The 144,179-nt window shown below is 38.2% G+C and overlaps 8 protein-coding genes across 14 annotated transcripts; 2 read left to right on the top strand and 6 right to left on the bottom strand.

The window, feature by feature from the left end:
- Positions 1–59,541: 59,541 nt before the first annotated feature.
- Positions 59,542–79,640, bottom strand: hoxd3 (homeobox D3). 6 transcript variants are annotated; one of them, XM_023337344.1, is made up of 5 exons: positions 67,814–67,823; positions 66,496–67,722; positions 64,834–64,893; positions 62,793–63,375; positions 59,542–61,272 (listed from the first exon to the last, which is right to left on the bottom strand). In XM_023337344.1, the coding sequence occupies exons 4-5, from the start codon at positions 63,295–63,297 to the stop codon at positions 60,521–60,523; spliced, it is 1,257 nt and encodes a 418-aa protein (XP_023193112.1). In that variant the 5' UTR covers positions 63,298–63,375; positions 64,834–64,893; positions 66,496–67,722; positions 67,814–67,823; the 3' UTR covers positions 59,542–60,520. The 6 variants fall into 6 exon arrangements, with proteins under 6 accessions (XP_023193112.1, XP_023193108.1, XP_005806324.1 ...); XM_023337340.1 differs by lacking the exons at positions 66,496–67,722; positions 67,814–67,823 and adding an exon at positions 79,358–79,640; XM_005806267.2 differs by lacking the exons at positions 66,496–67,722; positions 67,814–67,823 and adding an exon at positions 79,358–79,640 and having other exon boundaries at positions 62,808–63,375.
- hoxd4 (homeobox D4) lies at positions 71,825–73,311 on the bottom strand. Its single transcript, XM_005806268.2, has 2 exons — positions 72,735–73,311; positions 71,825–72,334 (listed from the first exon to the last, which is right to left on the bottom strand). The coding sequence occupies exons 1-2, from the start codon at positions 73,132–73,134 to the stop codon at positions 72,036–72,038; spliced, it is 699 nt and encodes a 232-aa protein (XP_005806325.1). The 5' UTR covers positions 73,135–73,311; the 3' UTR covers positions 71,825–72,035.
- A 7,759-nt stretch (positions 79,641–87,399) lies between the features above and the next one.
- LOC102235581 (homeobox protein Hox-D9a) lies at positions 87,400–89,954 on the bottom strand. The gene is made up of 2 exons (XM_005806266.2): positions 88,584–89,954; positions 87,400–88,174 (listed from the first exon to the last, which is right to left on the bottom strand). Exons 1-2 carry the CDS (start codon positions 89,161–89,163, stop codon positions 87,930–87,932), a joined length of 825 nt encoding a protein of 274 aa, XP_005806323.1. The 5' UTR covers positions 89,164–89,954; the 3' UTR covers positions 87,400–87,929.
- An 831-nt stretch (positions 89,955–90,785) lies between these two features.
- On the bottom strand, positions 90,786–93,085 carry hoxd10 (homeobox D10). 2 transcript variants are annotated; one of them, XM_023336500.1, is made up of 3 exons: positions 92,076–93,085; positions 91,586–91,619; positions 91,392–91,494 (listed from the first exon to the last, which is right to left on the bottom strand). In XM_023336500.1, the coding sequence occupies exons 1-3, from the start codon at positions 92,782–92,784 to the stop codon at positions 91,482–91,484; spliced, it is 756 nt and encodes a 251-aa protein (XP_023192268.1). In that variant the 5' UTR covers positions 92,785–93,085; the 3' UTR covers positions 91,392–91,481. The 2 variants fall into 2 exon arrangements, with proteins under 2 accessions (XP_005806322.1, XP_023192268.1); XM_005806265.2 differs by lacking the exon at positions 91,586–91,619 and having other exon boundaries at positions 90,786–91,494; positions 92,076–93,080.
- A 2,390-nt stretch (positions 93,086–95,475) lies between these two features.
- On the bottom strand, positions 95,476–98,652 carry LOC102235062 (homeobox protein Hox-D11a). The gene is made up of 2 exons (XM_005806264.3): positions 97,826–98,652; positions 95,476–97,126 (listed from the first exon to the last, which is right to left on the bottom strand). The coding sequence occupies exons 1-2, from the start codon at positions 98,451–98,453 to the stop codon at positions 96,891–96,893; spliced, it is 864 nt and encodes a 287-aa protein (XP_005806321.2). The 5' UTR covers positions 98,454–98,652; the 3' UTR covers positions 95,476–96,890.
- A 3,037-nt stretch (positions 98,653–101,689) lies between these two features.
- On the bottom strand, positions 101,690–104,951 carry LOC102234795 (homeobox protein Hox-D12a). Its single transcript, XM_005806263.2, has 2 exons — positions 104,401–104,951; positions 101,690–103,084 (listed from the first exon to the last, which is right to left on the bottom strand). The coding sequence occupies exons 1-2, from the start codon at positions 104,918–104,920 to the stop codon at positions 102,846–102,848; spliced, it is 759 nt and encodes a 252-aa protein (XP_005806320.1). The 5' UTR covers positions 104,921–104,951; the 3' UTR covers positions 101,690–102,845.
- A 12,050-nt stretch (positions 104,952–117,001) lies between these two features.
- Positions 117,002–120,862, top strand: evx2 (even-skipped homeobox 2). The gene is made up of 3 exons (XM_023336590.1): positions 117,002–117,626; positions 118,020–118,261; positions 118,789–120,862. Exons 1-3 carry the CDS (start codon positions 117,233–117,235, stop codon positions 119,404–119,406), a joined length of 1,254 nt encoding a protein of 417 aa, XP_023192358.1. The 5' UTR covers positions 117,002–117,232; the 3' UTR covers positions 119,407–120,862.
- An 8,858-nt stretch (positions 120,863–129,720) lies between these two features.
- Positions 129,721–139,213, top strand: LOC102234536 (endoplasmic reticulum junction formation protein lunapark-A-like). The gene is made up of 13 exons (XM_014471498.2): positions 129,721–129,964; positions 130,525–130,601; positions 131,443–131,484; positions 133,166–133,353; positions 133,440–133,498; positions 133,585–133,625; positions 134,176–134,259; positions 134,359–134,410; positions 134,510–134,731; positions 136,692–136,797; positions 137,130–137,200; positions 137,506–137,661; positions 138,413–139,213. Exons 2-13 carry the CDS (start codon positions 130,575–130,577, stop codon positions 138,583–138,585), a joined length of 1,221 nt encoding a protein of 406 aa, XP_014326984.1. The 5' UTR covers positions 129,721–129,964; positions 130,525–130,574; the 3' UTR covers positions 138,586–139,213.
- Positions 139,214–144,179: the final 4,966 nt, after the last annotated feature.

The following is a 144,179-nucleotide window of genomic DNA, read 5'->3' as shown; positions in this document are numbered from 1 at the left end:
ACATGTCCACAGAGTTTAACAAGGGGGTTCATGCTTTGAATGGCAGCCTAGTGGCGAGGCAGAGAAGAATCACAGCAGCTTCATGTCTGTGTCAAATCTGAGACCAGAAGCTACCACTAGAGGGCAAAGCAGCTCCAAAAATCTCTCATGACTTAACTTCCCCCTCAGTTTTCTATGGCTGCTGAGAGGGTAGAAAAGGGCTGGCAGATAGTTAGACAAATGAGCATCAAATGACTAAATACAGAAATTAGAAAGAACTAGTGATTATAAGTCATAAAAATATAAATAATGAAGAAAAGTATTACTATTATTATTACTATTATTATTGTTATTATTATTATTATTATTATTATTATTATTATTAGTAGTAGTAGTAGTAGTAGTAGTAGTAGTAGTAGTAGTTGCTGATGATAAGCTATATATTTACATATTCATACACATTAAGTATACTACGTAAGCATAAAGTTGTGATGACGCTCTGTTATATTATCATTATTGTTATTATTGTTACTATCATTATTATTATTATTATTATTTTTATTATTATTATTATTATTATTAGAAGTAGTAGTAGTAGTTGTAATGCATACTTCTAATATTGCTGCTCCTACTTTCACAATTTGCATGCAAATGTTCACATTAAGCCTTGAAACATCAGTCTGTGTAGAGCTGATCTGTGCAATTTTTTTCATATAGGAATCTGAGTTGCTGAAATAAATAAATGAATACAATAATATTCTAATTTATTGACTATAATCATGTACATATATAATATACTGTAACCCCAAAAAGGACTTTGTTAGTTCTGAAATTCTTCCTTTAAAGTCTTTTGTTGCACAGCTGGAATTGAAACCAGGCACCATATCCTAAAACAGAGACAACACACAGTTCATCCTTCATAGAAACGGATGGTGCTGAGATGTATTATACTAAGTGCTTCCTGTTATGGAGGGATGTGGCATGGCTGTGGGATGGAGCTGGATCCGCTGGTTTGCAGCTGCTCCCCTTGGCTCCGCAGAGAGCCCAGCTCTTGCTCTCTGAGTCTGGGCCTCCGGCCCCACAACCACCTGGGCCACAGGGAGAAGGAATGTGCTGGCTTAATGACCCACCGTAAATCAGGCGAGCCACACAGTAAAGCCAGCGCTGCCATTGGACAACACTCTGCCCCCAAAAGCCCATCCCACTGTGAAATGGAGCCCTGTACAAAACGGCATGTGGAAACACAGTATGTGGAGCCACTCTGAGCTGGTTTGCATGGGGACATGTTCTGCGGTGCTGCGCTCCGGGATGCTCCCCTTCTCCAGTCACCTCTGCAGAGGTCGGAGAAGTCTTCGAGAGGCAAGACAGAGAGGCGAAGAGTTGAAACTGAGTGCAAGGAGCTGTATCCCCTCAAGGCTGATGGGAAGCTAGTTGGGGGCATGGAGAGGTTTTGCACTAAGCCAGACGGCAATAAGTGATTGCAGCTGCTGCTGAGGCCTTGAAGTTGGCTAAAATAACATCCAGTCAAGCCAGGCAGATGACAAGGTGTGAGGGAGGCTGTTTGTTTTGTGTTGGTTTCTGCTGTAGACGCTTAGAACCTTGTCAGGTAAACAATACATACTTAGTTGCTTTAAGAAATAGATAAATAGTAATTTAGTTTGTTTCTTCAGAGCATCAGTTCACATGGATTCTGAGTATTTAAATGGTTTCATCTTTCTTCAGGTGGTTTGACTTATTCTGGATTAACATGGAATTTTGTGCTCTTCACCATGTTGTTGCTCATGTGGTCATGGTGGTTTTATTTTTTGGATTATGCAATTGAGGTTTTCTCCAGTACATACAAGCTCAAAGATTATATATTTAGGCTCAATTACTAACACATTCATGCCTTTCTGAATGTAAGGCATGAGGCTTACATGCCTTACATCCCTTCCCTCATCCCACTAGATGTCATGAGTGATTAGGAAAATCTCTATGTTAAAACATCCAAGTGGAACTCATGTTCATCTGACCTTCAAGTTTGACTGAAATCTTCCCACATGGGAAACACTAAAAATCCTCTAGAGAAAAGGTGTGTGCTTAAACAAGAACAAGACTGAGCTATTTCACCACTGTGACAGAAACACTTTTTAGGAGTCCAAATACAGCCCTCAAACTGAACTGTAACCATAGCAATGAGATGTTTTCAAAGACATCACTTTTGTCTTAGCTTCTGTAGAAAAAAAATGCTCTTACAGCTTTAAGTAGTCCTCCGTGGAGTATAACATTCTAATTAAGCAGGATGAAAAGGATGTTTTTTGCATCATGAAATCAAACTGATTTCACAATTTTTTTTACTGGTTATTATATATTCAGATTTTTATGTTTTATAGGTTACAAAAAATACAGATATTCTTTAATATTTCAATCAAATCTCATTGTTACTATACTCAGACAGACTGATCCTTTCATTTCTTAATACACATATTGAAATTCAGCCAAATGCTCCTTACTTTTACTTTTTCACTCCTTTTCTTACTTTTCCAAACACATCTCCATTTAAAACCAGCTCCCGACTCTACCTGTACCGAGTCAGTGCCACCACTTTATGTCTTCTGAGTTTCTTCCTTTCATATAATGGTCTAAGCCTAGCTTTTCTTATTATCAAAATGAAAATCCCTCCCTGTTTGCTGGGATTCTCAGCTGGGTTAAGCAGGAGCAGCCAAAGATTCAACTCCATACCAACTGTCAAGCATGGTGGTGGTGGCATCGTGCTGAGGGTCTGCTTAACTTCAAGTGCTGCTGGTGCATTGCAAGTGGGTGGATTATAAGGATGGAGGTCCAACTCTAAATTCTTCAGTTTAATCTCAAATCAACTGTTAGATGAAATGTCGACACAGTTGGGTGATCCAGAACAATCATGCCAAAAATAATAAAATGAGTTTCTGAATGGATAAAATGCTACTGGAATAACTCAACCTCATCAGTATTAGACCACAGATTAAATGAACCAATGCTGATAAGAAGAGTGGTCAAATATCCAGGGAGATTTATGCCAGGACCTAATGAAAGACACAAATACTGTATCTGTTCTGTGCCAACCTGTTTACCAAATTTTTTGTTTTTGGAATCATTCAGAAAAAAGGTGGGACTGGAATAAATCATTATAAATTCCAAATTAGTATGACATTCATGCTCCTAAAAAGTGTAAGGAAAATTCTGATCAGCATGTTAAATGCCCAGATAAAGCAGAAGTTATTTCAGCTCGTCCTCCCCTTCGGTGTTTTCTTCAATTCCACTGCAAGGAGGGATTTAAATCACTGCACCGATGTGGTGGCTGGTGGTGAACGACGCTTCATTTTTCTCCACAGGACTAACTTCTCCATGCAGTGTGGGACAGGACTAATGACAGTCATGTTAATGATGTTGACACTCCCACCAGCACCAGCCAGTGTACAGTAATGAGGGGAAGTAAATAGCAGGTAGCTGACAACGCTGCTGCTTCCTCTGCCACGCAACTAATGATCCCTTTCACACCCTCTGAACATACTTTGTAAAGATGACAGCGCACAGTTTAGGAGGGTAAAGCCTGCCTTTCTTATACCTTCACTGGACATGTCAGAGAAGAATGCATCTTGCAAAGTGCCTTACATCTTCTTTGAATCTAAATGATCTGTCTAGATCTGTGAGATTTGAGGGGATAAAAGATCAACCTGATCTGCAGCGGTGCAGAAACTTGATTAGCTATTTAAGGGAATTTAATATTGGGATAAAACATGCAACAACCTCCACCCATCATGGTACTGACTTAGTTTTAAATCTGCATGTGAATCATACTGATGGGAAGCTCTAAAAAAAAAGTCAAAATGTTCGTGATAATGTTTTTGAAAATGAAAAATGAGTGCTGGAAGTCCTTTGCTTTCCCTGCTGTGCTTCTTTCACATGTGCAGGTATGAGTCTGTATGACCCCGCTCTGAACTCCAACGTGAAAAATTCATTCACCTCAGGAGCATCTGCACACGGTGTGAAGATTGATGCGCGTGGCAGAACGCATGAGTAACGATGTCAACAGCGATCTCAGCAGTGGCAGCTATTATTATCATCTGTAGCATGAAATGACACTGGGTCTAAGCTCATCCCTAAACAAACAGAGCAAATACAGACTTCTTCCTGCGTCATTTTAGACTCAAAAAACAGGATTTACATATTGAAATATGTGTGACTGGGAAGCCTTTGGTATTAATGGGCATCCCAAATGAAAATGATCCCCCCTGTTACAGCAGTCTATCTCCCAATCGGGTCACAGTGGATGTTCCACCTAGCAGCATGTGCTATCTCATGTGATGAGCATCAACCCTGTTTCCATTGTTTGAGCTTGATGCTGAAAAAATGCATAGATCTGCCCAGCAGCTAAGGTGGTGAAAGCTTCCCTGTGACACTAAGAGCAATGATCATTGATCACTGTAAAAAACACTATGGACCTACAGTACAGACCAAGAGTTTGGACACAACTGTGTGTCCAAACTTTTGGTCTGTACTCAGTTCAGACCAAAAGTTTGGACACACTTTCTCATTGAATTCAATGAGAAAGTGTGTCCAAACTTTTGGTCTGTACTGTATATCACAAATGCTTCAGTTACTTTTCATTTTAATTTTCTACAGAGCAACATGACACCAGAAATCTAAAACAAAAGAAAGTAGTTTATTACATATTCAATTCCCTTAGTCTTCTTGCTAAAGTGGCCATGTACTGCAACCAGAGAGGTATTTTGGAGACTCTGGCAGTTAGAATGTTAGATTTTCTTGTTTGCAAAGTTGTTCAGACTCAGCCAGATTGGATATGAAGATCATTATTTAAGTTTTGTCACAGACTCTCAACTGGACTTCAATCTAACAGGTTTACTTCCAGGATTATGCTGGATTTTCCCATCAACTCCTACAAGTTTCCCTGTCCCTGTTGACTAAAAATGTGTCCACAGCATGATGCTGCCACCGGTATGCTTCAAAATGGGGGTGGTTTCTTTGAGGTGATTTTCTATGTGAGCCATTTGCATGAGGTCCAGAAAGCTTAGTCTTGATCCAAGTAGATCAATGCTCCCTCTTTTGCTGTTTGCCTGGGCCCCTACATGGCCTGTGTCAAGCTATAAATAGGACTTCAAGATTGTTTTTTTATTATTATTATTGAGACTCTTCCACAAAAGTAAGATTTATGGTATGCAGGGCTGACACAGATAATCATGGACCCCTGATAGTCATGAAAACTTTGAGGCTACCTCTAAATATGCTTATAACTACCCAGTTCAATAGGTCAAACACCAAATACGTGATAATATGCATTAATGTGCACTGTGGAAACTGTCTTAAGGAGACTACAGAGGCTAATATAGTCTTCCTGATTTCCACTTTTGGAGGTGCAGCTAGTCAGCAGTAAGTAAGTCAATCCAGCAGCCAATTCTCCTGGATTGGCTGCTTTGCAAATGCCAGCCAATAGCATTAAAGAGCATTGTGAGTAGGTGTCACAATCAAGCAGGAACATACTCTTTCACCTACTTATAGACTAGTTAATATCTTATCTCTAGCCTAAATTCATCCCAAACTGTATGTTGTGACCCTGGATCTTCATAGTGGCTTTTGTTCAGAAATATTCTCCCGTAAACCTTCCAGACTTTCACAGAACAGCTGCATTTATAAACAGAATGAATGCACACAGGTCAGCTTTACTTACTGATTGCACTATTTAATTCAATATATCAGAAAAAAGGGGTATGAATACATATGTCTGCTATATTTTTTTGTGCAAAAACACTGAAACCATACATCCCTTCTCTTCCACTTCACAGTTGTCTGCAGCTTTGTCTTACTCTATCATATAAAATCCCAGTAAAATACACTCAGGTTTGACAAAATGAAGAAAAGTCTTCATGGGTGATCCAAATATGTCTAAACTCGACTCCTCACTGTCAGACCTGAAACTTTGCATAGCCCTCGTGCTCCTGTCATGACTGTGTTTTGTTTGTTTGGTTTGAGAGTGTGTTTGTGTCTGACTGAGACAGACGAACTCACAGGACGAGGGGGTGGTGGATGAGGCATTGGGGCTGGGCTTCCATCAACACAGTGTCTGTGGAGGCACAGGGACTCTGTGACCCTCCTGTGAACCTTCAGGGGAGTTGCAGAGGCCACTAGGGAGGGCAGAGGTCAGCATTCATGCTCATCACAAACAATGCAGTGCTTTGCCAACACCATGGAGAAGAGCCGGCCACCACAGACTGCTCACAGGAGTCTGATTGTAATTAAGCAAATCAGGCACTGGAGATTTGCCTTGTGTTCATTTTTAACCAAAAACTGTAAAATAATGAAAATATTTACAAACATATTTTGCATGTTTCACAGTAGATTAGAGACAGCTATTTATTACGTACTATAGCAATTATCCGTAACAATTGTCCATTATTCTGCATAAGCATACATTGTGCTTTATGTACAATACTTTCTTTTAGGAGTCCACACAAAAGTTGTTCTGCATTACACTCCAGTTGTATGGTACATAAATGCAATTTAGCATTATCGCATGCATTACAGACAAGAACAAAGAATTGCTATTTAACAGATAGAAGAACAAGGTTTAGTGGAAACAGCAACATCAGACATCAAATGACTTCTATAAAGAAAGTTAAGTTAAATGGAGTTTATCTTACATTGATATTAAAATAACTTATCTCAGGATACAATAGAAAAAAGACTCACTGGGCCAGGCCAAATCTGTTGGGGGAGAGAAAAGTTAGAGGGACATTCTTAGAGGAAAACTGCACAGGAGTTGAAAAATTCTGATCAATTTTACAAGACCTGATTGCTGGACATGTGGTTACAGAGTGAGTTGTTATTTTACTTTATTTGAGTCATCCAAAATTTCTTTTGCACCAAGTTATTCTTTTTTTGATTCTTTTACAGGTATGTGCCATGTTTGTGATTAGAAATGACCCAAATGAAGAGAAAAAGAGTATACATTTATAAAATAAGAATATCTCGCAGCAGGGAATAAACAGAAAAATCCTGCAATGAATAAACAAAGAAGGAGTGGAAAATGACGACAGACCCAGATGAACTAATCAGAAGATCTGTGGTGGGAAGAAAGCAGGAAAACTGAGGGAAGCAAACTAAGAACAACAGAGAAAGATGAACTGAGAACTTCTTGATCTGAAAATCAAGAGAAACTTGGCCCAACAAAAATCAACTACAACAAATGTACAAGGATTTAAACACTGGAATAAAGAAACTAAACACAAATAAATTAACTTATAAGGCAACACTTCTCTGACAACAACAAAGGCAGAAAAATGAACTGAATATGATAAGACCTATAATGCTTTTTAAAATAACAATAAAATGGTCAAAACACAAACATCTGGGATTGTGACAGTGAAAGTGACTAAGAAAGACAGCAGGTCTTATGTGGTAAGCCACAAAACATCACAGAGTGAGATTAGTGGACGCTAAGGAGCATGGAGGTCACCAATCTTCTGTGGAGTCTAAAGCTACAGACTTTTGAAATTTACTTGGCCTTCAGTATATAGAGAGCTTCACGCTCATGTTTAATTTTTGGACAGTTTGGCAGTCGCCTCTTCACCACTGCACAAAGCAAGACACAGAAAGACATGTAAGAGAGAGGTGTGGTAGAACGACCAGTCACCACAAAGACTCAATCCAACAGAACACAATTGGGAAGGATAAGAGAAGACTGCAAGCCAGGCCATCTCATCCGACATCAGCGTCTGATCTCTCAAAAATGCTTATCGAAAAATTCCCTTAAATACACTTGAAAACTTTGTGGAAAATCTTCCCAGATGAGTTGAAGTGGTGTAGCTGTCAGAGATGTGAGAGATTTATAAAGTAATTATTGATGATGGTTAGACAGAGACAGGCTTTGATCACTACTGCTTATGCACTTATTTTGCAGTGACAGACTGAAAGTTTAGTGAAATGTTTGAGACCTTGTTCTTTTTTTCATAAATCACATTTTCTACGCATTTCCTCAGATTAGGTGTCCTCTATCTCTAGAGTTTAAGTCACATCCTTGAACAAAGAATTATCAAAGCACCAATAAATCACAGCATGGTCATGTAAATGTTAAAGAGTGATCCATACATAGTACCTGCTGGTGGGTGGTAAATTGTTTTGTCAGCATGGAGCTTTGCTGAGAGAGGAGTGCACAAATGTCCACTTTGTCCTTGTGGCAACAGCATGTGCACCTGCTTATCTACAAATACATGTACAGGGACTAATCTAAACCCATTAAGTAGCGCAGAGAAGAGAAATGCTCGATATGTCTGTGGCTGTGCATGAACTGTGGAACGACAATAAAAATACAAATAACAAAGTAAAAGACATACAGAGTGCAGAAATGATGCCTTTTGTTCAGCTTTGCATGGCCCAGCCATGTGTCCCCTCTTTGTACCCCTAAGGACCTGCAAAGTGCTGAGCAGCCGGAAAGCAGCACACCAGAACAGACAGGCCCAGCGGTGCTCCCTCTCCACATCTACTCAACCACATTTCCCCCCCTCTCCCCCCCGTCAGAGCTCTACTGACACATGCACGTATAAACATCTGCACGTACATCGTCCCTGCTGTTTGCTGCAGTGCAAACTTTCACACACTTTTGCTGCCATGCATAATGAAATTAGCTACTGTGCCATTCGAAAGTATTCACATCGCATGGGCTTTATCTCATTGTATTATTACGGAACCTCAGAGTTCAGTGTGATTTGGGGTCCCCACAGGAACAAACAAACAACACTAAATATGTTTGAGGAAAAAGTAGATAATGCATGATTTTCATTTTCTTGAAGAATAAAAGCAAGTAAATTTTGCTGTGCATGTGTGTGCAAAATGTTCAAAGGGTACAAATACTTTTACAAGGCACTGCAATTAGTCTTACTTTAACAAAGTAAACATATTAGCTTTAGGTGGATGTTTTTATACTGGTGCATTTGACCATATTTAAACAGAATCTCCTTCATGGTTATTAAAAGCAGCCAATACTTGTGCTTCCTCGCTGAACCACTAGGGGGTTAAGCTCCCCACACTTGATGACTGCTGATGTATGCTGCAGGTTTAACTGCATATAACCCTGTTCGCCCTGAACCAGACCTCCCTCTGCTCTCTTATCCACTGGCCTAAATGAAGCAGTCCACCTCCGCTTGATTAACGTGATGCAACGCTCTCCTAATTGGATTCTCTGCAGAGCAAGGACTTGTTGTTTGTAATGCGTTATCTGTTTTCTAGATTTCATCCACGGCATCTGGGAGATGTTGTCATTCCAATGATAAACACCATTTTCACTTGAGCCTTTATTACTAGACACCATGTGCAAAGAAATGGAGATAAATGATCACGGATCCCGGAGCTCAGATATGCAACTGTGCGCTCTCACCTCCTGCACACTCCAACATTGCCAGCGGCCTCAGCTCCTCCTCCACATGGGAACTGCACCGGCAAACAAATGACCAACAGAATACACACTTTGAAGAAGAAGGGGGAGGAGGGGATTGTTTTGTAACACCCAGCTGAGGAGACACTGCTCAAGAAAAATGCATTGGCTGTTTGACTGTTTGGCCCACGTAATCCTTATCTAAAGAAAGGAGAGACTGCGTGGTGAAACCCCCTCTGTCCACGAGCAGCATATATTTCTTCAGTCATAAATTATGATATGGTTGTACATTCACTTGTTTGGCTCGCTGACATGTGTTTGAAAGGCGATATTCATCTTGAAGTCCTGTAATATGATAAACAGAAGCTCCCCCAGCTTTTCAGGAGCTTAGAGCAGATATTGATGTAGCAGAGGGAAGGATAGGAAACACTGAAACATAGAAGGACCCTGAACCTTCACTGTGAATTAATGTATTTGCTTCACATCTGTTAGGGTAACATATGTTTACACCTTGGTGTGACTCCTGACCCGTTACCCTCTTGAGTTGTTGGAGGAAACTGCACTGCCTTGAAGAAGTATTCATACCCTCTGAACCTTTTTTTTAATTTGTCACATTACATCAACAAATGTTGATATATTTATTTAGGATTGGATGTAAGAGACCAACACAAAGTAGTCATGTTTTTTTTTAACAAATAAATATCAGGACATTGTGCCAGGCATATGTATTTCCCATCATCTGTTTTTGCTGCAAATACAATTGTTGATCTTTGGAGTTTGCTGCTCTAGAGATTAAAATTTTCATCATCTTTACAAAATAGGTCAAGGTAAATCCACTTGGATATAGAGCATCAGTGTTCATGTCTTGTTACTCATTCTATAGTAGGTCTGGACTTTGACTAGGCAAATTCTAACATACACATCCTTTGACACAAGTCCTCTATGAATAGCTCTGGCCGTTGTTTAAAATTTAAATACAGATCTTATAAGTTATGTGGCATTTTAGATGTCTACAACTAAAAGCCTTTTCCATGTAAGCCAACAAGTTCAGTTTCTGACTTTGACTGATCGTCTTAAGTACTTTTTCTTTTACCCTACTTGGCTTTTTTCTTGCCACTCTTATAAAAGTCAGACTTGTAGAATGTCCAACAGATTCTCCCATCAGAGTTGTAGTTCACCCACAGCTGCTTTGGGCTCCTTGACTACTTGTTTAAAAAAAATGCACAAGACTGTCAGTTTAGGTGGATGGCCATTTCCTGATCGATTTGCAGCAGGATTATGTTCTTTCCATATTCGAATGATGGATTGAAAGGTTGGGCTTTTGATATAAAGTCCTAGCCTGCTTTACATTTCTCCACAATGTTGTTAGTGTAAAGCAATTGCTCACTAATTATTTCGATATTTGTTTTGCCAAAAAATTCCTTATAAAATACACCTTTGAGGTTGCAGTGCAACAAAATGTTAAAAAAGATTAATGCTTATGAATGTTCTTGCAGGGCACTGTACTCAACTCCGAAGGGCTGTGAAATGGACAGCACACTCCCACAAAGAAAAAGATCTTTTTACATCGCAACTCGTATCAGAATCTAATAAGAGCAGCAGTTTTTGGCCCACCTTAACCTGGTTGTGAACTCTGCAGTTAATACGCAGCGGTTATTATTTTACCATCAATCAGCGGCGAGGCAGGGAGGCTGCTCTCTCACCTCACCGTGCTGCCTTGCAATCTAATTGTGCTCGAGCTTCATCAGTTTCCAGAACAATCAATTCCTCCTCTGGCTGGATGCGTACAACTGTGTGCCCTGAACCGCTGCACAGCCCTTCAAAATGAGCTCCATCCTCCAGGCCCCCCTCACGTGAGAGCCAGGAGTGGTGGCTGTGTCGGCCTGGACCGGCCCTGGCTCCAAACCTGCGTTTCATCATCATTTTTCTGTGGTATCTCTCCTGACAGCTTGAGTCTCTTTGTGAAGCTTTGAAAATCAAGATGTGGTGAGTATGTGATGAGACCCTTGAGGAAGTGACTGAACTTTTGAACTGGCATGTGGGGACAGTCGGGGGCCAGCGCAGACAATATTAAGTGGCCCGCTGCCTCAGAGCTGTCACTAATGGGGTAAACATTGACATACGAGCTCGGTCCCGAGTAGCCGTTCATCTGAGCAACTCTGCTAACCTTGAGAAGAGGCAGCATCCCCCTGTCCACGATAAAAGAAAACAAAGATAATTTTCATAAACACATATCCCAACAGGCGTCATGATTCACTGTGATGCCAACAGAGATGCATACGTTATAAGTCTATTATTATGCTATATTTAGTATCATTCACTAAGTGCACACCTGTATAATATGAAACTCATCTCTATTTCAATAACACATCCTTCTTGCATACTATTATAAATGTGCTTGTCATGAGGATGGTTTATATTCATTTATTTTGCATATTCATGCAAGAATCCCACCATGATGACACAACATGTGATGAAGTAACCATATGATGCGCATCAGAATGCAACAATGTTGTCTTTGGTTCTTTTGGCTCACACACTGCACCAAACTTATTTATGTGTCATTGCTGAAGATGAAGACATATGGCTCTTTTAAATCTCCTAACAATGCCAATCAATAACCTTGAATGTCTCAGTATTGTCATATTTCATACATCAGCGCTGTTGTTGCAAGATGACAGTGCTCATTCTCCACATCAAATTTAGGCATAAATGCATGCAAGTCATTCTTATGTTGATCACAGACATCTGAACTGATCCATCTATCCCATAGAATCTAATAAATTGTAGGTATGTAGCCAAACTTCAAGATGAGATGTCAATATGGACAATGAAAGCAAACTTTTCTGCTTGTAAAAATAGAAGAGATTTACACTGCTCTGCACAAGTATTCATACCATAAGAATATGATATGAATGTTATCCATATGTTATCATGTTATCCACAAACTTCAATAGATTTTGCCTGGATTTGGAGAGACGGACCAGCAACAGCTGGTGCAATATTGGGAAGAGGAAGGAAATGACTTTAATGATCTTTTACAAATAAAAATCTGAAAAGTGTGGTGTGCATTTGTTTTCAGTCCACTTTATTGTAAGGCACATGAATAAAATCAAGCTTATTGCTTTTTGAAGTATTCAAATCAGTAAATAGAGTCCACTTGTGTAAAATGTAATGCCACGCTGCGCTTGTTTTATCTCGGAAGTCAGAACTCAAAGCTGGGTTTGACATCAGACCTGAGGTGAAGTCGGAATTTCAGCATGAAGAAACACATAAACATCATTTGCAGTAGATCTTACAGACATCACTTTAAGCTTTACTTTCTATAAGCAAACATCACTTTTTATTTTTCAGTTTATAGTTGCATGCACCACATGTAAAGTTGATGCTTGTAAAATAAGCGCATTTTCACCACTGTTTATGTGGCCATATTAAAACAGAAAGTCAGACTGACAAGTCGTAACTGGGATTAGTCAGAGATGCCAGATACCAGTATCCACTAGGAAGTCTGATTTTATAGGCTATTCCAGTTTATTTTTCTGACTAGAAAATTGGCTTTTTCCAGTTCTGAATTCATCAGATGTAGGGAGCTTTTACAAATCTGTGAGAACCATTTATAGGAGTTGCCTTTCAGCAGCAGATATATGTTTATGAGCATAGCAAAATTATTTGATTTACTTAATAACAAACTCTGCTGGTCAAAGAGTCAAAGCTCTCCATGGCATTTACTCAGAATATTTTTAGCATTTACACAAACCACAGATGCCGCCCTATTTTTTTGCTTAGGCATGAGGAAATACTCAAATATACATCCTATTGTGCTGCATGAAGCCTTGCTCTTCCTTTCAAATACTTTAAGCATTGATGGACAAGACTAAAATGAACAGGTTTGTCTCAAGACTCGCAGCACCTCATGGACTCATTCATGTACCAGAAATAACAGAGCCTCTTCCTCAGGCTGCTGTACAAAGGCACAATTGAGAGTGATGTGTGTCGCAGTCAGGCAAACAGTGAAGTACGTGGGAAATAGCACAGGCGCATAACCGCTGAGAGGCATGCAGCAGAACTATCTGTCACTGGAACTTGCAGGGTTGTGACAGAGCAGCTAAAAATGACAATGTAATAGCTGGGGTGACATTTTGTTTAAAAGCGTGATGACAGAATGATCCCATGTCTCTGTAACTGTAGCTGCTGCCGGGCCAGGAGTCACCCATTATTCTCTACTTAGCCACTGTCTGTCTTGTTGGTCGCTGTGAACGCTGCATGTAATGGGCTATGATGAGTTTGTCTGACTTATGATAGGATCTTACATGTCAGCCGATGCCATGCAAATATTTATGACAAGCATGAGCACTCGAGTTGGTGAGCGCATGCTCTGATAGATGTGGATTCCCTGCTGGTGGTGGAATGACACAACATTTCTGAGGCAGTGGTCTACTTCCTCCTCAGACCCCTTGTCCAGCCCACTGTGCCATGCCATGGCAGTGCACCCCTCTTCCTCTGAGAGATCCTGTGATAGAGAAGGAGTTTCGCTGCTTCACACATAAGGCACCTAAACATGTCTTAGTATGCTTAAAATAATGCAATACTCTTATTATTAGATGATTATTATGAGATTAAATGAATCAAAGGTATATTTTTGTACCATTTAGTTATTTTGTCAGACAGATGGTTGCAAAGGATTTTATGTAGGAACATCAAAATAATTGATTTTTAAAAAAAATACTTAATCTGTGCATTTTTGTACCTTATATTTCTCTACATTGTGTAAACTAGGATATCCATCCATCGTCTGTATTGTGGGGTAGTGCCTATCTCCAGTAGTCATTGAGCGAGAGGTGGGATACAACCTGGACAGGTCATCACAGGGTTACACAAAGTTTAGACAACCATGCACATTCACACCTAAAGACAATTTATGGAGATCAATTAATCTAAAAGTCATCTTTTTGGACCGTGGAAGGACTTTGGAGTAAACAGAGGGAAATCACACAGCCACGTGGAAAAACCCCCCAAAAAAAGCAAACTCCATGCAGAAAGACCTCAGGCTGGTCGTCGAACCCAGCATCTTCTTTCTGTTTGTGCTACCAACTGTTACATGATGCAACAAAATAAAATTCACTGAAGGTTGTGATTGTAACATGACAAAATGTTAGAAGCTGAGTATAAATATTTTCACAATCCACTGTATTTCTGTCTCTCTTTTGCTGCTGATCTATGTTGAAGCAGCAGGCAAATGGTTGAAAACATTCACAGCCTTAATAGGATATAATCTAACACCCCTTTTGGCTGGCAAAATTCTATGAATCAGCTTTATTTATTCACTGTTGTAAGCAGCGTTTGAAGGGAGTAATTTGAAGTGAGAGAGAGCTGATAAATATTGGTTGCATCCCCCATAGTGAGGGAGCGGTCTAAGTGGTGAACTCTCTCTTTCATCCTCTTCCTTTGCCTGTGGCTTTCTGGAGCGTCAACATTCTTCCACTTATCTCTACAGCCATTAGCGCTGTCAGCCTCCCCTGCGTCTCTGCTCTGGCTCACAGCGAGGCCCGTGCTGAAATTCCACCTATATCAGTTGACAAACGGGATAGCTTCAAAATTAAGACCCAAACAAATTGGGTTGTTTGTGTTTCTAGAGGAGTAAACACAGAGGAGCTCAACCTGGAGAGAGAACATCGAAGGCCTTTGGCGGCAGCCTTGCGCATGCACAAAGGAGTCAAATGCTAAAACTTAAGATAGAGTGTTGCCTGAAGTGGCCACTCAGTGTCGCTTTGAGAGTGACTGGGATACGTGAAAACTGATGGTGTGATGACTTTTGTTCATGGTGGCAGATCAGTACCGACAGGAAAATACAGGATGGTTAATTGTGAGTGTTGAACATAAGAACAATATCTTTCTGGAGCCAAGCCTGGGCAGATCTGCGGGATGTGTTGTGATGAGCACAAGCCGCATGTCTTGTTTCATGCTGGCCAGTCAAGGTGGCTTCTTGTAGATTTGTTGAGAGAAAGTCTGCAGCAAGTGGGTTGAAATGACTTGTATGTAATTTTGATTGTGACACACTGTAATACAATCTTGTCTACTTAAATTTACTTAACATTGTCCATGTGGATAATTTTTGCAAGTTATTAAGTACTGTTAACGTTTTGTTGTTTCATGCTACACTTTTAATTAAAAAAATGCAGCTGCTTGCAGTGGGATGATTCATATCAACAATCCGCCAGATAAACAATGAATTATAGCCATTATGCATTGGGGGAAATGTGGTTATATGACACCAAAAACTAATATCTACTACCAAGAAGGTATTTTGGCTTGATCAAGGATGGTGACAAGTCATATTTCACGAGTCACCTGATCCAAATAGGAATTAAAACTACCAGCAGTGGTAATTGGGTGAGGGGGGGAGGTAGACTGTGGAAAGGTTATCAGCCTGTGAAACAAGATTTCATCAGTTATGTCTTTCTCATGAACCTTTACCCAGCTGATTTTTGGTTAAGTAGTGTGCTCTAGTTTTACTCAGATTTGACATGTTTTGAATTAAACTGTTTATTAGCATTTCAAAGAGTTTGGACCATTGCACACCATTGGCACATATAGCACTGTCAATCTTTTTTGTCAAAATGATCCTTTTGTGGCTGAACACATAGCGTGCACAGAAATATCTTGAAATTAGATTGTATCTATTATAGATAGTATCTACTACTAGTAGTTAGAATATACTTATGCTCATTCTTAAACTCTGAAAACTTATTTCAGAGTTTAATAATGAGTCTTCATGGTATTTTTATCATCTCTCATTCAAAGTCCAAAATATTGGTCACTATTGGTGTTGATATTGTGTTAGTTCATTATTGTGTAAAATGTTTTGACTATATTAAAGCTTACAATTATTTCTTTTGTATGCATATTCATCAACACATTCGGATAGGTCAACCTGAAGGATTGTTATTTACTAATAAAATGTCATAAGCTGATGAATTGCTAGACAGCATTGTGTTGGATGGACTTACATTGCACAAGGTGTGATGCACAAAAATACATATACTTAGATTAGCAATTTGCTCCAAACAGTAGGGGCTTAAATATTATAAAGCTACTATAACATAACAGTTGCTTACAAATGAGGAATCACTCATTTATAAACGAAAACAAGCTCTGCAGGTTGATAGTGATACCCCACTGGAGAGCTGAACTACCTCTGGGATCCTATAGAGGGAGTCTGACATCACTGCAGCGTGTCAGGAAACACACACCCTCATATACACACACATAGATGTTGGACCACATACTGACAGAATATATATTCCTGTCATCAGTTTGCAATTATGGATTTTAACAAAAAAAAATGGCACCTTTAAAGGAGTAAAAAATAAATGTTCTTTGGTTGCTGCTGGTGTGATGTATTTCCCACTGTTCACTGATCTGAGCTGAAACTGACATGCAGCACTTATATTTGAAGTTTAACAGTGATCCTTGATTAATTAGAACATGTGGAACTACATGCCTTAAGCACCACGCTCCTAACTAAACTGCCTTCAGCCACTCCTGTCTGTCTGATCCCTCATGTAACAGATCTTAGATAGGACAACAGAAGGATTAAGATAATCCCCTATTAAGAACTTTCCTAATCCTCTTGAAACTTTTTGTATACACACTAGGTTAAGCACTGTAGTAAAAACAGGGGTCAAAAGGATTGACCTTAGAGAAGTGATCTTTTTCTAGAAAAAGAAGAAAATATTGAATGGACAAACTCAGCAAAATAAGATGAAACTGATAAGCTGTCATAAAAACAATATGATTTGACAGCTGTGATCCAGTTTATTAATATAATCTTTTTTGTTTTGCTAATAAACAGATTTAATAATCTGCTGAATATTCACTTTGTTGCTTTCCATATTGCAATTACTTCTGCATACGTAAAGTTCCAGACAATTCCTCAGTGGCTGGAAAACACATATCCACCACATGCTCTCTGGCTACTGATGTCAAGGTAGAGTGATTAGGTGGAAGTGGAGTTCATGTAAGCAACAGTGAGTGCAAATCAGCCCCAGATCTCCCACAAGATGCTTGCCCTCACTGAGCGAGCGGTACTCTCACAAAGAGCAGTGAGATATGCGATATTAAGTAGGAAGCCATAAAACGTTGTCCTGACCCATGTGGGTGACTACAAGTAATAAGGAGCAGTCGGATATGTATTCAAGTTTTCAATGGAAGCTTGTTGAAAGTGTAATGATGTTAGAGTGCTGTCAGGGGAGCTACAGAACAATGTTTTATTGGCTGTTTATTTTATTGGACGACTAACCATGAATCTAGGTAGCCTTCAGTGATATTGCCACATAGTGGCTGAGTCCCTCAGCCTGCATGAGAGGTTTTATTAGCCAAACATTTGTTTCTCTGTGCTAAAAACACCCAGGACTGTCTTTCCAGCTCGCTAGTGAAGATAGCAAACAGATGTGTGATCTTCAGCGTCCTCTGCATATCACTGACTCTACTTTCAAATGAGATGTTCCCTAAAATGCAAAGTTTTGCTTTCATAATCAGAAACATTGTGGGATGTGACTGTGGGAAAGATGGAGGAATGTTATTCATTTGTACGCACTAGAAACTGATGGGTTATGTCTTTAACCCAGATGGAGGGATAATATTTCTGGGACAGATGTTGTATATTTTAACCAAACAATAGCTCAAAAATTGTGAGTTAGAAAAATGAAGCCACATGGTCCTTCCCGGGTTGCCATTTTGAACTAAACACCTCGGTCAACTTCTAAGGATGATTAACAAAAGCATGATATAATATGGTGTTAATGTCATTTAAGGGATAGTTAGGATATATAGTATGGACATTTTAATTTTAAGTCAACAACCTAAGATAGGGATGTGATGAAATCACATACGAGTTCCTGCAATATAAAGATGCCTCAGTATTAGTCCTCATAGGCAGGCCACTTTTGCAAAGCACTATACAGTTGTGTCAATATGTAGCTTCAGCTGATGAAGTATAAGAGATTATTATGTATCGCACTTAAGAATGTGGATTTTTTCTTTTCAGTGTCTCGAATGTTACATTGGTTACTTAACCCATGTTTAGGGTTAACCAGTATGCTGCGTCAAATCCATAAACCAACCCTAGTGTGTCAAATCAACCCGGTAACCAATTGTTTCATATTTGGCACAGGATTAGGTTAGAAAAAATAACAAAATTCCTTATAACTCATCAGATTTAAGAGTCTACGGAATAATTCCGCTGAAACCCACAAAACCTCAGTTAATATGACGACCAAGATGAATTTGGTTCGCATGAAAAGCCTTATGATTGTTTATGAGTCTTTTAAAACCCTGTGGATAAGAAAATAATTTTTCCTACAATGCTTAGTGCCATAAATGTGGATGGGCAATTTCTGTTTCATTTTCTCAGCTCACTAACTGTTGGCTACACCGCGAGATGTGATAACTACACCAATAATACTTGGACTATATGGGACTAAATCCATTACAACAGGCATTTGCATAATACAGTGGTGTCATTGAACAAATGAGGAGCATGTAATGATCCAATCTGTGCGGGACAAAATGAACACTGCAAGTAAATATGTAATGATTTCCACATGGCTGAACAACTGACGAGATGAACAAAAGACCTCTCCGTGGCTTATGGGCGACTCTGGACAGCACTGAACATATCCATGACCTCGGTGTAGCTTTTGGATTAAAATTGTTTGAATTAAGCATCCGATGTAGTGCACAAGAAACTTGGCATGTCCTTTGGCAAGAACAGTACCCTAATACAGCTCGAACGTTTTCTCATTTTCCCAAATTACATTCTCGGACTTTGGTGTGTTTACTTGCATTTACATTACAGACCAACACAAAGTATTATATAGCTGTAGAGAGAAAAGAAAATGGTCCATGCCATTTTCCCCACAAATAACATTCTGAGAAGTGTAGCATGCATTTACATCTACCGCTCCCGAATCAAAGTGCAAGTTTTCCGGGGTATCTGTCTATCAGCTTTGCACATCTGTACACTGAAGTTGTTGTCTATTCTTCTTTGCCAATCTTCACTCTTCTTCAAAGATCTATCAGACTGCATATTTAGTGTATAACACCTGAAAACATCAATTTTCCAAACTTCCCACTCCTTTTTAATTGGCTTTAGCTCGAAACTTTGAGTAGGCCATTCTAACACACAAATATGAATTGATCTAAACTGTTCCATTGGAGCTCTAGCTGCAAGTTTAGTGTTATTCTGCTCAGCGGTGAACCTCAGCTCAAGTCTCTTCCAGCTTCTGAAAGATTTTCATCCAGAATTGTTCTGTATTTATCTACATCCAAATTCCTAATGACTCAAAACACATTACATTTGTGTCTATAATTTGAAGAAAAGCAAAGCCACAGCATGATGCTTATATGACTGTGTTTTACAATGAGATGGAGTGTTAAGTTTTCAGTTTGCACACAGGTGCACTCTATGGTTCCACTTATAGTATTTAGGGATATGTGAACAAATAGAGCTGAATACAAATGTATACCACCCTTATCTTGTGTTGCTGTATAACATAATAAAACAATAAAATGTTTAGAGGTTTTTGGTTGTAACATGATAAATATATAGAAGTTCAATGGGTGTGAATAATTTAAAAAAAATCACTGCATCAGTTTTGGAGGTCAAGGGTTGTAAATGAAGCATCAGGTGTACATCTCAAGAAACTTGGCAAGTCACTTGGCGAGTAGATGTATCGACTAATCAACACAATAAATACTGACGGGTTGTTGGAGCCAGCTGACAGGGCGGTGACGGATGTGGTTGCAGGAGAGTGGGCTGAGTGGATGGCACGGATCAACCCGATGAGGTCAGAAAGAGAAGCTCTAGCTGCGTTTGGCCCTACTGATCTCCAATTAAACAGGGCAGTGACATCAAACAGCAAAGCAGACCACGTGTGCAACCTCTGCATGTCTTGCCAAGACTCGTCACACACACCCTCTTAGCTTTCACCACAAGCTCAGGAGCTAAAAAAAGAAAAAGAAACCCACACACAAGCTTATTTCAGAAGTAACTGCTGGACATAATTTTGTCTTTGTACTCAGACAAAGCCTGTTGAGGCTCAGCAGAGGTTCATCCCAGTAGCTGCTTGTTCCGATGTTGGGTACATGATCCAGTTTTTGTGGTCTGTTCTGCTTTAGCAACCCCTGTGGGGATGGAATAGTGAGACCCTTTAAAGCCTTGGTTGGCGATCACATTTCTTGCCCAAAAATACAACGCCCCCAGTCAATGTATCTGTGACTTTTATCTATCAATTAATACATCTGTCTCCATTGTAGGGGCCTGGTGCCCTGCTCGCGGCCTGACCAAGCAGTGAACTCTTGCATTCCTAAAAAACACGGTCATCCAGCCTCTGTAATTTGTCATGTTGGAAGTTGACAGTAAAAGGTCGTTCACTCCCATCGCTGGAGGCAAGAAAAAGCACCAGGATGAAAGTGCACGTTCAGACAACGACTATTACTGGGCTCTCCCTATTTGTATAAGACGAGGAAGACACAAACACACATAAATAGTTTTATCTAATCTAGGTCACCTGTGTGTTACATATTTACAGGTCTCTCTGAAGACAGTAGATCTTGATTATTAAGGTAGGGTAATTATACCCTTAATAAAGTCTATATTGCATCATAAGAGCTCCTCTAGACAGCATTAGAATTAGTTTAATATCTGAAAACCTGAATGATTTATGCATTTTATGAGTGGTACACACATAACAAACATGTCTACTCTTTTCAACATATTTTAAAAGCATCTTTAATGTTATATATTTCTAACATGCTGTAGTTCCTCATTGGTCCTAAAGCAGACAAGCTATCCTTTAAAATCGGCCCACCTCTGACTCCACTCCAGAGAGAGGGCAGGTCTGCCAGCAGCTCATCCATCATGCACAATAACAATTGATTCCCAAACATAAACAGAGCATCCAAGATATAAGGGACAGCTGGATCAGGAGGAGCATGGCGGAGGAAATGCACTTATAGACATCATGGCCGAACAGTTCAGCTCCTGTCTGTTGCCCTTGCTCCCACAGACTGGCATGATTTAGTCGGATCCCTCACTTCCTGCAATTATTTTACTTCCGAAGCACAACACTGCCACAGTCAAAGCACCGTGACACTGAGTGGTTTACTCTAATGGCTCCTTTGGTTCATCCTTACTGCGGCTGGATGATTCTGAACTCATGGCGAGAAAGACAACAAAAAGTGCAGTTGTTTAAACTGGGTCTATACTGAGAATATAAGACATTTTCAGAACATTTTAAAGGCAAATTTTCTAACAGTAACAACTATGAAATACAACACATTGACATAAATCTACCCTGATGTAGAGAATTGGTTTGTAAAATTACAGTCCAAAAGATTTTCTATTTGTTGTTACCGGAAAAATCTTACATTTCTGACTTCAGTTCCATAAGAAATAAACAAAAAAAAAGTAAGTAGTTTAATGAAACTATTTAAATTTTAGGCTCATACATATTAAGGTATTGAATTCTGGGAGAACTATATCCTGACGTAGAAATACTTTAGGCTCAAAGAATCATAGTATAATCGTTACAGGAAGATCCTTTGAAGATAGAAGCTGAAATTCTAAATCAATTTGAAATATCAACCAAATATAGATGGAGCATACTAGGTAAATGTTCAATCAATCAATCAAATTTTATTTGTATAGCACATTTCAGCAGCAAGGCATTTCAAAGTGCTTTACATCATATCAAACAAAAACACAATGCAACATATAATCAACAATCAAAACACAACATTAAGTCAGGTTCCATCAATAAATTTGTAATTGATTACGTTTCAAATACAATCCTAAACAGGTGGGTTTTTAGTCGAGTTTGCATCCATAGAAGGTTTACCTGTTACACTCGTACTGTGTTATATGGAACAAAATACCTATTGCTATTTTTATTCCCACTCACGCTCACAATCACACAGTTTAAAACGATGTAGACAGCATTTTAATGGGCTTCTGCAAGTTAAAAAAATTTTTTTTAACATGTTCTGCAAGTAAAAAAAATATCTCATTTTCATTGCCTACTATCTCATGAAAGACATAAGACAGCAGAATGAATATGAGAGATGCTCTCTCTGTGAAGTAGCTCTGGGTGGTTTTGTTTGTTAATCAGGGGTTATCAGCAAAGGTGTTCATATTACCGACAAACATGCCCGCCAGGGTATTTAAGTCACGACTCTCTGTGAGTGAAAAATACCCACACACCTGCCTTCACGTTATTTTTTACCAAGTAAAAAGGTTAAGATGACTGACAGCTCACAGTAACTGATGGCGGTATGGGAGCGTTACTCTACACACTTTATGACCAAGGAAAACTATGTGCTTTCTCTGGCTTGACATTAAATAAGTCTTTTAGGGCAACTTTTAGGGCAACTTATATTATTGCATATTCACTGTACTGGGTTATTATGAAAAGATTTCCAGCCCTTTTTGTATCCATAACACTCAGCTAACATCATATATTATCACTAAGATCCTTCAGTGCAAAAAAAAAAAAAAAGACACTGCTTAAAATCTAAATATTATAAAACTACAGACAAGATTCTGGGTGTGTTGCATCCTTATTATTCACATCTTATGTTTTATTCTTACCTCCAAAGTCCACAATAGTTACACTGAATGCATTTGCCAATGATCCCACAACCTGGAAAACAAATGCTCCCATCTGCTCAGCAACAATTAAGAAAAATGTGTATGTTATATTATTCATTCAATGATAATCTTCTTGAACGCAACAAGGAGCAATTTTGATAAGCTACACTGAAATATTATCAATTATCATGTTTTAATTTTTACCCAAGTGGCTCCCCTATCTCCACTTACATTCCCGTGCTTTGCTCTTCCATGCAGCATTAGAGAGGCATCATTAGTGAGGACCAGTGGGAAGGCTGCCCACACCGGAGCAAATGGAAGTCATAAAGCAGCAGTACTCATCGCATGGACATTACACACTGACCCTCCCAATCACTCTGCTGCTGTTTCTGGCTGACAGTTTGTTCCAATGATATGGCAAACCACAGGCTTTTCAAACTCAATTTAGCTCTGCATTAATTATTCCTCTAAGCATTCTATTGGCCTGTTAATATTGTAATTCATGGATGTTTAAGGTTAGGGGGTGAGTATGTTGTGGCACACTTACCAATGTGATGATATAATTCCCATTTGATGGCAGCTACCTAATTAAGACCAGCAAGCTACTGGACTCATATATCTTTGTTATACCAGACAAACGCTCCCCTTGGTGCGCAAACGGAGCAAGTTCAGAGTTTTTTGATGACTGAAACTTCTATTAACTTTCATTTAAAATTCAATCGCCATGGTATGAGGAACTACCATACCTCCGTATCTATCTATATCTCGATGTAGCAGACAAAAATGAATTACCTACGGTGCTAAATTAAATTTGTTGCAGTACAGCCTCAAATCCTCAGAATGCTTGGTGCCATAAGTAGATTAAAATCTCCCTGTGATGTAAAAATATTCAATACAAGTACTGTAAGAGGTTTCTGAGAGATGCTGTGCATGCTGAGGCTTTGTGTTCTCGTCTCATCAAGGTGACAAGAGTTCAGAGTCTCTGCCTGAGGGTTGTCTTGTCCATTTGAACCATTGGCCTTTGGTTGAGATCTAAGAAGTGCACACTCAGCAACATCCAAGACATCCAGAGCATTGCTACTCTCGGCAAAGAAACTAATTGCACCTCTAAATGCTATATTTTTTTTGAAGGTCATGCATTTTCCTACGTACACAAGTAATTATACAATTATGTTTTTAAAGAACTGCTGTCATTGTGCTACATTTGAGTACAGTCAACATGTGCTTGGAATGAGTCTTAACCTGTCTCTTACATTTCTTGACACCGGCATTAGTACAAAAAATTGTTTGTTTCAAGTCAAGAACAAAGCATACATCTTGAGAAACATACATCTTGAACTCAGTGGCCTCAGATTTCTTTTTCTTGACAAGTTCAGCTAAAAAGATGACGTTTCTTATCTCCAGCCAGTTTGTAAAATCAGGCCAACATATATAACAACCATATATCATGCACAGAATACCAGTCGATTAGGTTGTTTTGAATTAGAGATGAGATTCATGGTACTTTGAAGGGTGTAGGAATCTTGTGAATCTGTCCCTTTTAACAACACTGGCTCATTTTAGGAAGCCCACCTACTGTGACTCATTAAATCCAACAATTCCTGGAAGGAATAACGAAGTAAGATTGACATAAGAATTGACCATGTTTAAAGATGATGCAAAGTATTTCTTGATTGACACTACTTAAATCAGATATTTTTTTATGACAGATATTATGCTTAATTTACCATTACTATCATTTGAAAAGTGATTTAAATTGTTGCTACCTTTTTGAAAACTCGTACTTTTCTGTCCAAATGATCATTTGGACTCATTTGGACCAAATGTAGGTGTAGTAAAGTGACTACACCTAGGCTTTACTGTAGGTGTAGTCATACAGTAAAGTCTGTGCTGACATGCATAGACACATATATATAAATATGCACACAAACGCACATTAGACTTAACTTACTTTTTGGTTTCAGCACAAACAGGTGCAGGGGCGCATGCAGTGTTCCTGCCTCAGTTGTCATATCCATCCTAGCTTGTCTTCTTCTTCTTCTTTTTCTTCTTCCTCTTCTTCTTCTTCTATACCGTTTTCTGGCAGTTTACAAACTTTGTGTATTACCGCCATCAACTGGATGGAGATGTAATTCAGAAATAAATTTTTCCTATAGGCTATATCAGTGGTTCTCAAACTTTTATCAGTGATGTACCCCCTTAAAAATATATTTTTAGTCAAGTACCCCCTGACACGGGCAAAACATTTTTGGAATAAAACAGAGGTACAGTGCTGTAAATACCCTGTAAATACTGAATATAACATTCAGTGCATGAACACACATTTATATTTTATCGAACTTTTTACAAAATAATTTTTCCCAAGACTTATTATGGAGGAGCCTACTGATTTTTTTAAAGCTATTTTGAAAAGCTTCACGTACCCCCTGCAGTACCTCCACGTACCCCCAGGGGTACGCGTACCCCCATTTGAGAACCACTGGGCTATATCTTCAAATCTTAAAATAACAAAATTATATACATACTTATACAATAACACACACGTACTTACTAAATCCTCTCAGCTAATTTTGTATCTTTCTAGCTTGTCATTTTCAGTGTCAAACATTTTCCAGGATCAACGAGCGGGTCACACTGAAGGTGATTAACTTTTTAGCTCCAATGAAGGCACCACTGTTTTTTTTGTTTTTGTCTGTTTTTAACCTGCCTGGATGTCCATTATAAATATACTGTACAGCTTCTCAACTTTTTTCACCTGAAGATGAGCACAATCAACATCATCTACAGCATTGGTCTATCATTTTTTGTCCAAGTCATAACCAAGCCCCACCACAACATCATTTTATAGACTAGTGAAAGCAAGATCGCCAAAATACCTTGTTGAACCACTATGGCTCTGTCAACATGACATGAAAATGCTTCTCGTACTCGTGTTGAGCCTTTTTATTGCATACAAGGGATAATGTATCTATTTTAATACACCGAAAATACTTGCTGTAGTCATGTTACCTCATGACAAACAAGAAATGTAGTTGAAACAGGTAGTAAATCAAGATGATCTCTAACACCCAGCAAGCAAACAACATATCAGTTCCAGACCAACAAGATTAAAATTAAGGTGTAGCCTGCTGGGAATTGGTCAATTCTTCTATCTTCTATATAACACAGATTATAAAGCAGTTTTCAGAAACAGCGGGTAAACAACTAATTATTGGGCCAGTGATAGACAGCACCATGGCAAATTAGCATTCTTCTGTTGATGCAGTAAATATCTTAGCTTATGAAGAAAAAATGCTTACGATGAATAATCAACTTTGAATAGCCTAATATTCACATTTTCTGCAATGACAATTTTATAAAGTTTTCTTCATGTGACGATTTGAAAAAAGAATGGGCACTATTCCCAACGCATTTGCATGGCGTGTAATGAAAGCTTTATAAGGTTTTTGGAACTTTCCTCACTGTTTTAAGCACACTGCTATTATTTGAACACCACCATACGTTTACGTCCATAAAAGCTTGTACTCATCCCTTTTTTTGGCACAGTGTAAGCACAGCATTCCCCTCTGATATACACAGCCCTTTCTTGTGGTTCTTAAGAGATAAAGTATCTAAATGAGTCAAACAGCAGATCTGGAATCAATGTATTTCTTAAAAACAAGCATCATTTATTTATTTTTTATCTGCACTCAGACGTCAACAAAGAATTATATTTTTCAGTGTACAAATTTACGACACAGAATTTTCTGGATGTAGCGCACTGGGAGATTGAATTTTCTGTTTGTTTTTTATTATTATAACAACCACAAAAATGCTGTAACAACTTACAATGAATTTGAATGTCAAAATAGAAAACTGTTATTTGTGTCTTGAAACTTGCGGAACTAAAATAAGGGATCTGAGTGCAGTACGCCTCTTGAATTTCTCTTAGAATTACTTTCATAACATGGCAGAGGAAACTGCCAATCGAGTAAAGGCAGATTTCAAATCTCTGTCATTGCTTGCAGCCTGTCGGTCTCCGTGCTCAGCAGTAATGGTGCAGGATTTGTGACATTCAGTGCTGACAGAGGACATCATTCCACAGGAGACCTCACAGAGCAGCTAGACCAGGAAGAACGTGGCCAGATGGAACTGGGCTGAATTGTCAACATTTCCCCGTTGACTAGCCAGCTAAGCAAGATCCACAAAGCAGCTAGATTTTACATTCAGGAAGCCACAGACACCACACATACCCACCCATATACAGACAAACACGCCTTTGCAAAAAGGGCACAAAAACCCAAAATGAGTGCACAGAGCCTCCTGAGTACCTTGTGAGGGAAAGAGAGGACAAAGGTGAGAACTGGCTGTAATAAAGCCGTATGCTCGCTGTTAAGAAATGAAATGTAAAGCCATCATTGTGATCCATCTTCATTAAACAATTTCCCCTCTCCCTTGCTTTCGAGGGTATCAGTTTCAAAGGGTCAGGTGCTATTTCTCCTCCTCTTGGGTGTTGGCATGTGTTTAAATATACTGTAGAGTGCACCACCGGCCCAGTGAAGCAGAGGAATTGGGAGGCCATTGGTCTCGTGCCGATTGGCTGCCATTCAAGGTTACTCTTGGAGGGTTTCCCATCACCCCCCTCTAAGTGATACATTGCAATCTGACAAATGCAAACTGTGACATTTAGGGAAGCACTGGGAGAATAACTACTGTTGTGCTGTTAATGCAGACTCCTCCCTGCCAAGCTCAACTGGTCGGCAGGCAGCTTCCCAGGCGCGATGCCCATTAAGCAGCCAGATCATTCCTTAATTATACTGAATGCACACTGGTGTTTCTTCATTGCATGTCCATGGATGTTTCAAGGCTTATAACAGAGGAAACGTCTGTTTGAAGAGATGTTGTTTGAGTACTGTTTATTGTAAAAGTATTTAGGCTACAAAATTCTTGTTGGGATATTTATGGTGATTTTTTTGTGATAGACCAAACCAAAGAGGTGCTTATTATTTAGTAGAAGTAAAATGCTCATTCTTCTTTTTTAAAGTAGATGAGTCTTTATTGCCATTAGGCTCTACCAGAAGGTAAAACAAAATTAAGGATGCTCCCATTGAGCTGTCAAGCACAGCAGACGTAAGAACAGTCATAAAAAAACACAAAAGATAAATCATGAGATCGCAGCTGCAGCTGAATCTGTTTCTCTAGAAAGTGCCTTTGAATTATAGGTTAGTAAAGCAATTTGCATGTCTGAAAAATGTAAAACTTCGGTCTGATGTGACCAGAGCACTTTCTTTGATATTTGCGCTGTGTCCCCTTTATGGCTTGTCACAAACTGAAATGAGACTTCTCATGTCTGTAATTTAAGCTGTGGATTTCTGCAGCTCCCCCAGAGTTACCATAGACCTCTTTGCTGCTTCCTTGAATAATGCTTTCCTTTACTTGCCCTGTCAGTTTATGTGGGTGGCCATGTCACAGCAGGTTTCCAGTGTCCTGTACTTTTCCTGCTTTCAGGTGATGAATAATCAGTTTTTTGTTAGATATTCAACGACGGAGAAATAGCAATGCTGCTCACATTGAGTTTTCCTTGTCTTTTATGATGCTGTTTGCCCATTATTGATCTCTAACAGACCCTTGAGGACTTTACAGAACTGCTGTATTTAAACAAGGATTAAATTATGCACAGGTAGACAACATATACATAGGTGACTTTTGAAACTGGTTCCATATAATTTTATTTAAGGGTTAAAGATGTAAATGGGACTAAATGCATATACACTCCACATTTTTTGATTTTATTTGAAGAAAAAAATCTTCTACTTAACATTTTCCACACAGCTTTGAATTTTCTTCTACTTAAAATACCCCCAGTGTGAGAAAAATAAAAAAATTAGTAGGTATTACAATGCATAATGTGAAAAGCCTCAAGGTTTATTAATAATGTTTTGAGGCACTGCATGTTAAAACTAACAAATAAAACATTAGGATATGGGGAGTTATATGTTTAATCTGTACATAATCCTTATTGGTGAGAATGAAAAGCAGACTAATTTGGGAACATCTAAATTGACTATGAAGATTAAGGCACTTTTTAGAAAGCAAAATAAATGTGTGGAAATATCAGATGTTGCTTTGACAATGTAATTACATGATTTATGCTACGTTTTTGCTAATCTAAATCAGGAAGGAACACACTATTTTTGCTGATTCACAGAAAAACACTTTAAGACAGATCAGATGAATTGCCTTTTTTGTCTCAAAGTTGTGTTTATCTAAATAAAAAGTCTGCGATCAATCTTCTGTCTGTCAGCGAAGTTTATTGTCATGGCTGGCTCCTCGTTGTCTGCTTTATCTCCAGGCATTTTCGGATAGCTGATTACCTCATCACTCCAGGGCAAATCTCGGTAAGCAGGTGCACATTGCAGTGCTTTTGTGAAGCCAAAGTAAACAAGGGGAGATAGGACAGGAAAAAATTCATGTGTATCATAATTTAGTGTACATATATCTGTCAAAACATAAAAAAGAAAATTGTGACAGCAGAGTTAGAGCTAGATGAAGAAATTAGAAGAAGCTACCAATACGAAATGTGTTGTTGCTAAGATATAGTTGCAAGGTGCTCATTAATTATACAGCTTCCATTGCCATTACAGCCATTGAATTATCGCTTTTTGCTATCAGCTTTTTTTAATGCGCCATTTAATGCACTTTCTGCTAATCCGGTTCATAGACGGAGGTGAGTGAAAATGGTGCTGTGTGTGTTTTATGCAAATTGCAGGATGAGGTGATTAATTTATAATGGGTTTCAGTGCAATTGAAGGCAGCAGGAACTGATCAAGGGCAAGGACATTATAGAATAGTACAGGCTGCATAGGGGTGGCTCTGCTTGTTCTGCACTGTACCACAGCATGACAGTATCTCATTACATCTCGACAAAACACCTCCCCCATTGATAATGAGCATTTTTCATGAGGAGGGACCCCTTTTTGTCTCCTGTTGTATTTTCTTGTTCTCGGCTGCGCATCATTCTTCATCTAATCATGTATTGATCCAGTTCTGTATCTCATATCCATGCACCATAATGCATCGTGTTATGGTGCATGCAATGTGCCCAAGCCTCTCTGAGATGTTCTTGTTTACTGCAGGATGCTACATGTGAGCTGCATAGATCATACACATTTTATTAGCAATAGTCTTTACATTGGCTAACTAAAATGTTGCTTCTGGCTGACATTGTGAATTTCTTTATAAATTTAACACAGAAACTAAACAGATTGTCTTGCAGTCTCAAATGCTCTCCAAAGTGTGCAGCTTTTAATGCAAGTATGAACACTGATTTCTAATTTCACTGCCTGGGGAAATACAACAAGTTGTCATTCATTTCTGATTGCATGCAGCTGAGAATGTCATGCAGATCCAACCACGTCTGCTACTTTCTGATGGTCTTTGATGTTATTTCCAACATGTGTAGCCTTATTTATTTAGACCCGTAGTTCAGTATCTGTTTAGAACATTATTAACACTATTAGGATGTGTTTGAATCTGCAATCCCATGAAATGAGTTTCTTCTGTAAGCAAGACCTATGATGCTTTTACACAGCAATTATTTGTATGTTTGGTTTGTTTGTTTCAAAATACTTCTCCATTACACAAGTATGCAAACATTAAAAGGCAATTATCGATAGAAGATGCAACAATCAGATTTCTGTTATGTTTTATATTCCAATTTAACTTTAGGAACTGTAATTAACATTTGCGTTCATTTGTCTTCCTCCTATAATTGGTCATTATATTTTTAATATTTGGAGCAGAGGAGATGTCACACTGTGTGTGAGAAAATGTAGATTGTATTGGTTTTAGGTTATTTGAAGATCAAAGATAAAATGATAATAAAGCTGACATTTTAAATGGTTTGTATCAGCACCAGGATTGTATGAGCTGCCATATTTTCTTAAGCTTTATCAAATGGGGCACTATTATGTATTTTCCAGGCACATGGGGTGCTCTTGAGCACTGCAAGAGGACCCTAGATATATATGTGTGTATAAATACATGTCACAATATCTACCACATAAATGAATGATCCTGATGTACCGGTATTCAAAATGTTACTTAAAGGGCTATCATAGCATCTGTTTTAAAACTGGACTATTTGGGTTTGGTAACTGTAGATCCCTGCTCTTCTTCCTAGTGCATAAAATTTTATATTTCCTGTAAGAATCAAGTGGCAGCATTTTGCAAATACATCTCCAACTGACACATGGAAAAAGTGTTTGTTTACCATCATGCACAACGTCTCATTGGACAAATTAATCGATTGTTTAAAGACATGGCTGGCCTATGATTTTTGCATTAAAAATAAATGATGGCTTTATTCATTCCTCCATTCTCCCATTCTGGACAGTGTGAGCATTGTGTATTCTCTACTGACAAGAGCAAGAACCCTGAACAGCTCAGGACGCTTAGCAGGGAGACACAAAACAGCAGTGGCACCGTTCATACCTCCAGGTGACAGAGTGCTGATGATTATAGCAAGGACAATGCCCTGCATGTGTCAAACAATTGCCAAATAATTTATGTCATTTTTTCCACCGTTATTTCCATAGAGGGCACTAACTGTGTTGCCAATATCAAACCTCCTGCAGAGAAAAAAAAAGGAGGGGGTGTGGGTGTGCTACAAAAGACTGATGGAGGCAAGGAGGAAGAAGGAGCAAAAGGAGTGGATTGGGGGAGGGGAATAAGTGCCAGACTCAGCTTTTTCCTGACTGAAGATGCACAGCCATCTGTGAGGAGACAAACACACGTATGGCCATCATTTGTCCAACATCTTACGTGATGTGAAGGCTTTTCACTCGCCATGCCAACCTGTGTGGCGGATGATGTATGTGTTTCTTCAGTCCCGTGATTACTAGCATGGAGCTGCAGAGCAATGCTCTTCACCTCATCAGTTCCACAGGCTGCGCTCCAAGGTGGGTGAGGGATTCTCTGCAAGATGGCTTCTGACACGCAGCACAACCAAGGCGTACCAGCATGAATATTATACAGTGCATTTCACCACAGCCACCCACTGTGAATAGATCAATCGAGGTGGATGAGGTGAATTAGAATTTTAATAGAGTGCCTAGGTGCTGTAATTAAAAAGAATGATTATATTTTCCCTAAATGTGTGAAAAAGTGGATGCTGCATTGGGGGGTGTTTTCAGATTCAACCTTATATGTAACAGGCACAGCCTATTTGCTTCTTATACATGCTTTGATGGAAAGTTTATGCTAAAATAGCACGAGAGTAAATTCAATAATGTACATGGATCATTTCATTTCATAGATATGGTTTTATCCAGATATGTACTGTTCTGTTCAAAACAAATGTTGTTACGAAAAGAAGTAGACTATTTATCTGCCATACAAGGCATTTGACCTGTATGTACATAACATTTTTGCCTAGTTGTCTTCAAGTCATTAATCTCTGCCAAAATTTCAGCGAGCATTATTAAGTTTCACTTAATTTGGAAAATTAAGCCCATTGCTCCTTTTGGTCTGTAATTATCTTTCATGGCTGGTGGGTGATGCATAACAGGTTTATGTACTGCTAAAACAGCACAACAGAAAAGATAGGTAAGAAGCAAAGACGAGAGCGTGGAGTCATGAGCCTAACTGAAAGAATAGGGGCTTATAATTGTTGTGGGAGCCCTGGGAGCAATAGTCTCCTAGAGCGAACGACAACAACGCAGAAAGATGGTGTTGAATCACAGTGGAAGACCTTCTGCTGCAGGTTACATTTTCCTGGGTCTTATTATATTCGGGTACAAATCTTTATGATTTAGCCAAATACACATTGTCAAGGTTTTAAGGAACTTATTTAAAAATGTCTTTAAATATGTTTTGAGTAAAATCTACTTTTGTTATGACTGGCATCAAGGCCATGTGAAACATTTTTATTTCTGATAAGCAAAAAAAATATATACGCAGCATTAACTCTGTGGAATTTAATAAAACCAGGGTTAAACTCAATGTAAACATTAAATCTTAAAATTCCTTAATTTATCAATAAGAATATATTCTGCACCTTATTGGAGACATATCATAAAAGAAACTGAACATATAGAGAATCTGCTACAAATCATAGTTCTTATGCCCATCTGGTGTAAGAATCAGTCTTATTTATTTCTGTCTTTTGCTTTCCTTTTGGAGCCATGTGGAGCTTCTTTTTTTCAGTATTCCTGTTTTTTGCAGTAACTCTACTGCTGCATGAAATATTGTAAGACATCCAACTTTTAAGTGCACAAACAGTCTAAAGATCAGATGCTTCAATCCAGGTTCTCTGGGTTTAATCTGATCCCAATACTGGATTTGAACATCAGATGATAATTTATAGATAGCTGGAATACAGAAGATATTCTGTGTGTTGGTGAGGAAATGCTAAAATGTTGAAAAGTAGCAGTATCTATAATGATGTCATAAAAAATATTTTATGACAGTTTAAACTATTGTTTTAACTGTAGTTTAAACTTAGATTAATTTTTACACAATAATCAAAATGCAAAACTTTTATACTTCTGCGTCCCTCTCAGGTAGCAAGAATACCCTCTACCAGATTATTGGTAATTTTCAAATTCATTTTCTTAGTTTGGCAAAGCAGTTTGGTACAGAATGTACTTCAAGTATTATTAATTTTCCCTATATTTGAAATGTATTTGAAATAGTACAAGTCATACTGATTCAATTAACATTTTTTGTCTACATTCTCTCTTAAATCCTTTTTAATTTGCTTTTACATAGTAACATAATAAAATTCAGTAAAAAACAAACAAACAAACAAAAATCTAAATATAATTCCTCTTTATGACCCACCCCTATATATAATTATTCTACAGAGCAGTTGTGAAGCTATCGGCTGTGAGTTGTTCACCACTTTAACATAAATCCCTGAGTCTCTCAGACAGTGAATACCAATTATGTTCATGATAATAAACAACACAGGTAATTCAGAATGCAGATACCTGTTAGCTGCTATTATGACGTGATCCACATAAAATCTCTTAAAGGACTGTAAATGACCCAAATGCAACGAAGAAAAACTCTGCATTCCACACAAACTATAGAGGTCAGAGTACGGCTGCAATCACAATCTAGCTCTAGTTAAGGTTTCTCCTTTCTGAAGTTTAACAACCATTGGGTTTCCTATCTGTGACTGTCAGTTTGTAACTTTCCCACATCCATCAGCCAGCTGATTGGATCTGTTGCCTTTTGTTGCCATGTGGAGCTCCTTCTGTTTTTGTGTTTTTGGTACTTTGAACATTACCATGCTGACGCTGAATTTTGCTTAAGTCTATCATGTGTCACTATGGTTAAGTCTTTAAGCAACAGTGAATCACTTAACTTCAAAATTATGATAGTAATTTTTATGCTGTTAATCTTTCCTAAAATAAAGTTTACATTTTTCATTTATATCTAGAAAAATTTCTCATGTCATCTGCACAGGTTTTCTTCTTACAATGTAATTTTTGGCATTTTAAGAATTTGCTAAATATTTATTAACTCATTTATGTAAAGAATTTGTTTCATATTTTGAACCTTCATTCAAATATACAACTATTTTTCATTTCCAAGATTGAAGATTGAAGGAAAAGAAAACATAGAATAAAAGCTCACAAAATTACAGAATTAACATTTTTGTACTAACCTTTTTTGGTGAAAATAATCTCACAACATTGACCTGACCTACTTTGAGTACAGGATGGTGGTTATTAGATTTTCAACAATGCTTCAACAGCATAATGTTGTGCTTCTGCAAGTGTATGGTGGTACAAGATGTTTGTGCCATACATATTTTCAGGTTGTCAAAATCTGTATAAATTGATTTTAGAAAAATGAAACAGTCACAATATGAGGTAAGACGGTAGACGTCTGTAACTAGGAAGCAACTAAAGTTTACAAAAACAACTCAAAATGTTTTGAAAAGACAGCTAAATGTAACTAATATTTACAGCCAATAAAATATGATTTAAAAGGAAAATAATACATCTGATATAATTTTATTTAAACCATCAACAGAATATTGATTTTCATTTTTTAATATTATGGTGACTGTAAATAACAATATAATTGCACCACCGTGCCTTGAAACGATATATTTTCACTGCAGAAAATGACATAAACAATGTCGTCTAAAATAAACATCACAACAGAAGAATCACTATCAGTGCTTAACTGGAGACATGGATTATGTTTTTTTTATTATTATTATTTAATGTTCATCATATAACAATAATAATAATCTGATTTAGATCATTTGAGAGTTTTTTTTCGTAAATGAAGAGTTCATACTGAAACTATGATGAGACCATTATTTTTGAGAAGCCTTCAACACAGTTTCACTTTAATATTTTAAACTTTAAAAATGTTGTGACGTTATTAAAACTAAATGATTGATCACAGTCGGACCTTCACATTACATTACATGACAGATAGTTAAATCTGTCATTGAATCAGTAAAAAGTATAATTCTCATTTGAAGTAAAGGCTTTGTCACTGTAAAAATGTATTGTTCTTCATATAACATTAAGATTTTGACAACAGATTTTGAAATTATATAAAGGAAATGTATGTTAAGGCTTTTAACACATTTTAAAGGGTGTCAATAACTGTTGGTATTGTTTCAAAATCTTAAATTAATTGAAATCGTTTTATTTATTGTGTTATACAAATAAAAAAAATCCATGCGTCACCTCATTTGAACAGATAAGGTGTGTGCTGGGTTCAACAGCACAGGAAGTAAAGTTCACCACAGATTCCAGCCAAGTGAGCTTAGCCTCAGTAACAGCTCCATGGGCTGCCTGTCAAAAAAAATACAGCCTTTGTTTGGGGGCTTCGTCCAAAAAGAGAGCAATGTTTTTGTAGCGTGACCTGGGCAACTATGCTATGTCAACTGGTGTCAGGCTACAAGTGCAATATACCAGCTTGCCCGTAGGCTAAATCTCAACTGCTGTCCCTTGTGTCCCAAACAAGGCAGCCAAAGATAAGGTTCCAAGTGTCTTCCTTGACAAATATCTCTGGGTAAAAAGGGCAGAGAAGAAGAAACAGTCATAGTGAAAAGACAGGAAACTGGAAAGCCAACTTCTGGTTTAGGGAGTCAGCAGATTTTTGTGGAATGCATGCATGTACACTGATGCATAAAGAATCAGTCACTTGCAAAACTTTAAGTAATTTAATCAAAAATCTGAACATACAAATCTCCAGTTTGGCACTTCATTACCATACATTTGACCTTTTTGCTTTGGAGCAGAGGTCAAAGCCTCTTTACTAATGGGAACCTCGCCACAGACGGAGTTTTGTCTCTCATCAAAGTGAAGGAAGTTCTCTTCTGCTGTTACAATACTCTGGTACTCAAAGTACGGCATCTGTTGGAACATGCTTCATGTTCCAGTTAGAGTGAACAACCTAACCTTTCCCCCCTTATGAATTATTCTTTAGAGCGGGTGGTGATTTGTCAACCCATTGCTTCTCAGAAATGTTTAAAGTCACGCTTTGAAATATGGTTGACATTCAAGAAGTGTCAATTAGGAGATTACATTTTATAATTTTAGGTAATTTTTTTTGTCTTTTGGACACAAACCAGGCCATCCAGCTCAGTGGTTCTCAAAATGGGACGCAGCAAAACTCATTAGGTTTCCCCTTACCTCCCTCGGCTGTGGTTGAGCTGCAGCAGGTTAAGTGTCACTCAGAAATTAGCGTTCTCCTGGTAGAGCAGTGGACGCCACATCAGCTGCTACCATTTTTGTAACTACATTAAACAAACCCTCTGAAGGCCTCAATGATGCATGCAATCTTAATTTTTATTACAGCAATTTATTATACACTCCCCAAGCTTATGACAGGCCCGACTGTCATTAACAGATTAATTATAATTTCCCCCTGTGCTCGGAGTTAAAGAGAAACGTGAAGGCATGCAGGCGTCCCTTAAAAAAACACAATGAGAGCTCGCTAACCGTGTTTCATCAATCCACTGCCTTTACCCTTCACCCTTCCTGAAAGTAAATGAAATGAAAGAACCAGGGGTCCGCTCCTGTGTTCCTCCCTCCAGCCACAGTGCAAAGCACAGCACTCAGACACAAGTGGTGCACAGGAGAGCCAAAGTCTCCTCCCAGTTCATCCTGTGCCATGAAACTCAGGAAGAAGACATGAACACTGCTGTTCAGCTCCACCTCCTCCGGGTAGTGTACAGAAACACAACAGTCGCACACACTGAAAAGGTCAGAAAGGTGTGACGGCTGAATTGACAGCCCAGTTACCACTAAAGCTCATCAAGTTGAAAACTGTAACTTACATTCCTTCTTAAAGCTTTACTGTTATAGTCTCAACACTAATATGTCAATGAAGATCTAAAAAATGTTTTCCAGAAACCAGCTTAGATTAAAAATATTTTTGTTCAGTATTAATTTGTTTCAAGAAAGGACAATTGTTAGCATATTGGGGAAAAAAAAGCAACACTCTTAAGGCTGGGACTCAAGTCAAGCTCATTTAGGGCACACATTAAACCAAGTGGTACATGTAAAATGAGAAAATAGAAACTCAAGCAGCATGATAAAACATAATGCTATATTTAAAGAAATCACTGCAGCACATTTTTTTAATTGAAAATATTTGACACTTGTTCTGTGTTTTAAAAGCCAGTGAGAAATAGAGTTAAGATGAGCTTTGACAACAAACTACTAAACTTGTATAGGGACTATGACCTGAAAGGTCCAGAGCATAATTTGAGATAACTGAGGTTTTGTCTACAGTTTCAAAAACACCTGCATCCCCAAAGCATGGACAAAAATGATGTTTTTAGTCCTCTAGACCTGTAAATGACCATTAACATGGAGTGGGGCATGTCTCCAGACAAGGCTAACAGTAAACACAAGAAAACAAGAACCGTGAACAACAGTGGAGTCTTTTATGTGGAGTGATAACAAAGTTGAGTTCTTCTCTGTGTTGCATTGGATTCTAAAACTATGAACTACAAGATGAACATGTCATCAAGCGTTGTTTGTGTTATGTATGAGGATTATTCTACAGGTCAGGTTAGAGGTTGGCAAATATGTCAACATTTAAAAAAATGTGTATTTACTGTCCACGTGAATACATAAGGGGAAATTGTTCACTCTGGAATCTGTTTAAAAAAAACCCAACATTTAGGATCCCGTAAAACGCAGTTTCCATGTGAAGTCAGGACACAAATGATTGAAAACTTTCCCATTATAGAAAAATATGTACCCATGTGGATGGAGCCTATGAGATAACAACAACCAACAGTTCCAAGAGGTCAGATGGAAACAGAAGCATGTCGAGCATGATTTTGTTTGTTGTTTTCCATATTATATTGTCATGATGAGTGCTTTCTCTAACATAAACATAATTTTATTTTTCAACATGAAATTTCTGCATAATCTACATATATGATAAGAACGTCATGTATGTTACTTTTATTGATCTGAAACTTTACATTAAGAGGTAGATTAAAGCAGGATTTATAGGTCAAATATTCCAGCAGTCATTGACTTTACAGGCAGCTACTAGAACATTGCCCAACGATGCCTACGAAAACTTCACAATCTCTGAGTAAAAAGCATCACCAGGATGCATCAGCAGGAGATGCATATACTCATACTTTACAGATAATATATGAAAGCAGCAATGAGAAACATCTTATAAATACAGGCTTGGTACACTCCAATGTGCTGAGAACTATCCACCCTACCAGCTGGGGTACAGCTTTTGACTGCAGGTCTATTTGCTGCAAATTAAAGCCAGAGCACACAGACATTGAGGTCAGGGTGAGTTTAGCAAATACGTGTTACAGGCTTTATGACAGGAGCATTAAAAAGCTAGTTGGAAGGAAGGTAATAGTGACATATTAAACAAAGATGGGAATTAAACTCATTGGATCAGCATTATTCATATTTAATGGCGCTCACCTTCAATCTGTGCTTCATAAAAGTTCTCCTGTCTGACGATTCACCCTATCAGCTTACTTGAATTGCCAAACTCAGTAAGTGTTTGAGTGATATCGTGCTGGTACATTAACATTTCTAACTGGTCATGGAAAACTGCTAAATAGGTTCAGCAAAAGGATTCAAATGTTTAATTTTATCTGTGAATTACTGTCTGATGTAATTCCACCTGAAAAGGCCTCATGCATAGACCTCCCCAACACTGCAGGTAAATGCAGTTTTACAGCAAGGAATAGAAAATGTATCCTACTAACATCATTAACATTAAATGTAACATGTCATTACATTGTTACACAACTACAGAGCGACTTCCTGAAACAGGGTTTTTATTATCTGTAAACCATAACATTACAAATAAAGGCTTGAAATGTTTCACTTGGTGTGTAAAAATTGTGTATAATATATGTTTCATTTTCTAAAATGGGTGACAAAACCATTAGAATTATTTTATGATATTCACATCATGAAACATTTCTGACATTTGAGTCAACAATATTGAATACTGAACAATGTTGAATTTCTATGCATGCAAAAAGAACATAAAACAAATACAGTAACCAAAATGATTATGTATTTTTCCCTGGAGTTTAGCTACGAGTTGACTGCAGTGCTACTAAAGCTAGAGTTTAAGCTTTATGCCTTCATACTATTTGCTGCAGTAGTGTTGCATGAACAATGCATGAAGGAAGGAGGTAAGAGCAATGATGCGAAGTACAATGTTTCATTTATGAGCGAGACACAATGGTAAAGAGAGCCGCATTTCATTAAACTTTAATTAAGACAAATGATCTGTGAGAGCGCACCGTCTCAAAGGTGGCTCTCATCATGTGACAAGCAGCTGGCTGAAACTGCTGAGGAGAGAAGGAAGAAACAACGAAGGGAAGATAATGAACAACAGGTCTGACTGAGTTGCATGGAGTAGTCGAAATAAAACTACAAATAGATACGTTGGAGGTATAGTCGTGTTCTTCCTATAGGTTGTTGGAAAATTAGTCAGATTACTGTGATAAGAAAATATTAGCATGATATGAAGAATCAAGATGATTTGGCACAAATGCTGATCTTTTATAAGAGTTGTAGATACCTAGTCCAAATTCAGTACTGGAATTTTTTTTAGATTTGCACACTATAGTACATGACTGCAATAAAGTCAGTAAAATCACTGCATATCAATCTGATTATACAGCCATACACCATAAATATGTGTTCCCATGAAACATATCTGTCAGATCAAAAGCATTTTTAAAATTAACAACCTTTTAGTGGGTACTAAGCATACTTTTTTGTATTAGAACAGTTTTTAACTGGTCTCACACTGTTTTCGAATCTTCTATGTCATGTCTTCGACAGCTGTAAGTGTAAAATCCTAATTAACAGAAATAAAGGCTTTAAGACATCAGTCTGTGTGCAATTAATCAGCATAACGTGTTTCGCTTAGTACATTTTGTAAGTGAAGTAAATTAACTGTTCAATAATATTCTAACTTATCAAATATCATTGCATGTAACTGACACCTCAGCATTTCTACAAAAGAAATTAGACTGAAATGACCAGTTACTTTCCTGTGTTTGTGCCATAACTACTGAGGCATTTGCATGAAGCAGCCCAGTTTACTGTTCCAACATAATCAGTGTTGTTCATATATATTGCATTATCAGCAGAAATTACACAATTAATCTTTATTTTCTTTCCATTTAGCATTTCCTTCTTGCAGGTAGGCTCTGCAGAATGACAGCCGCAAAACTTTGTTTCATTTTGCATCTGAAACAAAATTCTTGGATTAATAAAAATACTTTTTAATCTAAATCTGAATAATACATCACATAACTTTATTTGGTTTTGGTTCATCAGTAACTGATTGACAAACTACTTTTTCGTTAACCTTCAGATCACAATTGCATACATAATCTTGTTTTTTTGCTTGTTTTGCTCCGGAGCAATAACGTCTTCCTCACTAAGTGGCCTTTCAAACCATACTTTTAATTTGAAAGTCTGGCATTTAGCAAATAAAAATAATTTTGGTCACTCTGTCGAGCCTAAAAGGAAATGTTGAGTCAAATTTGATGGGACGTGGTAAGAAAGGGCCTCTGTATCCTTTCGTACAACATATGTAAACTTCTGATTTTAACTATAATGTAAAAATTACATCCATTGCAACAATTGGCTGCACAGTTAACACTGTTGTCTTGAAGTAAGAGGGTCTGAGTTTTGAATCTTGTTCATGTTCATGGAGTTTGCATGTTGTCCCCACGCATGTGTGGGTTCTCTCCGGATACCCTGGCTTCCTCCTAGAGTCTACAGACATGACTTTTATCATAATTGGTCTTGTCCGTGGGTATGACTTTGTATGTGCATGGTTGTTTTGGCCTGTGTGGGCCCGTGTTGCTCAAAGGCTGCTGGAGATAGGTGCCAGCCCCCTCCAAGGATAACTGGATTGAAACATGGATGAAAGTAGCAGAAATAAGTTACAGAAAAAGTTGCTGTTTCTGGAGCGTTTCATGTAAGAGTCAAATACAACTTATTTAATAACCTCTCCCGGAGACTTAGGGAGGTCAGGTTTTGAATACATGGAGCGTAATAGAGTCATGCTCAATGAGACATAATATTATGTGTTCCTGCTGTGTGCACATGCAGTACTAACTCTGGGGAAACAGTGTGAGCACGAACCACATTAGTAGAAAGTCACATTCATCGAACTCTTGACTAAAAACGGCTAATGTCAGCACTTCCCGGGAGGAAAATTATGTAATTTATTTTCCTGTCAGTCAGACCTGACTGGAGTGCTGTCAGTCAACGTATAGCAAAAGAACCATGAACACACTCTGCTCTGCTACATGCCATTAGGAACGACAACAGCCCATTTTCGAGAGGCACTTCATGCAGGTTGTCAGCAACACATTTTTCTTGAGAAGGATGTTCTTGCAGCCTTTTTGGACACAATCCAAGCCCTCCATATGTAGCTCCAGGACAAGCAGTCAAAGGACATAGCATGTGTATGTGGGATACAAAGTTTCTGTATAAGCTGCTGCATCTGAAACAATAAAGATCTTGGAGTAATAGATACAGCAAACTATACACATTATGGTATAACATAACTCTAAAATCCATAAACTATAACAAAATTTCAGCATCTTTAAAAGAAGGAACCTATTTTCATCTTTAGATCATTTCCAAATGGGGTTATGTAATGTATGTATGTGAAGAGCAGAGGAAGATTGATGGACTTGTGAGGAACTGTGCAGTCTGTGCTGTCTGGTTATACTAAGGCGAGCTTTCCCCTGGGCAAGCAAGATTATTGGTCGAAGTTCAGCTATAACTTCATTTTCTACGTGGATGAAATGCACCTTAAGGGCAGAAGCAGAGGATAGAGGAGAGGAAGGGCTTTATCACTAACTGTGTTTCCCGCTCACAAGGATACTCAGTGAAAATCACAGGCTAAGGCATAAGAGGAAAACACTGTGGCCATGGAGCCTGACTCCTGACAGAAATTAAATTGTGTGCACAGACTTTTTATATGGAAACCCAGTCTTTGTCATTATAAAGAAAGGGATAGTTGTTTATTGTCTAAATGTCTTTGAAACACATTTGAACATATCTTTCAGAAATCCTAGTTTGTAATCAAATCCAAAGAAATTAGGATTAAACTGAGCCATGATAAGAAGATCTAACTACTAATCAGTGTGTCATCACTTCTATGCTGATAACACACTAATCTACATGTCCCTGATGGCTAACTTTGTAAATCTCACTTTAAACTAATGGTGAGCAGGAATTATCAAATTGATGACTTTCAACCTTCTTCACTTAAATTTAGCTAAAATATGTATGTTCCTTTTTAGCCTAAATGAATTTTCTAGTAAGATCCAATTCTGGAGGGAGCTCTTCATGCTAACTCTGACATCTTCTGACAACATTTTCAAAACTCACTTTCCTCTAACTTTTGATGTATTGGTGGCCTCTCTCAACAGGTTTGACACAGATAGCTGAACTGTGCTGATGCAAACTGTGCATCAGCAAACTGTGCTGATGCCTGCTTTCCAAACTTCAAGAACCGGCCTTTCAAGCTTCTTTGACTACAAGCAGGAAACAGAATCTGAATTTCTTGAGCTCAAAACATGGAGCTTGGTTGACCAATAGGAGATAAGCTGACTCTGAATCCCCGCCGACCACGCTCTTCCTCCACTTTCCATTTTTCCAATTTACAATTTCGTAAAGAGTTAGAAGGAAAAAGAAACTCTGCAAAAAAAAACAAAAAAAACAGATAAAGGAAGAAAGAGGAGGGGGAGAAAATACAACGAGGAAATAATAGAGGAGAAAACAAATCAATTTAACAGAAAAAAAAGACATTGAATAAAAATATTAAATAAATTCAGAATGTGGAAAAAAAAATAGAAATGAACACAGTTCCATCTTATCTTCAAGTCACACTGGAAATGAATCACACATACCAATGCAGACATATGCTCGCATCCACACACAATAATAAATTTTCCTCTCCACTGTCGTTACATGCATGCTCAGTATGATAGGTTGCTATAAAGTCAACAACAAAATGCAAGCCTATGTCATGTAGTAAGAGTATGTAGCCCGGATAGTAAAAACATAAGAGATGTGTAAGATAATAAATAGCAAGGATAAGTTCATTTATTATATCCTTTTATTTCAATTAACATTTCAAAGTTCATATAAAGTTAGTAAAAATATGTTTGCATTGTTTAAAAATAAGTTATCTTTACTTTGAGGGGAATGGGCTCTTTGCACCTGCCACGCTGACGTCACAACCAAATGCGGCTCTCTTTTTTCCGCTTTGAGTTAGAAAAGACTAAGTCGTATTTCAGACGCAAATAAAACTATACTATGAACATTGCTGTCTTCCTAATATAATGGGCTTTTAAGTTTTCATGGATTTCCAAGCGATCCTGAATTAAGAAGACGGTGGCTTGTAAATATTCGTGGCTACCAGTTAAAGCTAAGGCCGCACAGCAAAGTTTACAGCCTTCACTTCACTCTGGATCAACTTCTTCAGCCTAAAGAAGAAGGTAAAGGAGCCTCCTGTGTTATTTCCATGGAATCACTTCTGTATTCAGCCTGAGCAGACCAGAGCCAGACAGCCGAGCTACTGACCCGCCTGTACACACTGCTGTAAACACCGTCCTGCTTCACAAGAAGCATGCAAAACTAATAAAACAAAATAACACAGAGACATTAAGGAACACAGCCATATTTTTCTAAAAGCAACAACTCTGAACCTGAACCGTCAGCTGAACTAGAACTCAGACACCAGAGCTGCTCTACTGTTAAGCTATGGGCTTGTTGTTCCTCAGGCTTCAGAAGCAAAAAGCCTGAACCGTAAAATCCCCGTTACTTGGTCTCTGACACTAAGGACAAAAAACGCAGGTAATATACTTGAACATAAGGTAAAAACATTGTTCGTTAGAATGGATGAAAAATGTTTAGATACTTAAATAGCACGTTTTTACAAGAAAAATGTCAGAGAATATTTCCTACTAGCATAAGCTAAAGCTAATGTTAGCCACAAAGTTTAAAGAAAGTAAAACTCACCTTAGTATCTGTGTATGACGAGGCGAACATCTTAAAACCTTTCTCCAGCTTACTTGTTGGGGCTTCGGATCGATGTACATCATTAATTGTTACCTTGGACAAGCCCTGCAAACACCCAGTGTAAAGAGCCTTTTTCAATAGATTGGAAAAGATTGAGCCGCTTTTCCCCGAACGCGGAAGCTTAGGTGCAAAGAGGCCAGCGAAAACTGTATTTTCCTACAGGAGCACGGTCTTTGAAGGTACCACAGGTGGAAGAGAAAAAAACAGCGAAGAAGACAAAAAGAAGAGTTGGTTGAGCGAGAGAGGTGATAGCAGAGGAGGAGCAGTTAGCTGGTTTCGAAGTGAGTAAGCTCAGACTTGTCGTAAGGAGAAGTTAGGCTGTGGACCGTGGAGTCGGTGGGACTCCTACATTCATGAGGATCTGAACAGGCCTGCAACGTAGGATATATTTTCTGCCGGCATTGGGTTTAGTTTTACAGTAGTGGGTTATATAACTGGTGTTTTACACTGTATATGCAGATTCATTGTGCGGTTGGAACAATGCTCTGGTTTTTTTTCTGTTTTGCCTGAAACCCCAAAAACCTGCCATTTCTTTATTTTATTATTATTTTGCCTAATTAAAGGAGGGTTACTATGATCTACTTTACATGGTGTGTAGTGTAATTTACTGTAGTATTGTTCAATGTTGATTGATCCAAAAGCATTAAAGAGATATTCATATTAAATAGTAGAGAATAGTAGAGGGTATACCGAAGCAAAGAACCCAAAACTCACTTATTTACTAACATTGCTTAAGTGAGGGCTACAAGTAGGCAACGGCTGTAGTAGTGCCAATACTACTGCAAAATATTCATTTTAAAATGTATTAGAGGTAAAATCAAAATTTAAAAGGCATAAGATCAGTGACACATTACTAATGAATAGCTAGAATATAAAATAGAATAGAATTACTTTATTCATCCCAGCAGGGAAATTATTTCGCAGTTTCAGCAGCATAGAGACAAGACACACAACAACCACCACTGAGTAGCAATTGTAGACAAAATAAAAATAAAATATAACATGCTTTCAATATAAAAAGCAGCTTAGAGCAGTCCTTGCAAAGATTCAAAAAATGCAGATACAGTATGTATATGTAAATATATGAACTGATAACTATTTGCTAAAAAGATATTGCAAGAAAACAGCCTCACCAGGTCATTTTTGACCCACTAATGCATCTATAGGTTGAAGTATTCACAAACGTTTTTTCTTATTCACAGCTGCTTCAGTTTCACAATACTGGAACCACTGCACACTGTTTGCTCTCTGTCATTGTGAATATATCTAGTACAGGCTGCCTTGTGAAATCTAGATTCAACAAGATGCAGTACTCACAAAATTCCCAGCTCACTCCAGTTCTCTTCTTGATTGAATCTTCAGAGACAGAAACAGTGCTCAAATGAATATCAGATTGACAGATTGATACATGAGGATGCCGTTTGTGTTGATAGCAGCAATCTGTATGAAACACAGGCCAGAGCGGAGAAGAGAAATTACTTATTTTTTTTGATGCATGGACCCCGCTGGTGAGCCTAGTTCACAGAAAGTTCAGTTGAGCAGCAGGCTCTGTCATGGTCCTTTTGAATGGATTCACTCTCAGCTATCTCATTGGCAGCCCTGCTGTAATGGATGAGGTGCAAGGCTCCAACAAAAAGCACATCTGCATCCACATGATAAAGTCTTACACAAAAGGATTTGCATGCTTTCTTTGAACAGGAACCCACTTAGAGTTTCCCCACACATGGTCCTCATAAAGAGATGAGGTTTACAAGCAGCCAAAATGCCATTTCTGGGATACAGTAAGCTGCAAATACAGCAGATTGACTTTGGATCAAAACTATAGGGACAATTTTAGCTTTTTAACTGCTTTTAACTTTAAAATTATAACATTTCATCATGAAAATCTATTGATATGGTGTCCATTGCTGCAAATTGCTCTGAGATTTTTTATTTTTGCTTTTGGTCTATTATTGAGCACATGTCTTTGCTCTAGGTAGGCAGTATATTGTAATTGACTTGCTGGCCCTGAGGCAGCTGAAGATGTTAGGCATCTCAGTGGTCACACCTCAGTGCCTCACAGTTGGCAAGGCCGAGCTCGCAACAAATCACCTTCTACTGACAGCCTGGCTTTCACTGCTTCCCTTCCTGTGGAACAGGAGCAGTGGCCACGAAACACTTGAAATCCAAGGACAGCATATTCAGATATTATTCTCACTGAATTTAGCTGAACTCTCAACACAGATGGCTGGAAAGCCTCTACTGCAGAAAACGATGCGAATGTGGAATTATTATGTACCATAATTTTAATTTCAGTCATTTGTGTTAATCATGTAGTAGATGGACATTAGACAAAAACAAAAACGAAAAGACATTCTGTGTTTTCTTATATGTCATTGCACTGTGGCACAGTAGCTAACAGTGTTCCCTCCTGTGTGGCTTTTACATGTTGTCCCTCCTGCACACATGCAGGTTTTCTCTAGTTTTGTCCATGAATCCAAGAAGCTGCTTAGTCTAAATTGCCGTTAAGTGTTAGTGTGATTGTGCATGTCTTTTTGCTCTGTGTTGGACTGATAACCTGTGCACTCAGTCTCTTGTCCATTGACAATATTCAATAGTCCATTGAAAAATATTACTTTCTCAGTAAGCCTAGGGTTTATTATGTGCACATTATTCTGAGGAAGCAATTGGCTTGGAAACCTATAAACATTCATAACCCAACTCTGTTGCTGTAATCAACTTAGGGGTTGGTTCTGTCCATATTTGACACCGGATTGGGTTTTCAAAAGAGCCCGATTTGTTTTCTCTTTAAAGTGCCAGTATATGCATATGGGTTATTCAGCACAACCTATCTGGGAAAATTAAAGACATCCCCTATCTGTGCATTGCTATGTGTTTACATTTAAGCCTGAACAGTGAATAGTCAAGTTCCAATTAGAATGATTGTAAATGAAACATCATATGAATCATCATTTAGGAATATTAGACACAGACTAGATTATAGTTGCATTCTTCCCCGGAACACATGTATTCAGATTATTCCTGGTGGTCAGAGTGCATCCCAAAAATGCTCCAGTTTGATTTTATTCCATCTATCATTATTCTCTTTGGCAAACACAATGCCATTCATTCCCAGAAGAATTATAGGGCTGCACTGCAGAAGACAAACAATTTACTGGCACTTTGCCTCACTGAACAGCACTGTCAGCCTGCCAGGAACCATCCATTTTAAACAATACACGCTTTAGTCGCTAAGCGGCACATTTCTTCAACACAATAACTCATGCTATTCAAAGAAGCATTCAAATTGTGCCAAGTGGTTTAAATAAAAGTTGTTTTTCAGCCACTGCAAATGTTTTTAGTCTCATCACAGATGTGTCGAATTTTATTTTATGCTTGATGAGTAAAGATGATCAGACAGCAATAGAGATTAAAGAAGCAGATGGGCTGTGATGGAAAAGTACCATCCCCTTCCACACCTCTACTTTTAAACTGCTTCACCTTTAAACAGGGAGAGCAGATGAGATTCTTCTTGGCAGGCTTTTCTGCATTAACTCCCTCTCCTACCAGAGTGTAAATTAAGTGGGGAGCCAGTGCATTGTGCCGAAACGGGTATGTGGGCCTGAGACGGAGCAGAGCAGAGCAGCGGGATGCTCCAAAGGAGCCGGAGGCCACATTATGCTTCAGCAGGGCCAGGAAGCTCACCGTCTGACAGCCCCGCGCCCTCGGTGGACACACCGGGACCACTGCCACCGTATTCTCAGGACATTTACATTATTCAAAGATAAATGCATTGTCAATTTTGTGTCTCCCACAGTAGATATGTGTGCCGCTTCACTCCTCCCGCAGCCAAAGGTGGGCTCACCTCCGCCCGCTGGAAGACACACTACAAATGAAATCAAATGTCTTTCTGGATGGTGCAGAATTACTTAACCCTGCAGGCTGCCGTGGTGCTTTTACATTCTGGAGTGTAATGCAGAATCCTGCAGGAAATGAGAACAATAGAGGAAGGAAAGTATCTTTTTAAAAGATAAAACGCTAATGTACTTCCAAGAAAGGTGGACAATCAAACCATTTGGACACAATGTGCTGTTTTATGTAGATTATTTAATTCAATAAAGGCCGTTTTCATTGAAACATAATAAATGCTTCAGTCTCTTGTATGTGATTTACATCAAAAATCAAGTGACAGATGTCCATCTTTTAGAGTTTGTAAAACTTATTTTCACCCAGTTAAATACTTATTTAAAAGACTAAACCAAGACCATCCTAAACAAGGATGATCATTTCTCAAAAATATTTTGTAAGAGGTTTATGAAAGTCTGATACAAATTTCAAAGATTTGATTACAATATGTTTTTGGTATCTAATATAACTAGAAACCAAAAACATAGTGGCAGGTTAAACAATTACTGAATTGTTTAACCTGAAGAGATTCATATCATGAGAAAATCATCTTGTTAATCGTTGGGTCCATTTATAACTCTCTGGCCGAGAGTTATAAATCTGTAGTTTAATCAATTAGCACTCACTGGCAGACAGTATGTTGAAAAATTACTAGAGCTTTTGATAAGATGAGTACATCTGCAGGTAAAACTTCTCCAGTCCAAATCTTTCATATTGTACAACTGTTTACTCTGAATGTTTCAACCAGAAATAAAATGTTTCCCAACTATTGCACTTAATTTAACTACTTTATTTTGATGTGGTATTTTATTCACAGTGGATTTGTGTCTGGTTTAGATCCAGACTTTTCCATCAATCTACTAAAACTGATTTTTAAAATGATTTGACTCAATGGTCTGTTACATACACAGAGAGGGCTTAAAAAGGTGCATTGTAAAATAAATTTTACCTCATATTATAATAAGACCAAGTTAAGAATCTGAATCTATTTATGATTAGATTTTATAAACTGATTGGATTGAACATTTCTGGATACAAACTGTGTTTGTCTTGTGAAATGTATTCAGAAGTATTTTTTTTAATTTGATGCTATACATAAACAAGCTTAATTTAAATGAATTAATAGGCTTTGAAGTTAATTGTGTGATTTCCTTTTTGATCATAATGAAAATGTCATGGCTTTTCAAAATTACATTTTGAGGATACTTCAGTCACCTCATCATACGTAATAATTATATTAATGTGATTTTTGCTGGATGGGGCCCAGAACAGTTCCCTGTGAAACCCCATTTGGTGCTACTAAGTTGTAAATTTCCACTCTTACATTTCAGTGATCTAGATATTAAAATCTGACCTCAGATTGGACCTGGAAGAAGGATTTAACATAGGAAGGGCTTGTGGTAAAAGTTTCTGTTTTTGAGTCTTCCTTTGATTATGTCATATTATTATATATGTTTAAGATACGCCTATGTGTTAATAGTGTATAAATTACAAATTTTTTTTCTTCTCGTCATGTTTGGATGGTGCTGGAGATGTTGCCCTGTGAGACTTAGGCTGAATTAAAGGCACAGGAAGAAAAAACTGCTTTATGCTGTCTTCAACTGGCAGAGTGATAAATTTGCTATAACAAAAGAATCAGATTCGACTTGTTTTTTTGTCTTTTATTAAAATCCATTTCAGTTTATGTTAAACTACTCTTATATACAGTGGCATTTTTCACATTTTGTGAAAAAATGCAAAGTTTTTCACAAACTTCACACATTGTCAGTGTGAAGTCCACTGACAATTACTCATACTTGAAAAAAAGAAATCTATTATCAGTTCAGTGGGATTGAGAAAAATGTAAAACCAGATGGTCAACTCTATACCTCAACTTGTTTAAGTCAGAATATAGAGATGTCTGGTCCATAAACAATTCAAAGGAGGCCCACTCTTTTTGTTCCAACATAAACTATAGAGTATCAGTTTAACTAACATCTTGAAGTGATGCAGTCTGTTTTGATTTATTATGATGAAGAATCACCTGAGTGAAAAAGCAAAACTCTCCATTGACCAGTTCATTTATCTTTGGACCATCATCTATAGTTAGGAAAGAAGGATTCAAGCAGTTTTAAGAGCTTCCACCCTTAGCTGGTCAGGAAGTTCATTTTGAGACCATAATGAACTTTCCGTTCTAAACACAAAAAGTTATGTTTGATGGCAAACTAAGAAGGCCCTTCACCCTGAACAAAACATCCAGACAATGAAGCATGGTGGCAGCAGCATGATGCTGTGGGGATGATTTTCTATAGCAGGGATGAAGTATCTGATCCGAGTTGAAAGGGAAAAGTGTTAATATTATTTCAACTGTTTTCCTGCTCTGGTTTTATTTATTTATCAGCTACAACTCAGTTGTAACAGTTTAGATTTTATTACCCAAATGTGAAGATTGTTTTATTCAGTCATATTTGTGTCCTGGCATGAGCACTGATGAGCAACTTTCTCACTGCTCCGAAAAACTAAAATTTCCTGCAGAGCAGTTCCCAAAGTTCGAATATGGTATGAGTGGCAAACTTTCTTGCATGAAGTGTTAACTTCAATCCAGTAGCTTATGAATATAGTTATTCTTTCAAGCAATCCATCTCTTATATCTAAAAGTCACAGACTATTTTACTGAAATAATGTGCCTGGGATTACAAATGAAAACCACACAGGATCATTCTTTATCCAGCAGACAGATTAAATTCCAAACCCTGTTACTGTAATAGGCACACTTGTAGCTCGCCATGAATTAGAGCTCTAATTACATTAGGTACTATTTTAAACAAAATAACACATTTCTTATGATCCATAGGTGTAATTTATAGCAAAGCCAAGTTCATTTTCTTGGGCAATCAATTTCATGGCGTAGCAGAAGACTAATATAATTATGTAAAGCGCTGAGAGCTGAGTATCGCAGTCAGCACAGAAGGGTTTTTTTTTTTTTTCTAGATAAATGAAGATGCAATTTATTCACTCATAATTTCACACAGAAAATGCCGTGAAGCAAATCCATATGAACCTCAAAAAACGAGCAGAAGCACTAATACTTTTTGATATAGACTACCGGGGCGTTTCAGTCAAGGCTTGGGGTAATGTATGAATTACCTCAGGTTTCCTCACATCACCGAGTTATCTTTCAAACAAGGAAGGAGGAGAAGAGCCTTTTGGCCAGGCCCTCTAAATCATCCCCCTGAGGAGGGAGTCATTCATTATAGTTACAATTATATCAATATCACTAACACGTAAGCACTGCGATAAATCCTTGCGCACTAGTTTCTGTGACAGCATGTGTGATCCATGTAGGGAGATTCCTCAACTACTGTGGTTCTGAACAGGCTGGCAGCATGTTTCCTGCCACTAACATGTTTTATGAATCAAGAAGACACATCTTGCAAAGAGAAACTCAAACATGTAATCTAAAGTTTCTCTTTCACACATTCCCATGACTACTTGCCATTTCTCTCGTGTTGGCAGTCAGTCGCGGAGACATGTACATACCCCTTGAACTTTTTCACAATGTGTCACGTTGCAACCAGAAACATCAATGTGTTTTATTGGACTTTGATGTTATAGGCCAGAATGAAGCAATATATAATTGTAAAGTGGATTGAAAATGATACAAAATCTCAAATGTGTGGTGTGCATCTGTATTCTTCCTTTACTTGAAATATTGTTGATACTGTCTGCAAGTCTTTTGGATTAAATCTCCATTAGTGTTGCACGTCTATAGATTAAAATAGTTGCACATTTGTTATTGAAACAATTTCTCAGTCTCATTGGATGAAAGTCATTTCTCTGTGAAAACAAATTTAAGTCTTGCCACAGATTTTCAATGCGTCTATGTCCAAACTTTGACTAGACCATTTCAGTATACGAATATACTTTTATTTCAACCGTTCCATTGTGCATCTAGATGTATATAAAGGGTTGTTCTTGTAATGGAACCTGCACTACTATCTGACTGCAGCCCTAGAAAATTTTTCTTCAGGTCTACCATGTATTTAGTGCTCTCAGTCTCCACAGAGCAGCATCTCTACACAACAAAAATATCTCCACAGCCTGAAGAAGCCACCACCATGTAACACCATGGACATGAGCAATATTATTTTTCTGATATACAGTACAGACCAAAAGTTTGGACACAACTGTGTGTCCAAACTTTTATTCTGTACTCAGTTCAGACCAAAAGTTTGGACACACCTTCTCATTGAATTCAATGAGAAGGTGTGTCCAAACTTTTGGTCTGTACTGTATATCAGTTTTTGCATTTAATAAATACAATAAAAATTGGAAAAAATATATATATAAAAAAATAAGGTTTAACATAAATTAATGTTTTTTTTCTCCCAAGGCACAAGAAAAAAGTGAGAAAAAAAAATCATGTCTTTGCTTGCTATAAGTCTGTAGTTCTGATATCAGAAAATAAACTTTAGCACATTCACTAGTGTTATGTGCTAATTTCATCCTCCTCACAGTTATTTGAAGCTGCAGCAATGTATTACACTTTTGAATGTAAATAATCTCTATATAAACAGGATTTGATTATGACTGTTCACTGAGATATAATTTTAATAATTTTCTTCTTTTTTTACATTTCTATTCATATTATTGTTATAAAATCAACTGAAGGTGCTTAAAACATAGAAGAAAGTATTTTTTGACAGTTGTCAAGAAAATCTAGCTTTGATTATTTTCTGACATTTGTCAAAGAAAAATGTGGCGTACTAAATCAATCTGACCATTATACCACCTAAGGTTAGTTACAAAATACCCATAAAAATTAATAAAATCTATATAAAGGTTTGCAAGCAAGCCAATTATTCTGAGATAGTGTTAAAAAAAACATCACTGGGATAATACACAATATTGTTAAAATTCATAGAATGACTACAATTACAATACAAATAGAATTAACACTTTTATTTACCATAAACAATGGCCAACTTCAAAGTTTTGCTAAAAAGCTAACAGTCCCATTGAAACTGAAAACAATCTATGCAGAAGTCTTGAAATGTTTGGTTGTTAAGATATTCAGGGGCTTCCGGTTTGAAGTTTTTTAACCTCTCTCATCAACATTGTTCTAAATAAACATGTTTGCTTCTCTATATGGGCAAATGAAGGTGAGATGATATTTGTTTGGTGACATTTCCTGACTTGAAGATTACCACATGCCTAAAAGAATGCTAACTAATAGAAGCTGGCCTGTGTCACTTCACATTTAACAAAGAGAATAAAATATCTTGAAACCAATAATGGTATAAATATTAAAAAAAAAAATTCTGTTTTTTTTTATTATTTTTTTTTTTAGAATTTAAAAGGGCACCATTATTAGCAGCTCCAGCTGTTTTGTTAAAAACTGAATTTCCTTCATGTGGGATTTTTTTCCCCCATGTCTGAAAAATGTGCTAAAATTATTATTGTTTTTTATTTACCACTGATCGATTATTTTATTGCAGTAAATGTGTTGTTTAGTTGTTAAGGACATATCAATAAATGCATCTGGAGAAAGTTGTACACTATGTCAGACGACCCAAAAACTTTAGAGATGTTTAAGCATCAAATTATTAAAATGATTACAAAGCAAAACAACTACAAAAGTAGAGGCATTAAAAATCTTACCAATTATCTGTGAACACAGATGTAGAAATAAAAGAGGAACAGCAATAGTTTGTGCTGTGCGTATTTCTCACTGTGAATTTTTCCATCTTCATTAAATCAAGTTGGGGCCTCATCCAGATCTGCCCATATGCCTGATTTTAAACTGAAGGACAGACGCGTCCCTCTGCAACCAAATGTTGAGACATAAACATGATGGGATGTGTCCTGGCAGTGAAAGGCAGCAGCTCACTGTGGACTCTGTGAGTTATCAAACAAACCCAGATGCCCTCCCCATGCAGTGACAAAGCGTCTGTCGCCTCTGCCCATTCAGCCACACACACAGTGGAGTGAATGTTTAATGACAACAGAGGCCACAGAGTGAAGGACTGGTGATGGTGGTGTCCTCTGACATTTGCGTCCTCTCTTCCAGCAGATGGTCAGGGTGTGTGATCCACATCCAGTCAGACTCCACTCAGAACAGTTTTTTACACAGAGGAAACCTGCAATCAAGAAATGCAGGGAGATAATAGAAAGAAATATCCTGATCTCTTTAGGACAATGTTTTCTTAAAAAAAAGAAGAAAGTGGAAGAATATTGGGAAAATATTTCACAAAAAGACACACTGGTTTGAAGAACTTTATTTATTTTTCTTAGTGATTATCAGAATCTCCCATCACAGAACACAAACATCCAAAGGGGTCACGTGGATTTTGACTCATTGTAAAACATTTATATCACAGAAACTCCACAGAACATCGGGTACATAATTTGATATTTTTTAGAAATATCAAGGCATTTTTAATGCAGACCAAACCAAGGTTTGCAGTAAATGTTATTGTATAATTATTGTGAATTCAAAAGCATAAGTTTTGTAATGTGAGGAAAACCAGAAACTTTATCCATCATATTACAAAAAATAAAAATCCCAAGCAAAGAACTTTATTACATTGAAACCTCCTTAAAACATGATGTAAATTAATTGCTGTGTACATTTCTTTGGATTAGGTTGTGTGATCTCATTTTTTTTCACATCTGCATACAAAAATACAATTTTACAATAAACAAGCACATTTCTAACTTTTTTCACATTGTTAGTAGTTGCAACAATAACATGGCAGCATGCATTAGTAAAATTACATAATTTATTCCCTTTGCCAAAATCAAACTCGATATAAAAAAATTATTTTTGCTCTGAAACTAATTGTTTTTCTATCAAAAACCTTCCGTTAATCAGTTCAGTTGAAAAGGCAATCTTTTCCAGAAGCGTCATAATCCACAACTAGATGCGATGACAACAAAGCAGAGCAGGAGGCGCTTAACAAAGGAACAAAGCGGCTGGAGAACAAAACTGAAACTGATTTCGTCACCGGATTTCTTGGAGAGTTTCTTTTGCCTCTTACAACATCTTCAAACCGCGCTTTTAACAATAATAGAAACTTCTACGTATAATTTAATATAGGATTGGATGATGCTCACTTGCACGGAGGAAGGCATCGCGATATGTTCCTGCAACGCTGACGGTCAGAGCAGCTTTCCTGGAGGCATGATTGAAGGGTGATGCTGCATTCTGAATGGACGATTCTTCCCGTTGTGCAGCCAATAAGCCGAACATTTTACAAGAGAAGCTGCTTTTCTCCACCGCTACCCTTGTTTGAAATCTTCTGTCCGTCGGTCTTGGTGACATACACTACAAAAATTAAATCGAAACAAATTAGATGCATGATGTTTCCGCCACATCCTGTGCGTCTATGAGTTTAAAGGCCGCCAGAATGTCTTGTTGTCGTTAATAGTTGGTCCACTTCCACGGATGTAAATATCAAGCCTCCACGGGGAGGGCGTGGTCTGATCGGCTTGTGTCCAATCATAGACAACAAAATGAGCTCCATGCGCTGGAGTTCTTCTGGATTGATTTAGTTATTTAAAAATTTCAGCTGCAGAAAAAAAAAGAAAATCATGGATAATAAAATAAAAACATATAATTGGACTGAGACAATTAAACATGCATCGTCGCTCGTGATTGCAACAATAAATTGTGTCCTATTTGCATGCACATCCTTCCAACACAAGTTTAGAGAGAGAGACAGAGACAGAGAGAGAGAGAGAGAGAGAGAGAGAGAAATCTCCATGCCCGTCCTGCCATTACGTTTCTCTTTTACAAAACAGCTCCAAGTAACGGAACTGTGCTGCTGTGGTTCCTAAATGAGGTGAAGCATTCTTTCACCATGACAGATTGCTACATTTGATCTAAGCTGTACGCAGTCACACTAAAAGAATCATCTTGGAGGACATTAAATTTTAGTCAATGCTATTAAAATTTCATAAAAAATACATTTGTTTGGAAATGTAGAGTTGGATAAGGACTGCATTCTAACAATAAGGTGACAGATTCTAACTAAACATTTTTATCAGATAAAAATTTAAAGATGTTGGTTAGTCAGCTGTTATTCTCCTTTATTGTGTGCAGCAGCGTTGGCATATCTGTTCATACGGATTGTGTGACTACACACCATGTTTACATGGTATTAAAGGACACGTTTTGTTTTGTCTGAGGTTAAGTCACACAAAGATCAGTTTGGATAACCAACAATATTTGTATTTGCTGAATGTCAGAATAATGAAAGAAAAGTTTATTTTATTACTTTCTTCAAAGTAGAAGTATAAACACTAGGAATGCCCAGCCATTTTTACCATTCAGGAAGGAGGATGGTTCTGTAACTGAGAGATGAACATGTTTTGGTGCAAAATGTCAGTATCAATCCCCAAACTGCAAAGGAACAAAGATATTTTCAGTTAAATGAATCCTGTACCAAAATGGCCTGAAGTAATTCTGACTGGAAGAAGCCCTTACTCCAAAAGCAACTGCAACAAAAACAGTAAGATTACAATGTTCAAATGCACCCAGGAACAACGTCTTTATATTTGGAAGACATGCAAGCCTGAGAACACCATCTGGTGCAGAGGAGCAACAGCACCCTATTGTGTGGCTGTTTTGCTGGAGGAGAGACTGGTGCACTTCACAAAACAGATGCTATGCAAAAATAACATGTGAAAACATTAAAGATAATAATAAACATTGCAAGACATCAGCCAGAAGGCTAAAAATTGGGCATAAATGTGTTTTTTTTTATAATGTACAACAATCCAATGCATACCAGGAAGGCAGAAAGTGGCTTAAGGACACTAAAGTCAGTGTTTTGGAATGGCCTCCACAAAGTTCTTATCTCAATCCCATAGAAAATTTATGGGAAGAGATTAGATGGTATGTGTGACCAATGGGGCCCATAAAACTGACTCAGATATGCCAGTTCTGTCAGAGGGAATGGGCCAATATTACAGCAAGCTACTGTGAGAAACTAAATGATATCAAAAATGTCTGAGCCAAATCACACAGTTTAAAAGAGGAAAATAATAATAATAATAAAAACATTTAATTTTGATGACATTTAGGGGAAAAAACAACTGATTTCAAATAGAACAAGTTTAGTTTGATTTAGACAGTAAGAAGATTTTATGTGCCTTCTATGCAGTGTATGTAAACTCCTGGTTTCAATTGTATCAATTCAAGATTACCATTACATTTGCAACTGGCTCAATTTCTGTGTTGAGGCAAGAATTTATGTTTGTGATCAACTGTAATTGGTTTACTCCCTTTGCTAATGCTAAAGTCAAACTTCTAAGCAAGTCAAGTTTCTTAACGCTGAGACAGTTGTTTTCTGTGTGGCACATCTTAGCTGTGGTTGCCAGGGAAACGGTTGTCATGCCAGCTTGTTAGAATAGAATTAAAATGTCTAGCAGAGCATCGTTTTGTGCCTTGATCAAAAACCAATCCTTAATTCTCATTTATTTTAATGTGGAGGATAAAGCAGATGAGCAAAATTAGTTTGGTAAATTCCTTGAATTTCAATTTATTTAAGTCTTTTAGCTATTAAATACTCTGCAATCCTGATTACAGTTCAGTGGAGAAAATGCTGAAATTGTTACACTTGTTTTACTGACTCCATTTTAGCTCATTATTTTATCAGTGTGAGATGTAAACATCATCTGAGAATCAATTTGCTCTATTTGGAGCGGCTACATGCTGATGCTGATTATTTTCTAATTAATTCATTCATACATATGTAAACTTCTTATTCTGTCTTCATGTTATAGCTTCTAAAATAGATGTTTTCTGTCAAATTGTTTATTCTTCTGATTTTATATATTTTTAATTAAAATGTTGTTTTTTTCGCTGCCTTTTCAGTGTACAAGTCTGTCGCTCTTTGTCCTCATGGCCAATCCTATTTTTGAGACATATTCCATTTAAATGATTTGCTCTGCACAGAATGTGGAGTATCAGAGCACAGCGGGGGTAAAATGGCCGCCGTCCCCTGAACACTGGGCTGATTTGCAGCTCAGCCTCCCCCCAGTAGCTCAAATGATTCAGTATGACTCTTTGTTTTGAAAGATCAGATCAATTTAATAGCTTTTGTTAGAAGGGATTTGTTTTAACTGCGCGCTCAGACGGCTGTCTGGCATGAGGGAAAGTTTAAGGGAATGAAAGTGACTGTGAACCTGCGCAGATTTAAAGCCGCTGATCATTTCTGTGACAAGAGTTTCATTTGCCTTCATGCGCTCTTAAATCGCAGGATCTATCATCTTATAGAAAACCAGAACATCTTACTTGCTCTCTCTCTCTCCCTCTCTTTTTAAATTCTCTCCCCCCACCATTCAAGATTGGCTCGGTTAGAAATGTGTTTCTTGGATTTGGAATGCAAATGCTTTGTTCACATGGAGGGGGGAATCAGCGAGGAGCCTGAAAGCGACGAGTTTTTGATTAATGAGCTTTGAAATGGCTCTCCAGGAGCAATAAAGGATGAACTGCTCTTTCTACCCCCTCTCTCTCTTTCTCAGGCACACACACACACACACACATCGCCGCGTCTCTCCCAATGTCAAAGCACCACAGTGTATTTTATTTTTCTTTCTCTCTCTCCCTTTTTTTATTTTATTGGCACCTATCTGCTTTATTAGTATTTTGAAATCAATTAAACCGCCAGCGGTTACTCTCCGCTCTTTACTGGAAAAGCTTATTTGGTCCTTTCTATTGCACGAGGGAGGAAGGCTAATCATGTGGCCGAGTCTTAAAATATGATAAGTGACATGTGGAGGATGCAATAAGCCCATAGACTCACTTCCCTTCATACCAATACAACATCAATATTCGCGAGAGCCTTTTATTCCGCTAAAATGCACTTTACATTGGGAGCATAGAGTCGTCTGATGAGCTTTAGATATCCTGGTGTCTAATTATTGATCGCCTCTGTCTGTTTGGACTGTACAGTGAAGGCTGTGGGTCAATAAACCTTCGTCGCGCTGCTACAGTGGCAGCAAGGAGACACTGCGGCGTTTTGTACAGAGACCAACAAATCTCAACGAGCAAATACAAGTTTAAGCACTTTATTTACAAAATGTTAAACACAATAAAATAGAACATTTCAATATCATCGGGGTTTCATAAATTTATGGGTGTCCAACTGAACGGAATAACAATGGAAGACAAATAATTATAACAACAAAAACTTGAGACGCAAAGGACTACACAAAATGACATGCTGGTGTGCGTAATATTTGATTTTTCGATAGTCTACGTTTCGCTTAAGGTTTTGACACGAGATTAACCGTGGACATGTTTACTCGCTATGAAATGCCCCCATTTGTCTCAGATTTATACAATTAGAAATGCTCCTTCCGCCATCAATACTTGGTAGCATTTCTGCAAAAAAAAAAAAAATACACAAACCCTGTTTTGCCCAACAAGTGCACCGCTCTGTCCGATCTGGCAACGGAAATCCACACTTATAAATACTCGCATAATAAACGATAAATAATGTGCAATACAAAAGCAATTAAATAATTAAATAGGCTGTATGCTATAGTGCCGGGGATTATGCAAAACTAATGACGCAATAAATAAATAGGGTGAGGAAAAATGAGACCCTTTAACAAGCAGACAATTTTTTTCTTCTTTTTTTCCCCCTAAAAATCTTTCCATCTAAGGATGAGCTTCTACTTTTTTGTGATCTACAAGACTTACCTTCAAGTAACGGCATGAAATATTCAGTCAAACATTGCGCATTGCACTTGAGAATAAACAAAAAGGGAAAGAAAACAACAAAATAACTATTAACAATCAGGCTAGAGCTTCTCCAAATTTTAAGAGAAATGGACAAAGCTGTATTATTTAGAAAATAATTACACAATAGCATTAATAATAATATCAATAATACTGTCATAGTACACACGGCTCACTCGGAGCATAGTTAATAGTCTAGTGAGGTAATAAAAAAGAGCGCAACGTAATTTGGCACGCACGCACACACACGCACACTTACACACGCACGCACAAGAAACGTCATAATATTACAAATGCGTCAGCTTAGGCGCTTCCTGAATCCTTCCCTGAGAAACTTGGTGAGAGGTGAGGTCTGTGTACGTGGGGTGGGGGTCACACGGTCCGTGGTGGTGGTTTCCTGGGATTTGAGCGGCACAGCTGTAGTCCACGCTGGTGGATGATGGGTGGGGGAGATGGCCGAGGTTGAACATGGGGCCCGAGGCTGGCATGGAATCAACAAAGTTCCCACCCACGTACACGGGGCTGCCTTGCAAATTGGCGTTGGCGAAGCCTCCGTTGCTCTGCATGCTGTGGTGTTCGTATTCGGAGCCCGGGTAGCGCTTCTGCTGAGGGATGCAGCCGCCCAGCGGCGCCGTGTACGCGGCTAGGCCGTACATGTTCTGTTGGGGCTTGGCGAAGGGCGGCGGCGAGGGCGCGTCGTAGCTCAGGCTGTTCACGTTTTGGAGCTGGCCCGCGTATCCGGTGTGATTGGGCCCGCTCAGCGGCGGGCTTCTGTCCGGGGAGTGTCCCATGGGGGAGTGCGCCAGCCCCTTTGACTTCTGGTCCTTTTTATATTTCATCCTCCTGTTCTGAAACCAAATCTTTATCTGACGCTCGGTGAGATTCAACAGATTGGCCATCTCCACCCTCCGTGGACGACAAAGGTAGCGGTTAAAGTGAAACTCCTTTTCCAGCTCCACAAGCTGCGCGCTGGTGTAAGCAGTTCTGACCCGCTTGGAGGCCGGTCCGGGCGGGCTTTTCTCATCACTCACCTCCCCACCTGAGGAGACAAATCACAGCATCTTAGCGTTGTCGTGCAACACGAAAAGCAGTTCATCTGAAGTGTAAAAGTGTTAAGGCCCAGACACAAACAGCGCCGGCTCAAGGTTGAACAAGGCCAGGGGCGTTGCCACACATGGAGGCAAACAGGGGCACAAAATCTAAATATTAACTCCAGACTCATGTTTCCAAATCAGCAGACTGGAATGAAAATATTTGCTAGATTATTAATGTTATCTTAAGTGTGTCATTCATGTTATTCAGTAATATTTACTGCATGTTTTTCTAAGTATTATATTATTTTTAAGCAATATTCTAAATAAGTTTTATTCTGTTATATGCTTTACTCAATTATTGCTGTTCTTTAAAGTGACTTATAAATAAAGTTAGCTTAGCTAGCCTGGTTTTCAAATAGATTGAAGGGAACAACATTTATGAACTTTAGTCAATTTTTCTACTGAATTTATGACCTAAACCAACATCATTTGTTTGTTTGTTTGTTTGTTTGTTTGTATTTTTATGGAAAAACAAACACCCTTTTAGATGTGAAATAGACATCATGTCGTGTGGCTTCCAAATTTGGAGAAATATCTACAGAATTTCTTAAATGCTCTGAACATTTATAGTAAAAATGCAAACAAAGCTGTCTTCACAATTCAGTCCTGTTTGCACAAGCAGTACTGTGCATAATTCATTGGTCTTTCCTTATTCCTTAATATTTTTTCTTCAAGGTAATTGGACTTTGTAATGGTTTGTAAATGAACGTTTTGGCACTTTGTTGTTTAAAGTTTGCAAATCTTTGATGCAATTTGATAAATAAAATTTGTGGTGAAAATAACATATTTTCCAGCTCATGTATAAACCAGAAGGTGTGATTGCAGTTGCCAGGTGAATGAGGGTCAAAGCAGGATTTCATTTGGGGGCAACTTTCCAGTTACACCCTCCAGTCAAAACAGCATATTTGGCCTCAACCTGCTTAAGTTAGTATTTTTTGGATTCACTAGAACTTGTCTTATGGTTAACCAGAGATTGACTAAACTGGCCATAATGCAGAATGCTCTGCTTACTATTAAGTCAGCCACTTTAAATTATTTAGTAAATTAACAGCACACCAAATAAAATGCCTGTTATTAACATTTATTTATTCCAATGTTTTATATTCGATAATGAGTCTATGAAGCTTGCCTGAGCTCAGAACATAAGAGAAATAATATGATCAGAGATGGCATTTATTGTTCATCATGTTCCTAATTAATTTCATATTTGGTCTGCTAGAAGACATTTTTTCGGGTTTTTACTCAGCTGAGTTTAGTTTATACAATAAATATTAGACCAAAGTGGAAAATGCTTAGAGGTGGACAGTCATTTCCACAATGACTCTGCTAACACATCTTTCAGCTTTGGAAACTTTCCCTGGAAATGTGTCATCAGCATGCTCTCCTGGGACCAATAAGAGTAAAGTTTGCCCATACCTTAGGCCGGCCCTGCATGCTATCCACACACTCATACACTCATACGCACCATCAGGATCTCTACCTGCAGCAGCGCAGTTGTTGTTGCTCTTCTGCTTCGAGTTCTGCCTGGTCTCCTTCATCCAGGGGAAGATCTGCTTGGTGAGGGCCGGGGTGGCCGGGCCCGACGCGCTGTTGTTTGGAGACTTCTTCTTCTGGGATGTGGAGCTGTTGGAGCTCGGGGAGGCTGCAGACAGTGGGGGTACCTGCTGCTCAGAAATACTGTTCGCTTGGCTGCTGCCACTGCTGCTGCTGCTGCTGCTGTTGTTGTTGTTGTTGTTGTTGCTCTGACTGCTGCTTTGCCGCATGCAGTCCCCGTTCAGGTCACTGTCTTTAAGGGCTGGAGGTGGCCTGACAGCAGAGGTTTGAATAGGACACACAGAGCCTTGGTAATCAGTGTCAATGTTAGGAGCCGGGTAGGACTGGTGAGCAGGGCCATAGCTGTAGGAGTCTGGTTTGGGGTAGGTGTAGCCTCCAAACAGTCCAGAGTTGTCATAGTAGGTTGCCTTCTGCATTTTGTGGATTCAAAGCCACAAAATGGGTGTTGATTATTCACGTGATTGGTGTTTCCCACAGTTGCTCCAGTCTGTGAGCTGTAGGCAGAAACACATCACTCTTTACATCTGCACCATCTTTAATGTGAAATACAAATAATCAAAAGTCAGGATTGCACAAAGCGAATGGCCGTGGCTGCTCCTCAAAACCTTCAAGTCAAAACTCCAACAGTTTACCAGCTTCAAAGTCTGGCCGTTTGGCTATTTTTTTTTTCTTTCCACAAAGCAGTTAAAGTTTAACTTTTTACTAAAAGGGACCCTCTGGGAGGCTTTAGTAGTCGCTCACAAATAAGCTGAATCAGCATTTGTCACACACATACACACAATGCCCTTTTCACTAATCACAGGCCTCACAAAGCCCGCCGCGCACTAATTGTTGTTCCGTGCACACGCATTCAAGGGTCCATTTTTACGCAGGCGAGAGGCTGATATTAAAAGAATTATGAAGGGGGGAAGTGGGCTGTACGTGAGCGTGCACGAGGTGAACGTGCGTGCACATGAGCGAGAGAAAGGGAGGGAGCGATGGAGTTAGGGTGCGTTGGTGGCACATAAATTTTTCATTATGGCTTGCGCATGTCACGTTTTTATGTTCCCAATGTTATTCACAGTTTATTTATTTATTTATTTATTTATTCATTCATTCTATTATGTATTTTCTACTTTTTTATTTTACTTTGCTTTCAGAATTATTTTTTTTTCCAATTTTCTATCTATTTCAGTACAACAAACTAAATAAATAAATACATAAATGAAAACCAAAGTAGAAACGTCAGAAAGACTCCTTTTTACTGTACATTGATGTCTTCGGGGGGTCTGCAGTTTTCGCCGCGCATTACAATTGCACCTGTCAGTGTGGACCGCGGCGAAATTTATGGCCGCAAATGTCCTGGTGGTAAAACGGCCTTAGAGAGGAATGGAAAAGCAAAACACTCCCAGTGAGTCCGAAGCCCCTCAGAAGTGCGAAACTAAGCGTAGGAGGAAGTCTGAGGGAAAGCATTTCATAGCTGGCAAGGTTTCCACCGTTTATAAACGATGCTGCGTCCAGTCCGTCTCTGCAGTGCGAGCCAGCAGCTCTGGCTGGAAAACGGAGCCTGTTTTGAACCTTAGAGTGTGATTTACAGGAGCATCTTTTGGATAAAATTGCGATTCCAAAATTCTACTTTTTTTTTCCTGCCCAATTTACGCATTTTATTTTTTATTTTACAAGTAAAGTTTGTAGAAAAAAAAAAAAGAAAGAAAAAAAAATGGACTGGAAAAATGTCCCCACCAGCTGGATTTAATTCTTGTTTTTGTTTGCGAACAAATTGAAACGTGCAGAAACTGGGACTCTGCGTAAAGAATTACGAGCAGATGCAAAGCCGAGGCCATCCTTCATGTCTGCCTTTGATTCCAGCCTCCTGTGCTGGGAGCGTAAATGTGCAGCGTAGTAACGAATCACCTTGTTAGCACTTGGCTGAGTTATGCATCTCCTATATTAATTGAAGAAATGTTACCCACCGAAATCTGCGCGGATCTCTTTTATGTCGCTCACACATTCATCACCGCCTCCATCGCGACCTGGAACACAAATAAGGGTTAAAAAAATATCTCATTGGGTGACTTGCTTCTTTGTTTTCTTCTTTATTTTATTTTGAATAAAAATATAATATGCACTTTATGTTCATTTAGACATTAAATATTTATGTTTTTTTTATTTATATGAGCTGAAAGACAAATATTCAGTTAATTTAAAGCTTTAAAATAGAGTAGCAGAATAATCTAAAACCCATAAAATAACCATTCAACTTTTTTTTTTTTTCGTTCTTGTTCGAAGAATGAAAAGTCTTACATGTGCACTTTCGCACAAAGCGGCAGGCCAAATATCCAGCAGCCATAAGCGTTTTAGGTGACCTTTGGGTCATTCTGTATTAAGCCAAAGTTTAATGAACAACGAGGATTTTTGCCTTCAAGTAGCTAAAAGTCTCCACCAAATTCAGATTCGCTTCTGGGCGCTCAGAGAGCCAGGAGGACACCAAGGGATGGAAAATAAATCTCAAGATTTTTCATTCATTTCCTTTCAATATCCATGAGGATCCATGCGTAAAACATGATGGGATTTAAACATTTCTTTCTTCCCTTTTTTTAAAAAAAAAAATTCTGCTCATTATTTTTTATTTTATTTTATTTTGTGAAATACGTTAGGAGACTCGGTCGATAATATGCGCCCTCCAGTTGCTGTTGAGCGCCCTAAGTTACTAGTAGCAGACAAGCCTCCCTTTTCACACGAACTGTGTTTTTCGCCTACGCGTTGTCACGGTAAGTTTGCTCCACACAATGCGTCGGGACTCGGAGTGGAGTGTTATTATCTCACGCAGTCGATCGGACCTTCCGAAATTCCCTCAATATCTCAGTTTAACCGTCCTGTGCAATTTAGATTACATTTAAAAAATATAAATAAAGGAGGAAACCGAGGATAATCAGCCTTTGTTCCAAAATCATTTTGTAGTATTTGCAAGAGATACACGAAACATTTTTTGTTTACTACAGAATGGCTACAATTTAGAAATTTGTCTGATAGTGAAATCATGCGTTCTGGCATTAAATTAAAGAGCACGTATGAGTTGAAGTTTAGTCTCAACGCCTGTCGAGTTGTTTAACAGCAGACAAAATCTGGATAAACGAGGGACTAAACATTCAGTTGTCGAACTATTAACTTTAAAAAATATCGTTAATCTATTGTTGTAGGTCGAAATCCTTAAAACGCGCCCAGTATGAATCCGCGCAAAACATACAACGTTGTAGTCTGACAGAGCCACATACAGCTGAAACCACATAAATCACACCAAACGCCAGTGTGACGATAAGACAACAAATTAATGTGATTTACGATCCAAGAGTCAAAAAAGAAAAGTTCCTCTCCTACTCCTTCTTCTTCTTCTTCTTCCTCCTCCTCTAAGCAGGCTTTCATAATGGGCTGAAAAGCGCAGAACTCGATCTGTCGATACAATTTGAATGGAAAAATACATTGTATATAAACGGTTATAGGAAGAGATGGGTGCTCCATATCCGCATATTTAACAACCTTCACCTCCTTGGACGGAAGGCATCATAATATGAATAATCCTTTGCATTGTATTAACCCGCGGTTAAAGGTTGCTTTCTCGCCATGCAATTGCTTACCTGCGAATCAATTCATCATAAAGCGGCTGCCTCTCAGCTCTGACTTCCTCTCCGTGCAGCTTCTAGAATAAATCCTTCACTCCTCTTTTTTTTTTTCCTCCCTGTCTGCAGACGATGCTGTCCTAAACCTGATCTTGCTGTTTTTCAGACATTTCCATACACCGGTTGGAGACAGTATTCCCGAAAGAATGGAAGGACTCGCGTTCAGCTACCAATAAAAAAAGCGAACAAGGTATCCTTATTCCAAGGAAGAGGGGGAAAGGAGGAAAAAAAAATCCACTGGCAATCAATCAACCAGTGAGATATCGAGGATAGGCCTGTGTAGATTGGGGATATTTTGGGGGGCTTGTTTCTGAAGCTTTTATGATGACAAATAAAATGGCACTGCCTTTTAGATACAAGCATATATGTTCACGTGATTTGTTCTCGTCTTCAAACGGGGAGCCCTTACCTCACCGGTCCATTTTGATAAAGGGTGGCGTTTATGTGCTCGTCTGAGGTGTGTGATTGGTAAAATGGCCCTACTTCTTCTTTGAATATGAAGGACTGCAACACAGTTTTACAACTCCGGAATGGTTTCTGTCGTCCTGTGTCCATTTTAGTCCATCAGTATTGTTTTTTTGTTGTTGTTGTTGTTGTTGTTTCAGCATTTTTGCAATGCATTCGTGTAAAATGTCAGGTCAATTTCACGTTGCAATGGTGCTAACGTTTTGAAAGAAATCCAGGACCTCTACATATTTGGAGGGATTTAGTAATAAAACGAAGGAAGGACGCATTTTATGCCTCACCAAATAATGGAGAGTGGCGTTTCTGCAGAACGCTGGTTTGACATGTGCGAGTTTTTAATGATTTATGAAATAAATGACATGTGAGCTTCTCTTGCAGCTGGTCGTGGATTGTATTCAAATAAAGCAAATTATCATCCCGCGTTTGTTATTTGCGTGTGTGTGAGTGAGTGTATGGGGGTGCGTGTGTCTGTGTGTGTGTGTGTGTGTGTGTGTGTGCATATATGTGTTGGTCTGCCTTAACACCATGGTTGCAGCACAAAGAGTCACAAGAGCATGCTTGCCTTCTCCTGTGTTGTTTTCTGCATTAATCACCAAATAAAGGGGATGCTCGATGCCAAGTAAAAAACCATCAAATGCATTGGAAAAACCAAACTGGATTAGCAGAGGAGGATTTCAAAGCCGCAGGCTGGCTGCTTGGTTTAGCGGCAGGTTGTCGTCGCTGCAGAACAAGGGAAGAAAAAAAGGGGTTGCAGGGCTGGTACAGCGTCGCCGGCATATGTTCGGAGGGGTAATAAAAGTGAAAGATTTACAGTTTTCGGCCGGCCCCCCAGACAGGCTCGCTCGCACCCTTTCAGGAATTACTGGGAGTGATTTACAAGGAGGCAGAGCTGTCAGGCTGTCCAAACTTCCAGCACTTCTGAGGAACCGAAAGCAAATCATGCCACTCCAAGAATAAAAATAATACGGGGGGGAAAAAAAGGCCGAAAACACAAAAGGTACACGAATAGTTATTCATCTTCTGCTGTAGTAAAACTATACATCAGAATTACCTTAAAAATCACAGCCTTGCTTCATTTTAAAAGCTCTCGTATGAAAAATACCCAGTCCACGTTTTGCGCGTTTGCTTAAGATATAACAAAACTCTGACGTGAAATGAGAAATAAATGAGCTAAAACTCCATCTTCTCTACAGAAATGATTTTTAGGCTTCTGCGATTACTCCCCGACATTTAGTCAAATGTCCATGCACAGACAGCAAGCCAGTCATCTCTGGAACTGGGAAGACATTTAATATTATTTAAAACAGGGAATAAATGCGCTTGTAGCGACCATAGACCACAGTATTAACAACTGCGCCTATGCAGGAGCGCGCACATCAGAGAAAGGAGGTGCAATTCATCAAATATCACAGACATTTGATATCGTCATTTGCCAGGCTGAGGCAACATGAAAAATGCTGAAATATTTACCTACCCGAGCATCCATCGGTTCAGAGCCGCAGCTAACAGTCGCGCCGAGTATCGGATATTATTTTCTTTGGAGGGGGGATCTCTTCAGTTTTCAACTCTGATAGAGTCCTTGCGATTAATGACGACGCCGTGTTTCTAGGGGGACGTGCTGCATTAATTATTTAGACAATCACGTGGTTGGAGAACAGAGAAGCGGAGTGGTATAGTCTCTGGATTATATCTCTGAATGCAGACGGCGCACTTTAATATATCTTAAGGGGGGGAGGTTGGTTGGTTGGTTGGTCGGTCGGTCGCCTGTCTGGCTCACAGAAGCTTCTGCGAAACCAACAGCTGGAAATCAAATATGGCCGGATGGAGAGCAGCGGCGCTGTTCCTGTGCACTGGGTGCAGTGTCATTGAAAATGGCACTGCCTTTGGCTCCCATTTATTGCTGTTCAGACATGTAGGTCAGTGTGGCTGCACGCTGTATAGTATAGTAGGCTGCTCTGACCTGATAACTGAGGGGCGTTTTATTTTCAATTCTTGTTGCGATTCCAGCAGCTGCAGATTGTACAGAGGGATTCCTCCATAAAGTGAAACCCACCAACATCACAGTTATGCTAATAGACTAATAAGGCATGCTGAGTCCCCGAGATCACTTGTGCAGGCATCCCTTTACCTGTGCATGTTTATGACATGTTTGTATTGCGCATTATAGTTTGAGAGCATGACCCAATCTAGATGATGTAGAGATGGGGGGGGGGGGGGGGGAACGCGTGTGGCTGCGGATTGTCTTTCCACATGTCTGTTCATGGCCGCTTTGTTTGGATCAGAGCTGATTCTGTAGTGTGGGGGGTCGGAGGTCACCGCTGCAGAGAGTCATCCTCAATAAAGCAGCTCAAATAAAGTATGCATCTCTGCTCTGTGTCTTTGTATGGTAAAAGTGGAAACGAGTCACAGCTGACTTAATATGGTATTGGAGAGATATGTGTGTTATTTTTTATTTTTTCTTATCTGGGTATTAGTTAACTGGAGAGAATAACGTGAAAATTCTTATACATTTTATTTGTAAGTCTTAAGTAACGTTTTCTTTGGAATAAAAAAGGAGACAAGAGCATTAACTGTGCACAGTTAACGAAGAAGTTTTTACGCGCAGCATGCGCTCCAGTTGATAAGAGCAAACCGGCCTTTTCACTTGATTATACTGAACATTTGTTGTGGTTATTGGAGGGGGTTTATTTAAATATTATTATGTAGTTGAACCACTGTGTTACATTGTTTGAGTGTCCACATGTTTAGATTTTTTTATTTTTATTTTAATTTCATCTGGGAAATAAAAATAAACAAATAAAAGTCTGTAAATGTTTAAAGACTTCGATGCAAATCTATAGATTCTTTGTCTAACCTAAGTTAAATAAAAGTCCTTATGTGTGTAGTTTTGTCGTAGTTTGTCTTGTCTTAACCTGCGCCTGCGTTTGGTGTAGTGAAACACTCGTATAAAAGAGTTTATTCACAAATACAAAAATCACACCTGAAAACAAGAAACACAGAAGAGGGAACCCCCTTTTGTGTCAAAACAGAGCTTTCCGCTACCGTGCAAGTGAAACATTCTTTGTTAGTTAAAGTCATAATTTCCCAGGGAAGGCCTAATAAGCCCACGCAGCGCGCATTTGCTCCATTTGTGAGTTTTTTCTAAAATGCTCCACGTGCTTAGCTTCAAACTTGAGAAAACGATATATATATATATATATATATATATATATATATATATATATATATATATATATATATATATATATATATACCTAACCTGAAAGGCTTATATATAGCCCAAAATTTGATGCAATTCCATTCCAACAGCTACAGATTTATTTAAACAGTCACAAAGATCGTATGTAGCCCCGTCGGTTAAGGAGGCGTAGTTTCCTCGAAATCTGTCTTTTGTTTGTCTTTGCCGCGTGAAGAAAATAAGCATCCAGGAGAAAGAACCTTTTTGCCAAGTATTCAAATGAATAATCAGTAGAAATCTTTATTTTTATATACTTCTCACATTTCAAAGCACCGTACAAGGTAAAAAGCATTTACAAAAATAAAAATTGATGAAAAAAATTGCGTATTGATCAATGCAACACGACAAAATACAAATCAGAGCCTTCTCGACAGGGGGAGGGAGGGGCGGTAATATAAATACTGTTAAAATACGAGTAGGACTGTGGAACTGACTGGCCCTTTACTGTGAATCAGGTTTAGCTTTGTTTTAAACTGTCCAACTGGCTTTTCCCCCCCATCCAAACAAAAATAGCGCCTGGGAGAGAAAAGGCTGCCTGTCCGGCGGGTCAGGGGGTGCTGGGGTCAGTCCTTGCGGCTGAAATGTGTCCCCTGGATGAACCTGCCTCTGCTGCTTTTGTCGCTCTTCGATTCTAATACCTTTTCAGCTCTCTGTTGAGGAAGACTTCAGAAAAGAGACCTTCATACTGGGAAAACTTCTGGGTCTTTTTCCCCTTGTTGTCCGAGGACAATGGCGGTCTAAAACAAGAATTATCTGCCTGGAAACCGAACCTGAAAGAAGTCCCTCTTCGCCCTCGGTTTGGTTTGGTTTTTAAAAGATTCTCATCTGTAACTAAATTCTAAAAGTTTGTGGAAAGCCATGCTGAAAATGCACAAGAATCGAACCTATTATATATTTAAAAAAAAAAAAAAAAAAAAAAACTTTGATCGAAAGTGTTTTTAATGAAAGTGTGTGCTACGCGAAAATGTTTTTTTTTTTCATCAAATAAATAACGAATTATCAAGGAAAACATAGATATATATTCCTAAATATTCAGGATTTGGGAATATGCTCAGAAAGAAATACAGATTTGGTGCCATGCAAGAACAAATGATCTTTCACGTGAGAGTTTTCTGAAAATGTACACTGTTTACAAAGGTGTCAGGAGAGATTTATAAGGGCACTCGGAATCCTTCACGCGCAGGAATGTCTTAGGTCTGAGAATAATATACGAGCTACGAACATTTTTACAAAATAAGTTAAAACAAACAAGTTACGAAAAGAAAGTTGCTTTTTTTTTCAAAGAAAGGTCAATGAGTGTTTATGCAAATATCGTTTTCTTCAAGTACCTAAGTTGTGCGTTTTCGTGGATGAAAAAGTGAAACAAAATATGTGGAATTTTGGATCTATTTGCCCCATTGCTGCACTATAATAAAATAAAAAAATATATATATGGCAACGTAAAATTGACGTGAGAGGGGAAAAAAAGGTTTAAATTCGTGAATTTGAACGGGTTTTATATAAAAAATTGTCCAGATAAAGAAAAATACTGTTTTTCTGACTGTGAGGAAATCAATAAAACAAAAATAATAATTTAAAAAAAACTAAAATGCAAAAAAAAAAAAAAAAAGTTGAAACCTTTCAGTAATACAAAATGATTGATTTTCTGACACAGTCTTGAGTCAAAATTGCTGGGATATTTTTTGTTAAATTAAAAAATAATGCTCAAACGACATCAGTCCATGCAGAAGTCAAAATGCAGCCTTTGTCTTCGTTTATGTACAAATATTCGTCCTGAATCCTCCTCCTCTGTCCTTTATAGCGCTGTTATATCAGTCTGGTTATCCTTTTGAATGTTCTGCAGATGGCCGGAGGCCGGCGCCGATCTGCCTTTGGTGTTGGGCAGCTTGTGGTCCTTCTTCCACTTCATCCTCCTGTTCTGGAACCAGATTTTGATCTGCCTCTCGGACAGACAGAGTGTGTGGGCGATCTCGATCCGCCGCCGCCTGGTCAGGTACCGGTTGAAGTGGAACTCCTTCTCCAGCTCCAGGACCTGCTGCCGGGTATATGCGGTTCTGGAGCGCTTGGGCTCTGATCCCGTGTAGTCCGGGTTCACTGGTTTGGAAAAACAACAAGAAGTGGAAGAAGGAGAGCAGAAATAGAGTTACCAAATGTTGCCAAGTGGAGCATGAAGACAAAAACAACATGCTACAACAGAAAGTAGATGTGAGCAGTGCGCAAAAGAAAAAAAAACAACTTTAAGGAAAGCAACCCCAAAGAAGAAGCTCCCTGTTTTTTATTTTCTTTTAAAAATATGGTTTTAAACGGATTTCCCTCAGATTAAATAAAATCACTAGCGGCTAGTATGTTCTCTCAGAAGCTTTCTGTGGCCTATTTCCTGAGCTATAAAAATTTATGACATGTGTAATTGTCTGGGCCTTTCAAAGACGCCCATAAATATTACATTAAATGACTTCCTATAACTACCAGGAGGCAAAAAGGAGGTAAATCTTACCGGTAGTTACGTGAACTTTCTTCATCCAGGGGTAAACTACTGCAGGTTGCTTGGCTTGGAGCCCATTTTGACTCTTTGCGTTTTGCTGCTGGCCACAAGTCCGAGCTCCGGCCGTTTGGACCGGGGGGCCCTGCTCAGTCTGTGCGTCAAAGTGGGCAGTGTGGCCGGCGTGACCCCGTGGCTGCACCGCAGAGTCCGGCACAGTGCTGCAGCTAAACGGCTGCTCTGTGTAGTTTGACCGCGGGTAGAGGATCCCTGGGTGTTGGAAGTCCGCGTCCTGCGCCGGGCTATAGAAGTCCGAGCCCTGCTCAGGTATGTAGTTATTCTGCGAGTATTCCTCGCAGGGAGGAAATTTGGGATCCACATACTTAGAGTTCACCATATACGAACTCATGGCCATTAATTTCTGAAGGTAGAAAATACTAATTTTTCTCGAGTTGTCTTTTTTTCCTCTCCTCCATAGAGCCCTCCTACTTGGTGTCAACTGAATAAAGTTAGCGAACCATGTGACCAGAGCGGCCAATGGAGGTGATGCGGGTCCAAACACGAGTAAACATACAACTGAACGCGCTTTTGCCTAAATGAAGACACACCTAGATAAGACTCATGAGAATAAACAAACATATCAATCTGCTGCACAGCGACAGGGAAATAAACACTAAAAGTTACACGTGCACGAAAAACACAAACTCAAATCCATGTATTGTTATGAGAAAAGGAGCATAGAGGAATAATTAAAAAAAAAATCTTGCATGTGGATGTTTTATCCAAGTATCTATATATCCAAGTATATATGTACATATATACATAAAGATAGATCAGTTTCTTGAAGGCATGGTGTTCAACAGAGGAAGCAACAAAAGGTACAAAAAGCCCCTTGGCATAAAAGCAGTGAAATAATGACTGGGGACAATTGATGGACAGTGTCTTTGTCATGAAGGGGTCATCCAAAAGTTACGCCAATCTCATCCCTTCATCTGCCCCTGTCTCCCTCTCTCTTTTTTTTAAAAAAACTGTCTCAGGCTCCTATTGGGCAGCGGCAGCAACAGCACTCCTCTCTGCAAATCAATAATGTTGAGACACAGGAGCCAAAAGCCACAGCTGGAGCGGGCTGCAGCTTCTTTTACTAAATGCATTTGGAGCCTCACTCCAAAAAAGAAACAGTAAAGTCCAAAACAGACACTTTCCTGATCAGATTATTCGCTCTCATCGTAATCATATAGAGTTTCTGTGAGTAATGTGCTGTTAAGATTTACCAGCGCTATCACTGTAACAACACTTTGGGCCCTCAACAGCCTCAGACGCCCATAACTCAAGGAATCGAAGTTTTTTCATCGACCATATACTCCCCTAGAAACGAATCTGTGACTCTGATTCCATCACACAAATTTGGTTCTACAGGGTATATATAGACGACGGGAAGCGAGACTCTTCAATTTTAGACATCTTTTTTGTTTCATATATCCAGCAAAAAGCATGCAAATGAGATAAGATAAGATAAGATAAGATAAGATAAGATAAGATAAGATAAGATAAGATAAGATAAGATAAGATAAGAGTGTGTTGAAAAGCTCCAGCTAGGTCAACATGCCAAAATATTAATGAAGGAAAATAAAGTATGCATAAAATATATAACGATGTATATATACAGCACAAAAGTTCAAAACTATACATATCTGCAAAGCAACTGGGACAATTAGAATGTATTTTTATATTCAATGTGCAAATCACAATTACCCAATAAATTATCACAGTGGAAACCACTCAGTGGACTTAAATATGTGGAAACACCAAGTTTCAAATAAGGGAACCGAATCCATGTAATAGAAAAATTCTTTCTTATTTGATAATTTAGTCAAAAATAGGAAAGGCTATGGGCTCAGCCCTACAACGAGTCAAATTTACTGAATTTATTCCCATTTTCATCAACCAAAGTTGTTTAATTTATCATGGTACTGATATTGGTAATTTGGAAGAAACTATTCAATTTGGACTAAAAGCTGAACGTTTTAGTCCAAGGGGTACTTTAACACTGTGGTGCAAAAGTACTCCTATATATCAAACGACTGAGACAGTATTAAAAAAGAAAAAAAAAAAGTTCAGTTTTGGCAACATTTGCCTAGTTTTTAAAACCATAAATGATGTATTGCCGATTTGTGAAAAATGCAAAACTTTTGGTTATAAATAAATAAATAAATAAATAAATAAATAAATAAATAAATAAATAAATAAATAAATAAATAAAGACTATCTCTAGCCAAAAATGTAAAAAATAAAATAATAATTAAAAAAAAAAACCTTCAGTAATCTATACAGAAACTCACTCCTCCTACGAAAAAAAGAGAGAAGCAAAAATAGGGCGGAAAAAAAAGTTCTACATATCTGAGAAAAGGTTTTACTTTCCCGAACTTGTCGTTGGGATTTAACGTTGAGCCTATCGTCAGAAGGCTCTGGACCACTGAGGAGATAAGCCCGTTTGGCTGCTGGATCATATTGAGGCTCTTATCACCGACGGGCCGAAAGATGAGGCTAAAGGCCAGCAGGGTCAAACCGAATCATTTACAAAACTATCAAAAACTTTAATTATTTCTGCTGCTACTGACAGCTGAAAGGGGTGCAAAAGTTTACCAAGCCCTCGCCAGCCGTCACCCGAAGCAGGGAGGCGCGCCCCGGAGAGAGGCCTGCGCTGAAAAATTGTTCTACAAATTAAATAAAACTAAGAAATTTTGTTGAATTCATTCTTTAAACCCAGCAGACGTACGTATTTATCAAAGTGGAACCAATCAACATCATAATAACAATTCATATTAAATGTTTTCATGGTGGTTTGTTTATTCAGTTCGAAAACCACATTTTAATTTATGCTTTAAAAGAAACTCGACCACGATCATACACAAATAAGTAAATAAATAAAGAACGTCGTTGGCACATTTAACTTTTACTGCTTAGCGATGAATTTGAAAATGATGTAAATGTTTTGTCCTGTTTATTAAGAGAATTAAATGTCATAACAAAATCAAAATGAAGCACAAGAGATTGAAAGTCAGTTTTTGTGAATAAGCTCTATGTTTTAGAAATTAATTTAGCTGCAAAAAAAAAAAAAAACTACCAATAAGGGTATATTTCTGTGCCAAAGTTATCAATTTAAACAACAACAGATGTAAATGCTAAAAATACAACATGCAAAAGATAATCTGGGTAAAAACCTCGCATTTCCCACTCCGTGTTTCAACATTTTTAAGACGCCCTGACCTGCCTTTCACCTTCCCCTGCCAGTCCTTTAGACGGGTCAAAGCCGAGAGACTGACAACAAAGGGAACGATAAAGTCAGCGTTTCCTGCAGCTTGAGCTAAAGCAAAGGCCAGTCAGAGCGTCTGAACAGCTTTTCAATTATTCTCAAAGTTTGTTCGCTCGGAAAGTGGTTGGACAGCGAAGAAACAGAATTGACTGAAAAATAAAAAGCAAAATAAATCTCAAACTGTCGGTGAACTTTGCAATATTTCTTACTATTAGATCATTGATGAATAAATACAAATAAAATTGTTGTTTTTTTTCATTCATTATTGGCCAGAATTCCCTTAAAGTTAAAACAAACAAACGTAGGCATATTAATTAGGCTGCGAATAAAGCATGCTTTATTTACTATATATATAAAAGCATCACAGGCTAAATATAAATAAAAAAACGAAAATACGTTGGGGGGAAAAGTGACACAAAATAACATCTGTTTATCGTAAATCCCAAATTTCTTTATGTCCTTATCTGGCTAAATGTAAGTTCATAAGAAGACAGGCAAGTGAATTTCGACTTTTCAACACAATAAATAGAAAACATTAGATTTTCATCATAAAATCCGAAACATACAGCTTAGCTTGGCTTCCCAAGCTGCTTTTTGACAAGGTGATTCGATCCAAAGTAACAACGTCAAGCCCAATATCCTCACAGCAGCTAGCTGCGTTTGCTTCCAGCCCTGCGCAGCTCCGGCTTTTACAGACAGGAAACGGCTCTGTCTGAACATTACGCATGTGACATCACACGCCCATATAGCACAATGATAAAACAGAGCTTACCACGGAGACCGCAACACATGGCGCACCGTGCGCCAAAGCGCATCCACTGCGAAGGAGGATAAAATTCAGCCCGATGGAGCTTCCCTCTCTGTCTGTCATTGGGAACACTATTCCAGCCCATCTGGACGCGCTCACTAATACACAATGAGAATTATATTTTGGCTTGTCAAGTCCCAGGCCATAAAACAAACTTTAATGGCGTCACGTGCTTCCTCACAGCCATTCACAACGCCGCGCGGGCCCATAAATAATCCTCAAAGTTGCACTTACTCAATAATGCAAATTGCATTAATATGAGCCGCAGGAGGGGGAAAAGGAGCAGAAATTAAGAACCAGAGTGGAGAGGAGGAAAAAAAAAGGATACGACTTATTTGATTTCAAGTACAGGCCATTTAATTTTACAATCCTAACACCTAATCATTGATATTAATAATAATGCAAAATGATGGGTGCTAAGTTATTTGATTTAATAATGGAGGTTTGTTTTATTCTTCATTCAAGCTTGGGTCTATGGTGAAGCTCCTGCCCTTTAATTTCCTTCTAAACCGTCTCTCAAGTGCATTTATTTCACAAGCGAGCCTGTCGCAAGGCTGATGTCACTCATTCTCCATCCAATCTCTGGCTGCAGCGCGTCTTTGCTCCTCCTATCATCTTCTGACCAACTGGAAGGACTCCAATCTTGCCGAAATCTGCTTACATCCGTGCACTGCTGTTTTAATTACTGATTCGTTCCCTTACCTGTAGATTCTAATTATTATTCTAAACACGCTGTTTGACTTTTTAAGTCCATGTAAAATGCGTCATAAAAACTTCCTATCGCAAATATGGGTGCCTCTCTGTGAAAATGATATCTATTTTAAAAGTTATTTTCTATAGCAGAAATAAATAAGTAAAAAATACAGTCACTTTCTGTCTGCACAAAGAAGTGACCGCATGAGGTAAAATGCGCCCACGTGGTTTTTGTAGATCTTGCATCACTCAAAGCAGCTTAAGATCATCGGAAAACTCTGAAACTAACACTTTTTTTTCCCCCCCAAAAAAACCCCACTCAGAGTTGAGCTTGATCACGTGACTTCTGTCTCGGCCACTCGCTGTTCGCAAGCAGCAGCGCATGAAGCAGGTGAGCGTTTGAGTGTTGGGCAACAGCGCCTTCTGCTGGAATTTTACCAGCCCGTCCCACTGCTGATGTATCCGCACAGCAGGGCCAAACGAACTATGGTAACGCAGGATGTTCAATGATGCAGAGGTGACTCAGTAGAGAAAAATAATTTTTCAACAATGAAAAGCTGGGAACAAAGACATCTGTCATTTCAAATATCAAAAGGCCCAACGAAAGAGTACAGTTGGTTTACTGTAGATTCAGATGTATTCAGAATGACATGATATGACAAAATGTGAGGTCATGCAAATGCAATGTTGTCATGTTTTCAGACTCCAAGTGCTTGGGATAAGAGCATAAAAGGTGACAGAATCATTAAAAGACTGATTTTTGCTGTAATTGTCAAGGAAAACTGCGTTACCAAATAAATCTCAGAATTAAAGCATTTTTGAATGAAATGATACAAATAAAACACCTAAACATATTATTCCGATGTAAACTGAAGTGAAAATCCATTAATAAATGACTCACGACATTTAAAAAACACAATTTGCCTAAAACGGCCTCTCTCCAAATATCACACTAATGGTAAATAATCCAACACAGTATGAACAAGTATATCGGTTTGAAATATAAGATGGCGCACCTGTTTAATTCTGTTCTAGTGTTTAAAGTAATATCGTCATTATCCTTAAAACCCATGAACGAATTGTCAAAGTAAGCGCTGCCTAATTTTCTCCAGATTCTATTTGCGCCTGTCCCCCGTTGCAGAGTCCATTTTGCCGCATTGCAGTAAGGCTGTAAATACTTTCGCAGCTGCCTGTCAGGCTGCAGTGAAATACTGTCTTTGTTCAATTGGCCTCGTCTCCAAGCAGCTGAAAACAGCCCTGAGAACTGGACTTCTTATGTTGGACTGTGCAAATGTGGAATATATTAACAAAGGGCTCTTCTTATGTGTCGAACACAGGATTCGAGAATTGTGGTATAGCGTGAAGGTTCCAGCGGACTAGTTTGTAGTTTTTATTGACTCCCAAGCATAAAAATGCATTCAGATTTGACACATATGGGAATGCAATAAGCAGCATGCATGTATAGTAAAAGACAACTGGGAAAATGTTCAGTTAAATACAATCTAGCTTAATGGATAGATCAGTCGGAAATCCGAGCAATATTTCAGCACATTGTAAACAAGCTCCATGATACAAATTTCAATCGTTTATTTATCAAACTTTTTTTATTTTCCTTTCAGGGAGCATAAACAGCAAATGATTTCAATCCGTTAGCTTTGACCATTTCTGCAGCTAAACAACAATCACAATGCATTTTAGCACACGTCGCATCACACGAAATTACCTAAGTGGCATTACCTCACTGCTAATTTACATGACTAATGAAGCAGGAAGCTGTCAGGCAGTGCACACGCACAGGCGCGCCACACACGTCAAAAATCTTACCCGCATTCTGCAGAAAATCCGCTTTTATTCTTTCATCTTTGCCAAAGCTGCGCATTTTGAGCAAAGCACCGATGAGCTGTTGCTGCTTCTCTGCAAATGGACGGAGGGATAAAGCAGGAGCTGTTTCCGTGTCGCTCATCTCGGGGAGCTCGTAGTGTGCGCAAAAAATGCGCCTATCAGATCAGACGCTTTTATGAAACGAACGGTCAGAAATTTTAAACGGGTGGTGGTGGTGGTGGGGGGAGAAAAGCCGTCTGACTCGTTTTGGTTTTAACGCCGTATGGACGCAGAATGCAGTGAGGGGGTAAAAGTCGCCTGGGAAATCAGGAAAAGGGCCATGAAGACGTTTGCCTCTCACACATGACCAGTGGCATCCAATGACAGGCGATGGAGGCGCATAAAAAAGCTCTATTGCCGAGTTGTAAATTGTCCTCTCACAAAAAAGGAATTTGGACTGCAGCAATTCTCCCCAGCTCTGCGCATAATGAAGAAGCCCTTCAATGTCCTCCACGCACAAAGCTTTCCACACTGGTGTTGTACGCAGATAGTATACTTTATAGTATACATTTTTATACTATACAGCGAGATGCGGGGCCTAATTCTTTTTCTTTTCCTTTTTTTTTAACAGCAAATGCAAAAATAATAATAAAAATAATAGTAAAATAATGATAAGGCATAATTAAATTCTTCGGATGCTTGTTTGCTTGTTTGTTAAATATTGCAATTTCTATCTTAAGCTGTCGCTTATAAAAAGTCTAGGCCATAAATTTAGAAAACATTTTGCGTCAAATGTAGAATAAAAAAAGGCAGACAACACATTTTTAGCTGAAATGTCCCCAAAAACGAGTAGCCCTACAAAATATATTATTTTAATTTGTACCTGTTTCTAAAAACAAAAACCCTGAAAACAAAACAACAACAAAAGCACAAACGACCACTCTCATTTATAATGTTTGGGCACATTTCTTTTGGCCTTTTTGACGGGGGGGGGGGGGGGAAATCGGCCTGTGCGCATTTTGGGCATTGTCCTCTTTGCAGCTTTTTCCAAAAAATAAGAGTCAACATCTGATTCCGTGTGAATATTCTCACACTGCTGACCCTTGAGATTTGCTGGCTAAATAGTAAGGCAACCACAGTTTCATGCTTGTGAGCATTCCTAGCAAGCTGCAAAAAAAGAGGAATTTCCTTCATTTCATTCCCGTTCAGCTTGGTGGCAGCCGGAGTCAGCTCTGTGGGATTTATTGTCAGACTCTGGTTTCCTGCATGTGTTTTCAGCAGTGCTTTCTTGTGGACGTGGAGACTTGTGCGACTTTAAATTTTTGTTCCACGTTTCATGAGTGGAAAACAACGGATTAACGTTCAAATATTGGTCACTTCTTGTTCCAATGCTGAAGTCGTCTGACGTCGGAGAGCCGCCATGTTGCAGCGGTTTCCGTTGATCTCCAGTAGATCGGATTATGCAGCAAAACCAAATGGACACGATGGCTGGTGTATCACAGGAACTTGGTTCAGATTGATCTAAAAACAGAATAGAGCTCAATGGAAATAAGACATAGACAAGCCTCTTTATTTCTGTTTTCTGTGCGTTTGCCTGCGTTCGAGAGAATCGATTTTTGTTTTTTCAAAGGCGAAATCAAATTTTTCCAGAACTGCATATTATCCTCAGAGCTATGATGCTTGTGGAGCTTTATCGGCTGAATGCGAGGATGCTTTTCATTTAATTATTTCAAAGAAATGGGCTTCCTCCCCCTTCCATTCAGCTTAAGTGGGGGTGGGTGTTTGGTGGATGGATTTAATTGCACAGCTCCAGCACTACTGGTCACCTAAGGCTAATAAAAATGTTACAACCAGATCAGCCCCCCCACCTTTTCTCTTCTGTTCTTTCCCTACTTTCCATCTCAGTTGAGTTGGAGAATGTACAAAAATCAACATCCTGACAAACTTTCTGCAAGAATTTCTTTCTGTGAATTTGCGTCATGCTCGAATTGCTTAAGTTCATCTTTGTTGACTCGGTTTTAACAGACTGGAGACGCGCACAGAGCTGCAGTGTACAGCGAAATCACGTAATTATGATCAAATATTGACATGTTTTAATGTCTGGCTTAAATATTAAAATAATCCAGTAGAAAATATCGACTATGTGGGAAAACGTCCAATTTTTTATATTATCTAAATAACGAGGAAATATTTCAGAATTTTTTCTTACCAGTAACTTATTATTAGTATTGTGTGTTTTTCGTCAATATGATAACTACACGGCTGGGACAAGACATAAGCGAACTGAGCTGCTGGTTAGTTGGCTGGACAGAACTGATGTAATTATTTAAAAAAAGAAGCGGACATGTAAGCGGATGGAAACTGTTGTCAGAAAAGGTCCAACCAAGAACTAGGCTTGCAAATTAGCTTGTGGCTATAAAACGTACGCATAAAACAATAGCTGATTTGTTTTTAACATGTAATACAGTTTACTGTGTTGTTTTTGAATAATTAAACTTGAATTGAATGGAATAGAGCAAAGTGTTTTGTTGTCAAACTGTTGTTTCTTATACTGAACTTTCCTAATAAGTGTAATCACCTAAAAAGCACAAGTAAATGCAAAAGGATCTGAATTTAAGTAGAATAACTACTTTTATTTATTTTACTCATTTCTAAAAGTAATCTATATATTTTTTACAACATTTGATGTCAATGCAGCTTTTGAAAATTGGACTAAAATTCTTACTGATTCCTGTGTTGGAATAATCCACAAACACCAGTAAGAAGGAAACATCAGTTGACCTGCGGTGTCTGAGGGTAGCAAGGCCTAGATAAAATGTTTTGGGGGTTTTTTCTGGGCCCCTTGCCCTATTAAACAGGCTTTGGATAGCTAAGTGTTTTATTTTATTTTATTTTATTTTATTTTATTTTATTTTATTTTATTTTATTTTATTTTATTTTATTTTATTTTATTTTATTTTATTTTATTTTATTTTATTTTATTGGATGTCATGCTTGCCACTCACAGTCCTTCCAGGACTGAAAGAGACATGGGAGAAGATTCAAATCGATATGGATCACAAACTAATATCATGAGAACATTATAAACATAAGGCCAAAAACGACAAAACTTGATGAAATGAAAACTAGCGCTTCGTTTATTACCTACATATGTTCTAGTGTCTCCTCTGAGATACTGAAAACTCTTCAGATGCAGGATTTTTTTCTCTTCGCATTTTACACTAAGTGGGTGTGCATCCTTTCGCAGTGCGTTTCTGTTTTCCTTCGCTGTGTTATTTCAACACATTCTCACTCCCGACTCGTCATTGGCGAGTTGGGACGATTTCTGACCATGCGTCACCCCCTTTCAGCCTCAGAAAGCTGCTGCAGGCTTTGCTCTTTTTCTGAGTTCGACTTCTATTCTATTCAATCGAACTGAAATATAACGAACCGAATATAATTTACTCAAATAGGCTGGAAACGAGCAGCGGCAGTTCAACTAAGCGCAATTATGCAGATTTGACCAAAAAACCGAACTGAAATACAAACATCGAGTTTTCTTCTTATAGAACAATATTTCAGTTGTTAGGCGTTTGTAATCCTCTTAGAGAAAAAAATTGCTTAATTGTGCTCTATAAAGAAAATACAAGTATGTCTATTTCCACATAATCAACATGTGACTCGTGTATTGTATTATAATTACGATCGAATTACAATGTATTCAATCGATTTAACTTGAGATGAGTTGGTCAACCGTAAAGTGTCTTGAAATGTCGTGTAGCCTATTACTTGTTTTGTGGTGACTAAATTAAATTAAAATTAAAATTAAATTAAAATGAATTTAAAGCAAAAAAAAACATACGCTGTGCACTTACTAAAACATTCATAAAAATACTAACAGCGCATTTTATAGTTGTGGGTTTTAAGCTTTTTGTTGTTGTTGTTTAAAAGCACAAATGTTGGCTTGCTTCCAGTGATTAATAGCTTCAATAAACAGCGTTTTCCACACGTGCATTTCCAGTGGCTAACGCTTAGCCTCTTGGCCTCCTTCCAGCCTGGCCACAAAACGTGTGTGAATATTTTGAATCCACGGCTGCAGCAGGACTGCAGACTGAAATAGCTGACCCTGCTATCATGATCGGCGCAGGCACAAGACACCAAGTCTCTCTCTCTCTCTCTGTGTGTGTGTGTGTGTGTGTGTGTGTGTGTTGACTCGGAAACTGGGACACTGAGAAAAATTCTTTCAACACTACATAATGCACTACGATTTGAATGCCTGCGTTATATTCCTTCTGGCCGGCCTCAGCCCCAGCCAGCGGGTTACACAACAAAGCAAACCAGAGCCGTGTTTTCCTCCCACAGCTCCGATTGTTTGCTTTACAGCCTGCAGCCAACTGAGACGAGAGATATCTCTCCAGCACATGCTGGAATATGGAACTGATGTTTTGTTGTGAGCTAAAAGGTTTTAATTATAATCATGTGGCTGGCCGACATATCAAAGGATTTTTTTTTTCCCCCTAGCCATGACAGTCACCTTAAAATCTCCATTAGAGGCGAAGCGCTCATCACACGGACACCTAGAAAACATCAAGGCTGCAGACTAAGAGCCAAAGAATCAATTCAGCATGTCCTCTGATTGTTCTAATATTTGTCTTAGTCTTGTGCTTTAACGGCGCCGTCTGCTGCTTGTGTTTGGACACTTGGAACACCGGAGACTCTCATGACTGTTAGTCTCAAAAGGAATCAAAGCTCTGTAGTATTTGTGCATAGTTTTTGTCCATGTAAATATTATAAATTTACTTCCATTAGTGTTTTTAGGCATTTGGTATATCTATGTTCTTTTAGCAAGAGAGTTGTCTTACGGTAATTATTGCTCGGAGGTTGTTTTTATTGTCTGAGAGGATGGTTGCCTGGTGATTTCTTTTCCAAACAACTCCAGCCAATAGCTAGCAAGTAGGAAAAAATGAACTGAACTGAGCTGAAGTTGATGCAATGTAATCCTCGAAGTTCTGTGGGGTTTTTTTTTTTTTTTTTAGTAGCTCCACTAAGGAGAGAGACATGGGGTGGATTATGGGCAATTTAATGACCACCCCTTTAAACTTTCACACACCATGCAGGGTCAGGCTCTTCATTCCAATTCGGTAGTAGTTATGATACAATGTTGCCTTAAGTTATTTTATTTTAAAACTTGTGAGGTTAAAGGTTCAACATCCATTAGTTAGTTAGTTGGTTGGTTGGGTAGTTGGTTATATAGTTAGTCAGTCAGTCACGTCACACCTTGGTTAAACAGTTTGGAGAATTAAATAATTTCAAAATCAAGGACTCCTAAATTTAGCATGTTTTAACATGTACATTCAGCTAATTTTTGCAGGATATTCACAAAAAAATCGACTTAAAGTATGTTAAGAAGGGTATTGAGGGGATAAGGGGGTTTTGTAACCACAGATGGGGTTTGTGTACATATATTTTTTTCCTACTCATTTTTATTAGACCTATCTTTCAAGTTATACCACAGGATCATATCGGAATAAAACTTCTGACTTAGGTTTTGGTTTTCATGTCCAACCCCAAGACTGTCGGCGGCCAACATGTGGTTAGCCCTTTCAAAGCTTTCAGGAGTCTTTTTTTTTTTTTTTTAAATAAATGCAGCTGTCATTCTTTTAAGCTAGTGTTATTCATAGTAATAATGTTTTTTTCCAGACCACTTCAACAACAGAGAGCGAGGAGTTTGGTTTCTACATGAATTTTATATTAAGACTTTGATGTTGTTTAATCCTGGATGGAAACCTCTTTCAGGGAAACTTTTATTCATTTATTGTGAAAGTTTGTTGCTTTAACAGTAGAATTGCTTTACTTACAACCAAATCTGACCCAAGACTGTGCAAGTATGGGGAGTTATCGCATCTCTACTAATAACCTCCACATCTACATGAAGCTCGTAGTTATTGAAGATAACTTTTGAAGATGAGGTCATTGTAAGTGGGGGACAGTTAATATACTTCTACACCATAAATCTGTTTAGAGAAACAAAAAAAATGACAGAAAACATGTTACATGATCTAGATAAGATCAACACTGAACATCAAGGGTAGTAATGCATAATTCATTCAGAAAATATTTCATCTGTAAACTTGATCCGTGAGATGAGTTTAGTTCTCTAATGGGGTTTGTAGGTTTCGAGCCTCATGTGGTTATTTGGTTCCCACATAAACAGCTTGGGATGACCTGGGTCATCCCTGCTTACAAAAGAGGGGATTTTTGTTTTTGTTATTGTTGTTGTCTAAGCAGTTTGTAGTTATTTACTGTAGATTTTGTTGTTTCTCCAGGTTGGCATGATTTGTTTACACTGAGGTGCTGTAGATAGGAAGCATCCATCCAGGACCCATTCAATAAGCTACTATAATTTAAATTAGAGCAATATTAACACCGTAGAAATAAACAACCAGCTCTTCATCTTGAAATAAAATAGACTACTGCTCCCCGCTGGAGTATTTTGGATTAATTATCATTCTTTCATTAATACCTAAGCCAAGCACAATTTTCAGTAGTAAGAGAAATATAATAGCAACCATGATGATAAGATATAGCAGTTTATATACTCTTTTTATCATGCATCAATAACTCTGAATTACTGCTGTTCAATTTGACAGTAACATTTTTTCTAACTTTGACTTGAAAATTAAAGTACATGAGCTAGTGGGTGACTCCTCATCCACTAGCTCTGTTTCTGCTTTTTAATGATAAATAAATAGTGTTGTTAAAAAGTGTTGTTCCACAGTTGGTTGAAGATCATTCCGAGCTCTAAGTATTTTTTTTCCTGCTCCAACCACAAAACAGCAAACCACTTTTTGCTTGTGCAGGAAAACGTGTAATTGGGACATTTATTATTATTATTATTACTATTCTTTGTTGAAATATAATTCTGCGAAATAAATAAGAACTCCCTGCTACCCCTGCTTACTTCAGTATACTGTTCTTTCCCGACAATTAAAACTGTCTGCTCCTTTGTGCAACTGTGTGACATTCTCCAGCATCATGAAAGGGGGGAGGTCTGGATTCTGTCAAAAGATTTCCAAATCAACTGCTCTCGTTAAAAAAAACCACACAATAAACGCATAAAAAGAAGATATTATGTGTCCAGCTTTAAAAACGTGCGCAAACCTGCATCTGAATGGACATCTTTGCAATGTAAATCACTGGACGCATGTATGAGGACACTGGATATTTCATTAGTTGTTCCTCAGGATTCAATTGCACCTAAAGACCAACGTCGCCCTCTAGCGGTCTTGTTTTTTTTTTCTTAAAAGTGCCTCAGAAGAAGATGAAAGATTACATTTGAAACTATATATTTCAGCACTCAGATTTAGCTGACGTTAACCTATAAGCATGCCAGTCAATTTAAGAACCAAATTTCACAAATGCAAATAAACTACGCATGATGACGATGGAGTGGCACCTGGCGTGGCTCAACGTCTCAGACCAAAATAGAGGCATCAGATTGAGGGGTCGCAACGCGCTCCGTGCAGTCAAAGTGAAGTTTTTCCCATCGGTGGGAAGTGCAGTTGATGAATAAACCTGACCATTAAGCCAGGGGATGGTGTTGGGGGGGTGATTTCCTCTGAAACAATTCATCGTCCAGACACCCGTGGTGGAAAAAAAAAAAAAAAAAAAAGAGTGTCTATACTTTCTGTTTGTCAGCGAGACGCGCAAAAAGCCAAAAGAGGAGCTGATGGGGGTTTTCAAAAAAAACGAGTGCAATTACTGAGCAGGCCCCATAAACTAATTTAGGCCAGACGTCTGGCCATTTCTATAGCTTTATTGGACCGCGGTTCTTCCTGCTTTAAAGCAATTCCTGGTGCAAGTTGGACAATAAATTAGAAATCCGTCGAAAACACCCTCGCCCGATCATAAACACTTAATTACTCATATAAAAGTTACCTTTAAAAATGTTTAATTTGAGAAAATAGGTTATTCTTATCTCATGGTGTTATTTGTCAAAAATGCAATGAAGGATATTTTTGATGGGGAAAAAAAAATCGAATCACTAACATAAGAATCATGAAATTTTTCTTTATTGATGTAAATTATAAATATGGAATAAGCCTTTTGAGAATATATCGCACCCTCTTAGTTAAAGAAACTGTACACACACACACGCACCGTTTTTCTGTAAACGTTGTTTATAACCCTTGTCGCACAGATCACATTTGTGTGTGTGTGTGTGTGTGCTCGGAACCAGAGCAGTCAAAATGTCTTGCTGCAAGGGGACATATTTTACTCCATATCTTAAAAAAGGCGAAAAATACACATACACACACACGCGCGTGCGCGCGCGCGCACACACAGGCACGCTTCATATCGCACCAACTTCCCAGTGTGCAGATGATGAGGCTAAACAAAAATGAAAACCAGTTTGTATGGCTTGAAGTTATCCGGTGCTGGATCTCACCAGGACAAATTCCTCATATGTGATGCATGTGTGTCCGATGATGCTGTCACTTACAATCAAAGGCCCGTTTGAAAAATGGCTGCACAAAATAACTGTGAGATAGTTCAGATGGGTTTTCCTTTTGCCACAGAAAAAAAAAAGAAGAGTTTAAATGACCTCCTTGCCGCTTCTCTCTCTGTTCATCTTCTTCATCTTCATCCTCCGGTTCTGGAACCAGATCTTCACTTGTCTCTCCGTTAAACTGAGTATGCGAGCCACCTCGTAGCGCCGGTCCCTTGTCAGATACATGTTGTAGAGAAACTCCTTCTCCAGCTCTAAAGTCTGATATTTAGTGTAGGGGCAGCGCTTCTTCCTCGTCGAGCGGGCGTGGATCCAGTTGGCAGCAGGGTTATCTAGAAAAGGAGATATAACATGAGGTGATCTCGAATGTGGCTTGAGTTCTTAAATAGCGGATTTGTGGTGGCCTGAGTGTGGAATTTTTGTTAAAAAAAAGCGGAATACAGGTAGATATTATGTACAATAATTAGGTGTGATTGGATTAAATTAATTTCATCTTCCTGAGAAGATTGTTGCTGTATTAACGCATCATATTTGGGTGACATTATTGCATGAAAAAGACCAGAGTTCCCTGCAATAACCTTTTCAGGGCGGCTTCCCCCCACCCCCATACGCAGCCTCAGTATAGTCCCAGACACTTTTATAGGTTAGTAAAACCTCCAGTTTTACACACCCAGCTCATCCAGTTCTCCCAGTTGTAAATCAGCACCAGCTATTTCTATTTTTTTTTTTTCTTAAACTTACTTGGGTCAAGTTGTTGTGGCTTTTCGTCTTTGGGATCGCCATGACTCGAAGCCTCGCTCCCACTCCGCTCCCTGCTCGCCTTTTCCGGACACTCTGCAGCTCCACAGGAGAACTCCGCGGTCACGGGTCGCGCCTCAGCTCCGGTCCCAGCTTCAGTTTCCTCCAGCGGGTCCCCGCCTGTAGGCTTCCCGGGCAGGAGGAGCTCCGGCTTAGTCCCGTACGGTCTGCTGCCGGAGGAGTGGAACCCGGCGAAGGAAACGTGGTTGGAGATGGGGTCCATCCAGGAGCGCACGCCGACGTATCTGCTGTCCGATGCGGGCAGATGGGACTGGTGGTGGTGATGGTGGACATAGGGGTGATAAAGTCCCTGAGGGTGCATCGAGGACCAGGACGGGGTGAAAACGGCGGACTTTGGTGAAAAGCTGCAGGAGGAGAAGTCTGCGCTGTCCCCGGCACCTGGCGGCGGCCTCGGGGTCATGGTGTGCGGCGGCTGGATGAAGCGAGCTCCGTACATCTCCTCCGGCTCCTGCCCCATCATAGCGTCCACAAAGCAGTTACCGAGAGCGCCGCTGGAAGACATTTTTCCATCCCTTCCTTACTCATATAAAAAGGGTTGCGCTGTTAACGGGAAGCTTCCCTCTATGAACAATCATAGTATTTTTGCTGGCCTGCATCTTACAGGGATTGGTTGCATGGATCACGTGGTCATATTTACCAATACAGCCAGTGAATAAATCCTCCCCCTTTTTTCATCAGCTTTAATTTAGATTTTCATTGTAGGAAATCATTAAAAAAAAACGCGATGGAAATCAACATATGTATTCTAAGAAATCAGACATTAAAGAATCCAAATTTAAGATAAATACGAATTGTCCCGTATATGTCTAAGAATACTCTTATAATGTCGCCCCGACATACCCTGAATGCCTGTAAAGCCCTTTATAGACTTACAAAGTCCTCGTAAAAGAGATGTAATAACACGCTGTAAAGTAGCAGACGCCGTTTCCGTTCACAATGCGGTGTATGCATTGTTAATATTTGGCAAGGAAAAGTACATTATGTTGAACTCTATTATATTACGGGCTGGTTTCGTTTTTCCATGCTAAGGGAGGAAATAGCAGTGGCTGGAATTATTGTATTCATTCAAGGCAGAGCAATAATGTATCAATAAATGTTTTATGAGGTGCGTGTCGTCGTTGTTTCCAAAAGGCTGTGTCCTGTGTTTAGATGTTAATCTGCTTTTTCTAGGTTGTTTTTTTGTTTGTTTGTTTATTTGTTGTTGTTTTTTTCTAAATGTCATTTTAATTCTTAAGCTGATATGAAGCAAACTGACGTTTACCCCAATTCCACAAAATTATGTTATTTTATTAAACGTTATTGGATTGCTACATTTGAGTAGTGTTTATGAATCTTGCAAAAATAATTTGGGGATTTTTGTAATTCTAAAAATATAGACATTTTTTTTTTGTGGCCACGTGTGAATTTATTTTTGAATAAATGGCAAAGAGGATGAATATCTCGGAGGACACGCAGAGCTTCCTTATTCCAAACGAACTCATGCTTTGATACAACCCATTCTAACGCTGTGTTTATGGTGTATTAGTGAGGTTATAAGCAGGATTAACCATCAAAGCATTAGCGTGTTTTTTTTTAAATTACAGAATCCCCGCCTCTTTTGCATTCCCTTAGCTTCTTTATTCCAGTGCAGAAGCAGACCGACGTGTTTTCTCTGCGACAAATCGCATCTGAAGAACTTTATTTTTGTTCTTACCTTTTTTTACTTTTCCGGGCGATTTTAATTATTATTATTATAATTATAATTATTGGGCAGTGTTATTTATTTCCATTAGCAAATAAATAAGACATTTTTGCGTTCCATGTCTCACATAGAACGTCATAAAGAGCTTTCCTTTGCGAGATGGGTTATAGTTTAACTAATATTCTATTAATTTTATCTTAGCAAAAATACTATAGAATGATGTGCTAACATATCGCGCAAATGAAAGTTCGTAGATTTTTACTCTTTTTTAAAGTAATTTAATATATTTATATTTCTGCAACTAAACCATTCTAGCGACGCTCTTTGATTCGAAGTGCACACACCTAACATGTCCTTTCTTCTTCTTTTTTTTCGCGCACATATTCCTCCACTTTAAACAACATCAAGTAACCTCCGATCACACGAATGCAAATAAAATCAGCTTCTTTGACCACATATTTATTGCAAGATACACATGCACCAAAACATGCAATAAATCCACAGTTTATCATTGTTTTCCGTCAAGGAAACGTGTTTGCATCAAGCAAAAGAAGGGAGGCTTGCACGGAAAGAGCAAAAGAAATGTTTCACAAAAACACGACAAAATGTGCTTCCGTGACTCCACAGCTTCTTCATCCCCACTTTATGTCAGGAAGTCTTTTTGGTAAAAAAAGGAAGGAGTGCCTGCTCGCCACGTAATGCTTTAAGACCAAAAAGTGCTCTACCCTGTGATGAAACAACAGAAACACACGACGCCACGCAACACAGGAGACAGTCACAGCTTTGTTGAAAGTTAAGATAAACGTCCAAATGCCACGAAAAGCACACAAAATTTTTTTTTTTTTTAAAAGAACTATAACCAGAGGCGCGGGGAGGCTCAGGAAAAGGTGAGATTCGAGGTCAGTTCCCGGATGCGGTTTTCCCGGTTCATTTTCTTCAATTTCATCCTGCGGTTCTGGAACCAGATCTTGACCTGCCTGTCGGTCAGGTTGACGCTCCTGCTGATCTCTAGGCGGCGCTCCCGGGTCAGGTACATGTTGAATAGGAACTCCTTCTCCAACTCCAAGGTCTGGTGCTTAGTGTAGGGGCACCTCTTCTTCCTGCCGCTCTTCGCCGTGAGCCAGTTGTTCGTCAGCGCGTCACTCTTGCAGTCTGCAGATTAAAGAGAGAGAAAAAAAAAGAAACCGAGGCAGATTGCACACTGCTGAGCACAAACATCTCACCTGCTGCTTCTGGATCTCACCTCTGGGAAATAAGACGCAACGTAAATGCTTTCCCTGAATAAGACAAATAAATTAGAGGAGGTGATTGCAAGGACTAAAAATAAACCCATGGTGTTCCATTACATTTACTTTTTTTGTGTGTTGTTGTTGTTGATCAAATCTATTTCTGAAAAGTTCAAATTAAACATTCCAACTGCTGTCTAGCACTAATTAAATGTAGTTTAAATAGTCAATCAATTAATTTGTGAAAAATAATTACAAGTTCAATTTGTGAAAATAGCCTTAAAAATGTGCTATGATATATATTTCTAAACAATAATAGACAGGAGACAGAGGGGTTCATGTAGCATGGTAAAAGCATTCAGCTGCCCATTATTGCAACCTGAGAAAGACTATCATTAAACATTACGACTTTAGGGCTGTTTGTGTTTTATACTTGCTTTTATGATGCTACTGGAGCCTCCTCAGAGCTGCGGATAAAAGCTTTTCATTTCACTGCAGCCAACCCACCTTTCCCTTCCTTCTGCAGCTCGGGGCTGGACGCTTCGGTTTTCTCTTCAGAGCCGGACTTTACTGGGTCCGGACTCTCCCCTCGGTTCGGTGTGCTGGTTATCGTTTCTGGATCCCGGACGTTCTTTTCCGTCTCTGCAAAGCCAGAGGAAGAGGAGGAGGAGGTGGCGTGCTGCGGTTTTGGAGTGACCCGGCTGAGCTGCGCGAGTGTCGGGTTCGGGCTCGGCGGCTCCGGGCAGTAGTTTTCCGGGTGCTTCCCGTTAGCGTAAGTTTGACTCAATCTGAAGTAGCCCGGAACCGGGATCTCCGGACCCTCCACGGGGCAGGGTTCTCCAATGACGTTCGAATATCCCTCTTTTTGGACTCTCTTATCTGAGTACATGCAGCAGTTGCTCTCTTCCTTGATGCTCTGTGGAAACGTGCAGTTTGACATCTGCTCTGTTCTGCAGGTTCTGCTCGGATCAGTCCAGGTGTCCATCTGGGGTATGTACGAGTGGACGCTCATGGCCGTGTTTTGGGGTCCAACCTCCCCCCTTTTGCCGAAAGACGGCAGGAGTCCACAGGTTTGCATTCCGTAGGTCCCGTGCATGTCCGAGCCGGACGGCATGTACATGCTGCTGTTGGAGTAGAAGCTGTCTGTCCTGCAGGCGCCGATCAAAGAGTCCACTAAGAACGGGTTGGTCGCAGGTGAACTGCTGGGGAAAGACATCGCTATTTTTTTATTTTTTTGTTGTTGTTAGGTTTCAGTTCTTAAGAGAAGAGAGATGTCTTTTTGTAAGCTGACATGTCTAGGAAAAACAATCTGTAAGTCAGGATGCCTGCGCACCACATGACAAACCCACCAATGAGATTTGAAAATGGCCTTGAGACGCAGCCTCCTCTGGCTGGACGCGCTCTCTCTGCGGAGGCAGACGTGGTCAACAGCGACACCTATGACGCGGACTTGAAATTGGTTTTGCAGGACTTGAAGGAGGCTGTATGATTACGTTGAAAGGAACATCTAAAATAAAAACAAAACGTGGAATTTCATAAGCAATTCTTATTTCTCGTCGATGTCTCTTTCTTTTACAAGAACAGTGTTTGTTTTTACGCACAAAGGCTAAAAGTATGTATATTTCCCTTTGTGAGTAATAGAGTAGTACCAATGTGGATGATGTGTGCGTGTGTGTGTGTGCGTGCGTGTGTGTGTGTGTGTGGTGTGTGTCGCGGGCGCGTGCTTGTGCGTGGTGTGTGTTCTGCGGTTTGAATGGTGCATTGGTGACAACACATCGTAAGATTAAAATCAGTTAAGCGTATTAGCAATTTAAACACATTTATTATTTCATCATGTTTTCCAAAGTCAAAAACGAAAAAGAGCTCACAAATATGTGCATTTGAAGATATTCAAATGCATTAGATATTTAGATATTACCTAACTATTCAATAAATAAATAAATAAAAAAAACATTAAAAAATGTAAAATGCAGATACACTTTTTTGCTTATTCGTTTAATGTGTCTAATTTGTGAGACATCGTCTTTGGAAATATATTTAACAAGCCATAGAGGCTAAAATATGCGCACACGTTACCCCAAACAAAAAGGCACAAACCGCAGCGCTTTATGCGACTGGCGCTGGGTTTTCAAAGCCTTAAGGTACCCCTGGTACTTTGTCCACAGAGAGCGGCTTTACGTTATTCATGTCATAAATTAGATCGTTCTTATTTCTATCTAAACTTAATTTCACTCGATGCGTTAAAAATAACCTGATGGGAGCAGCGGGGTGCGCAGTATCAAGAGCTTCCTTTAAGGAGGGCGAATGTGAGCACGATGAAGTGTTTCCACTAAAATCAGCTCTTAGTGATATCTGAGCAAATGCTAGAATGTAGGCCACAGTAGCTGTGACTTGTCCCAGTGTTATGGGCAATGATAACAACAGGAAGCAGAATCACGCAATTGAAGACACGGTGGTAAAGTCTGAAATGACGGCAGAGGTATTGTAGATATATTGAACGCTATCTACAGGCAGTATTAATAGTTTGCGAATAAAATGCTGTGGCTCAATTTACTGCAACATCGCGTATAAACAGAACGTTATATTTTTAATGAGGAGGTAAAATTAGGCCAAATATGTTTCGCTTTTAATAAGAACTTGCTCCATATTGATCATGTTATCCTTTCAAGACAATGTGTAAACAACCCTCTGTTACGTGGGGATGTATTTTCCAAGGAAAGACAGAAAATACACTTAAAAACAGAAATAAGACTGATTGGATATAACTGGATACAAGACATCCAGTTGTCTCGAGGATACAACTGTTATTTCTTTTCATTAAGAAAATTTAAATGAATGAACATGTCAAAGTTTTACTTTTACTATTATTATTATTATTATTATTATTATTATTGTTGTTGTTGTTGTTGTTGAGAATAATTATAGTATAAAACAAAATGTCTAATATAATATAATATAATATAATATAATATAATATAATATAATATAATATAATATAATATAATATAATATAATATAATATAATCAGAAAAAAGTCTCCCCAAGTTAAACTCTCACTCAACTATTTTAATAAAGGTTGACAGACACGAACCACAACATATTATTTTTGTTTGGTTGTTCGTTTTTCAATTTGGCAATGATTTATATCAAATGCTTCAAAGGATACAGACAAAGGCAGATTGTTCATGAAATAACAGATCGATGAGTTCAAGCTCAACAGTGTGATATTACCTTTTAGCCTTTAGCGCTGCCACTGGTTTGCTTTGCGTAGCTTTACAGCTCCAAGGATGGACCTGATCTAATTTGTTCACCAGTTAGTTCAGATCCAATGAAACCACTAGAATATCCGACTTGGTAAACTATATTTCTTCAACACACTGGGATACTGAAAACAAAGATGTATATATATATATACATACATCTTTGTTGTATATAAAGATGTATATATCTTTACATATATACATATGGTATATATATCTATATATATATATATATATATATAGATATATAGATAGATACCCTTTAAAATGCTGTAGAATACTGCATTTCCTATATATATAGGAAATATATATATATATATATATATATATATATATATATATATATATATATATATATATATATATATATATATATATATATATATATATATATATATATAGGAAATGCAGTATTCTACAGCATTTTAAAGGGTTTCCAGTAAAATACTGTAGGCCGTCGCGGTTGAGTTTTTTCTCCTTCATTCTCCTGTTCTGAGATATATACATATATATATATATATATATATATATATATATATATATATATATATATATATATATATATATATATATATATATATATATATATATAAGCAATAATATCAGTCATTTAAAACTAAAAAATCAGAATAATTGATGCAAAAAAATTATTTTTTTCCTTTTTCATTTATTGGTACTTTTACAAGTGTCTGTATGGGTGTGCCTGGAAGGCTAAAAGGAAAGAGATTGTGAAAAGCCTAATAGATTATTTAGCTGAAGGAACTGCTTAAAATAAAATCTCAGTAATCCCTGGGCAGAACAGATTGTTCCACCTCGGTTTCCATGTTGGATACATATTAAATTTGCCCGAGTCTGCATTTCCATTCAACTGAATATGAAAGTCTGCCCTCATGTGGATACAATGTGAATGTAAAAAAAACACACACCACGCAGTTGGTGATCCATTTTTCATGCCAGAATAAAATCACGACCCAGGGAAATTAGAGTGCATGGAAAAAGGAATCAGAAATAATTTTGACATTAATTCCTGCTCGTTCTTGACTTAAATGCAGCTCAAACATACAGTGAGACTATATTAATTATTATTCTGCATTGCAAGTGTTATGAACAGGTTTCTGTAAACAGACTTGTTGCAGTCGAGACTGTTTTTTTTATTTTTATTTTTTTGCAAAACTGCGTTATAAAGCGAAGCTGCTCCACACGTTTTCCGCACATTCAAGCAAACTCGAAAATAAGGTAAAACGTGACAAATCTCTTTCTTCTGCAGTTTTCCAGTCCTTTGCGGGTGATGCCAGAAGTCAGTGACATAATAAAACAACAACAAGATCGATAAGAACAACAACAACAAAAAACATCCTTGGAAACAAAACAAATTTTAACAAAATCTGAATCTGGTGGAAACCCTATAGAAATGCGCTTGGATGCGGAGGAAAAGCTCTTTAAGACCGGAAGGAAGATCTTTTCCTCATGTGGTCTGGGGGGCTGAAACACCACAGTCCAATAGCCCCTTATTTAGATCTTTACAGCTACTTTTTATTATGCTGTCTAGACGGTTCAAGGTTTAGCAAACAATTCAGTTTTTCAAAGCAGAGGAAACAACGGGATCATACAAGACTTCTAGCACCAAACTGAAATAGCGCTCCTTCATGTTTCGTGGGGAACACCAAGCCCCTCAAAATATAACACAAAATCGCTCTTCTTCTTCTTCTTTTTCTTCTTCTTCTTCTTTTGTTGTTTGAGCCGCACGCGAGTATTTTTGTAAAAGAGAATAGTTTGCTCTGCTTATTATTTGACAATACACAACATCTAATACATGCAGGTTACAAATATATCTACAAAAGAAAAGAAGGAGGAATATATTTAATATAATTTCAAAATAACAATGAAAATATTCTGATTGACTTAATTGCCAGAGTGAAGCCAATAAATGGATGAACAGCTTAAAATAAATGTACCAATTATCTAAAATATGTGGCAAATTAGCTTGCAGTTCTTATATAGTACCGAGAAGCTTGTTCAGTTCAGTCTGTGTGTCTTTGGATGCTAAAGCAAGCCTCAGATATCAGAATAAAGGGTTTCCAGTAAAATACTGTAGGCGGTCGCGGTTGAGTTTTTTCTCCTTCATTCTCCTGTTCTGAAACCAAATCTTCACCTGGCGATCAGTCAGATTTAACATTCTGGACAGCTGGAGGCGTTTCTCCTTGTTAATGTAAACGTTGAAGAAAAACTCTCGTTCAAGTTCTCGGATTTGGTATTTGGAGTACGGACACCTCTTCTTCCTGGACTTGGTTGATGAACCTGCAAAACAGGAAAACAATCGTGAACAAAAAACAACCCCCTGCAAGAGTAGAAAGGTACGGTCAGTGTCCAGGATCACCGAGTCTACAAGTGAAGTAAACTGTGTTAAAAAAAAAAAAAAAAAATGCAATAATTTAGTCAGGCCTTTATTGGTAGGAAGGCCCTTACGTATACACACGCGCACACACAAACCTAAACAGACAGCTCGAACGCTCGCGCATGCACACACACACACACACACACACACACACACACACACACACACACACACACACACACACACACACACACACACTCGAACACGCACAATTCAGAGGTTATCTGCATTAAAAAGACCCGATTGTCATGCGTATTTTGGCACAATGCGCACCCATTTTTTCATCTTAAATCTGCCTTAAAAATATCGATCCCTCCGCCAAAAATGATCACTTTTTAATGCTCCATCAATCTAAGTTAAGTCAATCCACATTGCATTGTTCTTGCACACAGGAAACCTTAAAGCACGGTTGCTTTAACTGTTTCCCATTGTAAATTCCTTTACAACCGTAAAGTAAATCTTATTGGGATATAAAAGCTTTTGCATGCTTATAAAGCTGCATATAACCCGCGGATCGCCACGGAGGTGGACGCTGTGCATCCCACACGCTCCGAACACCTTTTGTTCTTCGCATGATGAGGGAAAATACAGACTAGACTCACTCTGGCGGCTGCTCTTGTCGCCGCAGTTGGAAGATGAGTCCTCGTCGACGCTCCCGGGAGGTTCTGCGTTTTGTTGCTCCAGTTTGGTTACAGCCTGGCTGATGTTCGTGGCATCAGCATCGTCATGATGGTCGTGGGCAGCAGTCTCTGCAGCCTTTTGTTTGGGGTGCTCCGTGTTAGGAGAATCAAAGAACTGGTCGAAACCCTGGGGAAGAACACCGTTTCGGCCCACTCCCGCGAAGAAATTGCACTGCGCGCTGGTTCCCCCGTGGTGACCGTACAGGGGCTCGTTTTTAAATATCACATCCGCCCTGCCGCTCGACGACTGAATCAGTTCCCGGTGCATTATCTCGTCCGTTGAGTAGTAAGACGCGTAATTGCCCCTGTAGTGCCATTTGGGATGGTCCAGTCCATAATCCCTGAACGCGACCTCTCGAACAGGTTGGACTTGGGCTATATTTGGCGAATAGGGGAAATTTATCTGACACGAAGTAGTCTGCGGTAGAAAGGAGGAGACTGAGGTGAAATCAGGCGTCGAAACATAATAAGTGCAGCTGGGCAAAAACATATTTGACGCACAGCTGCGATCGTCGAATTCCGTCATTTTTCTTCTTCCTTTTTCCTCCATGCAACAGAGGGACGGAGTTGGCGGCGCGGCCGCGTTAAACTTTGTCCATCTGTAGCACCGCGGGTGTGCGAAGAGACCCCGACAGAGAGGAAAACTCGGAAACGCAGGCAGACCTGCAATACATCTTGATCGATTCCTGAGGTAATTGTGTCATGTGATCCAGCTAAGAAATTACCATACATCAATATCAGTCATTAAAAACAGCATGGAGGAAAAAAAAAGCAACTCATGTGAGCGCTTACAAGAGACTCTATTGGCTGCCTGGCTGCAGCGGAAACTCCTCTCCAGCCCTTTTTTTGCCCCAAAGCTCATAGGGAAAAAAAAAGAAATTTTTTAACCATTGCTGGAATATTGACTTTATTGCTGTACAGCAGGATCATTCTCGCTGGAGATTGATCTGTGCAGCCACACCCACTCAATGCGTCAGTAAATTTAGAGAATGCATTGTCTGTAAGCAACAGTTGAAAAATGATCTGCACGCTTAATGCAAGGTCACCATGACTGCAGAATCACGTTTTCTTGCAGAAACATTTTAAATCTCATACTAATTCACGAACAAATGTGCGGTAACGCAACAACAACAAAAAAGTAAAGCCAGCAAAAGGATCAGAGGAAAGTGAGTGTTTATGTTAATTAAAAGACAAAAAGCAACAGCGTGATGGAAAACAGAATGTTCTGGTGCAGCAATTTAAACAATGAAATGCCTCAATCTGTATGAAAGCTTGCAAACTGATTCATTAAAAAAAGTTTAAACAAATAAATAAATAAATCCAATACTTAAATAGGTAAAAAAAAATATATATATATATCCAGACAAAGAACAAAAAGTTGAAAAAAAATCCTGTAGATTCAAATGTGAATATCTGTGCGCATTCTGCACTGCCAAGTCCAAAACAACTGGCTTTGACCGTCTGCCGTGTCTAGGTGATGTCCAACAAGTCTCCTCTGCAACCATATCGTTTTATTGCCTCGCAGGCAACCAGGCGTGTAAAGCTCGCCTCCTTCATCGGTGGGAAAACTTAAGTTAAAAACACAGGGGGAAGATAGCTCATCACTCCAGCCTCGAACAATATTTTGTTTGGAATTGTGAGTATTGCTTTTCTTTAGCTTTTTGTTGTTGTTGTTTTTTCTTTTCTCACAAAACAGAAAGCTTTTCAGCAATTTCATATTAACGCATCTAAGGGCTCTACATGGCAAAATATATTCAAACTCCTGTGGGTCAGTGCGCCACTTTACGCAGAGCAACAGTGCGCAATGAACAGCATCAAAGACAAGTAAAGGTGAATCAGAAAACAAAGTTTGCATTTGTTGGTTGGTTGCTTTGCATAATCAAAACAGCGAAGATTTCAGGCAACCTCTTTAATTCAACAGTGGGGATTTCTGCCTGCACGTTACTCTCTGGTCTCTCTTATGATCATTTTGAAAAGACCCACATTAGGTGGAACTTGTTGCCCATCAAGTATAAATACTAAATTAAATTAGAATTAGTTCTATTGTCCTGAAATCACGTTTTTTTTTTTGTTGCTATTGTTCTTGTTTTTTTTGTTGGTTTTTTGGGGCGGGGGGTTAAAAACACGTACAGTACTGCATAACTGTTGATTACTGAAAGTCGAAGTTGTCTGGGGAAAACACACAGGTGTCCTTATTCGTTGCATATTATTTTTGGACAATTTAACAACCCCAAATTGTGGTGACTTTCATGGAACCGTGGTCTTAATTAAGATTGTTAATTGTATGAATTATCTGTTTGTGGCGAAAGTGTTATTTTATTATTGCTGTTAACACTGTAACGCAGTTGCACCAAAATACTTTCTTAAGTCGATTTCTCAAATGTAGACGTTGAACTATATGCAATGTTGTTTTTAATAGAAATTATGCAAAAATATATGCTTTATTATTTCTAAAACCCTCTATGATAGTGTTGCAAAGCCTCTAATGTATTTACTGTGTAAATTCCGAAATTGTATACTGAAGACTGATGTGGATTCTTCAAGTAAAAATCCTTTTTGCATTCACAAAATCACGTGTCCTTTTGTTCGGACTGTTTGAAGCTGCAGTCATGCTAACTTGACCTTAACTTTCTTTCTGCACCCCTTTTTATGTGTAGCAGCAAGAGCAAAGTGAAGCAGCAATATAATGCTGCAAATACTATGCAGATAAAATAAATAATGCTTTAAAAAAACATTTACAGCACTTAAAGTGTGTGTATTGAGGTGTTACAACAAAGAAAATGACAAATACATACAAACTCATTGAGTGTGGAAAATATGATAAAAGTGCATTATTATTGTTTTTTTTTTTTTTTTAAATCTGACAGTCGGGACAAATCTAACATTTTGTCTCTTTTTGCACAATAAAGAGTGAATAAAGTGTCAGAGAAATAACTGAGCTCCATTGTTGAGAACTTGATTATGTGTAGAACAGCCACAGATGGACGCTCTCCATTGTTATATGTCTCCCACGCTGCTCCTTTGCTGTTTCGTCATCCCCACCCACCCACTCCCAAAACAGGATCTTCAGTCTCTTATCTGTGTCTTGGAATGACAATTTGAGACCACCGGGTTACTTCTCAATCACGATGAGAAGCCAGCATTTCTGTAAGAAAAAAAAATCATAGTATAATAAAAACACTTTCACTTGAACGTCTGCTTTGGGGTCTTTTAATGTGCACCAAGCGTAATAGAGATACTCGGGAGGTGTTTGACTATTGAGTTACATCCGACACGATAGGTCACAGCCACAGGAATTGCCCACTGTGGGTGATGGTTGCGGCTGCTGTGTAATGCACGTCGAGGAAGATTTACTCAGATAAATAAACAAGGTGAAATTAACTGCTGGGGTATTTGGTATCAAACTGAGTGCTGGATTCAGGAGATAATGTTTTATGGAGATCTTGTGGGCTAAAAATAACATTTACTCATCGCTGCGTGTGCGCATGTCAAACAGTAGTGGCAGTGAGAGAGCCTGATCCGTTGTGTTCTCCACTACTTTTTCACCCCTGCAAGACTGCTGAGTGGAATTAGAAAGTCATTTAAAAAATAAGCGCATGTGGGCTTAAATGATTGCAAATTCAACAAAACATTGTGCATCACATAATATCCAGGAAAGATGATATTATGGAATCTATGTGGCTAAAAATAATGATTACCCCTTTGTTGCACGCATTTGAAGCAGCGGAGCGCTTGTAAATTCTGACCCCTCCACTACTGTTTCACTTCTGCAGAACTGCAGAGAGAACTAATAGCAAAAGCGGTACAGATTCCACTGAGCAAATATCTGAGTATCTGATTGACACACGAACAAACATCGCCATATATACATATTATACAATAATATTCAACAACAAATATTTTAAAATGACGTTTATTTACAGATGCGTGTCTTATGGTGTTGCGTCCTGACTACCAACCCATTTTTCCTACCGTCCGTGAAGGAGACTGTTCGTGGTTTTCTTTGTAATTCCACAGATGCATCATTTCTGGTGTTAAAAAAAAGAAAAACATTCAATGCCCTTTCGACATGCATTAAACCGAATAAAAGAACCAAGTCACTTTGCAACCATATGGGGAAAAAAAGACAACAAATATATATCGTTTAATGGAGCACCCTCAGATTCTTCCACTATTGCTCGTTTAAATTGTTACCCAAACAAACGACTCGCTCAGCCAGAAATAAATAAACGAAAATAAGATTTAAAAGATTATAAAGTAGATTCAGAAAGGAATTAAATAGGCGGGCACGAATTTTGCTTTGCCGAAACGTGTGATAGAAAGGACATGTCACCACGACATAATTTACTACATTTTATTGGTAATATTTAATCATTCAATCTTGACAGTAATGTTACTAGGGAACCACTTGAGTCATCACTAGACAACCTTCGCGCGAAATACAACTTCGTAGTAAAAAAAAAAAAGAGGGATTCCGATAAAAGAAAAATGTTATCATTTAGCTTGAGCTAATACGAACTTTGCGCTCTAAGATAAGAAATATCAGCATTGAATCTTAATATTTTAAGCTTTTTACTTTTGTCCCATGAAACAAAATGTGTTTGCGTGCAACAGTGTGCCCGTTTGTGCAGCGAAAATACTCCCGGTTTAAGCGAAAGCGGTCCTTTCCTGGCATCCTTACCTAAAAATAGCCAAAGTGCTTTTGTTGTCTGAGACAGAAAACAGAGAGGAGCAAATATAGGATCAGACATCTGGTCGGTAGAGTGGCAGTCGTGCGCTTTGTGCTCAATAATCCGCTCCAAAAACATTCCCACGACTCCAAATAATAAAAATGAGACGTACAATTTAATACCAGCGAAGACATACAGAAAACAGAGAAGGGACGACACAGCAAGTCTGGAATAATTCCCCAGCCGGTTCAGGATCAAGTCCAAAGGTCACATCAGTACGAGACGAAAGCGTGTTCGCGCATCATGAGGCGCTTCTTCTTCATCCTGCGGTTCTGGAACCAGATTTTCACCTGCTGGTCGCTCAGTGCGAGTCTGTCTGACAGTTCCTTTCTCTTCTGGCGATTGATGAACTCGTTCAGCAGAAATTCATTCTCAAGTTCAGCGAGCTGGGACTTCGTGTAAGGCTTCCTCTTCTTTCGGGCTTTCACGTGCGAGGAGCACCAGGGGGCACCTGAAGAGGAAAGAGAGGCGACAGGTTTCACGCTTTTACAAAAACACACACACACACACACACACACACACACACAAAAACAAACATATGAATTGAAAGAAAATATATGATTAAAAGGATAGACAACATTTCCCCAACGGCGATATGTTACTCAACTAAGTTGGACTGTATTTTATTAGAATTACGGTCAAATTGGACTGTGAATAACTTCTGAATCTGTTCATGTAATCGGACGGCATTGGATGGTTTTCATCATGCCACAAAGGAAGTGGGTCCGCTTTTTCAAACTTAAATGAACTTAATTATGAATAGATGTAGAAGTGCAAAGAAAGAAAAGCGGTGCAAATTACACGAGTTGCGCAGATCAATGGGCCAGAGGCCTGAATCAGTCGAGTTTCTCTGGATCAGTTCTGATCATCAAACGCTGAGAAGCAAATTTTTTTTTTCACACCTCTTTCATCTAACGCACCAGAAGTAAGAACTCCTATTTCTGGCAGCCTGTTAATGCACAAAGCAAAAGCATGTCGATGCACTTGGTATCTTGTAATTCCATCTTTTGCACTTGGGTTGTAAAGTGCTACACTTGAAGCGTGATTTAATATATTTTTCATATATTCCTGATATTGGAAAATTAAAAGAGGAAAGGTCCAAACTGGAAGCTCTCGAAGAAAACTGGAAAGTTGTATTATCCAGCAAGACCTGAGCGATGCTTTTCTAGAAGTTTCTGAATTATTAAAAAGCACTTGCGTCTTACTGTAATGTCGATTCCAGTTTGTACTTTATATGCACATATCACCATGGCTGCCATAACGGCACCGGTCGTGTTCATATGTCATATTTGAAACGTTACTTTGGGAGTTTTCACTTTCATCTTCTGTTGCTTTTTAATGTTTTTATTCGTAGGAGATTTGCATTGTTATGTATAATTCGGGGCCAATTTAAAATTTCTATAACCATATTCAATTTTGTATTTAGTATTCGCCGTCTAACTGTTATATTTCTTATGTTTTAATGGGTTTTGTTTTAGTTCGATGGTATATACTTTTGATATATATATAACAATGATTGTTTCAGAATAGAATGTATCTCTGTTTGTCATAATTGCATAGCACAGAGTGTGAAAAGTAAACTCTTGGATTTTGGATCTTTCCACAAAGCTCTGCATAAGAGGGGGGTTAGGGAGCCGTTTCTAAAAATCCTAAATCCAAACCAAAGGTTTTAGTTAGTAACATCTGATTTAAAGGGTTAAAACGAGGCAAATTATCCTAACTAGACTTGAAATATGCAAAGAAAGTAGTCTTTGTTTTGTCCTTCACCTTGGCCAAATGTGGTCCTGGAGCACGCGTTATTTGATGGTGCCTCAGTGGGTTTGTGCTCCTGCTTGGTGCCGCTCAGGGGCGCTGATGAATCCGGATCAAGCTGAGTCTCAGAGCAGTGTGACTCTGTTTCTAACTCTGAGATTCCACGGATCCCGTGTTCCGACGCAGCATACGCCGCTTCCTGTAGCCTGCCAGCCTCCTGGGTCTTTTCGAAGCACCGAGCGTGGTCACGTTCCTCCGGGTGCGCCTTGACAAGGCCGCCGGTGGAGCCGGTGAACGGCGGGCAGAAGCCTCCGAAGGGGCGGCTCTGAGTCGGAGGAGCCGCCGCACACGAACTTGATGGAGACCACGGGTGCGCGCAAACCTCTCTTCTGCTATACGCAGGGAGCTGATGCAGCCCTGGTATATGGGCCCCATTGCCGCAAAGGTTGGTGAAGTAGAGCGATTCTGGGGCAGCGAAATTCAGCAGAGAACCAACATAGCCGGGATTTAAGGGATTCCGTTCACACATTTCCATGGAGCTTTGCACAAACCGCTTTCTTGCAAGGTCCTTTTGCAACTCCAGAAGAATAAAGGGAAGGTAATTGTTGATTTGTTAATGCGGAATCACGTGATATGCAAAATATGTTGTCCGACCCACCCTTGTCTCAGTCTTACAAAGCAAAATTAATCCATGGGGTAATATGTTGGTATAAACCAGAACGGGCAGCTTTTCTCACACTGGAACCTCTAAATTACAACATCCTATGAAACTTTTTATTTTCTGTTCAGCTCTTAAGAATATAAGTTTTATCCCAGAACCTATAACATGACCAAGGTGACTGAAAGTCAAGAGGGGAACACAAGGAACGATTCTTCTTTCACATAAAGCGCAACATAAGCATATTATGGAAGCCGCACATGAAAGATTCCGAGCCGCTGTGGTAACAGACCTGCTGCTGTTGATTCTTTCTTTGTGGTTTCCATTTTACAGGCTGTTCAAGCCACGTTTTATTCGTATAAAGGCCTTAAAGCTGCGGGAAAAGGCACAGTTATAATTACACACATCAGCACGAAAAGCTCCGCTGGGTTTGGTTTGGCCAACAACGTTTTTCTTCTTCTTCTAATGTTTTGTTCATAAAAATTGTTGACTCAGTTTCCAAATGTTCCATCTACATCCGCTGTGGAGCAAATATTCGCAGTTTAATTCAAAACGGCAGTTCTCTCGCAAGTAACCTTCAGCAGAAAGAAGAACACAACAACCGTATCATTTCTCTGTAAATGATTCTGCATGGAACTCACATTTCCATCTCTGATTGTGCTTAATGATTCAGGCAAATGTTCACATCACACAACACAGTTGGAGAGAAGACGCACTCGATTACAGATTGTGAGCTCTTGCTCGGAATGTTTCCTATTTTCCCATGCATCCTGCCAAAGAGTGATAATATTGCATTGTACTCTATACCCAATTGTACGTGTGCATTTATGTCGTTCAAAACTAAGGCTTTCATACGCATGCAGGGTGTGTCCACACATTGTTCAACATGCTTTTCAAGACATTTCGGAGAATTCAACACTATTTGAACGCCACACTGTAGAAATGAATTTGGGAAGGTATTCAATATTCGGCGATGAAATTATGTATGTTTCAATCAGACATATTAGTTTGTTTTCCTTAATCAAACTTAGAATGAAATGTTACCTACATCAGACTAGACTGGATTCGATTAAACTAAATTAGACACTTCATTCATTTCAGGAGGAAAATCATTGTCCCAGCAATAATTAGTGAAAACAGAAACTCCTTGTTTACTTAGTAGCCACTTCTTTTTTATATAACAAATCCAAACTAAGTTTAATTCCATTGAACATGTTGATTCAGTCATCTTTATTCTCATCCCTTGTGTCCAAAGTTCAATCCATAACAGTGAGGCTGATATGTAATGAGCAACACTGAATGAATAAATGAAAAGTTTTCATACGTTTTCCGGTTGAGAAAGTTTCTGTAGATGTGATAATAAAAGTTTAAGTTCTTCTTGAACAACTTTAGCCACGTTGCTCTGCTGAAGTCAAGCCAAAATAATAAGTGGGACTTTTTAACCTTGAGACAGTCGCTCCCAATAAGCAGGACATTCTAGCTTTGGTTGTCAGGGAAAGGGCTTATATGCACCTCGGTGGAATAGATTTGTTTTATTTTATTATTATTTTGTGTGTGTGTGTGTGGGCGGGTGTGTGCGTGCGACAATTCACATAGCAATTCATACAAAACAGTTTCTTAACCCTTCTAATGTAACATTTCCTCCCCCAGCCTGACACAATCCTCACATTTCCCTTTTCAGCTTGTTAATGTAAATATTACAATAAAACATGTCCAACTGGTTTTATTTAACCTTGAAAAGCTTTGTTAATGTTTCAGCAGCGTTTCACGCCGAAATCAGAAAACAATCCTCAGTTTCGTCAGCATTCGAGGCCCGATGAGTTAAGCAAAATTGTCTTATTAGTTAGAAATGTATTTAAAAATAACAATAAATCAAATTCAACTAATTTACTAAAGTGTCTTTAGGTGTTAAACTCAGTCGTATTGATCAAATTGCAACAATCTGTTTTACAAGTGTGTCCGACTTCTTCCCCCCTTTTCTCAGTTAAATAGAAGCGCATTTAGATGGTAACCTTGGAGTCAGTTCTTCATTAACGGCGGAGTTTCAGCTCATCATTGGCGTGCGGTTCATCTGAATGATCAGAAATGTTGTGATTGTTTCCACACTGTTTGATGCCTCGCTTGGATACAAAAGTTGGACAACAGTCATATTTTTTTTTGTACGCGCCTCAAAATGTGCTCTACGCAGACGTTTAGAAAACGAATTCAAGTTATAATATATCCTTGGACAACTGTCTGGGCCCCTTATATATATATATATATATATATATATATATAATGTCAGCCAAACGGACATTAATTCAACGCCACGCCGCTGGTGCAACATGTGATTGTTTTGATCTTTCCTTGAAGCAAATCAAACGCAACAAATGCGAATGCTAGTATTTGCCTGTTTAGCCAATTAACTTTTTCTGAGTTGATTTTGGCTCCAAAGCTACGGACACTCCTCATAAACGCCCAAATTGCAAAATTAGACAACGTTTTAGTGCCGTTTACAGCTCCTCAATCCCCGTGTTTACGGTGCCAGGAGCCAAAGTGAGGCGCTCAAGTCTGGCTGATTTCCATGGCCTTTGACTGAAGCGCTTCCTCGTCCTTTGTCCTTGGTAATAAACTTGCTGCTCCCCTCGTTCAAGTTCTTTGCACTGAGAAACGTGTCGAAGCGTCCAGACTCTCAGCAGCGTACAGCTAGTCAGAGGACGTAAGATATAAGCACTACAAACGAAAAGAAAAAAAAACAAAATAGTCTTTTCATTTCGCCTAATATTAAGACACACATGTTAATAAGCAACGCGCTTTGGATGTGGAAAATCACCTTTATTTCGCTGAACACAAACAATCATAAGCTTTATTGCGCATTAAACCAGAACTAGACCCGAGTGTTCATTATCAGGAGCAAACTGAATTATTTTTTATTCATATTTGCAAAGTTAATTATGAAGCCGTGAGTTAATCATGCTCAAACAAATTAAATCTCAAAAGAAGAGCCATTAGGCACTAATTAAAAAAAAAAAAAAAAAAAAAAAAAAACAGATAATTTCCAGCTAAATATTTTTCCGATCTGTCTGTTATTACGGTGAGGAGACGGAAGCGGGCTGAGACTCACTGCGGAGAGTGATTTCTCGAATAAGCAATTTAATTTTACTGAGTGGAAAATTAAACAGCTCGTTTGATGTAAAAACGCGGCTTGTTTATTATCGCCGGTGATGATAATCCGCTGTGATGCAGCTCCCACTTTAATATGGAACTCACTGAGAACAATACCATCACAGGTTTGAAATGAGGAAATAGTAAACCACGAGGAAAAGTGGAGAATTAAACAAACGGAAGAGTCTTGGTTCAAGCTGCTGCTTCTGAATGCATTTCTCGATTGGCTGCAATGAGTTCTTAACAGCAGCCTGCATTTTCACCAGGCCATATAAGCAGTTTATGGTAATACACAAACAGTTCTATTTTGTGTCTTTAGAACCACTTATTGTTATTAGAAAACAAAACACATTTATATGTGTGTTTTATATATAAAACATATTTTATAAATACATTAACTTGCATATATATTTTGTAATGATTTTATGGAATGCTAAAATGCATTAATTTGATATGAACTGAACCTTGGACCTGGTCGAAAGCAACATAATGTTTCATTTATGTTGCAAAACGTCCTGAAATTAAACAAAACAACAAAGCGTCAAACAGAACAAAAAAAACAAAACGCCATGATATTAAACAAATGTGTATTAGCGCCATTTAAGCAAACTAAAGCAAAAAAATTGAGACATGCAAACACCAAATGCACTTTTAAGAAATAATCCGTGACTCGGTAATATCTAGCATAATGTTTTTGAGAATGTGAGACAATCTGAGAAAACCCTCCAAAGAAAAAAAAAAGTAAATCTCCTGTAACCAATTTCTACGGTAAACAGTAAAATGTTTGAATCTACATAGAAAGACTTATAATTTCTTAAAAAAAAAATAATAAAAAAAAAAAAAAAAAAAAAAGAGGTTGGCCTGAACAACCATTTTGCTGGTTGTATTTTCTGCACTTGCAAGAAGCTGCCACTAGATGGCCCTCTCTCTTAAGGAAAGAAAATTGATTATGCGGCTCCTGTAACAAAGGGGGGTTCGTCCTACTGACCGTTTTTAGTTTATAGAAACCTAGGTGGATAGCAATCAGAGTAGTTAATGGCTAAACTCTTTTGTGGAAGACAAATGTACTAAACTACACCAACACTGACAATTAGACAGTTTGATAAGTAAATATAATCTTATTGTTGGTTAAGACCATATTATGTTTTAAGATTTACACATTTTACCATGTTTCGACCCAATACTTATCCCTCCGTGTGGACCCACCCGGATCCTTTGAACCACTTTTTAGTTTTTAATATTCAACATTTGCTCCTTTGTTGATGCTATTGGAGTCAGATTTTCTGCAGAGTAATGAAGTCAAAATCAAATGCCAACTACACTGCTGATGAAAGTGTTAACCCCCCCTCTATGTTTTGTTGCATATTTCATACAATAGAAACATTTGACTTTAACACAAATAGCACAAACATTCTGCTTGAGTTTCCGTACAATATGTTGTCTGGTTTTATAAATAACAAATTGAGGTTGTAATTATGATCATGTTATTATGGCATTAAAAGGTTATACAATTTTTCAAAAATTATTTTCAAAAACAGATATTTTAATAATGATTGAAGCTTATTTAAAGAGGTAATGTGTATAAGAACAAAAAACGATTTAATGGATTAATGTAGCCTTTTTTACTATACCAACCCATATTGATTTCAACGGTCCGGAACACGAGTTGTTTTCTGGGTTAGATGTTTTTATGGGACTTCCTGCAATAGACCAGCACATGTAAGTGCATATTATGAATTAGGGAAAGGATGCATGGTTTAAATATATTTTATAATAAAAGTCTGAAGTAATTCTAGTCAGCTTCACTAAATTAATACTTCCTCTTGTACATTTGTAACATTTTTCTTCATTTTTGCATAAATCAAATTCAGTGAGATTGGAAGGAGACAGTCTGTGAATGTCAGTTTTCAAGTCTTGCCCCAGATTCTCAACTGGATTTCTTTGGACTTTGATTAGGCCAAATTCACATCAATTTGCATTGATCCAAACTATGCCACTCAACAAAATACTGTTGGATATTTTGTTGTGAAATAGTGTCTTTCACTATTACCGCCACAGTGAAAGACACTAGAAGATTGTAGCACAAGCTTCTCTTCTGTCTCTAGTAGACAACCAAACTACTCAAATGTCATCAAGCTGGGTGTAAAAATCAGTAGTGGTATTTACTCTTGCAGGACATATTTAAGCTGTTTGTAAGTCTTTTTCAACAATAATCTGTCACATTTCTGGAAAATTGTGACTAGAGAAGTTTCCTGCTATGTTATATTTCACTTGTATACAAATACGAAATAACTTGTAATAAATATTCTCACCACTGTGCATCTTCAGTTTCCAGCTGTTTCTTAGCTCTGCCCTTGATAGATGCTAATACCATTTCCTTTCATGTCAACCAAAGTTTCTACAGGAGTTTGTATTTTCAGTAATTGTATTTCCAGGCAATATCGTGTTGTAATATTATAATATTTCCATGAGGTACTTATCCACTTGGTGACCACTGCTTTTTAGATTTCAATTGTAGTTCAGTTAATGACCTTTAAGTATAGTGAGCCGCAAAAGGACTACTATTTTGAGAATCATGTATCTAAGCCATTCCACAGTTGTACATTTAATGTCATTCCCATGCTGGAAGGTGAACCACTCCACTCTCAAGTCTTTCCAAACTTCATATTTTTTTCCAAGATTTCTATACATTTTGTCCTTATTCCCATCTGCTTTGATCAGATTCTCTTTTCCAAAAGCATACCAAACACAACAATGCTTACATTTGACATTGCAATTTGTCCTTTCTTAAAGTTTTGCCTTTTTGTCTCATTAATAGGTTTCATATAATAAAACAAATTTAAATATCAGACAAATTTCTTCCAAATATAAAGGGCAGTGTATGATTTATCTTATTGAGCAAAAATTGTAATCTAGGCCAACCTGATCATTTAATAAAAACATAACTGTATCCTAAATGTAATTACCTTTGCCAGCAGTACTGGCTCCTCAAGGGGAGTTTTGGTCCAATTTTCTCTGCAAAATTGTTTAAATTTTATGACACTGGGATGTTTTAGAGCCTGTTTAGGTAACAACCTAATTGGATGTAAGTCAAAGATTAAATTTGGCCACTCCAAAGTCTTCATTTTATTTTTTGTTGTTTTTTCAAAGTCTACTCTTCAACCCAGTGTGCTTGAGTTAATGGTCATAAATTAGTGACCAGATCTTCTACAAGAGAACAGAAGAGTTCCATAAACTATGTTGAGTAATCCTGAATCAACAAACCAGACAATGACTTCACCACTATCATGTTGGTCAGCATTATGTTCTTTTTTTTTTCCAAAGTGTTGTTCATTTAACTCCAGATGTAATGGGAAACGCACCTTCCAAAAAGTTGTCAAACCCATCCACAGGATATTTTTCAAAGTCAGTCCTCAAGGGCCGATATGTTTTAGCCCTTTCCCTGGGCCAACACACCAGATTCAAATGAGGTTCATTAGCAGGCCTCTGCAGAAGTTTGATATATGTTAGACATAGCTGGATCATCTGAATCAGTTGTGTGGGCACAAACACATCTAAACCTGTCAGGACACTGACTCCAGAGCTGGAGCTACATGGTAAAAGATCATTAAGATGCATCTTGGTAAGTGTGAGAAGAGTCTTTGTGTTCTTTGTTTCAACAGGGGTTTTGGTCTTGTAACTCTCCCATGGAAGCCACTTTTGCCCCATTTCTTTCTTGTTGTTGAATGATGAACATTGAACCTAATTGAGGTGAGTGAGACCTATGAGTATTTAGATGCTGTTCTGGGATTTTTGTTCTGTCCTCCTGGATGAGTATGCATTGCACTCACAGAGCAAGTTTGGTAGGCTAACCAGTCCGGGGAAGGTTCAGCGATATTCCATGTTGTTCCCATTTGTGGACAATGGCTCTTCCTGTTATTCACTAGAGTCACAAAGTCTTTTGTATCACTGTACAAACCTTTCCAGACTAATGGACACCAGTGACTTTCTCATTTGTGTTGTGAATGTCTTATATTACCGCATGCTTAATATATTGTAGCCTACTTCATTTAGTCAGACTGGTTATATTTAAATTTGTTATTCATCACACCTGGACTTGCTGGCGAACTTGAACTTGGCTTTCCAAATAAATGGCTATTCACAATTTTTTGACTCAACAAAGCACTTTTTATACACAGGCCCAGGTTAGTTTGAATGGATTTGTTCATCAATAAATTATATTATAACTTTAAAACTACTTTTTTGTTTTTATCTGGGTTATCTTTGCCAGATATTCAAATTTACTTGATAATCCAGAACATTTGGGTGAAACAAAAACAGCAAAAACAGAAGAATTTGTAAAGGGGCATATACTTTTCCACAGTTTTGAGACTACTTCCAGACAGCAGCCCACATCAATAAACCAACAATTGAAGGTTGTAAAGAACTGGAAATTGGACAAACATTGCCCGTATTTATCTTTTCACCACACAGAAGGTAGGAAAGGAAGGTTTGAAAAAAAATCATTTCTAAACCTCCATATTGGAACTGGAATTTCACTGAAGATCCTGAAAATGGGTGATATGGCTTTCTGCCCAGGGCAACACAACCACATAAAAGTATTTTGTGGTGCTTCCTTTTGTTGTGCAAAGGGAAAATAATATCATCTGATTTTGCATAACAGCTAAGAATGATTTAGATTTCAATGTAATTATTGGAATCTGTAGTATTTAACTCTATTTAAATATGTGTTTTTGTTCTAATAAAATTATTTTATCAAAAAAGTGCATTAAATTAGTTTTGTTTTGGGGTGAATTCTTAAAGGTTTTAATATATGATCAAAATTCTCTGCAGATAAGATAAAAAGGTGCATATGAAGTTCAGAATCATTGGTCTATAAGTTACATATGTACGTAGGTCACACAAAAGACTAAAAAAGACACAATCTTACATGCAACACTAATAAAAAGCAAAATAATGGTTGCCAGTTTTTGTTCTGGCAAAGTTTTTCAAATGATGGGATTCAGACTTCATTAGTTTAACTCTTGTCAAAAATGACCAAAGTAAAAATCTACATAACTGTTGCCAGTTCTTGGTGCAATAAAGGGGGGACCAATTAAAGAACCTTTATGCAGGTTGTGGAGTCACAAGAAATTGTATTTGCTCCTCAGTATGTCAACAAATTCTGCAGAAGCATAACTATGCATTTCTAAAATGCATAAAACATGAAGAACAGTAAATTCTGGAAACCAGGATTCTGGACCTTTGGAACAAATAGCTCCTTAGCGGGATATGTTGCAGTTCCTCCATTGACCACTGGAGAGAGACTGAGTCCAACAAAACTGGTCAGACTAAGGTCATTTTTCATCAGTCATTTCCAAAATCTTTTTCTGGCAAGTTTCTGAATGGATCATCAGCAGCCATGAAATATGCTAGTAATAAACCAATGGGATTCACTGTTTTACTCACACAGAGAAAGTATATTTGTGTGAAAAGTTGACAGGTTCCTTTTTAAACCGGCAGAATATGTTAATTAGTTTGCCAAACCTTTCTTCCTTTTATAATAACAAAAGATATAAAAGCTTTTGTTTATTTTCAGTGAAACGACATGGATTTGGGTCATGGTCTATTTTTTTTATTTCTATCTTCAGTGCAAATTCCTTCTAAATGTGGTGTTCAAATGTGCAACCTCTTTGTAGTCCAATGATACAGGTTACTAAGGATGAGGTTGATATCACTGTATAAGTTTATTGTCATTACAATATTCCACTTGAAAATCTAACTTTTTCCCTACATGTACTTCCTACAGTTCATAATAGCACAGCGTAAATAAAATTTAGAGCTATTTTACACCCAGAGTATCACATCACCGCATCAATCAAGAGATGGTTCAAACGGAACCTTTTAAACAACACGAAGAAGGTTAAAAGGCTCTTCTTTGTCATGATAAAGAAATGTATTTATCTATGTTCACTTGTTCCCATAATCTTTATTATAAGAGAAAGAAGAACTAAGCTATACCACAACAGAATTTTACTCTTTAAAAAAAATTATGATCCGCTAAGTGCAATCATTGTAAATACACTCACTATAAAAACTTAGATCTATTCCCTTAGACCTAATAAATAGAGAGAATTTTTCTGAACTGCAAATTTGTTCTTCAGTTTATCTGGGAACTATGCTGTATATACACTGCCAAGAGTTTGATAATGATAAAAAAAATAACATGTTACCTTCTTGTCACAGAGTTTGAAACTCTGACACGTTTTGTGTCGTTTGGTTTGCCTTTAGTGCAAACATTTGTATGTGTTTGTGACATCTGATTCATTGAGCAAATAATCTAATTATGCTAGATGTAAATCACCAGAACTTTAACAGAACAAAGAATTTGAGCCCTTTAGCAGAATTTAAACTTTGCTTCCTATTTGTCAAAGAATTAAACACTCCATGCGAGTTTAGTGTGAAACAAAGAGCCTCAGACCTGCTACAGATGGTGGAGGATCTACGATGCAGTGGACCTGTTTTTATTCCAAACTCACTGAATACCTTATTAAAACCTTGTTTGTGGTGCTATTAATTATTTAAAAAATACCAAGATATTAAATTAAACTGTGTAAACAATGAAAAATGGGTCACCACTAGTCTGGTGGTGACCCGTTAGGATTTGGGAGTTAATCAAAAACATATGGATCACTTCCAAATACAAGAAACTTTTCACCAGACAATTCATTTTACCATGGTCATCTTAGTACCGTAGAGACATTTTCCTGAACTGAGAAGAATCTGGAATAAGAGAGGATCCAAGACTGCAAACTTGTGAAAAGTTACAAGAGACCATTACTATAATACTGGCAAATAGGGGGTATACAAAGAATTGAGAGCTGTGGTGGCAATAACTGAGGTGCGTTCACTTTCACATAAAATATTAATTACATATTAGTGGATATGATTTTTTTTCTATCATTTCCAGTATAAGATTGTGCACATACTGTACCTCCAGATAAATACACAAATCACTAACTTTCCATCTATGCTGTTCATGATTTATTTATTTATTTATTTACTTATTTAACGTGCCAGAGTAGAGGTAAGTTTGATGCTCTACTCACAATCACAGAAAAAAATCTATTACTTGCTAATCAATGCACAAGTGCAAATAAAATATTTTCTAAGGTCAGACACGAAAAGCAGAAATTAATTCATTATTTTGTCTTTGTCGTCATAACTTTCAAACTGTGGTGATTTTAATTGGCATACAGCTGATGCCTTTGTCAATTTGCTCTTTGTGAACAATTCCTGCTGGGTGTCCCAGAAATGTAGGGGGCCCATGGCAGTTGCTATATTTACTTATGCCTCTGACCGGCCCTGCAGAAACATATTTGTGTGTTATTTCATCTGTTTTGAGATAAAAAAAAAAAAAAAAGATTTAAAAAACTGAATAAATATTTCTGTCAAAGCATAATTATTATTTGAACAATTTTTACTTAACTTACATAATTGAGACATGTTGATATCAAGGCACGTTTATAATTCAAAATTCAGTCTGAGTTACAGACTGTTTTCCTTTTGCAACTGCTTCATCAAAATAACTACAGACATTGGCATGCAAAACAATTCCTGCGAATATTCCGAATAAAGGTCAAGAAAGAGACAAGTCGGGACATAGCCTATAATGAACCGCTTCTGATATCAAAGCCAGTAGTTAATACTAAAAACCTGTAGGGGGCGCCAGAGGACGCGCAGAGGAAACTGAAGGAGTCTTCATATTCCTCTCAAATCGTGAAACAATGCGTCGATGCATGAGTATTGATATTTTTTTATTACATGAAGAAAGCATGTTAAACAAACGAAACTACAATTATAATAGACAACTACTGAAAGCTGAGAAACTTGTTCAGGATCAGAAGAAATCATCAATTAAATTCATTCAAAAATTAAGGCAAAAACACGATAAAAATTAAGTTGTTGAATTCGATTTAAATGCAGAAATAAAAGACCAAATAAAACAGCAATCCGTCAACGAAACGAATTTTTATTTTCTGTTTGTGTCATTAAATGGTCGACTGACACGTTCAGGTTTTTTAAATATCATTTACGTTTTTATCCAAGGTCTAAAGATATTTTGTGCTTTTGTCGGGGGATCCATAAAAACGTGCATTTTGTCTTCCTGAAGCTGCGTCTGTAAAGCATAATAACTTATAGTTGTGAGCTTTATAGGTGGAAGAATTGACATATTTCAACGAAAGACAAAAAAGAAGAAATAGTTTTTATCAATAGGTGAAAAAGATTATTGTTTTTCCCTTTAATCTTGGAACTAAAATGCACATTTTATCAAAGGGGGTTGCAAAATTAATAATAAAAAAAAACAACAAAAAAGTAATAAGCGGGATAAATAAATAAAAACAAGGATGAGAGAGGGGGAGGGCGAAAAGAGAGGAGGCAAACAATAGAGAATCAAAGCATAATAATATTCCTAAATGAAGAGGGAAATGCTGCTCGGCTCATTTTATTAATCAGACTGTCAATTCCCCCCCAAGAGGCCAAACCCAAGAGCGATCTGAAACAGACTCGGAGATCAAGCCAGGGACGCGCACCTCGCTCCTCACTCCTCTCTTCCCTCTCCACTTGGATATTATTCGTCTGACCGAAGGCCGCCTCCATCATCAAGTGACAGCCCTCTCCTATTTATTTGCTTATAAACCTGTTACAATAAATGATCATTGGAGCAGCGTCAGCGCAGCATTTTAACAACGGACATCGAGCACTTTTTTGATGAATGACTTTTTTTTTTTTTTCCTCCCCTCCCGCTGCTGCGTGTAAGGAAGGATGCGCGCCTGCAGCTCGGTTGCATTCAGATTCTTACATTTTTTTGCGTCTTGCTTATAAAACGGTTGATCCAGACACGGTAAAGCAGAGTTGCATGCGGATTTAGCTCTGACACAACTCATTTGTGCGCCAGCCCATCCCTGGACAAGTGTTGTGTCTTAGTGCCTTTTCCTCTACCTTTCTTTTTCTTTTCTTTTCTTTTTCTTTTATTTTTTTTTTTTTTTTGTTTGGCACGGCTCAATGATGGAGAGGATAAGAAAAGAGATGATATTGATGGAGAGGGGTCTGCACAGTCCTGTTGCGGGGAAGAGGCTCGGGGACGCGCCGGGAAATTCAGTTCTGGAGGCCCTGGAAAACTCCCAACACGGTGGACGACTCAGTCCGAGAATAACCTCCGCTTCCCTTCATGGGAATCTCGGGGACATCCCGACGAAAGGCAAGTTTGAAATAGAGAGTCTTTTCGGGACGCACCACGGCAGCGAGAACGCCTCGTCTGCGGAGATTTCATCGTCGGAGAGCAGAAAGAAAATGAGTCTTTACTCCGAAGTTTCGCAAGAATCAGACATAAATAGTGATGTGGAGGTGGGATGCCCTGCGCATCGCTCGCCGAGCCAGCACAAGGAAAACAACAAGGGTGAGATTTTGTGTTGCCTGCATACTGCTCTTTAATATTATTACTTTTTTTTTTCCCCGGAGTTATTTACAAAAATTAAAATCACACAATTGAAAATGTGTTTTGTTTCCACAATTTTACATTTAAATTTCTCCCAATTCCAGCAAAAAAAAAAAATAGTGCAATCAATTTTCAGATCTTTTCTGATTTTTCTTTCTTTTTCTCGCTTTTTGAGCATGCTCTTTGGCGTGTGCACCGTAAACTGGTGCAATAAGAAAAATAAAATTATCAAAAGATATGTAGTTGTGGGACCACACAGGCGCACAAGAGTCCATTTTGTCTTGCAATTTAGTGAGCTCTTAATAATAATAATAATTAATAAAGCATAGGCCTATAATTCTTCTTATTTTTCAGTCTTTTCTGACAGTAATTCAGCGTCCTCCAACACAAGCTCGAACTCCCTCCCGAACATGAACGGAAACTCGGCGGGAGGATCCAACAATTCCAACACCGACCAGGTCAGGAGGTATCGGACTGCTTTCACCCGGGAACAGATCGGGAGACTGGAAAAGGAGTTTTATCGGGAAAACTACGTTTCCAGACCGAGGAGGTGCGAATTGGCCGCAGCGCTGAATCTACCCGAAACAACAATTAAGGTGAGGCTGCAAATCACGATGCTCGACGGGCGTAAAAAGAACTGTGGTCGCTGTGTAAATAGCTGAAACAGATCTTACAAGTTAACAATTTTATGCAAATGTTTGAATAATGATTGCAAGTCTTTGGGAGATTTTTTTTTTAATCCAACGTGCACGCAAAATTATTATTATTATTATTATTTATTTATTATTTTTTGCATTTAGGATATTTTTTATAAATAAACTGCACAAACAAAACGAATTTGTTCATATGAAGTGCTGCATCTTATCTAAATCCCCACTTTTATTGCTATTTCATAAAAACGGGAGCGTTTCTAATAAATATTTATCGTCAAAGCAGGGGTGTGTGTGTGTGTGTGTGTGTGTGTGTGTGTGTGTGTGTGTGTGTGTGTGTGTGTGTGTGTGTGTGTGTGTGTGTGTGTCCCTCCTGCTGCACACGCTCAAGCACACACTTCCCCTTTCTAAATGTGGTGCTTGAAAGCAACACGGCAGCTTCAATATGGGCCTTGTTCTGACTCTGTGCGCAGGTGTGGTTCCAGAACAGGCGGATGAAGGATAAGAGGCAGCGCTTGGCCATGTCCTGGCCCCATCCTGCAGACCCCAGCTTCTACACTTACATGATGACGCATGCGGCCGCCACAGGAAGTCTACCATACCCATTCCACTCGCACATGCCTCTGCACTACTATCCGCACGTCGGCGTCACGGCGGCGGCAGCGGCCGCCGCGGCCACCGGAGCCGCCTCTTCACCCTTCGCCACCTCCATCCGGCCTCTTGATACCTTCCGCGCCCTCTCCCATCCATATTCGCGGCCAGAGCTCCTGTGCAGCTTCAGACACCCGGGACTCTACCAGTCGCCCGCGGGCCTAAACAGCTCGGCTGCGGCCTCCGCGGCGGCGGCGGCGGCTGCGGCGGCGGCCGCGGTTAGCGCTCCGTCCGCCTCCGGGCCCTGTTCGTGTTTGAGCTGCCACAGCAGCAGCCAGGCAGCTAGCGCGCTGGGCTCCAGGAGCGCCGGCGCTGACTTTACCTGCACGGCTTCCACGCAGAGATCAGAGAGCAGCTTTCTACCGTATTCCGCCGCTGTTCTCAGTAAGACCTCAGTCCCATCACCTGATCAGCGAGAGGAGAGCTCACTTAACAGATAACTGGTCACCCTGCCTCTGTTTTTTAAAGACACGTGTGCTTCAAGAGGTTGTAAACAGACACAATGTTTCATTTCTAAGTATTATTTCTAAAGAACAACGACAGCAACAGCAAGAGTGGACATCAAATATTGCAATTCATATAGCCAACAGTTTTCAAAAGACGTGCCCCCGTCATGCAAGTAAACCAGTTTTTCTTGGCTGGTTATTTCGCCCTTCCACCATTTTTTTTTCTTTACTTTTGCTGTTTTGGTTGTTTCGTGCCCAACATTTTTATCTTCCACCTGATGTTTCGTGTTGACGCCGAGTCCATTCCTTCCTGCTTCGAGAAGCGGTGATTTATTGGGGTTTTCTTCAGTCTGCTCCTGTAATTTGTAAGGGAATGTGTTGTGATTAAGTTTAAAACCAGCACGAGGTCGTTCAGAGATATTTCTTTTGATCCGAGTCAACATCTGCAATATTGGTTGAGATACAGATCAAAATCAAAATCAGTGATATTAAAGGGTTCTAAGAAATATTTTTTTTAAAAAATCAAATAACATGTTGAAAAATTCTGGAGTATTTTCATGGTCAATTATTCCCATATTTCGTCCATTACCTCCAATTTTTGCTTATTTCACGACTGCATATGAATTTAGTTTTGTTCGTAAATATTTTTTATTATTGGAGATAAAAATCATTATGCTCAGATTTCCCATTTACTTTAATTCAGTGTTAGATTATTAGTTAAATACGTCCTATTAACACCCTGTTGGAACCCAATACCCATTTAGATTCGTTCGTATCCCCTGTTATAGACCAGATTATTCTTATAAAATCTGAAAGATTATCTGATGAAATCAAAACAATTCGATGCAACCTTCTGCACTGACTTGAAGACCTATTGACCACATTTCCTTAAAATAGAACATAGAAAATAGCTTTAAATAATGGGTTGTTAAAGCGACAGAAAACTTCCATCTGCTGGCTTACAAAGTGATATGTCCCCTGAGACAACACTGTTTCGTACCCCCCAGAAAAAGTTGCATACAAAACGAACAAAATGAGAAAAGTATTGAATGACGAAATTACCATTACTCGGACTGGATCACATATGAATTGGAGTCATAGTCAATGGAAATATGAGGGAGGTAAAATCTTACATATTTCTATGAATTACGCAAGAATTAAAACATCCATAATTCATCCCAGAAACACCCACCTGGAGAAATGAGCAACTCATTTAACATTTTTATTTTTAACAAAAAACGGAAGCAAAAATAAATAAATGAAATCGTAATAAATGTGTACGAAACCGATGTACTGTTGTAAGGGGACAACTGACACAAAGTTCAATAAAACCCTATTAGACAGAAATTAACTGATACGCAAATAGAAGGGAACCCGATTGACCTGTCTGGGTACGAACTGGACGTAGAAGCTGCAACGTGACGAATTGTCCGATTGCAAACAAAACAAAAACAACCCCCCCCCCCCCCACCCCCCCTTTAATTAGTTTACATCGGCTTTTTTTAACCAGGGTGCCATTTCATACTAATGTACTCCATAAGGGAGTCCTACATTTCTAAGGTTTGACAATCAAACTTTTACCTGACTATTTACGTCAGGTTTAAAGTACATTCCGTCAAACCTTAAAAAAGCAGAAGGTGTTCATATTATTATGTTTAGCTTGGTCCATCTTTCTTCACTAAGGCCTCTAACAGACTGATATTTTGGCAGCAATATAGCTTCTCCAACACCCAGTCTCTGCTCTGTGGGGACGTCCCTAATCAGCTAGAAGGTGCATATAATTTCACATCGCGTCTTCCGTGTCAATTTTTATGTTAATAACGAGAGGATCATGACAAAAATTGCCAATCATCGCACCTAGATGGAGCTCCTTTGAATACACGGCCGCAAGAAAAGTTCGTCGTTTTGAGACCCGCTGTCAAGTGCTAACAACCCGCGGAGGGAAGTCATTAGACATACAAAAGAGCTGGAACAAAGCGACACTCCTGGCACCCTGTACGAGGAGACCGGCTGACACATGGAGGCTTTAAAATGTTTCAGATAAAGCAGCTTTCCAAGAGCTCCTTGAATAATCTTCTGCTGCAAACAAGAGGGGGGGGAAACTGGATTTACACAGCAGGACGTGCTTTATTTACATTACCGAACCTCATTACATCAGTCCAGTATATATATAATTCCTATAGGATCTGTTCTGCACACACAGTGATGGGACTGGACTCCGATCAGATGGCCCCACAATGCATCACAACGTGTCTGCACCTGTAAAAAAAAAAAAGAAAAGAAAAAAAAGCAGTAAGAATTTTTTTTAAAATGTGCATTTTAGTTGTTCCTGTTGGGACATCAACAATATGTTAATTCTAAAACATGTGAATTGTTTTTAAAAAAAAAAAAGAAAATAAAAGTAAAAGAAAAAAAAATGCAAATATTCCTACTGATAGCTGAGAACTGGATTATTGATCTGAAAAAAACAAAACAATTAAATGTAAATGGTAGGCAATTTTCCAAACACTTTTCCTTTCATATATATATATATATATATATAATTTATTTTGTGTGACCTGATGAATGTTTTTTTAATGTTTAAACACTGGAAGGAGCTGCCTATTGGTCTGTAAATTCAACAATAGTCCAAATTCCTGAGCGAAATTGAGAATTAATATTGAGATGGAGAACATTTCTTCACGGCCCTCTAATTTTTATTTTTTATTTTTTATTTTTTTTATTAGTCTTTTTCATTTTGGGTCTATGTTAAACTCTGTATTTAAAATATCAATGACTGTATGAATTAAAATATTTTAACTTGGAAAAAAAAATGTGCAATATGAAATGTAAATCCTGTTATTTATTGATCGTGTTTGTTCTTGGAAAAATAAATAAAAAAAAAATCTTTACATACATTTGTTTATTATTGCAAAAATAAGTGAAAGATCAAGATTAATTTTAAATCATAATTATCAATTGACTTGTCACATTTAAGGAAAAAAATATATAACCTATATATTTAACTTATTTGAAGATATCTAGGCTTATTTGGAGAGTGTGGTAAATCAAAAGAAATCCTCGAACATTAATTAAAAATATACGCAGAAAGCTGCAGGGAATATGAGGCCTGCCATCACGGGTCATTCCGGCCCTATAATTTACCATTATTTTTACATTACCTCTAAATGATACAAGCTGATACTGTCGTTAATTGCACTTGGTTTAAAAATATAGCCAACACCATGAGTTGTCCCCGGGGGACTTTAAGATAAGTTGCTTTTTTGAACGTCCCCATTAAAAGAAATAGGATTAGGGGCTGTGATATATCACCAGGTTTGCTTGCTCTTTACTAAACAGAGGGTTGGAACGAGATAGATGGGGGGTGCAAAGGGGAAAAGACAGAGGCCAGAAAAACACTGTCCACTCTAACATGATGAGTTTTCTATCCAATGTGCGCGACAGTAAGAGAGAGAAAAAAAACACCTCATGATAATGTAGAAGACTGTCTGTCACCCTTACTGAATGGTTTTTGACAAGAAAATAAATCTTTGGCTTGTTTAATATATTTTATATTTTCTTTATTTTGGTGCTAATAGAAAAACCAAATTAAACGTCCAGCAGCGAGATAGAAATGCAAAGATCGATGATCCTGCACCTTACTGTCCAATCACCCCCTCGTCCCCCAGCAACGTTTAATTGACTGTATTTTCAGGGTAATTGAACTGCTTGTGGTAAATTGGTGGATTTTATAGAAACGACATGAAAACTGCATTTACTGACATTCATCGCATCTTTGACATTGATTATCTGATCAGCGCCGTGTCATGCCAACCTCCAATTCTTCATTACACACTGTTTATGAGCTGTTACAGAACAACTCGCTTGTTCCAGAGTGATTGATTGCCTTATTAACGCGTGTTCTTGTAAGTGTGACCGGACTGATTACGATGCATATGTTTAGAATAATGTTTCATTTAGCTGACTGCGAGTAATGCAGGGTGACAGCTGCTGCAGGGAGGACAAAAAAAAAAAAAAAAAAGCTAAACTACAGGGAGCAAGCGGGGCCAAAACGCGTTTAAGGTGGAACTGGAAGACAGCACAGAGCACACATGCACGGTCAAATCGCTCAACAGAGGAGGGACTGGCTGCTTACTGGGGATGGGAAAAGTACATCATTATTTATTATGCAGTATCCTGGATGGTATTCAAAGTATTCAACTCTCACAGTGTTCTTTTTTTTTTTTCTTTTTACATCTTGTGCAGTTACACCCAAATATGTCGAAGTATTTTAATGAGACTTTATGTGGACCAACATACAGTAGCAGATCATTGATAAGTAGAAGGAAAACATAATTTTTTTCTTGCCAAACACACGCACACATACACACACACACACACACATATATATATATATATATAAAACCCTATATATATATATATATATATATATATATATATATATATATATATATATATATATATATATATATATATATATATATATATATATATAGGGGTTTTTTTTTCAAAATAGCTCAAGATCAGTCAAACTGTGAAAATCACATTTTAAGCCTTGCCACCGACTCTAAATTGAATTTATGTTGGGACATTGACTGGTCCATTCTACCACGTGAATATGCAGCAATCTGAACCATTTCATTGTAGTTCTGTATGTTTAGGGTTCCTGAAGGAGAACCTCTGCCACAGTCTAAAGTCTTCTGCAGACTTCACTGGATTTTTTTTTTTCTTGGACTGTATTTAGCTTCAACAATCTTCCCATCAGTTTTCGTGCTCCTGTTAAAGACAAGAGTCCCACATCATGATGCAGCCACCACCATGTTTCAGAGTGGCCATTGTGTTTTCAGCAGATGTGCAGAGTTAGTCGTCCAACCACACATAGCATCTTGTACAAATGCCAAAAAGTTTCCATTTCGTCTTATGTGACCAGAAAATCTCTTCCCCATGTTTGACCTAAGTGCCTAAGGTAAACTTGAAACCACAGTTCTTAGGGATTTCCTACGAAATGGCCTTTTTGTTACTCCAGATTTGTGGAGCTCATATCAGAGTTGTTCTGTCGACAGATACTTCCACCTAAGCTTTGGATATTTACAGCTCCTCCAGAACTAATCGCCTATTAACCTCGGACCTTTTAAGTTTACACTTGTACCACACTCTTCATTTTCAGATGTGATCAAAACATTCTGCTTCAAACATCTTCACAACTAATATTCCTGAACTGTTTAGTGTGTTCCTTAATTTTTAAGATGCTGTTAGTTCGCCAAGCAGTTCTCTGCCTAGATGTATTTATACAGCGATTTAGCTACACAAATTTGGATTTTATTTACTACATGACTTGGTGACTTCTAAAGGCTTGTCACACTGGATTTTATTTAGGGGTATCAGAGTTAAAAGGTGGTAAGTACAAATGCATGTCACAATTATTATTCATAAAAAAAAGCTTTTGAAAATCTTAGGATTTTTCTTCCATTTCATAATTATGCACTAGCTTGCTTTGACCTATTGAAAAAAAAAAACATTAACTGAAATTTGTAGTTGCAGTGATTAAATGGTTAAAATTGTGACGGCTTAACTGGTGCAAATTCATTTGCGCAGCTATGTAATTACATGATTATTCCACTGCAATTTATACATAAAAACATAATTTATGTTGTAGAATGCTCTGCTTTTGTGTTGTGCACTATGGACTATGTACAGCCTGCAGAGATCCATGTCACTATTATGCATCTAAAGCAGTCTCTGCTCTGTTTGTCTCAAATCATTGCCTCTGTTCAAATGTTACTTTCATATATTACATGACATTAATTCAACTATAGCTCATTAAGACAGAATGAAATGGTTAAATTAACTTATCAGCTCATAATGATGATGAATGAGGTATTAATTCAGATACAAGCTGGGCAATTTGCAATTTTGTAGCGTTTTGATGGTTTTGAAATAACATTTAATACAGCAGGTCATTCCCTCAATCAATTACGCTGTGCATATGAGCCGGTGGTATGGAAAATGCCTTTTTCATGCATATGTATTGAAACATGTTCTCAATTATTTTGGAAATTGCTGTTTATTGGTTTATGAGTTTTTACTTCAATGGCTCATTCCGCCTGGATTTATTTAAGGTGGTAATATAAATTGGAGCTATACTTTCAGTGTATCAAAAATATTTTACGACTCCACATTTTTAACAATAAACAATTTTTTTTTTAAAAGCAAATAACCAAATAGTTATCTAAATAATTCAGGAACTCAATGCAAAATTCATTTATTTTCCTACATAAGAAATTCCTTATTTAAATGCTCATTTCTGTTAATGAAGATTGGGACCCAAGTGACTTACTAATCAAATCTCTGATACTGATATGAAGAAGTTATACCTGACTATTGGTCAAATGATGCTTGCTGGAGATTGTAGAAGTAAAAATGGCCCAAAAGTAATGTCAACTCGTTTTTTTCAATCATTTCATTGTCTTGATTGCATCCAGTTCTGTCATTTTTTTCATTGCTGCTACATTGTAAACTTAAAATGCTGCATGTCATAATTCACAGTATGCATTCAGAAGTGTTCAGGGTCATCTAAGTGACCTTAAGATGCCTCCAATCTGTTGGTTTTCTTCCAGCTGGGCATTGTGCTCAGCTGGAAGAAAACCAACTGAGCACAATGGTTTTGTGCTCATTGGTTTGGACATTGGTTGGAGCAATGTCCAAAGAACATCGCTCCAGTACTGCAAATGTCCTTGGAACTTTGCAAACCTACAATAAGCTTCTTTTTGCATATAAGCTCATCAGATCTAATCTTTTCCGCATATTTAATTGAGACTTTTCAAAATGTTTTTTAAGGCTTTAGATCTGATCTGTGTGTTTTCAAAACCTCGCTGTTCTGATAAGAATTAAATTACAAAAGATTGAGACTGGCTCACTGAAGAAAATCACAAAAGTCACAGTTTAATCCATCAATCCTCTACATCTATTGTCCTGGAAAGTTCTCCAAACAAACCAACCTTCAGCATATTAACTGAAGCCCATGGTTTCTAACTTGTTGCTTTTTTACTATTTGTCAAGCATTACACAGTGAACCGTCAATCTTGTAACAACTGGTTGTCTTGAAAGCTATAAACTTAATCCTTTTTCACACTAGAACAACTGTCAATTGTTTGGAGAAAAGAAACCTCAAAACACTTGCTCAAATCAATGGGCACCTTTACAATATCCTCTAAGGTCATTGCTGATATTATTTCTTCAAGACAATGAAATCATGACACTTCCTAAAATGTCTTTTCTTAGATGGGGTCACAGTTTACAATGGTAGTAAATCACATAGATTTAATTAGCAAACCTTGCAGCCTTCCCTTGTAATTTCTTCTTATACCATAAAAATGGGTTTTGTCTTTTGTTTCTGCTTTTCCTGCTAGATTGTTTACCACTTTCCTCAATTATGTTGCAAGACAGACTTAAATTGTACAAATTTACAAATGATTTAAACTTTTTTTTTTCATTTATTCTGTGACAGATTTGTTCATTTTTTTCGGCTTTTCACATTACAAAACATGACATTTTCATACATGTACATGATAAGGTTTAAAAATCCACTGTGTCTTGTTGATGACGGTAGAAAACAGGTTAAACACACAAACAGCACACTGATAAGTTAGAATGAGAAACCCTTATGGCACAGGATGTCTGCTTCATCAGTACATTTGGCTAAAAAAACAACAACATTCTTTTAAGAAGCTTGGTTGGTTTTATATTAGTTATAACTGGGAAAACGTGAAGAGGGCATGGATTAAATCAGTTCTTGTATTTGTTCCGTGATCAGGTCTTTGAAATACCTTGATTATCATCAGATTTTGGTGAGTAACCACAGTACACTAACTGGGCAAACATACAAAACAGCATAGTCACATTTTGTTGGGACCATTTAATCACGTCACTTTAGATCATTTTGCACTCGTCTTTCCTATGACAACATTACATAAAAACCATCTAAAAGGCTGGCTTGAATTGTGTTCACAAAAATCCTGTTAGTTGTTTATATGCATCTTATTTGTTACTGGTCCCACTCACTAACCACTGCAGAGTGTTTTTTTACTATGAGCCTTCTCAGTCCTTACAAGGATGCCTGATTGAATAGGATGCCCGACTATCTTTTTAACTAAACACATTCTTGGACTGCCTCACTAATGGGGATGTGTTTATTTACAGTTTTCTCTACAAACAATGTGCCTCTAACACTTGTGAAAATTAAATCAATGAAAAACGTCAATGCACCATCTGGTGCTTTTTAGCTGCACAGCTAAAAAGGCATAAGATGGCTTTAAAAATGATAATGTTAGGTTGTTGATCCATTACTTCACCAAAAGGCCGATTTATCTCCACATCTGCTGGATAATAGCTACATCCCCTTTTTTTTATAGCTACCAAGGGTCAGTCTACAATAAATGTTAATAAGTTTGGTGTTTCCCCAAATTTTCTTCTAACACCATCAGAAGGCTAACTGAGTAAAGTGGCACACCAATTCTGAACAGAATGTCATTAAATCTGACACAGATGCTGAAATAATCTTGATGCTCCAGATTGTAAACTAGCTGAAAGAAGAATTATCTAAAATAAACTGAACCAGATAACATTGTCTAAATTAGTAGTTAAAGTTACCATTAAAATACAATCAGATATTGCACCATCATTTCATAAACAGTATATAACTTTTCTCACTCTTAGAAAACCCCAGTAAATATGTGTACAAATCTGAATAAATTCATCCTTTATTGCAGCTGCATAATCTCACAAAAGATCTCCTATTGAAAAATTCATCTTTTAGTTTGGGTACAATTTGCCAGTGGGGTGGAAAACCCATTTATTGAATTATTTATTTATCTCAATACCTGGAACTCTATGTGATGTTGTAGTCACAGCTGGGCAGCCAGTGAGTCTGAAAAGAAACATGACATATGCAATACAATGCACCAAGCATAAAACATGTGCACCTTGTCGTTGGACCACAGTTTTGTTTTCAGTATTGTCAATTCCTTAAAGCTTTAAATTGTCGCTGTTGTGAGTTTTTACAAATGAAAGAAACAATTCTTGTACCCAAGTTGCTTTTGTGAGACAACCGACTCCACATCTAGCTAATAAGTGAATGGCAGTCTTCTGACATTTTCAGCCCCACTTAGCATGCTTAGAACCCCAGCAAAGTAGGTATTGAAAAAGGGGCTTTTTCCACTCAATCGTTACTCATAGGTATAAGTGGATAAGGGCTTAGTAAAATCAGATTGAGTTTCACAGGAGCACTCAGGTGGGTTTGGCTTTAAACAAAGAATGAAAGAGAAAAGTATCCCATGTTGGCTGTTAAGCAAGGTAGAAGGTCTATTATTTTGTGGACTATTTCTTTTCCAAAGGGCGTTCTTAGAGTAGCATCAATTAATTCTTTGAAATACGGGGAGATTGAAAAAGAAAGATGTCAATGGGTGTTTCAGCCGTGCCATAGGTTTTGCCATATGATCCAAACCATAAAGGTCAATTTAACAAAGAAATGGTTCACCACATACAAAATAAGTTTTTGTGTGTGAGCATTTTGACCCACAGACCTTAATGGTAAACTGAATAAAGTGGACTAAAATATTTAGAAGGGTTTTGCAAAGAGGATTTCTCAAAGATCTTCCTCTTTATGCTCAAACCGCAATGATATAGTTAAAGACTAAGGGGCTGTCCTGTTGGCAAAAAGAAATTATGCAAAACATTACATACTCAGATTAAAAACCCTTTTTTGTGTGTATGTATGTGTGTGTGTAACAGATCCAGTTGGTTTCTGCAATAAACAATTGGATCTGTTAGAAGTAAGGATGTTGCGTGTTAGAAAAGAGAATTGCTATTTTGGTATTCCCAAATTTCTTGCCTACTACTGGGCCTCACTAATAAAACCATTAATTTTCTGAGTTTTGGAGTTAAAGGGATAAAATATCACATACATTATTGCACAAGATAAAAAAAACAAATCAGTATTATAAATTCATTTTCTAAAAAAAAGTCTGATTATAATGAGATTATATTCTTTCCATAGAGTAGCAATACTTTATAATAACATTACCCAAGTAAAAGATACAGTGCTGTAAACCAACTCCTAAAAGTATCTCCCCCTCTCCCAAGTTACTCTAGTAAACACAACTCAGTAAATGTATCTACTTATTTACCACCCACCTCTGTTTTTAGCATCTTTTGTTTTACTGTGTGTGGTTCCTTCTCAAACTTTGGGCGCCCACATATCCTTAAAACGTTTGCACGGCCCTGTTGACAAACAGGAAGGTTCCGGAATCAATTAGGTACATAACCAGAATAACTATCCACAATTTAGTTATCAGTCATGTGGATTTGAGCCTTGTGGTTCCACTTAAACGACTAAAGCATAAAGAGTCGCCCAGGGTAGAGAAGTGAACCCTGTTTGTCTTGTTCCTCTGCTCTGCTCTCTGGAAGACACTCCCCCCATGTTAACTCGGAGTAAAGACAAGACGGGCTGCTGTTTCGTTGTAGGCTACTGAAACTGGGCTTCTCGACTGCTAAGGTAACTTCGCCGTGTGTACCCGTATGGAAAAAAGCTACTTTTGTCACCGATTTAACGTCAACCTCTGCAGAAACTTAAGCTTGATAGTTGTTTTGATTGCCGCTGTAGACGGGGGCATTACTGCTAGCTAGCGGCTATCCAAAAGTTAGCCAGAGTGACAACAGCGCTTGCGGGTAATAATTGAGCGTGTGTGTTGGAGTTTGTGACGTTGTTTTAGTAACATATTGCTGTAACATCCACGTTCAAACATACACAAAGCGTTAAATATCTGTCTTTTGTTGCTAATGCCATCGAAAACAGAGCTACGTTGGTAAAGATTTGCTAATAGGAGTTAGCAAGGGGCACCACGTCCTCTGCTGAAGCCATGCCAAAAAGTATTAACGTGTTTAATTTGCTTGGTAAAGTTGGTAAACTGCCTCACACGGAGTGTTTCGTGCGTTTCTTCCATGAAACACACGAAGATGAAGCAATGTCAAATGTTTCAGTTCCTCAAAAAGGGGGGGAGGGGAGCTGACTTAAAATTAGTTTTGGGTTTCAGTGATAACCACTGCTGTCCACAGGTGGAGATATAAAACCAGTGACAGGGAAGGATCCTAAGAAGAGGAGAAGCATGGGGTCTGCAATTTCACGATGGAGGGTTTGTATTCCTAGTTATGTTTCTAGATTAGACGGTTGCAAAATCAACACAGATTGTATGCTTTGGTTTTTCTTGGGGAGCAAAACGTGAATCATTAAGTTAGTTTTTTGTTTAAGTTGTAGGGAATCAATGGACACCCAATTCCAACTAACAAATGTAGCCCAGTTTATGAGTGGTTTGCTACCAAACATTTTGCATATCCGTGTGGGAAAGTGTTGTCAGTGAAGCACAACATCAGTTTATTTGGTCATTTAGGTAAGAAGTGTGTTAGTGGCCATCCCACAAGGAAGCATGGCTGTTATTACCAGCAGAGTAATTTGGGCTTATTATATATTAAATCTGGCAGCACAAAAAACAGGAATAAATCTGCAAATCCTCCCATGCTATTCTTGTTTTGAGAATTCTCCAGTTTATTCATCTAGTTTCTGATCAGAACTAAAGTAAAAACGTTTCCAATCATCATTTCCACAGTTTACAGAAACTTTGAAACTTTGTGTTTTTTAAATTATACATTTTTAGGCACAACAGAGTCTGCATATCACTTCTCTATGTGTCCTCCAGAGTGCTGAGTATTGGTTGATTAACACTCAACTTGATTGCAACCATCTAATATTGCATTTGAAAGTCTTTACCGGTATGTAGATTTATCATGTAACTGGGGCATATGACAAAGTTCTCTTGTCTCCCTTTTGCATTAAACCTGAATAATGTAATGTACTGAGACTTTTTAAAGTATTGAGCAAGCAAAGGTGACAAAGAAAATGACAAAGAAGCTATTTGCAAGGAAATTGACTTTTGTTTTAGAAAATAAGTTACTCTGTTGAATTTCTTTGTCTTTCAGGCTAAACCTTCCACTGTGGAAACTTTGGAAAGACTTGAAAAGGTAAAGTTAACTGAAAGGGAAGTTATTTCTGAATATAATAGGGAAAATGATTTATTAATATTAGTATATTTTTAATTTTATCATCATCTTTACATTTATTTACAATTTAGTGAAATTATTTAATGTAGTTTTTTTTTTTTCCAGGTTATAAAACTCTTGTATAGGATTTCAAAGCTGCTGCATTCAGTCAGTTTGTAATACCAAAGAACTGAAAACACAGGCAACATTTTTGATTGTTTTGCTGAGTGACTGAGCTTCATTGCTGTATTGAAACCAAGCCACCGTTGGGCTATTTTCAGCTTGTGTTCTTGGAGTAGTATTCACAAGAGGTCTGCACGTCGGAAAGATGTCGAGTGGTATTTAGGTTGTGAAGCGATGGGAATTAGACCTATTTGTGTCTTCCCTTGTAATTCTGTCAGAATATAGTTTTTGTCTGCTGGTTTACAGCACAAGAAAGGATAATCTTGCAGGATCTACTGTATAGTAAAACTGAAAATGAGATCTGCTCATTTGTTGCCTAGAGTGACAGACACACATGTTCCAGTGACATGCCAGGGATCAGGAGGGGGACCTATTCTGTCCACTGGCTATTTTTAGCTAGCCTGGTCAGCACTTTGAAGCAGGGCTTACATTTTCCATTTAGAGAATCAGAATATTAATTAGTAGTTTAACTTTAAAATGTAATTGGTTGGTAATTTTTTTCTTGTCCTAATTATTTTCTGATTGGACGTTCCCTTGTTATGTGGTATTTGCATTACTGCTTCTGTGTAATACAGTGACCTTTGAATCTTGACTCCTATGCCAGACAATTGGGTTCTTTCTCAGAAGTAGACCTTCAAACTTTACATGAATTTGCCTTCATTTGCATTTAAGCACAAATGCAATACAATATTAAGAGATGTGGTTTGAATGTGAAAGCTAAACAGTGTCTAGTCTTAAAGCAGCGTCAGTCTGTAATTTCTGGATTGTGCTGTTTAAAATTTATTTCAGTGTAGTAAGGTAAAATAATACAGAGGGATGCCTTCTGTAAGGTAGGGATGGAGTTGGATCTCATTAAATGCTAATGCATTTAAAAGATTATTTTATTTCAGTACAATTTGTATTATATTGATCATGAACAGTGATTTATTTCAAGCATTTTTCTGTTAGTTTTGATATGTATTGCTTACAGGTAATGAAAACCTAAACAAATATTCTTTTTTTTTTTAAATTGGAACATTACATATTGTACATACTCAGCTCAAGTACTCAGCCTGTGAATCTTCCCCAAACTCTTGAAAAGGAAGATTGTTATTCTTTTTGGTGGTTCACCTTTTTTCACAATGTTTTTTTTCTTCTTTCACTCAATTATTATTCTTTGACATACCAACTTGAACAACAATCTTCTTTAGAAAACAAATGTGTAGCTTGTGGAAGGTGTGGATGAGTGTCTGCTGTTGCCAAGTTACAGGCTTCCCCACAATTGTGTATCTGGAATTTGATCTAAACATATATCTGAATATACCAAGCATCATTTAGATGAACTTTTATGTCACCATAAATATTTTTAGTTTCAAATGCTGTGTAAGATTGACACATTTACATTGTTGGGCATGTTTTTGAATTAAGATGTATCAAAATTAAGATGGGTAAAATCATATTGATGATCAAATAGAATTTGAAATATTTTGTTTCATTGCAGGAAATCCAGACTCTTGAAGATTACAGTGAAAAGTATCAAAAGCAGTTAAAGAAATGGGTCGGAGGAATGCTGCTGTACTCATGTTTGCTGTATTTGGTCACACTCGTTGTTGTGTATTTGTGGTACATGCCTGAACAGTTAATGGGACGACTCGTATTGATTCTACTCTTTTTAGTATTTCCAGCTTTGTAAGTATACAACAGAACTGATGGAAAGTTCACCAAAACCTGAACATGACAAAGCCGAGTAACTCTTTTTGAAATCCGAATTTCAGAGTGTGGCTACTTCGCAAGGCACTTGTCGTTATTTTTTCACGAAGAACTGAAAGAAATAGTAAGATCCTACCTCATTTCTACGCATAACTATTCTTTGAAGTATTTTGTTACAAAGATTGCAATTTCAATATTTTGGTTTTTCAGATGACAAACTGGAAGATCTTAAAGAACAAAAAAGGAAAATTGTAAGTGATCTTATTTTCTTTAAGTTTTAGCCCAAATTGTTATTCTTAACCATTTGACGGAATTGTTGGTGTTTTTATCCTGGCTCTTAATGTAGGTCAGGGCATTTTGCAACTTTAGCTCATGTAGAATTTATGCAGACAGTTTGAGTTTGTTAACCCAACGAGCCAATCCACTAATGTCACTTTAATTAATGGCATTTAATAGAGAAAGGAGATAAATCTGATAAATTGCTTGTCATCCTCTGTCAAGTTCTAATAACTTTCAATAATTAGGGCTGATGAATTTTCACACTCCCCATTATCGAAGTAGTGAATCCAATTATTCTTCATATTAAATGCAAACATGCACAAGTGTTCAATATTTTATTTAGAATATAGTTTTGAAGGGAGTAACTGTTGCAATGAATTCAATCTGCTTGCGTTGTATTGATCAAACGATTACTAAAACACTGGTGTACTGTCAGATTAATACGTGAAGAATTATTTAGTGCAGTCTGCTTGTGTTTTCATGTGTTTTTAATATTTGTTGATGTTGTTTTTTCTTTCCAAGCTTGAGGAAGTTATGGAAACTGAGACGTATAAGAATGCCAAAATGATTTTGGAAAGGTTTGATCCTGAGTCTAAGAAAAAAAATGTGAGTTGTCAGGATTTTTTTTTCTCAAATAGGTTGGCCATTAAACTAATTACCTCCTGTTAAATCATGTTCTTCTATCATCTTGCCGTTTGTGTAAAGGAACTTGAATCCACTCCAGTTGGACCCCAGCTGACTCCCAAACCAGGACAAGGTATGAATTAGTCTTTACTGGCTGGAAGATGCCACTTCAGATGCTATTTTAAATCCAGGATTGCCTACTGTTATATTGCCTGCAATCTTTCTTTGTTAGAGCTCCGTCAGCGGATTGTCACTCCAAACATGTCACTGGTGGCGCCGAATCCTGCAAACGGTTCTTCTGCCCGCCCTCCTCTCGCCTCTGGGCCCAGCTATCCTGGCCGAGCTTCCCATTCTGCTCCAGGTGGACCCCCAGAGAGGGGCCTGTCAGCAGTCGCTGCTCAGCAGAGTTTGATGAGGAGGCCCATGACCCCGGGAACACCTGTTCCAGGAGTCGGTGAGTTACCTGCACACAAGGGGACCAGATCATAATGTGGTCGATTAAGGTATGATTTACTCATCCCCGGCTTTGTGTCCCCAGTTGCTCAAAGCTCTGTGGTTTGTGTTTTCGCCAAGGTTGTGGTATGTAATGCAGTAGCTGTAAAAGATAATTGCATAAATGTTGTATTCAAATGTCTTTTAAAACGATTCAACCTTTCTTAAAATAGGGTGTTACTATGAAATAAGAAAAGGCATCTAGTCAGTCCCTGAAATTGCATGTAGTGCCTTGCAAGTAAGTTTTACATTTAGGGATGTGGCAAACACAAACTGCAATGTTTTTTTCTTGGGAGGGCGGGGGGTTGTGCTAGACCAACACAGAAAGAGAGCCTTGAGTAGTCTTGTTTGCAGTTTGCCACGAGTCTTACAGGAGACGCAGCAAATATGTAGAGAACAGAGCAAACATTTGCTCTAATCAGAAGGGGTAATATTTGACTTTATGGCTTATGCAAAGTTCTGTGTGGCAGAAAACCCTATGGATGGTGAGATGCCCAGACATCTGATCTTCCCAGCATTTATTAACAACATTACCAGTAATGCTCCTATATGTGCGCTTCACTCCAAACGTTACTGCTAAGTTTTTCAGCCCCATGCCTTCATCTGCTGGTTGGTTACCTTTTTTCAGAAAACTTGCACTGCACTGTGTTTTGTAGTGGTGGCAGCATGATGCTGTGGCAATGTTATTGTCCAGCAGGTACAGGGAACTACATCCAGTGCAATCCTGGGAGAGAACATGTTAGAGGCTGCAAAATATTTATTATTTTGCAGGGGCCTCGGGGGAGGGACCTCGACCTGCAGACAGAGCTACAATGAAATTGTGCAAATTAGGGATGAGATTGTAATTCTTTGTTTTCTTGTAAATATTTCAGAACTAGATTGAAACAATATATTTTTTATTGTAAATTTTTCATGGGTTGTCTATACATGCAACCCTTCTCTCCATCTCTATGTACCTGGTGTGCCAACCATTTAACACAAATGCACACCACACTTTTTAGATTATTTGTGAAAACTTTAAATCATGTCTTTTTTTTTGTTCAATTTCAGGTATCCTCTGTTTTGTTTCTTTGCCACTTAATGTATATTATTGAAATTTAAATTTTGAGGTTGTAACACAATGTTGTAAAAATCGAGGGGTACTAACACTTCTGCAAGGCAATAATATAATGTTGATCACAAGATAAAAATGACTGTTGGCAACTTGCAAAGATAAATGTCTCACCAGCATGCTACAGAGCTTCTTAGTTTAGATTTATATATTTAATAGAAATCTATGAAATCACTACTCTGCATTAAAAAAAGGATAAATGGTTAAAGAGATGTTTTTGAAGTAAAGGACGTTGCATTTTGTAATTGCCAAGTGGAATGCCAACTGAGGTATGCACAATACTGGATAACATTAAGTATGATTAATTAACCAGATCTGCATTTCTTCTGTGGGCAGTGGTGGTGGGGTTCTCACTAAGTGCCTTATAATTCCTGGTGAAATTGCTTTTGGCATCGGGAACACCTCACAAATGGCTTACATGACTTCATGTTATCACCTGCGTCTGTTGAAAATTGAAAGTGAAAAGCAATTTGATACAAAGAGTCACCACAGAGTTTCCATATGTTGGTAAATTAATAAGCAGCAGGACACTGAGACTCTGCCAAGTCTCATAGAAATGACCAGTCATCTTCCTATGATTGCTCTTGATGTTGAATTATATTAATTACTACCCACCAACATAGCAGGGGTTCACAACATGTTTTCCTAGTGAGATCAGGTGTGGCATCATTAAGGGAAAATATGCTGGTTTTTGGGAAATCAGTCAAAGGTTTGTGCAACATGCCGTTTCTCTGAGAGGTTATTCTACATTTAGGTTAGTAGTTAAGATAAGACTATATTTAACAAACTTTTTTTTTTTTTTTTTAATCAGGGATGCACCCCCCAGGTCCACCACTGGTCAGATCTGTACTCCCAAGGGAAAGGGGTGCGATGGACAGAGTCATTGAGTATCTTGTCGGAGACGGCCCTCAGAACAGGTGCGCAATATGTACTTAAACATACTAAAAATTGCTTGTTTTCTTTTGAATAAAATACATTTGGTAAAAGTATTTACAAAACTTCCTCATGTTTCCTGATTCGAGTTGATGGTTAAGATGGTGAAGCTGACATGCAGTTTTGAAAACTCAGTGATTGTAGTTTTTATATATTAATAATGTTTTGTTTTTTTTTCCAAATGTTGACCGTACAGACCTTAAAGGAGCAACATTTAATGCAATCATTGTATTCATTAGCAATTCCCTTCACGTTCTCCTTATACAATCTTATACAACATTGCCATTTTCACAGTATTGCCTTTGCTCTCTTGTAGGTATGCTCTCATCTGCCAGCAATGTCTCTCCCATAACGGCATGGCATTAAAAGAAGAATTTGAATACATCGGTAAGACTTGGAGAATCACAGCACTGTTTATCAGTCTCAATCAAAGGCCGGGCCTTCATTTGCCCTCTAGCGTTTGGCAGCACAGTATATCACACGGCTCTTAAATGCCTCCTCTGCTACAAGCTCCTGTAAGCGAAAACAGAACACGATTGAATGCACAAAGTCGCATCAGTCTGAAATGTTTATGCATCTGAGTCAAATTTTGTCGTTGGTTAAAATTTATTTAGATTAATCTGTCTCTTTGGCAGTGTATTAGAGTGTATGCATTAACTAGATATATGGCACTTTTATTTGTGTCGTTTCAGCCTTCCGATGTGCATATTGTTACTTCTTGAACCCTGCGAGAAAGACCAGACCTCAGGCTCCCAGACTCCCTGAGCTCGCTGCTGAACTAAAGATGCCAGCAGGCGATGCAGCCTCGTCATCATCTGCTACTGGTGAAGGGGATCAGCCTCTTTCAGGTATTTAGAAAAAAAATCTGATTTTTTGTTTTTGGTTAGAGTCCCAGAGTTTGGGTCAACAAAAGCGAGTCCTGACTAAAACTCTGACCCTTCTTAAATAAAAGCTCAAAGCTGACCTACAAATTGTAAATGAAATCTGCTGTTTTCAGGTGTATAGATAGGCAATGCTGGAATATTATTTTTATAAAGCTGTGGTTTTGAAGCCATAAAGCTTCCACACACACACAACTGTCCGAAATTTCGCAGACAGTTGAAATTTCATAATTGAGCGTACCGATTGCCTACATTTCTCGTGACAAATTCCTTCATTTCCCAATATCCAAATAGATATTGGGAAGTTCGCAGAGCTAGCTGGACTCTGCGCAGAGCTATCAGTTCTTCTCCACCAGGGCAGCCGCCATACATCTGTTGCAGTACAAAGTAGCAATCTGGCTGACTGGTTGCTCCGATTCTCAACCTCGGTGGTGCTTACAAAACAATATGATATGAATACAGTTTCTTACTAGGCGGTTTACTGTGCAACTTGGAGTACACCATTGTAAAAATGTACCTGTGCTCGTATGTCTCCTTTCAGCATGTGGGTACCTCCGCTGAGAGAAGTACACCCAAGTATTTGGGGGCCTTAAGACAGATAATGTGATAGGAATATTAGCAATATTAATCTGTTGTATCTGTTTTGCTCTTTTTCCTTTTTTATATACTTGTTTGGGACACATTCACATGTAAAATGAAGCATTTGTCTAATTCTCAGGAAAAGCCAAGCTTGCTGATGTCCCGCTTGGAAGTGATGCCCAGGAGCCAGGCACAGTAACAACCACCGAGCCTGGTTCTGCACCGGACAGCCAAAACAGCTCAGAGCCACATGACTCGCCTTCTGAGAAATCAGATGATGAGCAGGATATTTCTGCTATGGAAGTAGAATAAAATAGCAGGGTGGTGATTTCAGTATGGTACACTGGAACAGGGTTTGTTTGAGGGAATTAAATAAGTCAGTTTACAAGTAAATATCCTTCGAGTTACAAAGATACAATAATAATCAAGCTCTTAAAACCTGCTGAACTTCTTGATGCTAAAAACAGCTTTTAAAATTGTAGCAGAAGTAACAAGTTGTCTATATAAAATAATAGAGCAAAGGATTATGCCAGATATGTTATTTTCAAAGTTTAATTTTATGTTTTTGGTCATTGTCATTTGGTCTTATTTTATTTGTGATAAACTGAACTTTTGGCGTTTTGTTTCAGTAAGCAGGAAATAGTAAAAAGCATGAAGTATTTTGTGAGAAAAGTGTTATTTATGACATATTTATAGCCAATTGTCTTTTATAGCTGGACTTGTTGTTTACAGTGCTTACTGGGATATTTGGCAGCCTGTAGGTGGAAATATGTTTTTACACAGATATGGTACTGTTGACCCAATGCACATGCAGAACATTATGTATTTATCACTAAAAGCAAGGAAAATAGGCTTGTTACAACTGTACTCTTCTCCTAAGTGCCTATTTTATATGTTTTTGTTTTTTTGTCAATAAAATGAAACATTTTAATAGACAATATTACCTACCTGTTTTTATTGGACTATCGATGTATAAATTCATGTGCTGTAGAAATTACACACAAACTTTTGAGAAAAGCCTGTGTGAACTGGTTCCTGATTACAACACCTGGTTCAGGTTGTGCTTTGATAAATTGACAATTTTAAACTTAAAACTGTTAGGTTAATACATATCCAAAAGCACTAAAGGTATTGTTGGTGTCCACCTCAAAGGTCTTGCTCTTGGTGTTTCCATTAAACAAGAAACTAAATCAAAATGACACTTAAGTTTCTTCACAGACAAGTCATTAAAAAACACGTGGTGACATCATCCTCCTACCACGTACTATCATCTTCGTGGTTTGCGTCAGTGGCAACATCCAGTTGTAAACAAACCAGTTTTGATATGGCCAAAACCAAAACTTCATGCTACACACTAGTTGCATGCCAAATTTAGAAAACAAAATATGACAAATAGGTTTGTCATATTTAAAAACAAATCCTTTTTATATGATCCTCTGATTAAAGGCAAGTAGGGTATCAGTATCTTGCTGTTAAAAAGCATCTGATACTCTGATATGTGTCCTAAAAACACGTATCTTGGACATATCTATGGAAGCCCGTTTCTGCCACTCTGCTAAAAAAAAAAAAAAAATTATGAGATACTATCTCAAAATAATGAGATACTATCTCATTATTTTGAGATAGTATCTCATTATAATGAGATAATTTTTAAAAAAAAATTTTAACAGAGTGGCGGAAACGGGCTTCCATAGATATCAGTAAATTATTCAGCATTTGAACGTTTTTAGTCCATGTAAACACGCAAATTTCCTCAGAGCCAATAGAATCCTAGCCTGGACAAAATTCTGGCTTCAAACACAATCTGGGTTTTCACCACTTGACTCAGAATATCTCAGGTTGATTTTTGTCCGGGCCAATCAACGAACAGAAGGAGAAATTATGAACAATGACGTTAGTTTTCTGCGCTGTTTCAGACCGTAGGTATAGCAAATGCTAAAGTTGCTAAAACAAGGGGCTAATTGGAATAGTGTTGGTCACGGCGATAACACAAGGACAACAGATTACTGGAGCCAAGTTGATATTCTCTAACACAAACACCGAAGGTCAGACTGGATTTATGTTTTTGGCTTGATGAAATTAGCCTTATTTTTCCTCTTTGTCGGCTGCTGGTTTAGTGAGTTTCCACTTAGAGCGGCGATTCCGAAACACCAAAAAGAGCAGAAATGAAGGCACCAGCTGTTAGCCATGGCTAAAGCAGTGTTGCACTAGCCTTGCTGTGTGTTTTTATGCTATATGTTTATAATTTACGTATTATTATTTATCTGCATAGTGTTGAAACTGGGTTTCGTGCATGTAGCATTGCTACTTGCTTGTCGTTGTGGCCGCTGTAAATAAAATGTCGTTCGGCTCTTGTCGTTAATCCGGTCAGTGGACAAAATTTACAGGTTGCCTGGTGTTTTTGCTTTTCCCCTTTATTAAAATTCTTCATGATTTTTAAAAAGCAGATTCCTCAAGCTTGAAACATAAATGTGCCATTTCAACATTTCAGACTTCCACCCTGTTGAAGAGGTCCTATAAAGTCTGCACAGGTCATTACATAGTTGAAAATGTCTGCTTGTCAAGAACGATGAGGCTCATTTAGCCTCTTATTTAGCAAGCTGAATCACAACATTTCACAAACTTTTGGGTTAAAACTTTAAACCTTCTGCTCCAGCAACATAATGCTAGAATTTGGGTTGAAAGAATAATTTATTGTGCACTCTTAACAATCCAAATAACATAAACTAGTTTAAAGTATCTTTTCAATGTGCCGTCCAGTCTTCTATTTATCCAGCTGCTCCCCCATAGTTAAACAGCCTGTTTTCATTACCAGGCCAATTTTAACTTGTGATTATTTTATTTTTGCTCATTGATCATTTCAGACAGTGTGAGATAATGCTGCTTGACATAGAGCCTGACCAGTCTTGATTGCTTGACCCTCTTGATTTGTGACGAGAAAAGTCATTGCTCCAAACAAAGTTGCTCTCTGCCGTCATGTGACCTCTTTTTCTCTCCTCCTGACTACGCCGTGTAAAGTGTTTGTGGGGGTCAACATCCCACATCTTCTATGGGTTTTGATAATGTATGTTTACTGAGACGTGACCTCCTGGGCCTTGTAATGCATCAATGTGACACCCAACAGTAACGCCTGATTCCACCGCATGCTGTTTGAGGTTGACCTCTGACAAGAGCCGAACAGAAAGGGGGGAAAAATGGGACATCAATAGGACAATGTTTAGATTTTGTCACACTGCTGGGATGCTGTTCAGTATACATAGTCTGCTTGTATGTGCATCATCATGTGATGCATGGTATATAACAAAAGATTGCTGTACTGTATTCTTCTTATGTTTAAAGAAAAAAAATTAGATTTTAAAGCTGTTAATCTTTCCACGAAGTTTTAGCACAAGGCATTTCTTTTTGTCCAAGTATTTGTTGCTGATTTCTTTCTTTTCATAATTTATAAAGAGAGGTAAATAATCACAGAACATGAATATTTCTGGTACTTTGGCAGTATATTGTCTGCAGTGATCTATCTGGGGCAAAGTCCTTTCAGGTCCATCTCAATGAATTAGAATATCAATAAAATGTTTTTTTATTTTTATTTCAGTAATTCAATTTCTTTAGTAAAATTCATAGTATAGACATTAATTGCACACAGAGTGATTGGTGTTATTGTTGGTAAGCCACCAAAAGTTACTCCTGAAGACGAGTGCTGTATCCAAGCAAATTTATGAAAAATTGAGTGGAAGAAAAACAAAGGACCAAATGTATTTAAAGATGGATCTTTAAACATTACAGATTTAAAGATGTTGGTCCTGTGCTATGTTCATTCTGTCTGAACTTTAAAATTATGGTCTCCAGCTGTATAGCAGGAAGCCATAATTATCAAAATGAACACAAATAATTTCCTGAAATGCTGCTCTACTTTACTCATTTTTTGAGATGCACCTCTGACTGGGCAAATGATTTTCTAGCATCAAAATTTCATTAGTTAATCGATAGTTACTTACATTGTAGCTTTGTATTTACGTTTAAAGATGACATTTAGTGTTCTCACGTAAAGACTCCTTTTTTTCCAAGGATGACAAATGATGGGGGGGAAAAAAATCTGTTCCAAGGTAATTTTGAGCAGGCAATAAAAATGTACAGTGAGGCTGTCCCAAGGTTCATAGTTCTTCATATGCTCATCTCTCACATGTGTATTGGAGGCCACTTGACTTAAATTTATACTGATCTTTTATTTATACCTAGAAAAAATGGCAGATAAGATACATAAGTGTTCTTGATACTGTGTTTTGTCATATCTAGCCACCAAAGATTGAAATCCTGCGAAACAATTTTCTGAAGAAATGAAGGAGCGTGGCCTCCTGAACCCTGGAGGAAAATAACCCTGCGGTGCGAGGCGGAATATGAAACAGAGGCGCCAGAATAAGTAAAATAGACAAGTGCACCAGGCTTGTCACTTTTCCATTTGCTGCCCCCGAGTGAGAGCAACTTGAAATTCTCCTCATCTCAGATAAGACCTTCATCGTTATGCTCTATCTACTGTACTGAATACGAAAAAAGTACCACATCAGGCAGAGGTAATAAGGAAGGGAGCTGTGCAAAAAAGCTTTTGTTTCTGTCAGTCATGAAGCCAAATGCAACAGAAAGAAAAACAAAGTCATAAGTGTACAGCAGAAGCCATCTTGGAGTGAGACAATGCTGAGATGAGTGTCACAGAAGTAGTTAACATGGGTGTGATATTAGACATCGCCACTGGATCTTGACAACAGCATCATTACACAGTAATAAGAGCGCAATCTCCTTCGGAGAAGCATTAAAATCAAATTAGATTATACAAGCGCCTGGCTTGATGAGCTGCAAGGGCTGATGGTTCCCAAGCTGTGGTTCTCTGGTTATTGCTCTAAAGCTCTTTGGGTGCCTGGGCATGAATTGCCACTTGACAGAGCTTTTCACTAAAGGTCATCACTTACCAAGAAATCAGATTTTTAAAAAGATTTAAGTCAGTGGAAACCTAAACACCCAGATAGATGGGTTTCATTTCTCTCCCCCCCTCACTTGTATCTGTCAAATGTCACTGCATGCGGCCAAATGCATGATCCTATCTATAAAACTGTGTGTTGCATTTAGACCAAAGTGACATTCAGGGATCAGAGAGCATTGTCATTCTCTGTCCTACCCTGTTCTCATTATACCACTGAGTTATGACATGTTTGAGAACCGTAACGCCTCAGCAGATACATCTGTAAACTAAACAAAATTCTAAAACATTTAGAAAACGTGAAGAAAACAAATAAGCAGAGTTACTATTAAAACTGCAAACTTAAAACAGCTGTAATTCAGCCAATAAGATGTCATCTTTGACTCAAAATATTTGAAGACAAATTATGTACGTTTAAAAGCTAAACTAATTCTAATAAGTACAAGTCCACACTTTCTAAAGTGTATTAACTCAACACAATTGGTTAATTTCTTATTGATTTTAAAAACTCCAAAGGCTGAATGTAATCAAAAAGCCTAAATCAACTAGCCTGTGATAGCCTAGGCTTACCGCCAGTATTAAACAAAGCAGATAATATTAGTCAGAAAATTTTGTTAATTAACTTGAAGTAAAAAAAAAAACAACAAAAAAACCCCATTTGCTCAAAAAACTGTTTTGAACATCTGAGTAAGAGCAGATAAGATACTTTCACTGACAACAGCTCTGTAGTGAGAAGCAGCTCAACTTACTAGCAAGGATGTCTTTAATATTACTGCAGTCGCAAAGCTAGCTAAAGTTGCTTATCTTTTAAAAACTATTCTAAAACCCAGTAGATGCTGTGCATCAGTAATTTGTTACAAAAGTTACAGATGTTAATAAACTTCTTATTGGCAGAGGTTGGTAAAAGGGAGAGAAGGAAGTAACAAAGACAGTGGCA

The sequence above is a fragment of the Xiphophorus maculatus genome, chromosome 7, assembly GCF_002775205.1.
Source record: "Xiphophorus maculatus strain JP 163 A chromosome 7, X_maculatus-5.0-male, whole genome shotgun sequence".
NCBI classification, from domain to species: domain Eukaryota; kingdom Metazoa; phylum Chordata; class Actinopteri; order Cyprinodontiformes; family Poeciliidae; genus Xiphophorus; species Xiphophorus maculatus.
This window is presented reverse-complemented; position numbering and strand designations above follow the sequence as displayed.

Excerpts from the sequence above, each read along its gene's own strand:
- hoxd3 (XM_023337340.1), bottom strand. The coding sequence starts at position 63,297 with ATGCAGAAGGCAACCTACTATGACAACTCTGGACTGTTTGGAGGCTAC. Across the intron at positions 61,273-62,792 it reads TGCAGGTAGAGATCCTGATG|GTGGGGAGGTGAGTGATGAG; the intron begins GTGCGTATGAGT and ends TTGTCTCCTCAG.
- hoxd4 (XM_005806268.2), bottom strand. The coding sequence starts at position 73,134 with ATGGCCATGAGTTCGTATATGGTGAACTCTAAGTATGTGGATCCCAAA. Across the intron at positions 72,335-72,734 it reads GAAAGTTCACGTAACTACCG|TGAACCCGGACTACACGGGA; the intron begins GTAAGATTTACC and ends TTTCCAAACCAG.
- LOC102235581 (XM_005806266.2), bottom strand. The coding sequence starts at position 89,163 with ATGTCTTCCAGCGGCGCTCTCGGTAACTGCTTTGTGGACGCTATGATG. Across the intron at positions 88,175-88,583 it reads GCCACAACAACTTGACCCAA|ATAACCCTGCTGCCAACTGG; the intron begins GTAAGTTTAAGA and ends CTCCTTTTCTAG.
- hoxd10 (XM_005806265.2), bottom strand. The coding sequence starts at position 92,784 with ATGTCTTTCCCCAGCAGTTCACCTGCGACCAACCCGTTCTTAGTGGAC. Across the intron at positions 91,495-92,075 it reads GCTGCAGAAGGAAGGGAAAG|ACTGCAAGAGTGACGCGCTG; the intron begins GTGGGTTGGCTG and ends TTTAATCTGCAG.
- LOC102235062 (XM_005806264.3), bottom strand. The coding sequence starts at position 98,453 with ATGGAGGAAAAAGGAAGAAGAAAAATGACGGAATTCGACGATCGCAGC. Across the intron at positions 97,127-97,825 it reads CGACAAGAGCAGCCGCCAGA|GTTCATCAACCAAGTCCAGG; the intron begins GTGAGTCTAGTC and ends CCTGTTTTGCAG.
- LOC102234795 (XM_005806263.2), bottom strand. The coding sequence starts at position 104,920 with ATGGAAATGTGTGAACGGAATCCCTTAAATCCCGGCTATGTTGGTTCT. Across the intron at positions 103,085-104,400 it reads CAGGACCACATTTGGCCAAG|GTGCCCCCTGGTGCTCCTCG; the intron begins GTGAAGGACAAA and ends TTTCCTCTTCAG.
- evx2 (XM_023336590.1), top strand. The coding sequence starts at position 117,233 with ATGATGGAGAGGATAAGAAAAGAGATGATATTGATGGAGAGGGGTCTG. Across the intron at positions 117,627-118,019 it reads GCACAAGGAAAACAACAAGG|TCTTTTCTGACAGTAATTCA; the intron begins GTGAGATTTTGT and ends CTTATTTTTCAG. Across the intron at positions 118,262-118,788 it reads TACCCGAAACAACAATTAAG|GTGTGGTTCCAGAACAGGCG; the intron begins GTGAGGCTGCAA and ends CTCTGTGCGCAG.
- LOC102234536 (XM_014471498.2), top strand. The coding sequence starts at position 130,575 with ATGGGGTCTGCAATTTCACGATGGAGG. Across the intron at positions 131,485-133,165 it reads CTTTGGAAAGACTTGAAAAG|GAAATCCAGACTCTTGAAGA; the intron begins GTAAAGTTAACT and ends GTTTCATTGCAG. Across the intron at positions 137,662-138,412 it reads AGGGGATCAGCCTCTTTCAG|GAAAAGCCAAGCTTGCTGAT; the intron begins GTATTTAGAAAA and ends TCTAATTCTCAG.